Below are 122,609 nucleotides of genomic sequence, written 5' to 3'. Positions count from 1 at the left end.
AAAATTTATCCCACTTTTTCAATTAAAATTTTCAGAATGTTATTGGTCATTTTATTGACCCTGCTTTTAATTTTAGAGCCAAGCACCAGTTCTCTTTTCAACAATAATTCTTTACATTTAAGCTAGGAGCTTCTTTCCCATCAGAACACATTCTGGTATCAAATTCTCTCTCATCCTGGCAACAAGCCAATACAACATCTTCTGCACCCTTTCCATCTCATCTCCTTAAGTTCCTGTCAATCTTTTCATAGGCACTGGGAACAAAAACCTCAGTCATCTTCCATCACTATCCCACTCAAAAATACAATGGAAATTCAGCTAGCAGGCAGTGCATCATGTCCATACACTGGCATTAAACTAGTTCTGAAGATGATGGGCTCAGTATCATGTAAGCTTCCGAAAATATCTGTCAAGCTGTTTCTAAATTTCCTTGGGGATTCTTCCGTTATCACTAGGTCATTCATTAGGTTGTAATGAAAAGACTTGTATAATAAAATTGGACATAAAGAATAAGTGCTGAAAGTTGCAACATCTATTAATGCTTTTGCTGAAAACTTTGTAGAATGAGGCCTTTTTTTGCAAAGCAAGAGAAGTTGTTCAGATGAAAGGAATGCTACTAAAATAGGCTGTGGGAAATGTAGTCTGATTAATGTACCAAGGAGCAAAATCCTTAGGTCAATACAGAGACCACTCAAGAAGAGGACCACAAATGAAATTCTAGACAAGATGGAACATCAAATGAGAAATTTCAAAAACAGTGTCTATGAAAAAAGTAGCTGATAAATCACATTGTCTGTTTTTTAATCTGACCATATTTCTGTTAGTCAGTTCATTTCTATTAAAGGGATGGACCTCAGGGTAAATCAGAAGCAGCTCCATCAATCTCACTAGAGTAACATCGTTGTAAAATTGGTCTGAAATGTGAATCTGACTCAATATCTGCTGGATAAGCATTAATCAGTTCTTACCACTAATTTCTTGTGCGAAGCAACACCATTTCTGATCACACCATTCCTAAGGGAATGGTGAGAACTTCAGCTTTGCTTCACTAAGTCTGTGGCAGAAAGTCAACAAAAACTACAGGGAAAGGCAGGGCAGGAAAAGCCTGGATGATGAGAGGGGCAGAATGTCCTTGGAGAAATAACCTAGTCGAGTGTTTGAAATATCAGTCTAAATAAATTATGATGTCAGAATAGAAGATAAGCCAGAATGAGCATTGGTAATAAAGATGGTAAGATGTTCAATCTTTTTTTTTTTTTTTTTTTCCTAAATGTCATTAATAATTTTAAAAAGAGGAGTAAACAGCCCTTTCCCTACTTGGAAGCAGCACACAGTCACTGCTAACATTGGGGAGGCTTCAGAGCTCCCACAGCAGATAACGTGAGCATGTAACTACTTTATCAAAAGTTATAGCACAGCCTTAATACACTGCTAGCTATAACTGGAGTCAGAACTGTAAAAGCAGTACGTATAGGCACACATAGGGAGGTATAATCCATTTTATAGACTCGTTTACACTTATTCTCCTGAATTTGTCAGTTTGAAGCCTAACTCCAATATTCTGAAGTCCAGTGGACACCTTTAGCTCCACCATCTTTTGACACTTGGGTGCTTAAACCATTTTTGTGGATGGATTCACTGGCAGCTGTTGAACTTTTACTTCCACTCTGCTCTCATCCTTGGCTTTGAACATCCAGCTGTAACCTGACTTGGGAGCGCAGCCCCCCAGCAAAGCACGTTGCTTTCCGAAACTTCAGTTTGGAGAGCCTTCGCGTCCCCCTGTGGTGCTGTCTGCAGAGGCACCTTCCCAGCAACACCATCCTCTCACTGAGTCACCCTAATTGAAGTTGAAAGCTTGTTTTTGTCCCCAGAACTGACAACTCTGACCTGCAGGGAGCAGTGACATGAGGAGCAGGTGATTTCCCAGAGACCTTTGGTTTCCAATAATTTCTGCGGCTGCCCATGTTATTAGGTTTAGAAGGTTTATTTAATGAACAAAAAATCTGATTTCATATTGAATGAGGCCATTCATAACAAGTTACAAGATTAAAATAAAAGGTAATATAGCTTAAGCAAAGGCATGCACTTCCATTTCCACTGGCATTTCCAAGCAAGACCTTTACTTTTCCTGATCCTTCATGTAAATTATAAATAAAAATTGAAGAGCTGTCAGGAAAAACAATGGAAGTTTGCAAAGACAATGGCTTTTTGGCTACTCTTATATCACATCAGCGGCTCACAAACTAATTTGATTTATCCTTGATAAAGTTCCAGGAGGTGAAAATCCCTTGTTCACAGTTCCAGAGTATGCAGCACTATCCCATACAGAGCAACATCTCCTGTCCTCGAATAATATACCTGTATCACAGCTGAAACAAAAATACTCACAGGTGAGTCATGTTACATGGACCTAAATTCAAAAGGCATTCAAATTGTTTAACAGAATAGAAATTAGATGACAAATGTGTTAATTCTTGTTGCTACGAGGATTTTCTTCCCAGTATTTTATTAGATGCTTCTTTCATTTAGTCTCAGTGCTCCTGGTTCTATTGTAAGGCACCAATGAAATAACCCTCATGGTAACACTCAGGTGACACCCACAGCTCGTTATCTCCTCCCTGTAGGAGAACTTCATTCAAACTATGCAATTTAAGCTATACCAATCTATTTCTTTTCATCCAGCAACATGATCTTGATTTCTGTCGCTTTTCTCTTGATTCTTGTTCTCTGTTGCTCTTACACTCAGTTATGTCTCTCAGGTAATACGTTGTGCAGCGATGGAAACCAGATGCTTTGTGCCATGAAACCAGAGCTGCATTGAGGGAGAGGGTTCCTGTCCTGCTCCAAGTTACACTGTAAGGGTTTTGCTGCCACAGCACATCGAAAACTTGCGTTTAAGAATAGCGTGGAGAAGAATCACCATGTTAAACCAAACTGTTAACACTGAGTCTGCTCCTGCTCTGTGGCAGTGGTCCATATCGAGAGCATGATCATCAGCACTGGCTTATCTGCCTCTCAAGAGGTGCCTGGGTCTATAACCACACAGCTCTGGCTGCTTCAGAAATGAAGTCTCCCTTCCCCTGTGTAATACGGTTCTTACAGTGATGAAGATGTTGGGTGCTCTGCTTTTCACAAGCTGTCTATTCTCATTTAGTTCGTGTTTCGTTTTCAGCATCAGTGTCTTTCTGTGTCATTTACCTGATGCATTAGATGAGGTCCAGAAGTGAAAACGCTAACACCTACAGCTGTTGCTGCCTCAGTCGCTCACGGCCCTTCTCACATCTTCAGCCAAACCAGAGTAAACCCTGAGAAAGCTTCAGGAAATGTGAAATTGCATTTTTTCGACCCATAGCAACACTTCCCTCCTCACCTGGCTATGTAGAGTCGTTAACAACCTCAGTGTGGAGGTGGACCACAGCTGTCATAGTCAAGCTAGTGTTCCTTCCTCTGGTGATCTCTTAATGCTTTAATGGTTTTAAGGTATTATTTACATAAAGCAAGACCTCATCAGCTAATGTTGTTCCATGTGCTTTTGTCTCTGCCTTTTTATTTTTATTTCAGTCAATATAGATACAAAGCGATTGTCCCAACAGCACATTTTGAATACTGGTGCAGCCTCCAGGCATCATCTGTCCAGCTGTCAGGTCACTTGGCTGCAAGGCTCCGACAGAAATGCTCCTCTCCAGGTTTATCCCCACCATTTCTCAACTGTCTCTGCAAAGTTCCTCAAGTTAATGAACAGGGAGAAATAAGAGTTTTTATGTACAAGGAAGATAAAGTACCACATAAAATCAATTCAGATAGTCTTCCTTATATGCAAGACTAAATAAGAATATGCTTAAGCTTTTTGTAGTCCTACATATCAAGCCTAACTCCCATAACTAGCTGGTTTGCTGCAATTTGTATCAGACAAGTAAGACCAGTCTAGGGCAGCAGACAGCTCTTGGTGTGTCCAGGTGAGGGAAGAAGGAATATCTGATGTTATTCTTCATTTCCTGCCCATGTAACCATTTCATCTCATCGAGAGTTCAAAGTGATTTTCATTGAATCGGATTTCCAAAATTTATTTTAGCATGTGTTTTGTCCTTTTTGATTTCTTTATTTTTGCACTAAGAGTACAGCGATTTTAATACTATCCAGTGTCTCGAGATTGATGCATGACGTAGGTTGGTGAGATGCGTATTATTGACTGTCATGCTGGGATGGCTCTCAGCTCCTATGTATTAGTAAGTTTACATATGTTTAAGGTATTACTCTGCTGCCTGGTCGATGTTATAAAAGCAGTGGAATATTCTACCAGAAAATGAGGAAATATTTTGTGCCTTAGACTTTTCCATTTTGTAAATCCGTTCTGCAGACATGCTTATAATGTTTGTCATTTATTCAAAAAGCTGGAGTGTTTTTAAGAAGAGCTCTGTGATTGTTACACTGCATTTATAGGTCATTTAAAGCTGGAAAAAATTAGAACAAATAATTTTCCTACATTAACTTATCCCTACATGTTTTTTGCAACTTGTGTTACATTTTATACCGTGTAACTCAGAACACAACATGCACCTCACAATGACATAAATGGATTACTTGCATTATACAGGATTGTCCCTCATTTCAAGCTGGTTTACTTACAGCTGAAATATGGGATACTTTCTGTTTTATAGTGTAAGTATTTGTTGATTTAGCCAACACCTCTCAGACTCCCTGGGAGGAAGACAAAGAAGTCCTAGTGCTTGAGTTACCTTATTTATTCCCATCTCTTCTGCTAATGTTAAGATGATCCTCAGCTGGTCTGGGCTTGACTCATTTATGGACTAGGAATATTTATCAGCATGGTGGGAGTACTTCATAACTACTCTACTAATGATGAAAAGGATGAGGTCAGTCCTCTCACTTAGGTATATTAATGGTAGTTACGAGTATCAGATTCATCCAAAGTAGTATTTTGGTGCTCAGCACTGAAAATAGTGATGAATCTGAGCTCTCTTCTTTCAGAAATATCTACCGCTTCTGATTCACAAAGCAATCTGGAGTAAAGATTTTTACAAAAAATCAAGGTAGAAGTCTGAAAATGAGCTTAATACAAAACCTTGTCAATTATGTTTCAGGACACTAATGTAGCCCAGAGCCTCATGGACTTATTTCTTCTTTAACATCCAGGGATTTTCTCCAAAGGAAGGAATGGGGGTGCAGTTTTACTTCTTCCCCAAACAGAGAGAGCAGGGACATTGCAGCTGGGCAGGAGTCTTCCGGAGCTGCGCCACTGGTGCAATAACGCAGCACTGCAGGGTGAAAGCAGGGGGACGAGGAGCTCCTGAGGGTGCTCTAAGGTGCAGGTTTTGTATGGTCAGGCAGTGGCTGCCTGATGATTGAGCCCAACGTACACACAGCGCTAAGTATAGTGCATTTGGTGTATTCGCTGTATTTCACTGGGGGTGAAACATTTCCAGTGGTGCTGAGTCCACTTCACATTTTCATACACTAACAAAGTTTTTAAAAAAAAACACAGGAAAACAATGAAGAAGTTCCTCTCAATTCCTTAAATTCTCATCCCTTTTTCTAAATCTGATCCTGATGCCCTTGGAGCAACAATTTGAGTGTGTGAGCTGCAGCAGCAATTTCCCATTTCTATCCATTCATCCACTTTCATTTTCCGTCCATTTCCCTGCACTGAACAGACCAGATCACATGTGGGTTTTTTTCCGGTCAGATTGAACCATGTAATAACTCAAGAGATAAGATGCAGAAGTGCAGGTTGCTTTCATAAATAGCTACAACTGATGAGTAAACCATTAGGGGAAATTAATTAGGGTGATATGTAACAGAGATAATTTATGATTACTAATTCATCTGAAAAAAAGAGTAGGTCTAATTTTTGGATGGTGTAAATAGTTACATCCTTGTTGTTGTAAATAGTCACATCTGAACTGGATTACCCAATTTTTTAATTTTACCCATTGGGTCATTCCAGGAGAGCTGATAATCTTCAAGTGTCAGCATATAAACACATTTTCCTTAGTTGCTGAGAAAAGAAATTCAGTCATTATACTTAAATGTCTTCTCCTTCTGTCTCAAAAAAAAATTATTTACTTTCTGCTGAAAGCCCTCCCTTATATAAAATATCTTTAGATGATTTTGTTAATAACTCTGTTCAAGGCAGTGCTGTTCTGCAGTGCTGGGACCAGTAAGGGCATTTCACAGAGCTGGACACAGCCCCGGTATGCCCAGAGTCAGCGTTGTGCCCTGTGTGATGTCCTTTGGACCTCCTTGCCTGGAGATGACAGACCAAAGACTTTCAGGGCCTTTTCACCATGCACAGTTTTCTTGCTCAGCAGGAAGACCTGCTCCGCAAGCATGAAGATGTCCAAGGACCAAATAAAAAAAAATTAAAAAAAACCCCAAAACACCCAAAAAACAGAACCTAGCATTAAAAAAAAAATAAATTATGAACTGAAAAAATGGGTACATCTGCTGGGTCCTAAAAAGAAATTTATAGCCTTAGGAAAAGCCACTCAGGTTTCAAAGGACATAGAGATCATTTATTCTTTCTTGCCTTTAAGTAAAAAGTGTTTTATGGTGTCTTCCTCTTTCCACCTATTACTTCATAGTGGGAATTGGGCGACAGCTGATATTTACAGGTATTAACTAAATCATGAAAGCAATGGTTCTTGATCCCTCCCTTTGCAATCTGATGGGATTCACAGTAACTTAATTAGAAACATGGAGAAATAAGATCAGAAGAGGCAGTTGACCTCCAAAAACATTGTGATAAAAGAACCTATTTTATTAAATGTCATAAACCAAAAATATTTTCTGAAAAGGAACAATACTGAGATTTAAGAGATGCGTTTATGTTCCTGGCTCTGCCATAGCTCCCTGTGACCTGGGTCAAGACATAAAGTCTGTGTTCCTTATGCTGTAAGACAAGTAACGATCCACTCACTCCTCCATGTCTCACCTCACCCAGCATGTTGCACACTCATCAGGACATTTGCTTACCTTCTGTTGTACAGCTCATATAATTCAGCAGGTCCCTGACACCAGATGTTGGCCACAGGGCTTCCACCACTGACTTTATGGAGATAATACACTGAGCTTTTTAGTAGCTGAAGGATGTGGTGGAGGCCAAAAAGCATTAACGAGTGGAAAAGGGAATGTTGCACTTACCAGCACCAGTCACGATACAGCCTCCAGCACAGACAGCCACCCATCTGCTGGGTCCAGGGAGCTGGAAAGCTCACGCTGTCCTGACCTTACCCTAAAAATTCATTACTGGCCAGGTCATGAGCAGGATACTGGGGTAGATCTGGCTCTGGTCCAACCCAAAATGGCCTTAGATTCCCTCTCATCCTAACACAGGACTGCTGGAAGAGCATGCCTATTTAGTGCTTGTTCAGCAGCAGTTGTCTCAAAGATGGGTGCAAAGGCAGGAATGCCCCTGGCCAAGGGTGACCAAAGGGTCTGCAGATCCCTTAGCAGCCAGGCAGAAGCAGTAGCAGCACCAGCGATCCAGGGAGCAACGCTGCGTTCCTCTTAGCTGACGTGTTGGGCTGCTAATTGAGTCCTGACCAACGCAACCTCCGAGCATGAAGCCTTGTCAACAGAATATGGGCAATTAAAACTGTTTGCTTTAATCTGGGAGGATGAATTTCAATTACTTCTGGATGCACCTTTCCATGACTTCAGAGGAGGCTGAAGCATAACTTACAGCCTACGGCTCTTATAGGGATTTTTAAAACAGGACACCTTCACGTAGGAAGTAAAACTCTGAAAGTTTCTATGTTCTTGGGGAAAAAAAAATTCTTAAAAGAAAAAAAAATCATTTTAATTGAATATTTATAATGGCTCCAGCTGCAGATTGAAATTACCACCCTAAATTAAATCCAAGGGCCAGTAGGAAGGCACATTTAAGGGGAAGTATTACTGTTAAACTATCAGTAATATGCAAGTGGTCAATGAGCGAGTACCGGTTAAAAGAGATTCACATCAGAGGGGGGCTCATTACTTTAGTCTTGTGTTGCAGGTTTTCTGGTGCTCTCAAACACCTCCCTGTTCTGGCAGGGTGCTGCCTAATCCCTGCTGCACGTAGGGTTCGGAGAACTGTATTGAAATTCATTTCTTACTTGAAGCTGTTTTAGTGAACTCTTGAAGAAATGAACCCAAGTATCAATTATGCCTTTCATCCTCACACGCACAACAATATCATGGTGCTTCGGTAGTACTAGGATCTGGATTTTACAGGGATCTGGTAGGTTAAAGAATTGCTCATGGACTATTAATTTTTATTTATAACTTGATTATTTGGCAGTTTTATGTGAAAATATGCAATGAATATTTCAAAGAAAGCCGTACGGCTGCTACAGCCTGATGCTCCTTTTACGTCACTCTTTTTCATAGAGATCATAGCACTTTGATTGGTAAAAGTTAATTGCTAGGTGTACTCCTTAGGTTTATATCAGTTGGATGAATTATTGTAGCAAGCCGGCATTTGTTTCCAGGGTTTATTTCTCATGATAAATGTAAATTACTGTTTAGATTGATGACACCATTCTGGCACCTTGTTCTTCAACGTCATCCTTAGGGCAGCCGTGGGAATATTGCTGCTGGTTACTGGTGCATTTCCCAATGTTCAGATCTTTTGAGAATGACACTAATCAGAACTGTGGCTTTCTTCCATCAGACTGTCTTTCATTTTTCAGGAGGTGGCCAAGAAATATGCAGCATGATTGCTTTTGCCCTAATGATGCTATTTATTAAAATTCTTTTTCTTTCCATCTCGTGAATACATTTTTTTTTCCCCTGAGGATGTTCATAAAATAAAATGTGAGTCTGCAGTGGGACTTCAGAGCTTTTTTAAATGTTCAGCTCCTGTATCAGGACTTGTGATTTAGGGGCAATACTTTGGTCTGTACCTAAAAGCCACATGTACTTCTGGGTTCCCATGTCTGGATGTACGTCCCAGTCCCATCCTGACTCCATGTGGGAGAAGGCTTGGCTGTCCACCCTGCCTTTCCTGCTTCGCATAGGGAAGCAAACATGTTAAGCACATAATTTCTGAGTGAAGGTAAGGACAGGACTTCTACCAGCCATGGACTGATCGTTTGGGATCTTAAAAACAACATTGCAAAACTCAGACTGGTGCCATCACAGCCTAAAGGCTCTGTAGTAGCTACAGTAGAAATGTACTGGTCAAAGTAATTCACCTTTGAGCCATTGACTTGACTGATTTGGGATTAAAAAAAAAAATCAGTGGACACTATTCTCCACCGCCCACTGCAGACGTGCCTCACCCTTTAATTTATAAGAGGGAAAGCATACTACCCCCTCATCTCGGAGAAGGGTTGAAAATCATTAACATACATTTAAAAACTAAGACATCACTGGGAGATGTTCTACAAGAGCCTGAAAGGGCAAAGATAAATCTATGAAGTTACCCAGGTTTGATATGCCAGGTGATACTGCAGTGCTTTCTCCGAACCCTGTGCGGGGCCAGAGGGAAAACAAACGCACGTGTGACCCCAACACAAACAACGGAAGGGTTGGATCCGGACTGTGCTTGCAACCTTAATTATGGCATTTTCTGATATTTGGCTTGGCAGCATTTGAACAGCTTTTTGGGGACAGAATCGGTCTTCATACCGCTGCTCGTGCCAGCTGAGCTGTGCTGCAGTCAGCGGCTGCCCTTGGGGAGAGGGAGCAACTCTTACTGTGCACAAGCACAGCCGAATCTGGGCCACAGTTATTTCATATCAAAAGACATTGCATTAATCAGCTGGTATTTAATTAATAGCAAAGATCTGTCTGATTAAATTTCAATTAAGCCCTTGTTTGAAGCAGTGACATTTCGGATGTTGTTGGACAACCTTGCTGACCACACAGATGGCAGGCAATGAAAACATTAGCCAAATATTTTTACCATGACTGGTTGAACAAAATAAAGTACATCCATTATAATGAGCCGTGTTATAGCACAACCCTCTGTAGTACAGCAAGCAGTGAAATTACTACCATAACAGATTGCTGTTCACTCTAACATATGCTGACTCTCTAACTTATTCTGTATTTCTGCACACAAACAAGGATATACAGATGAATTAAGTTCTTTGATCTGTAATGAGTGCCATGAATCCACAGGTTCCCAAAGAACAGCGTGGAGAATCCAGTAGTTATTATATTATTCAAATAAGGTGATTTTTTTTCCCCTCTCTGTCTTTCTGGATTCTTATTAAAATACCTTTCCATAGGAAAGTTATTAAAGAGCTTATTTGGCTAATTCATCAATAAGAAAACAGCAGCCAAAAAAAAGTCACCCTCAGTACTTAGGCACAGATATTCATTGCAGTGACAAAGCTTGAACATAATTACTTAGCTGTGTGATGTGATGACTTTATTATATGCATCTGCATTAATCTGACTTTGAAATGACAAATTTCACAGCAGTTTATTAGGATATGACTGCTAAATGACTGATATGACAACGACATGTGTAGTAATCATAACCTCCTAATACAGTTGTACTTTTTTATCCCCCAGATGTAGCCCTCATCATGATGCTTCAGCTGATTCCAGGAACCTAAAAAAATTTTACTGTATTGTACTGATTATAAACTTGCTAAAAGCCTTTTATTTTTTTGACACAGTAGACTCACACTACACTGTACTGTGAACCTACACTAGTGGGTATTGATGTTCAAAGTATTTCCATGGGGCTTTACAGTATAATTAAGCAATAACGTTATTAGAATAAGACCCTGCAACAGTAACAGCCTTTGCCACTGGTAGGTAACTGCAGGGCAAAACCATTGACTTTTGAAGTGAGCTGAGACCATTGCTGAAGGATATTGTTATGTGGCCTGAAGGCCTCAGCAAACCTGAGATGTCCTGATTGCTCTCTCCACACTGTCTATGTGTGCTGAAGGACTGTTGAAAAGCCAGAGCAAAGTCTGAAGATGGGATGGGAGCAGGAGCAGTCACCATGCTCTGCCTCTTTGGATGGCACAGAGCTGTCACCCTCTTGCTCCCCTCGCTCTGAACGGCCCCAGTTCAAGGATAATGTCAGCTGAGATGCTCCTCTGGACATCAGCGGGTGATGGCTTCAGAGGTGGTGCTTCCTGGAAGCGTGGAGACGTCTGACCTACCCTGGGCTGTGCCCTGTTCTTTGCCCTGGAGAGAAGGTAAAAAGAAGAGTCATAGTAGCACACTCATGAGAATATCTAAGTTAGACCAGTATGAAAAGATCTAGGTTAAACCACTCCTCTCCAACACAACTTTCTTTCCAGTCTCCCTTGTTACAAATATCTTCTGCAAATCGGAAGGAATAACCCTGTGGCTCCAAAACAGCCTGTGCACCACTCATTGTGAGACCAGTTGCCTCCTGCCCTGCCTGCACTCGCTGCCTTCGCTGCCTCCTCTTCCACTCCGGACATTTCCAGCACCACATTTTGGAAGTTACGTCGTGTCAGGGTGCACCCCGTGTGGAGTATGGCATCCGCTGGAACAGCCCATTGGGCATCACCAGGGCTTTGCAGTTAAAGTAGAGGAAAGTTTCTGTATGGAGTGGACACAAAACCTCTTATTATACCAGGTCTCCTCCAGGGGAATTAGTTCTATATTTAGTTGAAATTTCCATTGCTGCTGTACCTGTAAAAGAGCGTTAGTATCCTCATTATTCAATTAGACAGATACACTGGCAATAAAATATTCATTTTTTGCAGCAGAAGCTGAATGATATTTCCTTGAATACCTGCAGACATATTCCCTAATTGTTGCCTCATATATCTTAACTGTGTTATTTCTGATTTGCAAGTGTAAATAAATGTACTGCTTGGGACGATCATATTTCACACCAATTTATTTGAATGACATTAATGAGTTCTCTCTACCAGTGAGACCTTGCTTTGAGAGCTAGGCTGTGTTTTGCTACCCATAATTTAATATAAGATGGTTTCCCACCATCATATATTAAAATTAAATAAATAAAAATCAGCCATGGGAATGCCTGAAAGGATTTAATTTTGTTAGTTAGTTGCATTCCTCAGTTATGAGCCTGTGACACCATTAACAAAAAATTATAATTTTATTAAAATACTGGAGACTTGGAAGTGATCTTGATATATTTGAAGGTTACCATTGCTAACAAGACCCACTTTGCTGTTGGAAGTATTCCACGGTTATGGCAAGTTTAATATTGTAATCCTGGAAGGCACAGTGGCATTTGGCTAGTTTCAAAAACATTTCATTGAAAGGAAGAAGAGATGTGTGCATGTTTCATTTACTATACTTGGTATTTCTAAAATATTATATAATTGTTGCCTGAAGACCTAACTCACATTCACATTCACTGTAGCTTCTTACTAGAAATGTCTTAGCAGAGTTCCCATGGCATTTGCCTCCCAGTTTACACCATTCCCTTAAAAATACATCTGGAAATCACCACTTTTTAAGCCCCTCTGCAGCGATCTGTATATTCCCCCATACCATGAAAAAATGTCTCCAGGGCTACACATACCTGCGGCTCTTTCTCATCTTCCTTCTGCTGATGCTGTAGGTGTCACTTCATGCTGGAGCAGGGCCACGATGCCAAGCACACCAAACGTTGTGCAGATAAAGGTACCAACTTTATGAGCTGTTGTACAGAAACTGAAAAGCCTGGCTTAGGAAGGAGTTTCTCTGTGATGACTCCAGACATGAGTGACGCAGGAGCTGGTTGGGGTATTAATAGGAGATGCAGGGCTTGGGGTTCAATTTCTGTGCCATGTTCAATGACTTTGTGCCATTGTCTCAGACTCAGGCATTTTTAGGGGCATAGATAGACATGCTTGAGGTCCAGGGCCTCAAAGACATCTGAGGAAGGGGAGTCTAAGACAAGAAGGATAAATTGACCCCTGAAACGGCCTTTTTCCCCACTTCTATCTATGGGTGAAACCATGGTTGGTCATTTAGCCTAAATCCCTGCCTGCTAAATTCTTGGATGCTAAGGTGATGTAAGATGACTCTCCATTTTCTGCCTGCTGCACTGTCCTGTCTCAAAGGGGTGTGATAATAAATACATTAAAGACTGGAAAGTATCCATATTTTATAGTAATCAGTGTAACTACCACTGAGAGGCAGATTGGCTCTAAGGGGAGGGTTAAGTCAAAGCCAGCATTTTTTCCTATTCCTATTTCTTCTAGAAAACCACCATCGCTGTGGGAGATGCTGCTCCTTTGGGAACCATCCTCATGGACATATGCCGGTGGCAGCAATGGCTCAATGACCTTCACCCCACACTCTGCTCCGTTTGCTCCATCATTGACCTCGGAAGTTAATCTGGGGCTTTCCTCCTGGGTGCAAAAGAATCCTTAAATGAGAGAGAATGAGACAGTCGCACAGACCACGTCGGGTTTATTTGTACCTAAAAACAGAGAGATCTTGCTCGACTGAGTGGACATCACTGCTCACCCTCTGGGTAGCCACCAAGATCTTCAGTATAAACATAAAAGCATCCCCCCAGACTAGTCCTTCCTTCATGGACCTGCAAGGTTGTTCCTCTAACGTTGTTTATCAGCGCGGCGTTTCCGCAGAGCGTCCGCATCAACATTCCTGTGCCACCAGCCTGCCCACTGAAGCATAGTATATTCTCCACTTTATATTCAAGGCAGCTGAGTGATTCTCCTTACTTTGAGTGGCACGCTGCCACCCATACATTAGAGAGAGAGCAAAACTCTGAGGAATCATTGAAGCTAACCATACATTACATGCATGATGGGCTTACCAGATGTCATTTCTTACATTGTTATGGTTTCATAAACTACACTGACATTGTCATTATGCTCAAAAATTTGATCCCACTCTGCTATTCTTAAAATGGATGATTCTGAAGGTTGTTGCATTAACAAATAAGAGTTTGCAGGAAGGCGGATTTGCAACAGGAGTTTGTGAATGACTGGGTTATAACATTTGCTGGAAAATGGCATGACAATTGATTCATTGCTGGAGACAGTAACAAAAAAAGGCAATGCTAATTCAAAGGTTAGAGGATCCATAAAGCTTTAAAAACAGATTTATTACAGTAGGTGGACTTATTTTGCTCAGAAACTGGAATTGCAGCTGTCTTCCCTGTATTTATGAGACATTTAATTAATCAGTCATAATAAGTACGTTAAAAACTAAATCACTCTTATTAAGATCTACATTACTCTTGGTGCTTTCTCCATTACAGCTTGTTTGTGATAGCAAACAAATTCCTTTCAGATACATGAAGAGGGATGAGTCCTCTCCAGCAGAGCTTGCAGCCAAGAGCACCCAGAACTTGGGAGAAGGGAAAAAGAAACAACAGGGGGATTACATTAACATAAAGGGAAACACAGTGCTGGCTTCCACAGGGTGTGGAAGGGGGAGCTCTGGATGTGGCTGTTTGGGAGGGAGGTAAATAGGCAGGTGAGGCCACGAGCAGCAGCAGCGTGGAGCTGCTCTTCACTAGAAACAGTGAATTTGAAGTAGGATGGTGCAGAGGCTCTTTGCTAAGTGGTGTTGACAGGCACCGCAGACAACTACAGCTGGAAACTCAGAATTACTCCGTTTTCCAGTTACACATCACAGAAACATCTGTCAACCCCCTGACCTCCATGGAAACTGGAGGTACTCAGCATCTCTAAAATAAGACCGGGATGCCTGCAGGCAACGGGCAAGCTCAGAACTGGGGCCAGTTTCTTGACAGTCTTGTCTTTAAAAAAAGCACTGATTTCTGCAGGCCCTTCCCCATTTACATAACTGGGGAATTTGGCCTTATGCCTTTCTAGGAGGACAAATATCGGGTATTTTGGGTTCTTTTTCCTTTTCTTTCTTGACTGGCTTCCTCCCTCCCTCATCTCACAGTGAACACACAGAGGACTGCGACAAGAAAAGCAGAGACAATAGAGGACCCCAACAGCATACATTATTAACCATGTCTGCATTCTTTAGTGTCCTTGCTGCTAAAATTAACACAGCCCGCGTGGCACCCTGCCAAACCGAGCAAAGTGCATGTCATAAACAATACAGGTGGGCGCGACGGCGAACCATTTGTCTGTTCCTGTAAATGTCCCATCACGTCCTTCCCAGCTTAATAATGCCCTAGCTAACTAAACTGAGTGATAGTTTTCACAGGCTAATAATGACTCATTTGTCACAAAGTCTGACTTTCATTTGCAATAGCATCGTAAATTTTCTGCACTATATGGCATGCCTGAAAAGCAAATGGGTTTTTTCCCTCCTCTTGTAGCCGTAGTATCACACAGGATTTTTTTGCAGGTGTCCACAAAAAAAGGGTTTTGAAAAACCCTACGTCAAGAGGAGCACAGAAGCAAACTCCATTGCTTAATCAAGAAGGACAGAATAAGCCCAGTAAACTCTTTATTTCTGGAAATGCAGACCTGAGTCTGTTAGGGAAGCTGGAATGGAAAAAAGTACTAAAGTACCAAAATAGGTACCAAAAAAAAAGGGCTTACATCCCATTTTTTCACTCCTTTCCACCATGCTTTTTGCCTGAGGTTTCACTGGGGAAAAGCAGCTTGTGTTTGTTTTCTGTTGACTCATGGACTTTATTTCTGAGCTTGATCACCCCCATAATAAACGAGGTGATATTTTCTTCCTCCCACTCAGCTCTGTTTGCTCTGCAGAGGCCACCACTCATCACTCCTCCAGGGCTTGTCACAGGACAGCCTTGCTCTGCCTTCAGGTCTCCAGGTGCAGTCCTAGGGGACACCTCTCTCCTCATGGGACCTGTCCCCAGAGAGAAATAATGGAGGACTTGAGTGGTTTTAGGCTCAACTGCAAGTGATCCCACAGTGTCCTGCCTCCACAGTGAAGCAATAACACATCCCAGCAACATCCTTTCCAAAATGTCCCAGTTTAAATGTAAAGGAAAACTAGGTCCTTAGGGCAGCTGGGAGCCAGGTCTTCTCAGTGCAGGACCTCTAACATGGCTTAAGTCTGTTGATTTTTGGAAGTGCCCCACCTGGCCAGGAAGGAGGTGCAGGCAGGGATCGTTCATGAACCCCGTAAGCCAATACTATTGAATTCCATGCACGCATGTGCACCAAAGGCAGAGGAGTGATCTGTAAGTCATATCATGAAAAACTGCAGGAGGTACACAGACACTTGTGCGTAAAACAGAAAACGTTATCAGAAAATAATGTGTAAGGGCAAGTTCTTCTTGTGCCTCCCAGACGGCTAGCCCGTGTTCAGATTTTCTTTCCCCATTTCACAGGTGCTGATGCATCTGTATGAAAGGAAAAGATGTTAAACATAATCTGCCAGCTTGGTCTGACACATAATTAATTCCCAGCCATTGAGCTCTGCCTGTTCTCATCATCGGGAATGAAAGGTAGAGAGGGATGTTGAAGATCAGACTTGGACAAGTGGGGAGGAGTTGTTCCCTGGAGCATCTTCAGAAGAGTTAGGGAGCCATTTCCATCCCCGTGCAAAACCACACACTCCTGAAGCTCTCGGGGCTTGAATTACTGCACTCATTTCAGGCTCAGCGAACCATGCTTAATCGACCTACACCCTCCAGCTCTGGGAGAGTTTAGGGCTCCCCGGACAGGCAAAGGACATCCAAGGTAAGAGAAATATGCTGATTGATGAAGTTAAAGGATTCTGCCCAGACTTCAGGGACAGAGAAACAGTCCTTGGTCTTTGCTGTTGGACAGAGACATGGAAGACTTGGACTGCCAGGCAGTAAATATCAGAATTCACATTAAATTAGTGGGATGAATATTGATTTCAGTCTACCAAGAATATGATTTAAAGATTTCACCATACCAGTGCATATCCTGACTGTTTTCAGTCAATCAAGAATAGGATTTAAAGGTTTTAAAGTGCCATTGCATATCCTGCAGTCTATGCGTAGTACAAGGAATAACAGATCACGTACAACTGCATTACATTTAGGTACATGATCTCTGAATTATCTTAAGAAAACAGAATATTCCACAAGCATATTCAGGCATTTATTTCTATTATAGCAGAGCATCAGGGGATTTAAAGAAGGTGAAAATTATGCATGATGTCACTCCTTTAAAGGGCAAGGTACCTTGACCATTCCCAAAATAAGCCTCATGGTAGCAAAGGGCTTAGCAGTTTTTAAGCCATAGAAGCTAAGCAGGTGCAAATGGGTAAATGTGGGAGTGTCAGTTCTGTGCAGCTGTGGGATATTCAATATGTTAAGAGTCAAATCATGTGTTACTGGTAAATGATTAAGAGGCAAGTCGGCATTGGCCTGTCAGCTCTGCACAGCTGTGGGAGATTCAATAATTAAGAGCCAAATTGACATTGGCCGGTCAGCTCAGCCAGAGAACTCAGTTTGGGAAGCTTGGCAAAGGTGGAGAGCTCTGCCTGAGATCACCTTTGCTTGGCGAGTCAGGCAGGAGCTCTGTCCTGTGCTGGTTTGGAGAAGCATCAGCTCTGCTCTGCACAGGCCCAGAGAAGCAGCAAGGCTTGGAGGAGAAACAGACCTTGGAAGAGAGATAAGAGACTGCAAGGCGGTGCTAAGGTGAGTGGAACTGTTTGTAGAAGAGAGGGTTGATGACTGTCTAGCTGCTGATTTGCTTATTATGAAGTAAGAGCTAAGGTAGCGAGAGCATAAGTATGTATCATTTTAATAATAAAGGATTTTCCATTTGCACTTCAATGGAGAGTCCGTGCCTCAGTTGCCACGAATGGTGCCCCGTGTGAGGCGGTGATAAGTGTGATCAGCTTAGATCACTCTGGTGGCAAACCCCACAGAACTTAAGAGCTGCTGAAAGGAAGCAGGAGCCGGCATCAATGACCATTGCAGTGTGAGCAAGGTGAGCTGTGGGGAAGTGATGGGTAGGTTAATACCCTCAGAAAAAAAAAAAAATAAGGTGCATATTAACTTGCATGCCTTGAAGAGAATTCTAAAGTGGGTAGCGGTTGTGGTTACTATATTCACTGTTCTGATATGGGATAAAGCAGGAATAAGATTATGGGACTGTGCAATGTGAGGGAATCGGGTTGCAGCAGAACTCTTACTGACATCAAGAAATCCTTTTGAGATAATGAAAAGACAAGATAAGGAACGCGACCAGTCTGTTAAGACAGAGGATGAGGACACAGGGGGTGAGGGCACATGTTCTGAACCCCCGTGGCAAGCTTTATATGCTGGGTCTTTTGACTGTGATAATCCTTTAGACCCTGACACTGTAAATCCTAAAAGAGAACTTGGCCTGTGTCCTCCCTTAGCTGGGGATGATCCATGGGTAAAAGTGAGGCAAGAAGCCTTAGCGCAAGGGGATACAGACATGGCGAGAAAGATTAAAGAATGGCTTGAGGATAAAGGTCCAGTTGAAAACATTCAAACAGAAAAAAGAAAACAGGGGAAGAGACAGATCGAGGGAGTCCAGAAGAGTGTATCCCACGAACACAAGTGGATCGCAGGAAGACAAGTCCGTATTTTTCAAATAAATACAGTAACAAAGCTCCCAGCCTGGCACTGTGATGAGGGGTCCCTTGTCTATTCTAAAAGGACTCATTTGTATACTAAAGACCTTGATTTAAAATCAAAGAAGGGGGAATTCTCTAGGATACACCACATGGTCAACAAGCAATGGCTTTGTGTAAATGCAGATTGTAGTATTTGTTAAGTTAAAAATAATGTAGATTGTAATATTTGGTAAGTTTAAGGAAAATAATAAAATAATACAAATTGTAGCATTTGTTAAGCTTAAGGAAAATAATAAGATAATGCAAATTGTAGTACTTGTTAAAAATAGTGTAGATTGGAGTATTTGTTAAGCTTAAGGCTGTGTGTGGTGAGGAAAATGGCGGCCCTCAATGAGGCGGCCTGTGTGTGTGGTGAGGAAAATGGCGGCCCTCAATGAGGCGGCCTGTGTGTGTGGTGAGGAAAATGGCGGCCCTCAATGAGGCGGCCTGTGTGTGTGGTGAGGAAAATGGCGGCCCTCAATGAGGCGGCCTGTGTGTGTGGTGAGGAAAATGGCGGCCCTCAATGAGGCGGCCTGTGTGTGTGGTGAGGAAAATGGCGGCCCTCAATGAGGCGGCCTGTGTGTGTGGTGAGGAAAATGGCGGCCCTCAATGAGGCGGCCTGTGTGTGTGGTGAGGAAAATGGCGGCCCTCAATGAGGCGGCCTGTGTGTGTGGTGAGGAAAATGGCGGCCCTCAATGAGGCGGCCTGTGTGTGTGGTGAGGAAAATGGCGGCCCTCAATGAGGCGGCCTGTGTGTGTGGTGAGGAAAATGGCGGCCCTCAATGAGGCGGCCTGTGTGTGTGGTGAGGAAAATGGCGGCCCTCAATGAGGCGGCCTGTGTGTGTGGTGAGGAAAATGGCGGCCCTCAATGAGGCGGCCTGTGTGTGTGGTGAGGAAAATGGCGGCCCTCAATGAGGCGGCCTGTGTGTGTGGTGAGGAAAATGGCGGCCCTCAATGAGGCGGCCTGTGTGTGTGGTGAGGAAAATGGCGGCCCTCAATGAGGCGGCCTGTGTGTGTGGTGAGGAAAATGGCGGCCCTCAATGAGGCGGCCTGTGTGTGTGGTGAGGAAAATGGCGGCCCTCAATGAGGCGGCCTGTGTGTGTGGTGAATCTGATTTTGTGTGTATTAGTGGTCAGTGTGTTCTCCTTATTTTGTAATTATGTATATTGTGTTTTCTGAAGTTTGTCTAAACCTTAATTGTTAAAGCCTTTGCAGGTACTGTTGTAAAACAAAGAAGGGGGAGATGTGGGAGTGTCAGCTCTGTGCAGCTGTGGGAGATTCAATTATGTTAAGGGTCAAATCATGTGTTACTGGTAAATGATTAAGAGGCAAGTGGGCATTGGCCTGTCAGCCCTGCACGGCAGTGGGAGAGTCAATAATTAAGAGCCAAATTGACATTGGCTGCTCAGCTCAGCCAGGGAGCTCAGTTTGGGGAGCTCGGCAAAAGTGGAGAACTCTGCTTGGTGAGTCAGGCAGGAGCTCTGTCCTGTGCTGGTTTGGAGAAGCATCAGCTCTGCTCTGCACAGGCCCAGAGAAGCAGCAAGGCTTGGAGGAGAAACAGACCTTGGAAGAGAGATAAGAGACTGCAAGGTGGCGCTAAGGTGAGCGGAACTGTTTGTAGAAGAGAGGGTTGATGACTGTCTAGCTGCTGATTTGCTTATTATGAAGTAAGAGCTAAGGTAGCGAGAGCATAAGTATGTATCATTTTAATAATAAAGGATTTTCCATGTGCACTTCAATGGAGAGTCCGTGCCTCAGTTGCCACAGGTAAAGCTTCCCTGAAGTCTGTCCGAGTTCCCTCCAGCAGAAGATCTGGACCATATTTTGTCAAAGACTGGTTTTAATTGTGCTGTATATTCCACTCCTTAACATCCAATGCTCTTCCAAAAAAAACCAAAATCCTGTAATTCTTAGCCACAGAGCAGGGTCACTGAAGTCCATCTGGACAGCAACTCTTCCTCTCAGTTTCCTGAAGATGAAGAAGAGGCTCAGTTTGCCTCTTTGCACTGCAGCTTACATTGGAAAGCGCAAGGGACTCTCCTGTTTGCTGTATCATCTCACTTGCAAAGCATTTGTCAGTCTTTGGGGAAGCAGGACGGAAGTGTAAAAAAAAAAAAAAAAAAAAAAAATTTAAAAAAGACTGAACTCTTAGTTTGTTGCAAGGAATAAAGGAGAAAGGGAAAGGCAAGACCAAAAACCTTGTTTTGCCTGGGAACAAGCAAAACATGTTATTCAATTGTTTGGGTTTGGTTAAACCCTCACTAAGTTTAACTTGACACCTGCATCTCTGGACCTGGTGTCATAGGGGCTGTGCTAGGCGTGGGAAGGAGTTCTATACTTTATAATCTTATAGAAGGGACAGCGTTTCCCAGTGTCACAACATTATGCCAAGACACTATATGAATTGTCTGTAAAACTCAATATGATTAATTATTGACCGAGGTGAAATGGCTGTTGCGGCTGGTAAAGCTCCATATCTGTTTCCAGATCACTGTCACCTTGCAAAGGATTTCAGCCTTTGTGCAACTTGTGAACTACATCAGTCTCTTGAGTTTTTCAAGTGATTTCAGCAAAATTACACTAAATTTGACATTGGCCCATCTTATCTTCTAAATATTCTTCTCTGAAAGATTAGCAAGACCCTGGGTTTATCCTCCTTTCATAAGAAAGCTCCAGTTTCATCCTGTCCAGTAATTGCTGGAAATAATTCTCTGGCAGTTGCCCTCCTTGCTTTTGATCTCTTTGTCTGATCATCCCATTAGTCATTTTCTTCTTCTGTAACATGAGTGTCCAGTTCAATTTCATTCCTATGCAGCTGATACCTAACTTTATTTCTTATTCCGTACCATATTGCCCTTCAGAGCTCTCTATGAACTTCCATGGCTCTCTACCATTAGTAATTGAATATCTCTAAATTTTTAAAAATTCTTCTCTTTTGTGCTGTAGAAGTGAGGTGACCCTCACTTTCCACTGGAGTGCTTTCCACACATGATTTGCACTTGTTCTGAACAAGGGGCTCTGTGTCTTGCAGCAAAAGCTAACTATATGCAATCCAAGATGAGTTAATCATTGTGGAAGAAAGATTTGTCAGGTCAGCTGGAGTAGCCTTTGCAATATTGCGCTCATTAGAAATTGCCTGAGTTGGATTTCCAAGAAAGTTTTTAATTTAATTCAATTCAGTTTATTAATTTGCAACTAAGAGTGTCCAGAAATCTGGTATTTATGGGCATCGCACGATGGTGATCTGTTGGCTTGGAAGCTTGGTAGACTACAAGTAGGAATACAGAGGAGGCAATATTTCAGTTTTTTGAGGGGGAAAAAAAAAAGATTAAGGTGTGGTGAAATAATTACCTGCCCTGTAAGCTTTGAAGGAGATTAACCCTGCAAACACCCTCATTAAAGTCTGTGTGGAAAGAGAAAAGAAGCAGCTAGCAATCACCTTACATCAATCCATCTGATGGGAAAATCCACTGACAGCCAGTATACATGGATGGGATTTCCTATATTCATAGTCTCCAGATCACCTAAATAGAATCAAATACCGGTGTGTGTCTAGTCACAGGTTTCTACTGATGGTTGTATTTTTTTTCTCCTCTGGAAAAAGCCATTTCTTATATATAGCATTTACTAGTCTGTGCTAGCCAGAATATTTATTTTACCATTATATGGAAAATCTTGTGATCAGCTTTGGCTTATAGCAAAAAAACCCACCCAATTATTTGTTTTCAGAGTCATCTCTGCCAACATGCAAATTAGCATTCAGTTTATTCATCTAAAGCACACGTTGGGGAAGGAATATGCAACAGCTCTCAGACTTTGTAGGCACAAGAATATAGAATATGCTAAAAATTTCTCACTCTGTGACACAAAAGGTAATGTATATGCGAATGTATTTGAAGGATGCTTGTGCCACGAGCACTAAAGAAATTTTGCATTTACTCTAAGATTTTGAAGGTTCTCGGAGAAATGTTTCTTCTATTGCCTCATAATACATATGCAGTTTTGCTTAGGAACACTTGAACCTTTCACAGAGTGATAGGCTAATCTCTTGCTGCTTGTCATGTATTTTTAATAAAGCCTGGACAAAGCCACAGCTGAATTTTGTTATTGAAGAAGGCTAGGCAGAATGATTTAACACAAGATATTTAGTACATCAAGCCTTGGGAAACAGTGGAAAGGATTGAAGAGCCGAGTGAAGGTTGATTTTCACATCAGAGTGCTAAGCAATGAACAACGATAAGGCAGAGTTTAATTTAGTAATGAACAGAAGTTATCAATAACCTACTGGTTTTACACCAGTGATAACAATATAATTAGATTTGAAATCAAAAGATGGAGATGAAAAAACTCAATTAGTAAGATAAAAAATGTAAATGGTGGAAAGTGCGGTTTACTGGATTAAAGGCAGTATGAAAGGTTAATTGGGAGCAAGAACTGAAGGAAAACTATTAACAAGAATCTGGAAATGTTCAAAACAGTGCTGGGAAAATTACATGATAAAGCTGGGAAACACACAACTAGGAAAGAGAAGGAAATTACATAAGCCATCCCTCTCCACACAAACTTCCGCACCCTGCGCCCGAAAAGCTGCGATGGTGGCTGCTGCTGGCTGGGGGATGCAGCTCAGATATACGAAGTAGCTCAGTTTTCTCCTTGCCTCCTCTTACTTTGTTTCCCTCCCCTTTTTCTTAAAATAATGTGACTGAAGGAGGGGGGCAAGTGCAAGGAATGGAAGATACAACGCTTTGAATGCATCTTTATGGGGGAAAAAAAAAAGAAAATAAATACTATCATCGCCTTCCTCAAAGGTGACCAAACAGTTTTTTCTGAATTGAAATCTTTTGGAATAATACTGAAAATTATTATTATTGTTTTCTAGCCTACAGAAAATTCATTTCAAATAATGTGGGAAAAATCAAGACACAGCTGAACCTAAGTTTATGATTCTCTACGGATGAGAAAGGCAAAACATTAGATCTGTCAAATCGGACTTGTGTGGGAGAGAAATCAGTCTTACTTTGGCTTAGAAATGAGCTCTCCTGTATGACTTGAAGTGGACATAATACATGAGGAGATTACGATAAAATAAACTTCCAACCTGGCCATGAAGCTCTAAATACAGTTATGGTTTGAATTTGTGGACTGTAGCCTTAGCATATAGTGCAAAATTGCAAACTTCTTGTTTCATAAGGCTTGGCTAAGAAAAAAAATTACTTAAGGTGCAGATTCATTTCAGTCATGAAAAGAAATAAAAAAGTAAATGTTCCCTGTAACTCACACATTTTGAGTTACTCTGCAGGTATTTCTCATGTTAAGATGCACTTTTTAAGCTTAAAAACCTCAGACTCATAGAACTAGTCTCAATGTTCACATAAAGAAGTACTGTTTCTGATGACAAGAATTATAATAATGTCTCAAAGGAAGGCTAGAGCCTGAAATGCACAGATGAGGAATAATCACTCAGCAAATGAGGTTTTACCTTTACAGCTAGGGATTGCTTTGAGTGGCAAAACGTGGATTTTCCATCTCTTCCACGGTATTTTTGTTATGACTAACGTCAGCCACTCTGGATATTCCTAATATTCATCCTAGCCACTAATTCTAGGTCTTGCCATGTTCTTAATATCATTGATTCACTGGAGTGGTGAGTTCCACGGGGAAATCATTGTTTTGCATATAAAAACATTTTTCTTTTTAATTTCTTTTAATGTCTTTATGCCCTAGTGTTGAGAAGGGGAGGCAAAATTTCCCAAGCTGCCTTCTCCAGGCCATTTGTTACCTGCTAAATGCTGATAGTCCCGTGCCATCTGTCTCTTTTTTTTTTTTTTTAGGTAATCAGTCCTCACCTTTTCAGCCTCTGCTCATCAAATCTGTTCTTTTGAAGCCAGAACATTTTTTTACTTTATATCCTTAAATTCCTATTGATTTTGCATTTTCTCTCTGCCATGGCGTGTGCCAGGCGCGTTCCAGGTGAGTCTCACCAATGTTTAGCTCAAAAGTTTTTGATATTTTGCCTAGTTCACCCTTCTGACCATTACACATTTCAACCTACACCTGCTTTATGGACCAAAGACAAGCATTGAGCAGATTTTTCTATATCTCTGTGTGGGTTATGCTATTTGTTTATAACTTCTCAAGTGATATACAGATAGATGCTAATTTTTAAGTGCTTTCCAAATGAGTGGAATATGATTTTCCTGATTCGTATATAATTTGTGTCAAAAGAAGGAATTGCAGTAATTTTCCAAATGAATTGCCTATATTGTTACAGCATATTTTATAGGTGCTCGGCGTGTCCTTTCATCATATAGAATTTAAAGTGATTGCGAAGAGGTGGAGACTAGTGTTTGAGCATAAATGAAACACATTCAAACATAACAGCCATGTTAAATATTCTCTTTTCCTTTCACATTATGAAGCACTTTGAAAATTCCTTCTGATTTTTATCACCTTCTGACATCTTCCTAAAATGCTGTGAGGATTGACTTTCTCTAGGCTTTTGTGTTAGTAAACTTTTTATTTTGTAAAGTTTTGTCTCAAAATACTTCAGGTAAGACTGTGCCAGACATGAATTCTGTTATTTTTTTGCACTGGTGTTCAGATTTGTCTTTTTTTGAACTTAGGATGCCCTGATGAAACTGGAAATTAAAGTCAAGAGACCTCCATCTCTAGAGCTGCAGCAGTTCTCAGAGCTTCTTGCATGGAGCAGAAGAGCCCAAAGTCAGTGCTAGAAGCAGGGTAAAGCACATAACAAAATCAGAAAAGACCTTCAAAGGCAAGAGGAGGGCAGGAATAGCACAACGTTTTGGAGATGACAACATTGTATTTAGTTGTCTGGATGTAGAAAATTTAAAAGTGTCACTGCTCATCTGTCTACATGCTTGACAAATAGAAGAGACACACAAAGGGACTAAACCTACCCACCAGGCTGATTTTCCTCTTGACCCACTGGTCACCTTCCCAACTCTGCAAGCACAGCTTCCCATCTCTTTAGGTAAGGAACATCCACCCCATTTGGCAGTAGCTTTGGTATGTCAGATGTACCAGGGAGAGGTGACCACTCCTTTTCCATGCTGACACCTTCCAGGGATGCCAGAGCTGAAATGTTTGCTATTTTGGATTACCCTGAGGCAAATGCAAATTTGGGCTTAGTTAGTAAAACCTCTGCTTCTTTTTTCTGCAGATATTGCAATTACATTTAAAGAAGAGAAAATATAAATGATGTCATTATACACGGATACACTAAGCTTTAATAGACACAAACCCCTATGTGATGCAACAGGCAATTCTTTCATTATTTAGATGGACCTGTTGGCTATTTACATTTAATTTGTTCTTTTCCTGGTAGACAGTAATTAACCCAAGCAGCCTTGCCAACCAAGTAGTGAGGACTTTGTACTGGAGCAGAGCAAATTAAACTTTGATGTGATGATGATGACTGCCAGCTACTTAAAGGTGAATCATAAAGGCTTTAAAAACCCTGTTTGCAAGATTCTCAAATGTGAACAGAAGCCTTTGGCTTTAAATGGTAATTAGCACTGTAGTTAAACAGAATTTGAAATTAAAATGAGGACCCACACATTTTCCTGGAAGTGGATCTTCACTTCTCTGGCCAAGATGACAATTTCATAATAAACCTGCTGGAGTTTGAATAACTGTTTATCCCAGCCCAGTATTTTTCATGCCTGGGGAGTAAATCCTCCAGTTGCATTAGTCTTTGGTCTTTTAGGTCCAGCTGCTCACTTCATCTGAGCAGCAGCCCGTGGTGCACAGTGATTCCTTGCTTCATGCTTACGGGCTCTGCAGAACTGGGTCCAGTCTGGTGAATTTTCAAGAGCAACTTAAGAGCCTGTCCCACCTTTGCACAGCCAAGCACCCTACGGGCTTAAACCTAAAACATTCAGCCTATCAGACACATTGCAGAGAAATGACACTTTGACCGCATGATTCCTGGCCTCCTGTCTATGCTGCAACCCCTTCAGATGCCCTCAAAGGCAGGATTACTGATGGGTATGGACCGAGGCTCCCGATAAAGCAAACGGAGCCATCAGTAGTCACAGAGTTGCCACAAATAAGAGGCCTACATGTGGATATTTTACTTATTTTGGGTTTTCTGAGAGCAGCACTGCAGTAAGACCCAGATGCTGTTGCTCTGTCCCTGTGTAGGACCCACAGGGTTTGCAGATTTCTGAGTGGAAACCTCCTGCTCCTGCAGCCTGACTTGGGTTAGCCAAGCAGGTAATCTAAATAGACGTCATTACTAACAAGGTTATGTATAAAGTGACAGTTCGCACACTCTGCGAGTCTTCTATGAATACTGCTGCCTTTGCTGTGCCACAAATATGTACTTCACAGTTTAATGAGTGATAGCTGAGACTGGTGGAGTAGACAGCACAGTCAGCTGGGAGACGGTTTCTTAATCTCCAGTGTGTGTTGTAATTTCCTTTGGGGCTCGCAGTCTTTAATATTATCTGGGATGATAATAGCATCTGAGAATGTTTTTAGTATTCCTTTGTTATTCTGATAGCATTATGACTATGTTGCTTTTTCTTGTTCACCGCTTCCTATTCAAAACTTTATGCTGAAGCCAGTTTGGAATTAATACTGTGCTTATTTCTTGAAACTTTCACTAAGATTCTGCCAGAATCTGTTCAGATAGTTGTTGTTCCTTCCAATGCGTTTATCACCTGAAGATCCAGTCCTGCAAGTATTTCTGCACGCACTGGGCTGTGTTTTGGGGTTTGGAAACCAAGTGCTAAAGTTCAGTCCTAAGCGCAGAAGAAATGATGCCCCGTGGTGGAGCTTCAGACCCCAAAGGAACTCATTGACCAAAGTGGCTGCCACAGCAGTGTTGAGTCCAGAAAGAAAACTGGAACCGAGATCCTTGATTAAAAAGTAGCCAGCTTTAGGAACAGTGGCAGCCAACAAGGCTTCACTGAGGGCAAATTGTGCCTGACAAATTGGGTGGCCTTTTACAACAGGGTTACAGCGTTGGTGGATAAGGGAAGAGCAACTGACATCATCTACTGGGACTTGTGCAAAGCATCTGACGCTGTCCTGCATGACACCCTTGTCTCTAAATTGGAGAGACATAGATTTGATGGATGGAGCACTCGGTGGATAATGAATTGGCTGGATGGTCACACTCAAAGAGTTGTGGTCAACAGCTCAATGTCCAAGTGGAGAGTGGTGACGAGTAGTGTTCTCAGGGGTCGGGGTTGAGGCTGGTGCTGTTTAACATCTTTGGTGACATGGACAGTGGGATTGAGGCACCCTCAGCAAGTTCCCCCCTGACACCGAGCTGTGTGGTGCGGTGACACGCTGGAGGGAAGGGATGTGCCATCCAGAGGGACCTGGACAGGCTGGAGAGGGGGGACCTGCAAACCTCATGGAGTTCAACAAGGCCAAGGGCAAGGTCCTGCCTGTGGGTTGGGCAAATCCCAAGCACAAATCCAGGCTGGATGAGGAGTGGATGGAGAGCAGCCCCAAGGAGAAGGGCTGGGGGTGTTAGTGGGTGTGGAAAACTGACCATGAGCCAGCAATGTGCTCTCACAGCCCAGAAAGCCACCGGTGTGCTGGGCTGCACCCAGAGCAGTGTGGGCAGCAGGGCGAGAGGGTGATTGTCCCCCTCTGCTCCGCTCTCGTCAGACCCCCCCTGCAGTGCTGGGTCCAGCTCTGGGGGCACCAACATCAGAAGGACACGGACCTGCTTGAGCAGGGCCAGAGGAGGCCACAAAGATGCTCGGGGGGCTGGAGCACCCCCCCTGTGAGGACAGGCTGAGAGAGTTGGGGGGTTCAGCTGGAGAAGAGAAGGCTCTGGGGAGACCTTAGAGCGGCCTCCCAGGACTAAAAGGGGCTACAGGAAAGGGGGGGAGAGATGGGATGAGGGGTTTTAAACTGACAGAGGGGAGATTTAGATGAGATGCAAGGAAGAAATTCTTCCCTGTGAGGGTGGTGAGGCCCTGGCACAGGTTGCCCAGAGAAGCTGTGGCTGCCCCCTCCCTGGAAGGGTTCAAGGCCAGGTTGGACGGGGCTTTGGGCAACCTGGGCTAGTGGAAGGTGTCCCTGCCCGTGGCAGAGGGGTTGGAACTGGATGATCTTTAAGGTCTTTCCTAATCCAAACCATTCTGTGATTTTATGACCCATTTGCATTTTTTCCAGTGTACTTTGTAAAAGAGACTTTCTACAAAAAGTAATTCTCAGACTATTTCCCAAAACAGACTTTAAATCTGACAAGTGAAATATACTGAGTGTTATATACCATAAATTTCAGTGATTTACAACATGTGCTCTGGGCTGGCTAGGCTCCAAGAACATTTGAAAAAGATTAAGGAATACAAAAGAATTAACAGCATTATAGGACATAAGAGCTTACTTCTGCCTTGAAGCTGAGGTTTGACATATATCACTAGGATTGGGGGTTTTTTCCTTCTTCTTCCTTGCAGTTCTTGACAGTCAGTAGAGTTTCTGAATTATTTAAACCACCAGAAACAGCACTAGCTGGAGACACCAGTGACCCTAACTTCAACATTTAAAATTTTTCTGCTGCTTACTTTACTCAGGACTCATACTCTGATGAAGGACTGCTCTCCTGCAGTCCATTTTTCAAGTGTGGTTCTCTGTACAACTCTGCATGAGTTTTGCTGAATAACACCAGTGTAAGAGCCTCCTGCATTGCTTCCCTGGGTGCTGCAGTGCCCAGGTGTAGCCATAGACTCAGGATTGCCTTTTCATGGCTCATTTTCCCCATGAGCTTTTGGAAACTGCCTGGAGACATCTCCTCTGCAGCTCCGGTGCTGTGGAACAAAACTTTTTGTTCCCTCATTACTCCCTGAAGTCCTAGCACGCATGCACTGGGGGCTTACTCAGGGGAGAAGCAAACATTTGTTCCCAGCTAATGACTTTTGCCCTTTGGTTGAAATGTCAGAGCTCATTAGTAGGTAGGACCGGGTCTGAGCCCCCAGCCTGCTCCAGGCAGGTGTGATGTTTCCTAGGTGTTGAGTATTTTGGGGAGCTGCTCCCAACAAGCATAATCTGGGGGATCTGCAAAGCAGATCCATGTTTTATAAAAGGGAAATGTTTGCTAATCCCAGAGAAAGCATCACTGCACCAGACCGTTTTCACATGTTCTTTACTCATTATATTATTCATCATATTTCAGAAAGAGCAATGCCACAATGAAGGTGAAGCCTTCTTCCACCTCTTCATCAAGAATGATGCTACTCGGTGGACTTCTTTCCACCCATGCTTGGGGGGTCCTGCCTGGATTTGATGGGTGCCAACCGCCTCACTCCAAGAAGGCAGAGTGCCTTTAAGCATTAAACACCCACTAATATTTTCCAGTTACAGCCAAGGCAAACCCCCGTTCAGAAAGATCTAGATTGCAACCACAAAAAGGGTTCACAGAGTTTATTCAACACCTGTGACTACTTCAATCTACTGCTTAAACCACGTGCATTGCAGCTAGAGACCCAGACATTACAAAATAAAACTCTCCTATTATCAGCTCCCCTGATCTAACATCTTCTTTCACACTGCTCTGCTTTATGATGTCTGCTCTAAGGTCTGTATTTAGTGTTCATCATTGTAGTCTAGCAATATCCTCAATTATCCTTTACTTTCACACTAATGATCTTTGGAACTGGCTCTTGGGAGATAAAAATACCAATTTAAATACATTCTTTTTGTCTGTGGCTTTCAGAAAGAAAAGCTTCTTTGCAGTTTTAGTGACTTGCCCCACACACACACTTGAATCAACTTATGGATTTTTTTTTTTTTGCCTCAGGAGTTCATAACAACTGTAATTCTTGGTTTTAAATACAGATTTCCTTAAAGGTGAAGATAATTTAAAATGTCTATCCAAGGTCCAGGGGATGAAATTACTTGCAAACAAACAATAAGTGAGAATTGTATTTATCTCGGGATATCTGAGAACTGTGATTATCTCCCACACACACGACTTTTATTCCATCTCCAGTGTGCTTTTGCTTAGAACAAAAGTGTTGCACTTTTAATTACCACTTGTAGCCTCCTGTCCTCATCTTTTACTGGATGTATAATAATTTAACTAATTTATATATATACACCTCAAAGCTCTTGCCCCTGCTTTCAATAAGTAAAGCATCCTACCAGAAATTAATTGGGATATTATTTCCTAATTTTTATCTTATTTTCACTTTCACACTTTCATTTTCACCAGTGTAATAACCACTTTATCATAGCTTCTTTCCATTAGGGATTAAACAGTATTTTCCTACTTTGAAAGTAAGTATTAGTTTTTCTAATTGTTTTTCATTGCTCTATTTGAAAATAGAGCACAAGCATAAAATAAGAAATAAAAATGTTTTATTGACTATCCATTCTAATAGAAACAGCATTTACTATTCATAGCAATATTCATAAAATTACTTATCCTAATTCCTCAATCATTCCCTATGCAAATGCTTGGAAAACGGATGAGCTAATTAAAGTAGATGTTAGTGGAACAAGGACATTGGGGCTCACTTTGAGCAAGGGAGAACAGGCAGCTCATTAAAGCTCTGCGTTTTAAGCATAGCTGAGGGAGATGCCTGCTCCCTTCAGGCATCTACAGCGCCTATTCCTAAGGTATCTTCACCACATGGATAATGTGGGCATCAGGAGCACCTGCAATAGCTAAAGAGCTCTTCTGAGCAGCAGAGAGCCTCCCTAAGCATCCCCTGGGCTGCCTACCTTAAAAGAAGTGAGGTTTGATGCCCAATGCAATTACAGATCATTTTGCAACCAGTCTCACAGTCCAAACTAGAGATAGCACTAACAGCACTGGAAAAACCTCAAGTAACGAGTGAAAGAGGAGATATAAACACAGGAGGACAGCAGCCTCTCTAGGTTTGTTCTATAAATTTCTAGAGGTAATCAGAGCCAAGGGAGGAGAAGCATGACAGCTGTTGGTTCAGCATGAATACTCCCCAGCTTTTGTCCTTCTTGCTGAGGACAAAGATGGGTGCAGGAGGGTGACTGGTCACCCATCGCCACGCCCAGCATCACCACCAGCCTGACATCAGGGCTGGTACGGACTGCAAGCATGGCTGGAGACTCCCCAGAAGGACGCACAGAGAAATGGAAATCTAGCTAGTTTCCACCACCAGAAATCCTGATAGATGGCATCTCACCATCAGCCTTTAGATCTTCAGACTGAAGAGACAGCTAAAATAAACCTCCAGAATGACTAGAACATTTCCCAGGGCAGCCCTGTAGCTTTGCTGTTTTGCTTACCAGGAATAGCTGCTCCCATGGAACAGAAACAGCACCCACCTCCACAAGCCTCCAAAAAAAGGCTCCCTCAAAGCCACGTAACAGGTTTTGTAGGTGCTTCAGCCCCAGCTCCTGTGGCTTTTGGCTAACAGATGATTAGGGGATGGTTTTATCACAGGTTGCTAATTAACTCTTTGTGAAGGCAGCTTTTTTATTTCTTCTTGCAGCTGAAGAGACTACAAATAAAATTTTAAATCCAGTGTAAGATTGTCCTCAAACAGTCATCTTGTGAGCCTCAATTCTCTTTTTAGTCAGTGGAGAGAAAACATGCTTAAAGTGTTCTACTTACCCTGTCTACATTGAGATGAGAAGAATTTTGTGATGGGATTTCTCATTCTACTAATTCTAATGGCAAACTAGATGACAAGGTATGGTATATATATATTTGATATGATATATGCATATATGAGGCACCTGGTTTTGATCAGACAAGTCCCACATCTTGTGCTTGATAGTGGAACTTTGATAACATAAATCTTTTGAAGATTGTCCTTCATAGGAACACACTTTAATATAGGATCAGGAGATCTTTAAAGGTGAAAAATTTTGAAAACCAAACATGAAGAAACATGTGATTTACCATAACCCATGATAACTCTTTGGCAGAACTCACCTACCTGTACACACCACTAAACCAAACCAAGAACAGCACGTATTTCTTTCCAGCCTATGGATCACAAAAAAGAAAAGGCAATAGATATTAGAAACTAGTAAAAGTGACATTAAAGCAACCCTAAAATATAAAATTGTGAGGACAACTCAAACAAAAGAATGACCACCTTCATTTCACTGCTGCCTGGGCATTGCATCTGGGAGTTCATCAAAGTGCCTGGAAATGCAGCCTGGAAAGGACTTCCAGCATCTTTCTGAAAGATCACTCAGCTCCTGCAAAGGGATGCTGTCATAGCAAAGAGGAAGGAGTGGGCTGAATGATAAAATATTCAAAATGCCATAGATAATTGAATAGTTAATATGCTCATTTATTCAAGCTCTGTAAGTCTCAAAATAGAATTTTCAAGTGTTTTCATTTTTTCTTCATCAGTTTCATGTAAGCTCCTTCTTGGGCTCAAATACCTGCTAAAGCGAGAGTATTTAAGGGGAGTGAGTGGTTTGCCCAGCCTGTGACCCAGCAACCCTGCCTGCATGGAGCTGCAATCGCAGCCTTCTCCGAGCTGCTGCTCTCCAGCAAAGGTCCGCGCGGTTCGGTGCTCTGTTCGGAGTCAAAGGGATTCATTGCACGTAGCTTCTCAGAGTGAAATTCTTCTGACAGTGATGTGCATAGGTTTCCCGAATTTTATTTCACTTTTGTCTATACATATAAAATCCCCTCTTGCACATGAAGATGAAGTACTGTGCCTTGATGTAGCACTTCCATGTGCAGATGCTGCTCAAACATGCACTCACCAGGCTGCTCCTCACCAGCGTGCACAGTTCCTTAATCTCACATGCCTATTAATGGCAATATAAAGCATAATTGGAATATATTTAGTACTTTGTCACAGAGAAAGATTATCTTAAGGTATCTGAGGCAATGGTCTCTTGTTTTACTTAAATCTTTCTGCTGAATTGAGTGGCAAAAGCTCTGATCTGCAAGGTCTCCAGCCTTGTGGAGCAGCCTAGGAAAGTGCTCTGCAGGCAGTCCTGCTAGGAGCACGAACACACATCACACCCGAGCGTGCCTGCGTCTCTGTTTAAATCCTGACTGCCTCCTGAGGGTTTAACCATTGGAAAAAGGAAATTCTGCTCTAAAACTGAGGCCATTATGCCTTTCCAGAGTGGAGTTACAGCTGAGGCCACGGCTGGGCCCTTTTGCTCATCTCCTCCAGGCTGGCATCCAGCAGTAATGCTGGCACCCCCCAGGGTGCACACCCCCCAGGGATGATGGTGACTACTCTCCTTTCAGCAATCAAGTGTCTGGTTTTGACCAGCCAAAAATTAGGGGGAACTTCTTAATTCTTACAGAAAAGAACATATGCTTGAGGAGCATGCATTCCCTCCCCCTAAAAGCTGTAAGACTGGTGTAAAGCTAAAGTGATTTAACAAAAAGTACACACGTATTCCCTTTTATCTGCCTTCTTCCCCTTGTGACCAATACAGTTTCCATTTGCAGACTTTTCTCTGTCTCACAGCAGAGGCTCAGGCAATAATGTGACTCCAAAAGCCTGAGCTTTGAGGAAGAAAAACATCCCTCCACTTTCCAGGAGACTCCCAGTAACTTGTGAACAGAAGCGAGGCAGAAGGGCTTAGTGCCACTGCACTATTCACGGGCAGGTTAATAGCATTTGGGGACGTATCAGGCTGAGAGCTGTGAGATTCATTTGGCACAAATTCAAAATGGATTTAAGGGCTTATACCAGATAGAGCTGGTGAATGATCCCAGCCTGGGTCCTTCGCACGGGGAAGAATTTCAGCTCTAAAGCCAAATGCCTCCAAAGTGTCGGTCGACTACAAATCTGAGTAGTATTGATGTCTTCAGATGCTGCGGTGCAAACGGAAAGAAGCATTCTCTGCTGTGCTTCCGTAAGAGATTTCCTTCTACCCTGATGGCATAAAGATATGTAGAGGGCCATAAAGGAGGATGGATGAGCTTGAGCAGAAGGCAAGCCCAGCAGAAGGCTATTGGCAAACCCTGCTCGCCGTGCCTCTCCATCTTTCTCTTGCATTGATCGCTGAGGATTGCTAGCTACAGCTTAATGCCCTGGTTAAGAGGTAAAGAGCATTGACTCTGCCGGCAGCGGTGCTCTCCTGGGCTTTGAATTCCTGGAAGAGTTCAGTGCAAGAGAGTTTTGTTGTCTATTCTTCTGTTTGGCAGGTGAAAATTAAACCAGCAGCCTGGGTGTATACCACAGGTCTCCAGGGTCTTTTACTCTTCATACAGGGCTTGTCTGTGAAACAAGTGGCTTGTGTAAAGACATTTTACCCACAGCGTGGAGGAAGGATAGGTTAACCAGCCAGAGAACAAGCCTCTGGGAAGTGTGCCTGGCCCCTCTGCTCAGCCCCATGGCCACCAGTGGCTGCAACCCACCTCTGCCAGGCGAGCACTGAGGATGCCCACAGCATCTGCTCCCAAACCCAGAGTCATCTCCAGATATTGAGGAAAGGTCCCCCCAGGCACCGGCTTAATGAAGGAAAAGTATTTCCATCCACTGGCACAGCTCTGTAGCGTCTCACATGGGAGAAGCCTGTGAGAAGATCGAATCAGATCTTAGGCACTCAAATATGTAAATACAGGCAACGATTTCCCTTGCTGCAGCTTCCCTGCCATTCTTCTGAATTTGTGTGTGTTTGGTGAGACATCAAATCCAATAGGAAAATCTCGTACAACTTGCTCAGGGTAAGAGCAAGGCAACGAAACAACAGGGGCAGCCACAGCCCAACCTTCAGAGCAGGAATTTTGAAGACAAATTTTTGATGTCCTGGAAAAGGGTCTTAATCCCTGCCCAGCTGCGCTCACATGTTCCTCTTTCCACCTCCCCAGTGGGGGCCCAAGCAATGATGCCCAGTGTTCATCCAGCTGGTGAAGCCCTTCGAATTCTCCTTTCCTACAGGCAAATGGAAACAATTTGAAGAGAGAAATTCAAATTTTTTCTCCTTGCTAGCCATCGGGGTTTGAAGGGGGAAGAACTCTCCTACCGTGTAATGAATTATGCCAAAATGATTGCTCAAAAATTGTACAAATAATCCAGATAGTTAATCCTAGAAATGACAAACTGAGTTGCATCCTCCTGTTCAGGATTCATGTTCATGTTTTGCATGGCTGAAGCTATTTGCTGAATTCAGCTTGAATTAGCAAATAGCTTTGACCACTCCATGAATGCATTCTTCTTGGAAATTAAATGATAAATGAAGAAATTAAAAATGTCTAGCTGCACTGAGGAGGTGAGGTTTGTGCTCCAGACTTGAGCAGAGAGCTGCTCTGTGACTGTGGGGTGGTCAGCCTCATTGCAACAGTCATGCAAACTGCTGCTGGCAGGCAGGCTCTGGTGGCTGATGGATATCAGGACAGCACATTTCAGCCTCTTATTTTTATTACATGTATTGTAATTCATAGAATCATGGAATTATAGAATCACAGAATGGTTGGGGTTAGAAAGGACCTTAAAGATCATCTAGTCCCACCCCCCTGCCACGGGCAGGGACACCTTCCACTAGCCCAGGTTGCCCAAAGCCCCGTCCAACCTGGCCTTGAACCCTTCCAGGGAGGGGGCAGCCACAGCTTCTCTGGGCAACCTGTGCCAGGGCCTCACCACCCTCACAGGGAAGAGTTTCTGCCTTACATCTCATCTAAATCTCCCCTCTGTCAGTTTAAAACTTTAAAACCCCTCATCCTATCCCTCTCTCCCTGATCAAGAGTCCCTCCCCCCTTTCCTGTAGCCCCTTTCAGTCCTGGGAGGCCACTCTAAGGTCTCCCTGGAGCCTTCTCTTCTCCAGCTGAACCCCCCCAACTCTCTCAGCCTGTCCTAACAGGGGGGTGCTCCAGCCCCCCGAGCATCTTTGTGGCCTCCTCTGGCCCCGCTCGAGCAGGTCCGTGTCCTTCTGCTGTTGGTGCCCCCAGAGCTGGACCCAGCACTGCAGGGGGGTCTCACGAGAGCGGAGCAGAGGGGGAGAATCCCCCCCTCGCCCTGCTGCCTACACTGCTCTGGATGCATCCTGGGATACAACTGGCAAATCATAGAATATCAGGTTGGAAGGGACCTCAGGGATCATTTGGTCCAACCTTTCTTGGTAAGAGCAAGGTCTAGACAAGCTGACCCATCACCCTGTCCAGCTGAATCTTAAGTGTCCAATGTTAGGGAATCCACCAGTTTCCTGGGGAGATTATTCCAATGGCTAATTGTTCTCACTGTGAAAAATTTTTCTCTTGTGTCCAGTTGGAATCTCCCCAGGAGTAACTTGTACCCGTTACTCCTCCTCTTTTCCATCTGACTCCTTGTAAAAAGGGAGTCTCCATCTTCTTTGTAGCCCTTTAAATACTGGCACATGGGGATAAGGTCTCCCCTCACCCTTCTCTTCTCACAGCTGAACAAACCCAGTTCTCTCAGCCTTTCTTCATATGGCAGGTTTCCCAGTTCCTTGATCATCTTTGAGGCCCTTCTCTGGACCCTCTCCAGCCTGGCCACAGCTTTTTTGTATAGCGGGGACCAAAACTGAACACAGTGTTCCAGGTGTGGCCTGACAAGCACTGAGTAGAGTGGGATAATGACTTCTTTATCTCTGATGGTGATGCCCCTTTTAATGTAACTCAGCATCCCATTGGCTTCCTTTGCTGTTGCAGCTCACAGGTCACTCATGTTGAGCTCATTGTCCCCCAGGACCCCAGGTCCCTGTCCCCAGAGCTGCTCCCCAGCTGGGTAGATCCCAGCCTGGGCTGCACTCCTGGATCATGTTTTCCCAGGTGCAAGACCTGACACTTGGCCTTGTTGAACTTCAGAAGGTCCTTGTTATCCCACTCCTCCAGCCCATCCAGGCCTCCCTTCGGGGTGGGTCTTCCTTCCAAATCGTCCACTACCCCACTCAACTTGGTATCAGCAAACTTCATCAAGGTACACTTGAGCTCATCATCCAGATCACTTATGAAGATATTGAACAGTAATTTCTGTTATTTAGTCCTTGCAGGGAGCAGAGAGCAGACCTATTGTTAATAGGAGCAACTTCCTGAAGACTTTTGCTTGAGTCATGGAAAGAAATGCCTTAATATCAAACTATGATCCTGCTGTGATTTTCAGTGCATATTTAAAGGAAGATTACCAAACCCACACAGAGAGGAAACTGCACCTTCTTTGCCCCAAAAGGCCCAGGTTCAGACACCCTTGGGACACAGGACCCCACAGAGGAACCTTTGCTTCACTCTCTGCCAACACAATACCGAGGAAGATTTGTGTTGTGAACTTTTCATAGAACAAAGATAATGGCTGAATGCTCTGAAACACAAAACAAAAGCAATGCTGGAAGCTTGGCTTCAGACTTTGGACTTTTGTTGCTGCTACTTAATATGGGTTTTTTCTTACATATGCCCTCAGATTCACCAGTCCTGCCTGGACAACAGACCTGGATAGCTCCAACTACTGTGCGCAGGATGGGACAACAACAGGCTTTGGGCACCTCTGTTAAAATCCCTATTTTCTTTTATATCTAACTGGAAATAACCACTCCAATCCTCACTGTTGTCAATGTGATTCCCTTCTAATGAGGGTCTGCTTCCCTTCTTCTTCCTAAACCAGTTTGCAGTGAAAAGTATGTCCCTGATGCCAAGATTTTCAGAGACACTTCTGGCAGTAAGGGATGCAAATCCCCCCGAATTTCACATAACCCCATCAGGCTTCATTGAAAAGCACTGTCTGACACCACCAACGCTGTGATTTGCATGGTAACACCCAACGTGGTGCTCTTCAATCCACTGGCCAAATGGAAACACTTTTTAAAAGAAATAAGCATCTCAAGGATGATCTATATCTGTAGATCGCATGAAATTTAGAGATCAGGTAGAAAAACCTATGTCAATAACCACACTGGGAAAACAGAGACAAAATTGTTACATATGCTTAGAAATTGTGTGATTTCTTACCTGAGATTTTACCTGGGAGCCACCAGCTGGAGAACGAGACACATATGAACTGGCTGATCAGTATCAGTCTGCTTCAGACTAATCATCAGACTGTTTTTTCTTGCCACTGTCATGGGGAATACAAGATCTTGGATCTCTATTTGATCGGGATAGTTGTACAGGAAATCAACCATTACAAATCCTCCTGCTCATAGATGAGAATGATGACCGAGATGTCTATTACTGTTCAGTGCTCATGGTCCCGTTTTACTATTATGCTCTAAGAACAGTAGAAACGTACAGGTCTTGTCCTGAACTTCTTACTGTCTTAATGTACAACACAAGAGAGCAAGAGCATACCAAGAACTGGTGGGAAAAGGAAAAGACAGGTCATTAATAATATTAATAACTTGGGAATAGACATAAGTGTCCTCCAAAGTTTGTGCTGATGTACTACAGTGCTTTCTTTCTGACTTCAATGATATTTTCTTCAGAGCTTTGTACCCCTGGGTGGATCCAGGCATACTTCTGAGTACTCTGAATAATAATAGCTAATAATAGCCAGATTGAAAAGCTATGAAAAAGGGGGAAAGCAGTTCATTGTGTTCACTCTTCATCAGGTATTATTAGAATATGCCATTGATAATGCAAGAAAAGATCTTCAACTACAGAAAAGATGAAACAAATCTGGATGTGGAAAGGATAAGCATAATATCAAATTCTTACAGTGTGCTGCAGCCTCATACAACACCACAGTAAGGAACACCTGGAAACTGGCTCTGCTTTAAGACTACAGAAAACAACATTGGTGCCACCTCCAGCACACTGAAGGAGGCCTGGACTCACGCCTTAGTGTTGCTAAGACCTGCATTAGCATTTGCTTTCCAGGTTACTGAAGGGAAATAATAGCCATGGCAGGACTCAGAAACAGGCACTTCTGGAGGCTTTACCAGCCATCTCCATTAAGAAATGTGCCTGTAGCTGTGCCGATCTTTGTTCAGTAAAAGGGGAGGGGGCTGTTGGATGGTGATGTTCTTGGCAGTCCCCAAAAGTCACCATTCCACAGAGACAGTCATTGGACAGGCACACCATAATGTAGCCGATTTCATGAAAAAGATGGTTATTACACCTTCCATGAGACTGACAACCAGGACTACGCAAAGCAGGGATTTACAGCATGTGAGTGCTCACATCTCATTCCAAAATACTGTTTAACATCTTTGTTGGTGACATGGACCGTGGGATCGAGGGACCCTCGGCAAGTTCCCCGCTGACACCGAGCTGTGTGGTGCGGTGACACGCTGAGGGAAGGGATGTGCCATCCAGAGGGACCTGGACAGGCTGGAGAGGGGGGACCTGCAAACCTCATGGAGTTCAACAAGGCCAAGGGCAAGGTCCTGCCCATGGGTCAGGGCAATCCCAAGCACAAATCCAGGCTGGGCGAGGAGTGGCTGGAGAGCAGCCCCAAGGAGAAGGGCTTGGGGGTGTTAGTGGGTGGAAAACTGACTGTGAGCCAGCAACGTGCGCTGACAGCCCAGAAAGCCACTGGTGTGCTGGGCTGCATCCAGAGCAGTGTGGGCAGGAGGGCGAGGGGGGGATTCTCCCCCTCTGCTCCACTCTTGTCAGATCCTCCCTGCAGTGCTGGGTCCAGCTCTGGGGACACCAACATCAGAAGGACACGGACCTGCTCGGGCAGGGCCAGAGGAGGCCATGAAGATGCTCGGGGGGCTGGAGCACCCCCCTGTGAGGACAGGCTGAGAGAGTTGTGGGGTTCAGCTGGAGAAGAGAAGGCTCCAGGGAGACCTTAGAGCAGCCTCCCAGGAGTTAAAGGGGCTACAGGAAAGGGGGGAGGGACGCTTGATCAGGGAGAGAGGGATAGGATGAGGGGTTTTAAAGTTTTAAACTGACAGAGGGGAGATTTAGATGAGATGTAAGGCAGAAATTCTTCCCTGTGAGGGTGGTGAGGCCCTGGCACAGGTTGCCCAGAGAAGCTGTGGCTGCCCCCTCCCTGGAAGGGTTCAAGGCCAGGTTGGACGGGGCTTTGGGCAACCTGGGCTAGTGGAAGGTGTCCCTGCCCATGGCAGGGGGGTTGGAACTAGGTGATCTTTAAGGTCTTTTCTAATCCAAACCATTCTGTGATGATTATATGATGATAAAAGCCTGACATTTCCTCAAGCCCCATGATTTTAGACATATCCCAGGATCTTTCCCTTCACAGAGCTGTGCTACATGCTGATGAGTCAATCTGTTGCATTGGATGTCATTGGAGAAGGACAGAGATAATGCTCCCATTGTCCTGTGTAGAGAGCTGGAGAGGAAATGTCAGCCAACGGCATATGCGGGGTATGAGCTTGCAGGCACTGCAGCCGTGCGGGGACCAGACGGGCTTGGGCATCTGCTTGCAAAGATGAGGCCAGGCAGAAATGAATCCTGGCAGATGGCTGGATGGGGTGCTCCATGCTCTCCTTGTGTGATGGCCTTGTCAGCCACACTGAAGCATGGAGCAGAGTCTGGGACACTAAGAAATGAAGCAGCTCAGTACTAGGAATGCATTGCTCCTGCCATGCACAAAATGGCTCAATTATTTATCATTCATGTTCTAAGGTTGAGCAAAAATATGTGTGCTACAGCACTGTTTAGCTTACAAAAAATTGTTTTCTTGAGTGACACATTGAAAGTCATGATTTATCAATCATGTACAAGGTAGAGATTTTACAGTTGGTTGTAGCAGCTTCCTCCTGTAAAACACATTCCAAGGGAAAATGATTGGCTCTGCCATGGTCTGTGGGAAAAGTGATAGACTAAGATCACTCTGTTCCTTTGATTGTGCTTTTAGCTCCTCACTGTCTTTCCAAGTTTATTTCACACTTTCTGTGTCTGGATCCCCTGTATACAAAGCAGCATGTTGTAAATATTTTAAAACATTTATCCATGTTTTCTTCTGCACTTATTTTCAAAATCTTCCTCTTGGTGTCTTGCCTAGCAGTGATCTAAGTGACTACACAAACCTTTCATACCTAAAATAGTATATCAAGGCAACACCTTGGGAGCAGTCAGTAACTGAGATTGTGAAAATACGAAGCTTAACAAGTAAAGTCTCCTTGAATAACTGATTCTAACATGGAATAAAAAGAAAGCAGAGTGATCCATGTTCAAGAAGGCAGCACTGTGAGAAGTCTGTGTGGTGATGGAAAACTGGACTGATTGCAGAAATGACAGAGAAATCTAATGCTCTGTTTGCATTCATATTGCCAAGAGCCAAGAGTATTTTTCTGGACCTTTGGACCTTTGTTTTAAGGAGTTTTTCTTTGCTTTTGATATATTTTTGCGTACAGATAAAAGAATTAACAATGTCAAGAATATGATGAACGTTTTCTAGTGTACTGTGTGCATCCCATCAGGTTCTTATTTCTTGCAGATAGTTTTTAAGGAGAAGAACATGTAGATTTTCTGGCTTTCACAATTTTTTTTTCCAAATCTGACCATACATGGTCAGTAAGGGATCTTTATATCCACAGGAGAGCTTATACCAAATACTGCTCTGACGTTTATCAGGTGGTTCAAGGAGGACAAGTCGTATCACAGTTGTAGCACTATCACCAAACCTACCTAGGAACTTAAGTGGCTTCCTCTGTGTGAGGACTTCACCACCATGGATGGATTATCTCACAGTAGGAGCCCAAGATACATCCCTGTGGTATTGACACCTGTCTACAACTGAAAAAAAAAGAAAAAACCCACAAATTAGAAAATGTTCTAATTGTCTGACTTCGTGAGTAACACAGCCATTGGGTCTTTCTTGCTTTATTTCCTATGTGAATACAGTGTATTATTCAGTAAATGCTGTAGTCTCATTTTAGAAATTTGCAGTGATGGGGAATCCAACAAAACTCTTGTGAAATTGTTCCAGGATTAATTACATCACTGCTTAAAAGTTGTGCCATATTTCTGAATCTGCCTTATTTATTTTTGAGCTATTGGAATAAACAGAACAACTCTTCCACAGAAATTCAACAAATATCCAACATGAAGGGATGGCATACATTCTTTATTCCTCAATGACTGAGAATTTATTAGGCTGTATGTTTGTTTTTATCTTTTTTAATAATCATTTCAATAGCCACTCATTAGCTGTTTTAATAATCATTTCAATAGCCACTCACCCTGTTCTCTTTGTAATTTTCTACTCTCCTAATTAACGTCATCTGCAGTCTTAATTAGTGAGAATTTTCGGTTATTGTTTCAAATATTAACATAGTTAAGATGGAATATTAAAGGTATCATCTAGATAATAACTTCCTGACAGCTAGAAAGGCTTTAATTCACATAGTAACTGCCATGCCAACTATGCATCATCCTAGTCATTGATCTGAAGGTCAGGTGGTACCAAATGATTTATGGAAATCTAAGGATACATCAATATAAACCGTGGTATGAACAGAGCTAGCTTAGATATTTCTAGCAAGGTAGCCACAGAAGCTATAAAGCTTATCAAATAGGCTGGCTCCACATTCAGATCATTATCCTCTCAATTTTTAATAGTCTAGCTACTGCTAAAATATAGTTGGAAAGAACAAATTGCACGATACAGTATAAGATTAGCTAGTTATCGCTTAGGTGATTTTTTTCACATTAATGAAAAATCACCTAAAACTGCTGCTGTCTGAGGACTGGGAGGGGACAGGACTGAAGGTGATGGTAGGTGAACAAAGTGTGCAAGGTCACAATGGCAGACCATTCATACGGAGACAATTTAAAGTTGACAACCCAAACTATGATGCTACCCATCTGTTCATCCAGCTAACATCCTTGTCAAGTCAGGATGACTCACTGAAAATAAAGAAAAACCTGAATTTTTGAAATATTTATAATTCTCAAGCCAATGCAAATCAGGATACTCGCTATACTCAGACCTTACACTTCAGAAATATCCCCACATATCAAACTTATATCCATCAGGTAATTCTGGTGATTCTGGATGTAAACAAGAATCCGGTGTGCTCATGTTTTCTCTCTGTGGAGTACTCATTTCTTCAGCCACCACAGCTGAAAGATTTGGAAGTTACTTCTGTAAACCTCTCCAAACTTCATGAGAGAAGAAGAAAGACGTAAAAACTAATTGATGCCAAAGCACGGCCCAGAAGCCCCTAACCACGATGAGCCCAGAGCTGAGATAATGGCAGATTTTAGACACTGGTGATGCAACCCTCTCCCAGGAGATGTCTTGGTAATATTATTATGTCCTCTGCAATAAATGAAGGCAAGCATGATGCCCATGGGCTCCGGAGTCCTACTTCTGAGACGTTAAGTGTTCCCTGTGTGACTGCAAGCAGTTTGTTTGCACTATGTGTTGTGTCTTGACCACAGAGGAAGGGACTAACAAGATGTTCTTTAGCTGATACCTTGGGGTGAATTGAGGTGAAACAACACCAAATGGTCAAACTTAATACAAATTTATTGATTATACATTTGAATCACTTGAGGAGTTAATTTTCTGGCAATAAAACAAAACAACTACCCTTTGTGCCTGAGGTTATTAAGAGGAATGAAAGGAAAGAAAGAAAGGAAAATGAGAGGGAGAGTGTTCACCACTCTGGGATCCAGCAATGTCCTGCACGGTTGGATCTTCCGAGGGTGGTGGGTGCACACAGAGCAATGCAAAACCTGGGTATTTAAGCACAAAAGTCTCCGCCCTATCTCCTCTCTCATGTTATCATAGGGAGGAGGTGTCATTGTGAAAACGATCAGGTGCCAAGATTCTCACATCACACACTCGGTTCATGTTCCAAGATGCCTGGCTAGGCCCAAATCAAACTGGGGGGGGGGGGGGGGGTCATGGGATGGCCCCAGTGTTCCCAAGGAAATTGTGTGCCATAAGGCTATATCTTGATTCCACGTAGCCAGTTTTTGCCAGCACGGTATCCTGTTGTCGAGGGCAGGATCCGGGTTGCTGTAGCAAGCAGAGTCTGTTTAAGACAATGAAGCTCTTACACAGCTCCCACACCATGGAGGTGTGTGAAGTTGCAGGCATTTCTTAGTCTCCTTCATAAGGAAAGTCCTGCCCTACGATTCAGACACGCGATCCATCCGCCATGCACAGCCCCACCACGTGTCTTGCCCTTTGCTAAGGTAAAGCAGACACAGGGAATGTCCTCCCATCTGATCAGTGTCAGGTTTTTTCCTGCAGTTGTCCCCCTCCTGTTTTCAAACTGACCAGTGTAAAAGCTCTGTTCTCAGTAATACATGGATCCAGGGGTGTTTTCTTAGTAGGAGGTATCTTCTGCCTATAATAACAGCTGAAAGGCAGTCTTTTTCATCCCTTGCCAGTCATTGTGGCGCTGTTTATGTGTAGCATAGTTCATGTGGGTATGCAATAGTCCCAGCATGGATATATTGACTGCTTCTTTCTAAAAACAAAAGGACAAGATTCTTAATTGAAATAGATCCACTGAGTCAAAGGAGGTGATGTGATCCACCCTATGACAGTTTTCACCAGGGTGAAATGGTTAGAATTGGAGTGAAAAGGACCTGAAAAAACTCAGGTGTCTCTCATCTTAGTTGTGGATTGCAGACTCTATGGGACAGGGACCAGCCTTGCCTGGATGTCTGCCTTGTTCTAAACATAGCTGGGTACTTGCCTCCAGGTGCTATTAATATACAAGGATGAAACAGTAATCACTTTAACAAGATAGTGTGGGAAAGAAGCCTGTTTTCCTCTAAAAACCACAAGAGCCTCCTATCTGTGTTCAGGTTGAAAAACCTGCTTATGTTTTCCTTTTTTATATATATTTTTAACAGCCTAGTTTAAGCCTTATTAAAATTCTCTCCAAAAAGTTGGAGGTATTAATTTCATTTTCCCCCTGCCAGATATGACATTTATCCCTTGGCAAGTCTGAAAACCTCAGGCAGTTCTAATGGGGGCTACATTTTAGTTTCATGCAATGAGAGAGGCATTATGTTGTGGTCCATTTCAAGACAGACTTGTTTTCAAGCTTTCTAAAGCAGAATTAATCAATAATTACAGCCACCATCAGCATGTGAGCCCCTGGAGTTTTATTTATACTCCAGTCACATTGCTCTGTGACCTAGAGCAATATACAGTAGTTTCGCCTGTTGGAAAATAAATCATATTACATTTTTGCATGCACATATAGTTAAGGCTTATCTTCTTTAGTCGTGAAGGAACAGAAATTTCTTCTGGAATTGCCTCTTTCATCTACATTTAGTAATCTTAATATTTGGGACACAAAATGATTTCCAAGCCATGTTTGCCAGTTGGGTTTAATCCTTTGAGTTTTTAATTTTGAAAACTATATGACTATGTTAATTTGCAGAAGTGAGATTAAAATAAAAACATCTTTGTGTTTGTACTCAAAGTGCAGAGATTTCCATGCCTGAGTATCTGAATGAATAAATACGTATTCATTTGAATTTCTGATCAGGAAATTTTCCACAATGGGGAAAGTCTCCTTTCTGATTAACTTTCTTAAATAAGTTCAAGTGTATATTCAGGATAGGAAGTTAAAAGTCTTAAAGCTGCATTTCCAAACGTTGAGCGTGGGGAGCGAGGAAAAAGAAGGGAAAGCAGTTTGCACTGCCACAGAAAGCACCTTCATACTGAAAGAGAACTGGAAGAGTTGCAAGAAGGGACGAAGTTGAAAGTGAGTGACAGGTTTAAATGCTGTATCTGTTTCAAATATAGAGAGAATTAATATGTAATGAAGGTCATTAGCAGTGGATGCCTATCTCATTCCATTGCCTGAGATGAAGCTCAGCAATACCTATGCTGAAACACACTGTAGGAGCCTTAGTGGGCTCCTCATGGTCATTGCCAAGGATGAGGTTATCTGGATTGATAAACGAGTGATAATAACAGAGAAAGAGTGAGGCAGCATTGGAACTAGGCTCCACTCCCTGCAAATTATTAGGTACTTCAGCCTATTACAGGAGCTAGTGCTACTCCAGCATGGACAGAAGCATACCAGGACAGGGACCCAAAACTGCTGCTGTAAGGATTAATGGTGGCTTTCTCTGTCACAGCTGCCCTGATGACCCATGGAGAGCAGAGCACTGGTTATGTTTGCTTTTTCTGCAACACCAGTACTGCAGTGGAGCTGAAGGAGAAGAGGGAAACTGTCAGGGGGCTGTTTCCTGAATACTGGAGCTATCAGAGGGAAAATACTGTTTGAAAGCAGCTACTCCAGGTGGCTTCTTGACAGCTCAGACAAGCATGTTGAGGTCTCTTACCTTTAAAAAAACCCATCACGTGCTCCTTTTCTGTTTGATGACTTGTGCATTTTCCATAGATTTGGCCTTCTGCGGAGGGAGTGTTTTTCTGTAGTATGAATGAAATCAGGTGGCCCAGCAAGGACTGTGATCTCCGTGCTGTACTGGTAGTATTTCATGGTCCTGTATCATGACCTCATTGTACAGGCTACTGCTTTCATCTCTACTCTGGCGCTCTCACTGGGAAGCCCGGACTAACCACAGCCTCTGATATTGAAGCTTTTTCACACTATGTGTAAAGTCTTCAAAACAGCAGCTGCACGGGAGCTGTGATAGATGTGTCCATATAATTCCCCAGGTGACTCACTGGGGTCTGCATCAGCAGAACCCAGGGCACCCGCCGATTCCTGGGTGGGGAGGTCTCTGGTTTTCAGGGCAGAGATGGCTCCTGAAGGATCTGAAAGAGGCAGGGAGTTTTTGCCTTGTGTAAGTGACATTGAGGAACACATACAGGCAGACAGACAGGCATCCAAACCCAAAGGAGATCAAACATGGAAAGATGCAGACAACTGCATCTGCAGAGAGATGTCCCAGCAGAGACAGCTGGTGAGAAGAAATCATTTGCAGAGCACTTTGTTTTCCTTTAAAAGGTCTCAGGTTGGCTGTGGTTAGCAAGTATTTTCCTGCACTGAAAAGGATGTTGCTTTGTAACTAATCCCCTTGAAAACAAAATGCGGTGCTATAGTGTTTGAATAAAATACGTGAATTCTGGCCCTAAACCGATTGATATGCACACGGGTAGTTAAGATGCCCTAGTCTAAAAACAAGCAGACTTGATAGGAAGGCTACAAACCCTCTTTACAGAACTTAAATCCATGTGTCACTATTTGTAGCTTTGGAGCTCTTCAGGTGATCCTTTGGCCGGTGACAAATCTGTTGCAAAGTAGTTTTTAACTTTTTTGTAGAGGTGGAGTTTACAGGCTTGGGGATAATAATTTTCCTTTGTTTTTAAGAAGGAGCCTTTAAGGAGGGCAAATAAATTTTCACATTTGACAATAGGAACAGCTGGATTTGCTGTAATTCTCACCTAATCTGGGCTATACACAATCATTAATGCTATCACCAAATGCCTTGATTTGATTTAATTTAACTTATGAAAAGAAGCTTAGTTATCAATATTTTGGGTTTTTTTCAGTAGATGAAAGCCTTCTGTGCTTCAGGAATATTGCTACATAAAAGTTAATGTGCAATAGATGATTCAATATCCTACAGCAAGTGTAGGAGCAAACAATGCCTAAATATTTAAAAAGCAGGAAGATAAGAATACCAAAGCACACTAATATGGTATGAACATATCCCACATCCCTGATCTGTGTTCTTTAAGCCTGTAAAAATAGCTATGAATTCTTTTATTTACTGATTTAAGAGAGAGTTTCACAGAACCTGATTTAACTTCTCAATGTTGAATGAAAATCTTTGTAAGGGTTATATTTAGAAACTCATATTTATATCCAAGCAAAGACCAAAATTCCTCTTTTCTATGCTCTCCAAAAGAATTAAAAGAAAGATGTCTGTGCTGTATGTTTTCAAGTGCCTGGAGAGTAATTGGGGGTGGCTGATCCAGGGTCTTTCCCACAGGGTCTGTGTCTCCCCTGGCAGCACTAGAGGAAACTTGTGCATCTGATACCCCCGTTACCACCTTATTTCTCAGTGTCTTCCAAGTCACTGTAATTTATTACAATGGTCAGATGGAGCATGAGTAAAAGGGAGATTTCTTATGCTGCGTTGATCCTGCCCTTACACTGGTTAAGAAGGAAAACCAAGTTTTTACTTGAAGAACAAATAAATCTTGTGCTACAGCACTGAACTGAGATGCAAAGAGTCAAGCAAGTGCAATAGGTTTTCTACCCCTGTGACCTCTGGCAAGTCACTTATTTTTTCTCTGCCTTCATCACCCATTATCAAATGGAGGTGGCGTTAATTCCTACATCTCTTCTGTGGGTCTAATTTGTCTATTAACACAGCACTGCTGGGTTTTTCATACAGTAAGTAGCAGCATTGGGAACAGCTTTGTGTTTAACCCCATACCTGCCACTGAACTAAAAAAAAAAGTAACAAGACCCTGCTTGACCCCTACGGCAAGGTTGTTGCCCAAATAAGAAGACCGTATCTAAGGCAACACCTGAGAGACAAAAGTTCTGCCAACTTCTGAGGCTGCATTATTTCTAGCTGTAGTAATGGTGCTGGGTTCAATGGGAGCACCTGGGCTGCACAGCAGACCGGGCACTGGCAGGGAGTGGTGGGGCTTAGGTCACCAGCCCCGGGCACTGTATTCTCCCTATGGAGAGGAGCTAATTCAGCATGGGAAGGGACACCTGAGGGTTGCTTGGCTGACTCTTAGTAACACACAGGGCCCACGGAATCAATGCATTTTCTTAAATATCAGTTTACTTGCACAGCCAGGAAAGGTAGGCATGCCTTTGTAGCTACAACAAATCAAAGAGCTATAACAAATCAAAGTTAGCTTATCTCTTGTGAAAGCAAAATTACAGAGCAATGAGCCGAGTGTTTGCCTCCACTTTGTCCCTCAAAGGTGGGTGGTTTCTGTTGCAGCTGGGAGAGGAGGCAGTGGTTGGTGCAACACAGCTTGGACAGGACCAGCAGCTCCTCCCTCTGGAGCAGGACACTCAGCCCAGGGAAGACCCTGTGCCCTCCCACAGCATTGCAAGAAGCCCAGGAGGGCTCTCTCAGAAGGCTCAAAATTTGGTCATCTCAGTCGCATTGGCAGTGAGAAGCAAATCCGACACATCGCCACTGAACCTTCTCCCAGGAGAATCTTAGCTCTGCTTTAAACAGGTGTTGCTTTTAAGGATGCATGTTTCATCCTAATCAATGTGAAAGTTGCATATTTCATGAAGTATATTGGCAAAAGCTTCTAAAGGAAAAAAATGTTAAATGAGGTTTCTGAGAAATGCAATTTTTATATTTTCCTTCCAACACACTTGGTGACCAGAATACCTTTGGAAACTTCTGAATGTTTACAGTTCCCATCTACCACACTGGTTCCTTGAACCTTTGAGAGACAGCAAGTCCTGCTTTGGAAAATGAGCCCAAATCACTTACTTCAGAAACAGATGCTTGTAAACAATACTAAGCACTTTTAGTCTGCTTCTCTGAGCTGTAAGTTGATCTCGCGGTTTGGCACTGAACCATATAGGACACATTTCATATCAGAAATTTTCTTAAGAATTAAGCGACAAAGATGTGAATAAGGGTCATTTATAAGAAATTACAGCTGCTCCTAATATGGGCTGTTTGGATAAAAAAAGATCAAAAGAAAGGAAACATTCTCAATCCACTTGATTTTGGTGGGTGTTCTTTTTTTTTAAATGTAGTGGGATTTTTTTTTCCTTTTTTGCTTCCTTTTGATGTTGGATTATTTTCTTCTGGCCAACGTCCTTCTTTAGTCAGAGATAATTTAGACATTGCTACCTTTCATTTTCTGAATTGCAAAACCGAGTTCAAAGTTGTGTCTTGGTAAATGAAATGCCATTAGAGATGGTGAGGGACCTGCCTGGGAGCAGGGAGAGCTCCTAATTGCCAAATTCTCCTCTGTGAGTTGTTGCACCTTGCTTTGCTATTCTGATGAAAGTCAGTTTACTGGTGCGTTGGGCAATCATCTGTCTGCAGAGGAGGGCACAGTGTTGACCACTTGTGCACCTATAACTCCAACACACGCAGTTACCAGAGCCCCTTGGGCTGGGCTCAAACTGGTTAAATATTGGTGTGGCTCCATTACAGTCAGCTGAGCCCCTGCTCCCCTGTCTTCTGGTTATAGCATCCATGCCTCTGGCTTTGCAGTACTGTAATCAGGAGATTTGCTTCACCGATGCTTCACCCAGACCAGAAATGCAGAGCTCTGCGCTGGCTCAGTTGCTTTGGAACAGAGTTTTGTTAAGGGGTGATCAGCAACAGAGTAAACCCATGAGATTACCTCCTAAGAGGCTTGAAGTACTGAGTCATTAAAAAAGGCTTGGTTTTGTTAAAGAGGGCTGTGAAATGCTCTCATCTCTTTATTGTTGCTATTTTTAGTTCATAGGTGTTCTGGTTAAGCTCCAGAAGCCTATATATCTTGGGAATATTTAACAAGCAGCAGGCAAGTTTGGAGTAGCACACTTTATTTCCAGCAGTCTCTTCTGGTGCCAGGGAAGGTGTCAACGCTCAGCTACCATTCCTCAAAGTAATGAAGTGATGACTCACCCCATGGATGCATGACAATGAACCCTGAAAACAATCATTAAGAAATTCATCCCTAGTAGTTCGCAAAAGTGGATGGATGGTGGCTAGTGGTTGTTGAATTCAGAGGAAATTTTCAGACAGATTAAAACAACTGGAAAGAAGAAAGGAATAACCATTTCTCTCTTCCCAAGAAGGCTTGAACAAGAATAAGTTATTTTCCGTTGCTGAAAGGAATATTTGGGCTAGGCATTGGGATAAAACTTTGTAGTGTGAAGGGTAATCGAGTGGTGGAAGACACGGGTGCAGATTGTCACATGTCTATGCTGGAGGTCTTGGAGCACAGGTCAGATGTGTATCTGTCAGAAAGGGTCATCTGTGATCCTTTCTTGAACTACAGGGGCAGATTACATGGCTTTCATTCAGGTTTGTGATACAGGACAAAATCACAAGATCACGGCACTCTGGGTTCTTTCTCCTTTGCTGATTCATCTGGAGATTTTCCTTAAATCTTGAGCCTTTAAGTGTGATTTGGGATTTCTGAGACTTTTGAAAGCACAATGTCTGTCTGAGCTGAAAACGAAAGAGTCTCCTCTTTGATCAAAACAGAGAAAGATTTCGTTATTCATATTTCTTACACCAAAACTGCCACTACATATTGCTTCCAGAATGAGCTGAAAAGCCTGGAGACCTTAAAAGACACATTTTCAAAACACTACTCAGTGTGTGTAACTATGCCAGGGGAGCCCTTGCATGCACTAATACCGACCATGTGGTTCGAGCCCTTGGGGCACGTATTCCAATTGCTTTTTGCTTTGACAATGAGCTGATAAAATCCCTGATTGCTGCTTACAAGTCCTCTCCTATTATCAGAAACCTTGTCACTGGGCTCCGTTCATTGTGCTCAGCCATGGAAATACAGAACCGTATTTCTGATCCCAGCGATTTTGTGTGTTGCATGCTCATGTTTGAACAATGCTATCATTCTGCTCATCCGTTTCGGGTGTCACCAGAGACCATAACTCATCTTTATGGAGCACTCATCCTTGTATTTTTTTTTTTTCCTGAAAATATTGCCCTTTTTTTGGCTCAAAGGCTACATTGCCGTGCAGTTTGTGATACCAGCTGGAGCAGGTATTCATTCCCAAACATCTGACTACTCTGCTGTACTGTCACAATATATTACTCAGGAGCTGAAATAGGCCTGTTACAGCATGGATTTAAGCAGAGGGATCAGGCAGTTGAAGCAGGACCCTTCGCCCACCACTGTACATTTCCGTGGCAGCCACACTCAGCTCTCTTGCTCAGAGCGAAAGAGGTGCTCTGGGGGCAATTCGTGCTTTTGGGTGAAGGGACTCCAGCAAAAATGCCTGTTTTTCTCTGTAGATTGTGAAGGGATCCTTGATAATTAGCTCAGAATGCCAGCATCCACATTTTACAGGTGAATCCCACAATAAGCATCTACCTTATTAATTTGAGTAGTTGTTAAATGATACTAAAGGGCACTGTGCCAGTGCACACAGGGATATAGAGAAGCTGGTGATGAGGAGACAGAGGAAGGGGATGGAGTCAGCTGGTTTCTTTTAATCCTAGTGATGGATTTTCTTTGGTTGATGTGCCCAAGGCATTTTGGGCAGCTTTAGTCTTAGTGTAAGTCAGTGTCACTCCTTTACAGATAATGGATCTACTTTGATTCATGTCAATGGGAGAACTGATCCTAAATGTGTAAAGAAACAGGACAGGAAATCTCATCCATCAAATCTTCTGGAAGATTCTCGTTGTTTGTTCTCCTGGACAAACCGATGACACCAGCTATCTCTGCTGCTGAGCACTGCTGCTCGGCCACAGCAATGCTCAGTGGCCAGTGTAGGGTGGGCAGGAAGGTTTTTCAGCAATTCTGGTCTTTGAATCCCACCCTGGGACCAGTCTAGACGTTGCAAGCCCCAGAGGATGCTTCTACGGCAAGGCCACTAATTTTTTTAATTACGACTTTGTAGTGGAGCTTTCTAGGTAGATGGGCTCGCTCTTTTTGCTTTTTGTCTGGTTTAATGTATAGGCAGGTGGCCCATGTGTAAGGGCCATAAGGTACACACAGGCTGAGGCCAGAGTACCCAGATAAGTGAGTGGTGTCAAGCTGGCTCCAAAAATCCAAATGGACCATGATGGGACTGGAAACACAGCTAAAACCAGGTGTTAATTCAAAGGCTTAATTCTAAGCATCTGTTAAAGGATCTCACTAAATTTTGGCCTTTATACTAATACATATATACAGTATATGACTGTATGTGTGCATATACACATTGGCATACATGTGCATTTTATTTATTAATCACATTATAGAAATCTACAAATAATCAAGTCACACAGATGGCAATATTCATTGAATGGAAACAGTTTATTTGATTTTCCATGTAATAAAGAATTAATAATATTGCAATCACTTGTATTTGAAAAGCAATACAGATAAGATGTCATCTATATATTATTGTTTTAAGTTTTAACTAGGCTAGGCAGAGTTTAAATTAGACTCCAGCTACACACAAAGACTATTTCAATTAGAGAAATCTCTTGTGATCTAATATTCTTAGCTTTAAAGTCATACTGCATAAATATTTTATTACATATTTAATAACACTTTTTTCATAATCAAGAAGCAAATGCATATATCTAAAATATGTGCATTTAAAGAGCTGCTGACACGACACAGGAAACTTTGAAGAATATCCTATTTGGGAATTAATTCAGCTTGGGGCAAAATTCAGAAATAATGTTTAAACAGGGGGAGCTGAATACATTACACATTCCCACACAGGTCTGAAACAAAAGCCCAGGTTTGCTCCACGACTTATTTTAAGTGTAAGTGTATTTCTATGCAGTTAATTCACATTCATACTGTTACAGGGGAGTACCTTACCGAATCAACAACTAAAGTGAAATTTAAAAGGAAAGAGCAGGTCCAGATGGTATAATGGAGGACAAACATTAATTGTTAGGGGATTTTTATTTAAGTCCTGCATACAGAGTCCTTTGAAAGAACCAGTGAGGAAGTCACCATGTAATTTAGCCTTATAAAAAAATAGTGTTGTAAATCAGCCAGCTAGGAGACAGCAGCAATAAAATTTAAAGGTGTCAATTTGTCACATTTCAATATCATTTGGAGATTTATTGGGTTTTGTTAGTGCTATTGTTATTATCATTACTGTTAACACCGTTATTATCATTGGTATTCATATCATATAATGTAATGTAAAATAATAATAATAATGATGATGATGAGAAGAAGAAGAAGAAGAAGAAAGAAGAAGAATGAATAAGAATAAGAATTATATGTGTGTGGCCTCATTTAATGTAGTAATTAATGCAGTAGTAGCAGTAGAAAAATAAGGTCACATTGAGCACAGGACGGGTACAAACAGACTGAAAACCTGCAGGACTGGATGAGTACAAAGCCCCGGTCCAGCTCACCTGCAAACACCAAACTCTTTCTGATGAAGATATTGGTGAACCTGGAGATGTGGAGATAAACCCGGTGGCCTGGAGAGATATTTGGTGTCAAGGATGTTCACATTGGTTCAGTTGCGTGAAGCTGACACAGTCATCAGCTGGACTGTGCTGGGGGCACAAGAAGCCCTGCCACAGCTTTGTTAAACCATGACAGCTCTTGAGACCGGCCAAGGACGGGAGCAGCAAGAAGGGCGATGATGCTGTCCACCTTGATCAGCCCCATGACCCTAGGCACGCAGATCCCTCGAAATACAGATTTTACAGTGAGGAGACTTCATGACTCTTCTGCATGGCTGCTTTTCCCTTCCAGGTGACTGTTTCCATCTATTTACCACTTCATGCCCCTTTTTTTTACCCCAGACTGCAGGAGTAGGAACTGTGTGCATGATATAGTTTCATCTTGATTATCTTTGGAAGTGTCAGATTTTTATCCCTTTGCAATGTTTTAAGAGCACAAATATCTAATATTATAGTGGGCTTATTCAACAAGAGAAAAATACAAGGTTTTTTTCTTTGGAAGCTGACACTAGACGTATTTAAATAAGATATAATGGACACATTTTTGATTATATAAATAGTTACTTTATAGAACAAATGTGGTGGTCTGTGGTGGTCAGTAGTTTTAAATCAAGAAATAATTTCTGATATAAAAATATTCTTGGTTCACCTCAAAATTGTTAAGGTTCATGGAGAAACTGCCAGAGGGATGCTGATTGCCTCTCGTGCAGGAAACAGGGCTGTGTGACCAGGAGGGCTCCGCAGCTGTAACATCCATGAAATCAGAAAAAAACCATGCTAGAAGCTGGCATTCATCTTCTGAATTAATAACATGATATAATTTATCAAGAACAATACATCACAGTGTAACAGCATGTTGTTTGTCTTTGGTTTAAACAAGCCATTAAGATAAATCTAAAGAGAAACAGCGGCTACTTAATTAGGATAAGAGTCTCACATTGTACACAGATTAAGTAAACAACCCAGCTTGTTGGCATGGACAATCAGTAACCGACTGCTGACCCTCATGACTCGGGTGCAGCCTTTTCTCCCAGTAAAATGAGATTCATAATCCCTCTGCAGTCCTGATCTGTAAAGTCCTCTAGTCAAACACATCATTAATTTAAGAATAGTTTAAATGAGTATGTTGGCGTAATTAATTCCTGATGTATTCATAATCTGGACTAATGTGAGTGGTAATACATGAGTCCGTGTCAATTAAACTGTTAAACTGGGTTAAGGAGTGAGCCGAAATCACTTCTATCAACAAGAGTCTGCTCAGATGCTCTCAAGTCGCCTGTACTTATCCATTTTAGTGGCGAGGTGGGCAGAGTATCCTTTGGGAAGGACAGAGCAGTTAGTGCTCCACGTAGTCTTTCCCACGCAGCACATCAATAGTCCAGTTAGTCACAAATCTGGGGAGAGAATGGGGTCACCTCTTTCAACAAAACATTTTAAAGTAAGTATTTCCATCCATCCCAAGATGTGCAGAACACCAGGTTTAGGAAGTTTGTCTCCAAAGTTGGAATTTCTATAGATATCAGTGACACATGCGGCTGGAAATATGCCTGCAAGCTTAATTATAAATTATTGTGCCTCTTCCTTAGCACGTAAGCTTCCCCTCACAACAGTGAAGTTATAAACCAAAATGTATCATATCGTCTCTTCTATCATATCTGTCACATCACCTATTATTTCACCACGCAAAATGATAAACTACAATTTTTGAGGCAGATATATAAATGTCATAACTCTTCTGAACATCCTGCACACAATGCCTTGCGTTCCCCTGTTTTCAGTGTCGGACGCAGTACTTTGCTATTGTGTTTTATTTCAGTGTGCTGCTTCTATTACAGGTCACACTATGGAGGCATTCTGCTGCGGGGGAAACAAAAGGCGACTTGAAGGAGAGAGATAATTCGTATATTTTCATTGTTTATAAAATTGGAGAGAAAAATCGATTTTAATGAACATTTTTGAAGCATTTCGAGTGCACTCATGAGGTAAGAAAGAGTTAGTAACAGGAGCTGGCAGATGTGAAATGACAGACACATTTTCTCTAAATACTTATACAGATGCTAGATAAACCATCATCTTTACTTTAACAAATATTTTGCAATAGGTTTCTATATACTGGGTACTCCAGTAGGGGTGGTTTATCACTAGAAAAAAAAAAAAAAAAAGCATATGAGATTGAACAGCTTGCACAGTAAAATGCCTTATGCACCATGGATGGAAGAAGCAATTTGAACTAGACAACTATAAAATGAGAGTTGTGAGACAGTATGTTGAGAAACAGCCATCTTTAGTTTTGTTTTAGTCTGGAACTTCCTAAACCATCTTGTTGCTGCCTTTTCTCTTTGTCAGGATTGAAGCACTGCGAGAAATGCCATGCTGGGAATTCATTAAGCAATAGTTTCAAAGTGGGATTTAACTTGGATCTGGCTGTCTGTTGCCTTTCTGGTTTTTGACTAAATGATGCAATTTTGAGTTTTACATATGGCTTAAAATACCTTTAATTTAGTTAATTTTTTCAACAGTTTGGATTTCTACCAATGAACAGCAGACTCAGAGATCAGATCCCCTAATAACCAACGGATAATAGAAGTAGAGCAACAGGCTTCATATCGCCCTAATCAGAAAAAAAATTTATGTTGGGACTCTCTAGAGCCTGTGACAGCTCAAATCTCAGTTCCTGAATGCTAGACCTCAGCTCCTTTGAAATTATGCTAAGATAATAGTTGTTTTTCATTTTGAAAATTACAGTTGTTGAACTCATTATGGCTTTCCAAATCTTTACATCTCCTCAGTTGCTTGATGTGAACGTTCATGAACTTGCCTGCAGTCCAATACTCTGCAGGACAGCCAGGAAGGGGATCCTCCTTGTAACTGAAATTAGAAGTGTTTTAACAGTTCATTGCTGTCTGCATTAAAGAAATATCACCATCGTGGAGCTGACCCCTAAAGAGAAGGGTGAGACAGGTTTGCCCCCGGCTCCCACTGCTGATCAGTGCCTGTCTCCCTCGTCATTCAGAAACAGAGATGGAAACTCACGAGCTGGAGGACTTGCTGCAAAGGCTGGAGTACCTGTTGCTGGTTTTTAGGTAGCCCAGTGACCAATCAGGCACCCGGAGAGCTGGAAATTTGTCTGATTTCCCTGCTAAGCCCGTCGCTGGCCGCTGTGGCTGCAGGCACAGGCACCCCAGGGAGCACAGGGACTGCTGAACCCATCCATATTCCTGTCATTTTTCTGCAAAGTTTTCTGCTAAATCAGTGTTTTCAACAACAGGAGTCAGAAGACACAGTAAATACAAGGGCTAGATGGGGTCCAAGACTCACGTCCTCAGATAAGCAGTTTATTAACTCTCCCGTGGACTTGTAGCCCAAAATATGGGCCATTGACATTGCAGTAACCGCCACAGATATTGTATTGACACATCAACCTGTGGTCTCAAGAGCTGTCTGGACCTGTCATGGCCTGAGATCATTTCAATTTGTCTTAGCTGTGGCAGCACTTCTCAAACTGTCACAGAATTATTGCCAAAATATGTTTTAGGTTTAGTTTAACTTCATGTAATTATGTAGTGTGATGCATGCCGTTAATTAATAGGTAGCAACGTACCGTTATTCTGCAAGGAGTGAACTACCTATGGCCTCTGGATCTGACAACCAGTTCTTATCTTCCCATGAAATCCAGCACAGTGACGAGGACGGGGGTAGCCCCGGGGATAGCTGAAGTCGGTGGGAAGTCCCAGATTCCCAGTGCTCAGCTCCTGTAGCACCCCCAGCCCCAGCTGCCTTAAAGCACAAGGACAGCAAAGTCCCACTAAGTTTTCTTTAAGTTTTCAGTTGTTATTTCATAATGCAAGAAATTGCTGTTCAACCTCGAGAGAGGAGATTATTACGTGAACCCTCAAACTGAGAAGACTAAAAAGTTATTGGGAGAATAATTTATTCTTTAATGCAAAAAAAATGAGAAAGTGCAGAGACAACAAGAAAGGAATTAAAACAACTTAGCCAACACCCATTCACACAAAAAAAACCCTAAAAATAAAAATCCTGAAAGCAGGGTACAACAGAGCTGTTATATTGACAGGGAATCATTCCACAGCCCTAATCCAGCATCTGTTATCTCTGAAAACATGCTGCACTGAATTCCCTGTGCTCTGGAGGAAACTTGTGATTTGAAAAATACCACTATTAATTGATTCTACAAATTAACTGCTAATCCAAGACTCCTGATTATGATTAGTCTGCTAATCAATTTATTTGATAGAAAGCTTTTTAAATTTTCCAAATTACAGTTCAGCTCTTCTCTCTCTCTCTTCTTCACTTATTTCATCTAATTAACTGTTTTTCCTAGCAGTGAAAAGCAAGATCTTCCTTTCTTAATTGCCTCTTGACCCTTTCTCACTCTCCAACGTGGTTGCCTTTAGAGGTTCTTCATCATGAGAAAATTAAAATGCTATCAACGAATTAAAAATATTGTTTGGCCCAGAGGAAACTTCCCAGCATGTCTGTGAATCCTTTAGAGTTATATTTGCACAGCTTTGCTGGGCAAAGCCTGACTCCCCAGTATACTGGATTGCCCTTCAGTTAATACATGCAGATGAGCAACCTCCCTGGTGACTCTGCAAAAACGGGTTCAGTAATTACTGACTGCAACACCAGCGACGAGCAGTCTGCAGGGCGAGAGCGAGCTGTGCCGGCGCTGGAGCAGCGCAGGTGTCCCTTGCCAGCCGAGAGGTCACTGGGAAGATGTCTCAGCAGGTTGCAGGACTGACCTCAGCAATGTGTGAAAGAAAAAAAAAAAAAAAACAAAGCACAAAGTGTAGCTGCCACGTCCACGTCTGATGAGTGATGGTCGCTCTCAACGTCGGCCTTCACCAGATGGGTGGAGTTCCAGAGTGCGCGAAGGCTTTCCTTGCTCTTCCTCAAGGTGAGATTTCGGAAGAGACATGTTATGAAAAGTTAAGAAACAACTATCTTCTTAGAGAGACTGTCCATATTGCAACATCCTCTCTACTTGTCCGTAAGTTAAGGGTTGGCTATGAATCATAAACTCAAAGGGATAAAAGGAAAAAAAAAAAAAAAATAAACCTCCATCTGGGCTGCTAATGCTTGGAACGAGAGGACAGGACTGGATAACTCTTTTTTTCTTCCTCTCACGAAGCATCACGAATGCTGGAGAGCTAAATGTGTGGATGGATAGGTGGGGCTTGTCTGTACTACATTTTCAGTCACTTCTCTGTGTATATAAAAGCTGGGTTTACATCTATGAAGAGCAGCATGAACTACTTTTTTGCTATCAGGCCTTTCTGACCTTTCCAGCCATCACATCTGGCTCACGAGTCAGACTGTAGCCAGCCTTACTCCAGGATTTCCTACCCAGCTACTGCTCCTAGCATCAACAGACCGCAGCTCCAGCCTGAGTGCCGTGTCTTTACCCATCACCGTGTCTTGAATTTGCACCACCTGCGTACGTAGCGCTGTGCCTGTGGAATATATAATGTCTTCTCAAATGTCTCTTCCCATTACTTCGTTAAAACACTTCTATTCTGAGCAGAACCCAGAAGGCTATTGCTCAGCCGTTCAGAGCCCACGTCCTCACCAAGGAATACTTTATGACCATGAATATAGACTCACAGAACCATTTAGGTTGGAAAAGACCCTTAAGATCATCGAGTCCAAATGTTAACGTAGCACAGCCAAGTCCACCACTAAACCACGTCCCCAAGTGCCAGTTCTACATGTCTTTTAAATACCTCCAGGGATGGTGACTCAGCCTTGGGCTGCCTGTTATTATCACTTGTTTTTGAAATATCTCACAACTTCCATGCTGTTGAACTGTGTGATTACGTTTTTTTCATCTCTCCCGCCTTCATCCACCTCTAGAGACAGGAAGATTTCCATTCAGGCTCCCCTGAACACTGGATTTTTTGGGAACCTTCCCATCTCTGCCCAGCCCTCCTCTGCTCTTTGCATCAACAGAAGGACGCTTACTCAGAAGTCCCTCCTTGATGCCCACACCTTGTGCTTTCACCCCCGCAGACAGCCTTGCTTCGTCTGGTTCTCAGCTGATCCGAAGAAGGAGTCTCCAAGCACAAGGCACCACTGTGTAATTACACCACGGAGCAACGCTGTGGCTGGAATATGAGATCATTGCCTCCAGAAGCGTTGTTCTTATGCACAGCAGCTATCCAATGGCGTCAGTCTGATGTAAGAAAGAAGTGACATCATGATTAAAAGGACTATGGATTTTTTCCAAAAGTATTAAGTATTCCCTTCCTTTTCTTTACAAGTGGTTTTATAGTAAGAAAACCCATGTGAGAACTATCTTTTATGTATAAATACACATTTTAAAATAGCAGGTTTTTAACAGCTGAGTGATGCCAAGTTCATACCCATGGATTTCAGAATATTTAAAATATTCACTTATTGCAAAGACAAGAAGGCCATGCCATTTTCCTCATGAATGGAGAACACACATGTGCTCACAGCTGATGACAGGCACAGTGTTCAAGTACTCCGTGAGCAATTACATCTGAATGGAAGTTGAGTCATCTGCTAGCTATAAAAACCATGTATTGCAGCAACGTGCCAAAAGGATTTTTTTCCTGTAGCACACAAAACAGCGAACCACGATGTGCAGGTGAGCAAACTGTGGGCCATGCTGCATTTATGCTTGCCAGTCTGAGTCAGCTCTGATACTTTAGGAAGAAAATGGACTTTTGGAAAAGAGTTTTTCAGCACAGATTTAAAACCAGGCAGCTTGGGGGATTGTTTGCCATAGAAACAGCGATACAACTGGATGGACACCATATCTATAGCAGCTTGCCTTCCTTTTGGTCTTGATATGTGTGGGCAGAACCAACTGGTTGTGGCCAGCCTCACTTCTTCCCCGAGGTATTTCCTCCTCACCCTCCAGCTCTGCCTTCCTGTGAGCTAACCGTCTCCAGCCTTCCCCAGGCTGGTGTGGTGCCCATCGTCCTCGCCACTTTCTCCTTGGAACCTTCTCTCTCTGCTTCTCCATCCAGGATTTTGGTTGTTTCTTCTAAAAATAAAATGACAAAAGGAAGATTAAGGTTCACCTTTTGTTTTCTTTTCTTCACTCACTGCTTTTCAAATGTTTCTCATTCTTTCATGCAATTTCCCTATCCTCTCTCTCCCCATCACTGCATTGCCCTCCCATGCTCTCTCGTACAACTCCAAGGTCTCCTCTGGCTCTTCCCCCAGCAATACAAACAAGATTTCCTTATTCCTGTCTTAAGACAAAGCAAAGCAAAGCCATACCTATGTCTCTGCTTCATTTTCCAGCCACTACTCTGTGTGTCTGTTTTAGCACAGTTTGTTTTCCTCTTCAGTGCTTTGTCTGCAAAGACTATAATTTCCTCAAGACATAGACTGGCTCTAGTTGGTTTTGTATAGATTCAAGTACAGCACCATTGATAGCTTTCCTGAGGCAAAGAGGTCTAATACTGGTAGTATACGGGATACCTCCAAGTTATGACTGATTTTCTGTCTTTGTCAGTTTGTCTTTGACATCAGCTGAACTGTGGGACTCATTACTTTCTCCGTGAGAGGTTTTTAAAAAAAGTTCTGGAAGGAGAAGATATTGGTCTAATACATTAAATACATTAGTTTAGAGCATGAATGACTAATGTGTCATTTAAGATTAGCCTACATCTACAAACATGTTTTAAAATTCTAGATGAGAACCACAAATTTACATTCCTCTCAGGCAACTTTCCACCCATCTACTTGTTTTCACCTCCCCTTAATTTCAGTTTACAGCCAAATATTAGAGTTGCTGTAGCAAAGTACTCACCCTACGTAATTCTCAGGCAAGGTATTGGGTTTCCCATTAATGTTAAGATTGAAAAGCCACTCATTGATTTAGCTTCATTACAAAGATAATGACTAGATATTTTTCATTCAGAGATTTCTAATAAAAAATGTCTTTCCCATTCATTAAATTGTCAAATTCTAATGGACCTATATTTACAGGAATCTGACATACAAAAGCCCAGTCCCTCCCTGGCATACTTGCAGGTATTCAATGCAGAGGGTGCCACAACAGTACACTCAGCTCTCCACGAGCTTGCTTGGATCCTGGAGCAACAGCACATTAAAGGTGAACCCTGCCAAGGCCAATATACCCTGCCTCATCCTCCTCAAATGACATTATGGACCCTGCCACCAATGGGATGAGACTGTAACTGATCTGCTGCTATTGTGCTTGTTGTGCTCTGAATTAAGCCATCTGAAAAAACAAAATTAGTTTTTCCTATTATATTCAGGCTTGGAGTGGTTTGCAGAAGTGTCAGGAGCCTGTCTATCATGCTATTGCATCAGTACACGATGGGTAAAGACATAGTCAAACGCAAACTCAAATAGTAGTTGAAAATTAGCAATCTATCAGGTTAACAAATTATTTACCAAAAATATAAAGCTGTGGGGTTCAAACACGCCCATGTACACCGTCGCTCTGGATGAAGGGACCACAGGGTGAGAGGTTGTCGTAATGGGATGGTTGCTATTGGTGTCATCAATCAAAGGTATTAGATGTCACCGCCCAGCCTAAAACAGAATGGGGAGTGGGAATCAGATGTAATTTCTGTCCATCGCTTCTCTGCAGACCTTTATTTCATGAAAAAAAACCCCAAACAAAACAGAAAACAAACAAACAAACAAAACCAAAGGAAAAAAGTCCAAGCCCACTGTCCTCTGTTGTTGTCCCTTAGACAAAGAGCTGTCCACTCAACGTTAATAACGACCTGGGATGAAGTCTGGTCTTGGTTCAATCACTGTCACTTGGAGGAAGTGCACAGAGTTATGGTTTTAGTCTTTCAGGAATTTTGAAACTGTAAACCAAGTACCAGCTACTGCACTACCTGGAGCAGAAAGCAATTTGATTTTCAATTTCTGGTCTTTGTAGCATGTTGACTAAAGAACTCTTTCCTAGGAGGAAATCCGTGCGTATACATACAGGCCCTGACTTTTATGAAGATCAGCAGTATTTCTGCTGAAGTCACTGGAGCCAGACCAAGGCAGGGCTGGTGTTAACAAGAGGAAAATCCAGCAAAACCTAAGGAAATGATCCAAATCCTCCATAGTTCCAAAGGATATTAATTAACTGAGAGACCTTAAAAGCAGTGTTTTATGGAGAAAGTTACAATTCATTTTCTTTCTCTTCCTCCTTTTTTCTGCAGGTCAGCCTGTTCCTAAAGGGAAGAGGCAGACTCTCCTCGGGGCCTTCCATGCCAATAATGAACATCTTCTGTCCTGGACATCCCTTTGGATTCTCTCTCCTTGGTTCTGTTGCAAATACCCTCCTGGCCCTGAGCATGTAGCGCTCAGAGATCTGTCATATTTTTCTAGACAGTTTTGGAAATATTGTTATTTTTAAAAAAATAGCAAAACATTTCAGGGAAGTGTGACTCCCCAAATAAAAAAACATTAATTTCCAAAGAAGTCTCTTGTTCACTTGTTCTGACCTTGTCCTTTTTGCAGCCCCTCTGAACATAATTTTTGAACATGTGGATCATGGTTGGTACCCAACTGCTTATGCCTATTTTGCATGCAGTCTTTTTCACTAAATTAAATCACTTCTTACTCTGGTTTCTTTCTTCCTCACCTTTCCAGGCCTGTGTATTGCCCAGCAGCTCTTTTTCCCTCCTCAATTAACCTTATGCTATTTCTTTCCTTGGGCAAAAATACCTTATACTGCAAAACAAATGTCCCTTCTGATACTGTTTGCTCTTCTAATAATTACTTCATTAATTTTTTTTTTTCTTTCATTTTTATGGGATGGCCAAAAACCCCAAAAAAGCAGTCTAGTATTATTAATTAAATGTGGCCTTAAAGAAACCCTATAAAACTCTAATAATATTTTTTATGTGCAGAATTTATTTCTTATTGATTTTCAAGTAGGTTATGTCAATAAGCAAAAGTAAGTTGCATGGTTTTTAATAAGAATTATATTTTCTTGCCATGATGGCAGCCCAGGAATAGAAAAGATTCTACAGGAAATATTTTGCTGACTTCTGGGGAAAATGAAAAAGGCATAAAAAATGTAAAACTACAACAAACTTAAGAGTGAGGTAAAGTGAAAGAAAAGAAATAAATAAATAATGATGCTTCCCAGAAATATATGTGGAAGCTTAAATCATTATTTGCAGGCACAGGTAATTAAAAGCAGGAATAAGATAAGACATTGCTTTTTTATTTGATTTTAATATAAGACCCAAATGTAGTAACAAAAATAAGTAAATAAAACAAAAACTAGCCTGTTGAGAAATTAATCAAAGTATTTTCTAATTTAGGGAATGATGCCATAGTATACTTTTAGGACCACTAACACTTTGTATTTCAGGCATCTGGCCCTTTATGTGCTGCAATATTTTTACTTCCATTGACATTAATATATAAACACAAGGAGAAGAGCAGTAGGGTGAGCTATATTTAATGATATGGATTAAGAGAAGTGCAGCAAGTGATATTAGCTGAGGGTTTGGTGTTTGAATCATTATTCCTATGTGTTATATATAAATATCTATACATGAGGACAGAGGTGATGTATATGCATTTATGAAAAGACCTGGATGTTACCTTCGCAGAGACACAGCGTTTCACACCAGCTGTGAATCTGCTTGTAGTAATATATGAGAGTAATAAACATGTGAAATAACGCTAAAGCTTTTCCCTGGAGTAAGCATTTAGGGGACAGCAGCATCAGACAGTGTAAATCCATGGAGCTGTACTGACAGCAGGGAAGCTAGCTATTAAAAACTGATACTAGTTGCAGCTTATTCAAGCTTTTAAACCAAGTTTCCCAGTCTGTGAGGGGGGACATGTCTGGGCTCTCCAAGCTGGGAATCTTGTTTTTAAAAACCATAAGCTTTTTAAATATTTACTGGCGTGGTTGCTAATCACATCATAGTATTGCTTAATCACCCACTGATTTATATACATCTATATACATATATAAATATACATATATGTACACCTATTTATATACATATACATTTATATCTTTTTTTATATATGTGCGTATATCCACACCTGCTGATGGGTGTCTTAGCCAGTCGGCATGTTGAAAAGCTCCCACTTGGCTTCATCTGCTGAGAGGTTCCCGCGTGGCTTGTGGGATCTGGGCTCGTGTTTTTGCAGCTGGAGGAACATTATAGCCTTCTTTGTGGCTATAGGTGAATGCTAAGAGCCACATTTCACTTTTAATTCGTACATGCTGTCATAAAGTGCAAGCTGGGAAAGCATTTACTATGCAAGCTGATGAGTGATTAGTTATACATGGATGTTTTTATACTTCTGAAGAGATGTTAGACAGAGTGGCTGAAACTGCATTTTGATTCGATAATTGGGTTTGAAGGACTCTTAAATCTATGAAAATGTTTTTCAGTCTTTAAAAAGGTGGTTTAAAGCCCCTTTATATTTGATTTTGACAGCTGCTGGAATCATTGCAGTAAGAGATCAGATAATCAGCTGGGGAAGTTCTTGGGAAGTTTGATACTGTTGTTTACCAAGGAAACGCTGCCCAGCAAGAGTGTTTCTTTTATATTTATTCAGTATTACTGATTTACTATAATAAAAATGAGTTTATTTTTTGTTATAGAATCACAGAATGGTTTGGGTTGGAAGGGACCTTTAAAGGCCATCTAGTCCAATCCTCCTGCAATGAGCAGGGACATCTTCAACTAGCCCAGGTTGCTCAAAGCCCCGTCCAACCTGGCCTTGAATGTTTCCAGGGATGGGACATCTGCCACCTCTCTGGGCAACCTGCTTCAGTGTGTCACCACACTCACTGTAAAAAATTTCATGAATGGGTCCAAAGCCAAAGGCCACATTCAAAAACTGTGCCCTGGAGAGTAGCCACATGTCATGAACATGCCTGAGATCAATGGCCCAGGGCAGAACAGCTCCCAGGAGCACCAGGGCAGGGTTCAAACTTGGGGTCTGGTGCTCCAGCTGCTCTCTGGGTAACTGCCTTGGCTACTCTGTGCATCTCCCTGTCTCTTTTTTTTTTTTTTTTTGTTCATGTGTCCAGGGACACGTGCAGAGAGAACAGAGCTAAAAAAACCTGTTTATCATAGAAATGTTGGCTGGAAGGGACCTCTGGAGATGTCCAGTCCAATCTCCTGCTAGAAGTGAGGCTACATGAACACTCATCCAGGCCAGGGCCATCTTTTGCTTTGCCTACCTAACCTTTAGTTTAAGTGTCACTAATAGCTTGTTCTTCACCAAAAGCCCTTTATAACTGAAAAAAAAAAAAAAAAAAAAAAAAAAAAGAGCAAGCATGGAATGGGATTAAGACATTATAACTAAAAAAAAATCCTTAAATAATCAGTTACTTCTCATCATTGATGATATGCACGTAGGTAATGTATTTATAGTGGGCTGTGAGTGACCAGGACTCCCAGCTGGTTTGCAGTCCTGGTGCCTCCCCTCTCAGGGCTGTGAGAAGCCAGCCTTTAGAGAGCTGATTGTTCTCCGATATTGCTTGTAGTGGAAACCACCCATTTATTTTCCTTACAATAAGTAAAGCTATGGATGCCAATTTGTGTGAGAAGTCACAGACTCCAGGAGCCACAGGGATGGCAATGAAGATCAGCAGTGTGCTCTTGTGTGATCGTGATGATACAGCCCAATTCTAAGGGATGGGTCGGCTGGAGAGTATCTCTCAGGGTATGTTGTATGATAGAAAAATATCAGGTCTTTGGAGCTACAAATTCTCTTGATGGAGTTTTGCATTTGCATTATATGGTGCAAACTCATATTGGTAGTTCCTACAGGTCTTCAGCTAGAACTACAGCCCTTCCTTTACACTTTCTCATTGGAAAAAATGTGATTCTTCTTCCAAAAAGAACAGAAAATCTCCAGCCTGTGGGAGAATTACAACAGTAAGTCACACTGATTGCATGGCTGAAATAATTTGATCTGATCACATTCAGACCTCTCGCATTGGGCTGCCAGCAGTCAGGGAAGGACAGTTACGAGTAGAGCCACCAGGGTGTTGTAAACCCAAAGGCAGGCACAGAAATGTGACTTGGCTCCAAATCTTACAGGATCCGTGCCAGATCCTCAGCTGATTAAACTAGCAAAACTTCATCAGCATCCCTGACAACAAGGATGCCTGATACACTTGAAATGAAGATGTTTGTGAAGTACCTTATGAGGGTTCCCAGTAGGTCTAGAGGCTCCTTGGAGAATGAGAGAAAGATCCTGAAGGTCAATTCATGGGCCTGAGCCTTAGGGACAGACTAACCCCCCCTGTCCAGGGACTTCACCTGAGGACAGAGACCAGTCACCCACCAGTGACCTCCAGAGAGAGCTGAGCAGGGATTAAAGGCAATGCTTGGGCTAGAATTGCTGCTCTGGGTAGATTAGCTGAATGGCTCATTTAGTGCTGAATTTCATATCAGAACAGCTGTGATTCTTAAAATCAGACATTAGGAAGGAAATCCTATCAAGGGGTAATATGCTGCTTAAATCTTCAGAGAAAGGGATATCATTTACCACTTCTTTAGCTAGACAAACCTAGTGTATTTCTAAATATTAGAAAAGCTGTCTAATGGTAGAATGGAAATTATTCTCATAAAATTTACCTGGTGGTAAAAATTCCATCATCAAATACCAGGAAAAATATCCCACGTGTTTCTGTCAGGAAAGACACAGGTGGAACCAATTCTGCTGGAGGTGAGAGGGACAGAGAGGGATGGACCAGATATCCTCCTGAGGTACCTTCAGCACGCATCTCCGGATGTTTTGTGTTGGGATTCCTACCCAAAACTCCAGACTGCATAGTCAAGAACAAACGGGATGAAGCTGGTGTCCTCTGTGCTAGTCCCTTCTCAGCTGATACCTTTAGAAGCTGTTTCATGTGCAGAAGAAGTCCGTATTTTTTACAACAAGCAAGCAGATCATCTTTCTTTCGAGTGCTCATAGTCTTACCAGCAATAAATCAGCCAAGGCATGCATTATTTTATATTAACTGTAGTCTAGATGGATGTCTGGTCTGTCATCTTCCCAAGTCCTTCCACTGAAACGACTAAAAATAGCAGATTGCCTTGCACAAATTAAAACAATAATGGTGCAGCCTTGGATCGGAATTTATATCAGCAAAAGCTTTAAGTGTTTCTTTCTTTGTTTGTTTGTTTAACTTTTCTTGCTCCTCAGGATTAAATTCAAAACCAAATAAATTAGTTTCTTGGCTGCTGGGCTCTGTTCTTTCTCTGCATCTGACAGCAGGACAAAGGTTTCCCAGACCCTGTCTCTGCACTGCTGTTCACTCTAAAACTTTTCTCCTGCGTAATGAAAATGGGGTAACTCAGCAGCTTGAGAAGACTCCTTATGGGAACAAAGACCCAAAACCGTGAATCAAAGCGTGTGTGGCAGACTCTGTGCTCACTTTCCCACTGAAGAGAACCTTGCCGAAGGCTAGTGGCTGCAGTTCTTCTTCCCACCTATCCCTTGAACTTCTCACCCAGGCTGGGCAGCCAGGCAACAGCTTTCTCCTGCCTTGCAGGTGTCCTTGAGAAGATTGCTGGGTACCAAGCATTCCCCAAATCTTTGGCTGTTATTTCCACAAAAAAGGGATGTATCATATGCTAGTTTTATCTTTTCATCTGGCCTTGGTAAAGGTAAAAGTCAATAAAATTTATATTTGTCTAAGAATTTATTGTGCAGTAGTGCAGGTATTTTAGGTAGAAACAAAATAAAATCATTTATATATCTCAACTTCTCTGCCCAGTTCTTCCCTGGATTCACTCCTATTCAGTCATTACCCCCAGCCCTGACCAAAGTCTTTGCTCGGTTTTAATTAAACCAGGACATTAGTTTCCACTCTCCCTCCTGATGGATGTACTGGCTGTATCTTCCTGTCTAGTCAGAAGCGCAGACTGCTAGGAAACTTCTCTGGGGCTTAAGTCACTACAAACCCAAATTAGTGACTTAAGTGTCTGTTTAACATATTATAGCAACATACCTCTTTACTTGACAGGTGAGAAATTTTTTATATTTGAAGATTAAAATACAGAGATGAAAATTCAGAAGATGAATTCTGAGATTTTTTTTTTGTCAAGGCTATCACAAAGGAGATCTGAAAAAAAAAATTAGTTTTATTTAAAAATTGGATTCAGTGCTCTTGAGTGAGAATTTAGCATCAACTGATAGAGTAAGCCTGTGCTGCTCATTTCAAATCGTTTTTTACTTCAAAGCTGTTTGCTACTGCAGACAGTCATAGACAAGAAAATCTGTAAAACAAAATGGTATTTAGGAAGGTGGACTCCAGCTTGTCTGTTTTCTGTCTAAATGAAGACTAGATTTGGACATTTTGTTACTAAGACATAACGTGTTGTACTAATTATGCTCAGAAACAAGATACACTTTCCCTGAGCAATGATAAAGAAACGTCGCACACTCCTCTGTTATTTCCCTAACACATGTATTGTGCAGTTTTGTAGCTGTTTTAACGTGCTTTGCTTCTTGGTGCTGAGCTGTCAGTCAGTCAATAATGGCCACGTACATTTTGCCTTCAGTCTTCCGCCATCCCTGAAGAACAGCTTCACCAGCAATTCCTCGAAAAGTCATTAGACAAATACTCTCTAGTTTCACACTTCTATTGCTGTGTCTGTAATCAGCCTCTTCAATCTGTAGGCTTTGCCTTGAATTCAATTACATTAAACTGGTTTCTCAAGCTTTGTGCATATGATTTGAAAGACTTGATGATGGTGTTAACGAGAACATCCAGGTCCACACCATGTTCAAATGGTCCTGCTATTTCATTGTAATAGATCAGTAATTTATTCCAAAGAATACTTAAAAATACTGATTCCGATATCTTCTCTTCTTATTTTTTAGCTGTAATTTAATGCAGGCTCCATGAGTTGCATGGTTTTTTTGCTGAAGTTGATCATTGTCCAACGAATCAAGGCGGCTTTAATCATTTCATAACTCTGCGTGAGCTAGCCATCAGCTGTTAGACACAGCTTCACAAATACATGACTCATGCAAAGAAAGGAAACGAGCATGTTCTGGCATAAGAAGACTAAAGAAGAGCTTTATAAAATTTTTCCCCAGTCAAAATATTGCACCCCGTAGAGCATATGCTCCCCAGAGAATACTCCATTCAAAGCCACTCAGTAGGTGCTATGCCTTCAGACTTGTCAAGTGTCCTAACACATTTGATGAGAGGGTAATCCAATTGATCCTGACAATCTGACATAGATTTTCCTTTTACAAGATTTTTATCACCACTTCAAACCATACACAACCCCAAGGCCATGACTGATGAGGAAAATTTAAAAAACCACACACACACACACACACACACAGAGAAACATTCCTCCATTGTTGTTTTAATTAATTATCTATTGCACGCTGAAATTCAGGTGATAAAGATGATGTGTTTCTTGTATGGAGCCTCTACAACATGAACACTACTGAAATGAACACTCAAAATGAACACTCTTCTTGGTTAATGCAAAATATTCCCTCCTCTTTGGATAATAAATTCTCTTGCAATAAGAATTGCCTGTGTCTCTGTACACATTCTTCTGTTGTTTCAAGCAACAGGTTATCTGAGACGTGACTCCAGATTTCACAGGCAAACTCCAAATTTCACAAGCAAAACGTATTGTGGTTCCCTATTGGATTGTCTCCTCTAAATCCAATATATTTGAAGAAAAAAAAAAATCCGTCTATTGATAATCATTTTAAACTCTTAAAAATATTGCTGTTCATAACTGAATCACTTTTATTTTAAAATGACCTGCTTCTTTTTGCTCATCTCTTCATCTAAACACATTTTCAAATTTGGGATATTTTTTAGCTTACAAGCATGATTAGATTTATTCTTCATGACACTAAACCTATTCATTGGGAACGAGGAACATTTGTGCATACAATGCAATAAAATGCGTTCACAATTGACAATTGCTATGTACCCTGCATTTCCCCTTTCAAAACAACTTTCATTAATATCTGATTTCTTCTAAATTCTGAAAAAAAAGTGAGTGTGCATAGCTAAAGTTGCGTTCTTCATTCCAGCAGGTTTTTGCCTCCTCCAGCAGTCACAGATGATGCACCTGATTAAGCTGATTCTAATATAAAAACTCAATTTGACTTCCACAGATCTTTATCTTTTCCATTTCTTTAGCCTTTTTGTGTGTCTACCCACATATGCACTTGTCAACAAAGGTGATACTATGATACACAAATCCTGATAAAAAAGCTGCAAAATAAGAACGATAATAGCCAGCCATATATACCGTATGTGCTGCTGGCAACGAGTAAATGACTGCAGGCTATAAGAGGATCCTTAGTAGTATAATTTCCACGACTGGGTGCTTGCAACCATTTGACCATTAATAGAGCATGAGCACATAGGGGTGCAATTTTAGTTGCTTGGGTAATTTTAGAATTACCCTTTTTGAATGCTGATGCACTCCTGGGTTCAGGGGCTGATCCTTTTGCTCTGCCCTATATGCTGGGCTACTTTTATTATATATTTATCAGCTAATATATTTTAGTTGGGATAAGTAACATTTCCAAGTTTTATCTCAGAATGATGTTTTGGGAGTTTTTTTGAAGAGATCACTTCACTTGTATTGTGGTGTACAACAGTAAGTACGGCCCAGGTTCACCAAAACTCTATATTGGTATTTCATGGCCGTCAAGTAATTGCATTGATTTATGGGTTTATTCACAACGTATAAAACTAAATAAATGGCTAAATCCTGATTAACTGGTATCTAATTTGGAAGTAAGACAGAAGACCTTACTCCATAATTAATGTAATGCTAGTGAAATAAAATGCTAGTTCTGGCTCTTTATGCAGGTGCTAAATAAGTATAGCTGTGAACATTGCTTCAACATCAGAATTTTATGGCTAGCAGCTAAAACAAGGAAAAAAAACCCAAAACAACAGAGTTTCCACAATTCCCCTAACTTTTAAAGCTATTTGCTAACTGTTGTAGAATAGAGTCAAACAAACAAAAACCTCAGAAATATATTTGCAGTTTCAAACTTCAAAATATCAGTGAAATCTCAAACTGGCTTACAAATTTTTCTTCAAATTTTGATGGCTTCTGTTTTCAGATGACCTTTTCTCTGCCCTCTTGTTCAGATGTTTAATTATCTGCATACTTGCTTCATCATTATTTTTTCTTACCTCATAAGCAAATGACGAGAGATTTACAAGATTTCTAGGTCAGTGCAAGTCACTGGGTTTCTATATTTATCCATTTGCTTCAGTTGCCAACTAAAGGACAAATTTTCATTTAATTTGGAGGTTTGCATATCCTGCCAACACAGTCTGGCAGTGAGGTTACTAGAATAAACAGTCCATGACCTCTCACTCTTCACTTCTCATATTGCATGGTTTCTTCTCAGTTTGAGTACTTCAGAAATATTAGAGTTGGAAGACATTCTTCCCTTCCTATCCTCCAAGAATCTTCCTCTATAAGATACACTGGAAAATGAGAGGAAGAATGGAGAAGACAAATCATGAACAAATAGCATCTTCTACTTAAATGTAAACCAATTTTATCCTGTTTTTGAAGTAGAAGATCACTCCAAACTACCAAATCACAACTAAATCTAGACAAAGAGCCTGAAAAAATTCAAATAAAACTTGAAAATTTGCCTAGTGTGAGACTCTAAGCTTATAACTCGTGTTCAGTTGATCCTGCACCGGGAGCACGTCGCTATCGCTTTGGAGCGATAACATGGATTGAAAACACTTATGACAAAAAATAGACTTTCACAGGAGCACCTGTCTGTAAACCTATTTCAATACACCAGTTTTTGACAATGGGAACTTAACTCCTGCCTATCACCATGGGCCAAGCCAACCCCAAGTGCCCATGATCACTGCAGATGCTGCCCTCAGCTGCTGCCTGGAGAGGTGTGAATCTGGGGCTACTTCATAGGTACGAACCACAAAGCTCATACTATGATCCCATAAATATTGATCTAAAGGGATTTGTACAAGACCTAGTTTCTAAAGATCTGCGTAAGAAACAATAACCTAAAGCTAACGCTGTGTTAACATCCTAGCATGGCTATGTGTGTAGGAGGATGTGTGTGTGTGTATATATATATAAAAGCATATATATGTGTGTGTATTTATATTTGTACACATACAATACAGAGCTATCTCAGCCTTATTTTGCATTGCCCCAGTGCAGTCCTTGCTAAACATTTGTGGCAGTCTCAGTTTTCAGTTATTTTCAGGCTAGGGGCACCAAACTAACAATGCCCCGCCACATATTAGGAAACATTATGGGTTTCCAAGGAGTTTTAATTTATTTTTTTCCTGACAAGGATATAGATAAGAATTTTGCTTTTCTCGTGCCAACTGTATTTGTTTTTCAGTAAGTCTGAATCTGTTCTTTTTTCACTCCCCTCTTGTGATGGTTGAATAAGAAAGAAGATTAATGCAAAAAAGAAAATTAGATTGCTGCTGTTTCACATTTTGTGCCTTATTTATATTAATAATTGAATACATCTAAGATTACTTTTATTGAGGAAACAATAAATGTTTAATAAGTGAATGAGCAGTCCATCATAAAAGTAAGTGCTAGTTATAAGGCTTTTGAGGGGGGGAGAACTGTTTTTGCTTTAAATCATCAGAGGGACACTTTATTACCATTGCTGCGTCATTAACACCACGCATTATTCCACAGTGGGATGAGGTAACCAGAAAGATATAATGAGATTTTAGTAGAAACAATATGCAGTATCATAAAACGTGTGAGCTTTGGTGCTCAAATTGAGCTTGGAGGCCGATATACAGTAATAAAGCTTTATCCAGCCTGCAGACACTCCAGCTTTCCTGCATGGATGGGTGGTACTGCCAATCTCAACTCGAGCTGCTTTTCAGGCTAGAATTAAGCAGACGTCTCTTGTCAGCGCATCGCATGAAAGGTCTGAGACCTTGATTCAATGCAACAGCAACGTGGTTCATAATTGAAGAGGTAAGGAAAACGTCAATACCTCGCTGAGGCCAAGGCAGGCGTTTGGATTTTGAACCGGCGTTATTGTCAGAGAACAAAAGGATGAGCCGCAGCCAAACAAAGCAAGGAAAATAAATTAAAAGCATATTAGCAATGTAAAGGAATCAGAAACACACAGCTAAGGAGAAAGCAAACATATTGATGTTAAGTCCCTTGCTAATGCCTTTGAATATGCTAGAAGGATTTGTCCTGTATGTTTGTACAACTACATAAAGAAAATATCCACTTCAAACAGTCCTTTGGTAAGAAATGGATTCAGAAAGAAGAGGAGGTGGGTGCCATTAACTCACCCCTCTCTAATTAATGAAGTACCTAGTCGAGGATGAGTGAAGGACCTGCTCAAGGGGATCGTTTGATGCTATTAATTGATTTTCAGCATTTTCCATGTTCCTCATATGACCAAAACAGTCCACAAACCCATCCCTGGTGCTGCAGAAGGATGGCTCTGACCAGGCGCCTGGGGGGCTGCAGACAAGTGGCTCTGCCCCAGGGTGCAGTTTGGAAAGGGCGAGTTTCAACGTGCTCCAAGATGAAATGCCTTCTGCTTTTATGCTGCTGATGCCTCCAAGAGCAACAGTGGTGTGAGAATTAGGGCCACCAGGCCCCAGGCAGCCTATATTGTAGTAACATTGGTGTCCCGTGGCCAAAGGTGAAGATGCAGGGTGGCCACGAGCAGCCTTTAGCCTGGTGTCTGCAAACTGGGGACCAATTTTGTATCTGGTGCCACTAAAATTACCTGGCAAGTGCTCTAAATACCTATTCTGACTTGACCCCAGGAAAACAAGTAAGATGTTTGCTACCAAAGCTAATTGCTCAGGAAATTGCTGCCTAGGGTTGGATAGTTTAGAAAGCCAGCAACTTCCCAGCTAGAGAGAGAGGGGATAAGAGAAGTGATTAAAATAAACCAGAAACTTCTCCCTGCTGCGTCTCCTCAGCAAAAAGCTGAAAGGAATCAGGCCATAGCACCATTTGTGTTGTGCCGTTGGGGAGGACGGGACCCCATCAGGAGAGGACGTGCTGTGAACCTCTGTGGGAGACATCGGAAGATCTCCTTGCTTGGCACTTTTGTTACAGCAAGGAGTTCTCTGACGAAAAGGCATCCCTGCATCATTTCCAGTTAAGAGCTTGGGCCCGAAGATGTTGAAGGACTGGTTCATCCTTCAGCTTGCCAAGATTTTCTGAATGCAGTGGTCCAAGAATCACCTCTAAGAGACAATGAAAGATCATTGTGGAGGGCATACCTGTGATTAAGAAGATTAAATTCCTTTGGTGGGGGCCTCTGACTCCCAGGAAGCAGCAAATAAGGTAGTGAACCCCTATCCTAGCATCATCAGTTTTCTGATTATCTAAAACATTGCTAAAACAGAAGCTTTAGAAGGGAAAAATGAGCTTTTATCATATTTAAAGATGATTGCTGCAGACCACTGCAGATCAATACTTACAGCACTTTCTTCTTGATCTGATTCAACAAAACCCATCTTCTACAGAAAGTCTTCTGTGGTCAAACAAATAACGAGGTGGTGTTGTGGGTCTGCAACGGGTGAAAGGTGCAGTTGTAGGGCAGGGGCACAGGGCAGTGGTACAGCCGTCCCTGCCACCCTTCCATGGCACTTTTGTCTCCTGTGACTCTCCTGTGCCATGAACAAGGCGGACGCTTGACTGTGTCCCTGCTGCCTCGTGAGCCCAGTCCTTAGTCTGTGCTCAGACCTCAGACGTGCTGAGTCCTCACTGCTTGGAAACAAACCCACCCTCAAAAAATTCAGTGTTCAAGGCTGATTAGAGTATATTCATTACCCTCCAACATGGGGCATCAAAAATGCCCCTTTTATGCCATGTGGATGCCACTTAGACTGATGGTGGGAGGCAGTTTTACTGTGAAATCCCCCCTTAGAAGGACAACTAGGCTTGCACAGCAGTTGGTGGGATCTGTGGGAGCCTGTAAGTGCTTTGCACATCCTGGGGAGTCACACACGAGGAGCGAGTGTCCTGTCCATGACAGTGCGGGTCCATGGCCATGGTCACAGGGCATGTCGTCTTCAAACCCTGCCTGAGAGCCTCTGCTTTGCCAGCACTGTGTGACAGCCTGCCTTGTCTGCCTGCCAGCCAGTCTGGCTATTTCCTTCTAGCTTGGAAAGACTGTTCTCTCCGGCAGCACCTCCTCTACATAATATGTAAGTCAAAGCCTTCTGATGCAGTGGGAACATGAAACCTTATTTAAAAGCCCATCTTCGCACAGGCTTTCTTGGATGTGCTTGGCTTCCTGAACACTAATGCCAGATTAGATCTGCTTGGGAGGGCTGAAATTTGTGACAGATGCCTCCTGATGCTATGAACATGAGCCCACATATGCTGCTCCATAGGGACTTCTCCAATATACTCTCATCACTTATGCCAGGTTCCAGATTTAACTACCAATACGGAGTTTTTAATGGATCCCATAAATATGATTTCACGGCTATCAAATGTTGCTATTGGTTTCTGTAGCTTTGGGAAGTAGTATAAGAGTGTTATGAAGATGATAAATCTGTAAATCTGCTGAACCATCTAAAAATGCTGGAAAAATAAGTGGATGTGATATATGCTTCCTCTTGCACAAGAATTTGCTGCCCAGAATAGATGCAAGTGCTGCTGGTGGTTCCTCTTATCGCTGCAAACTATGGGAATCATATGGAAAAGGTCCTAAAACTGACAGACAGAGCTGGTGGTGTCTGGCTTTTCCAGTTAGCAAGGCTGAGCTGCCCCGCTCTAAGTGCTCTTTGCTTTTGTTCTCCAGTGTCTGGAAGAGAACGGGAGGTTTTACTACCCCATTCCCCATCTCCAGGGCACTTGACTGTAAGCATCCTCAGGAGCTGCACTGCAGAGAAGTGCCACTGCGCCCTTTTTAACATATTGCCAAATTAATGATATTCCAAGATAACCAACAACACAGAAAGACGCAAACCTTTATCCTCTGTGATCCTTTATCCTGAGCAATTGTGGTCATGCAGCTGGGGGAAGTGAGTAAATATCAGGAATGACATATAACAAGAATTGTGAGGAATCACTATTTTACCGATACATAGTTCATCTTTCCTAAAATAAAATTAATTCCTACAGCTTGCTAGACCACCAGGACTGGGAAAACAATCCTTCCAGCACAACAAGCTCTCTCCCACCCCCTCCCCTTCAGAAAGGCCATTGGGGGACCAGAAACGATTGTGTTTAGAAACTGTACACGCACTTCTCCACAGCCATCACAGCTCCGTGCTGTGACAGAAGCTTCTGGCTGCTGGGTGTGACACAGGAATGTCCCCACTGGCTTCTGACTTTGCACTGCTGCTTTTCACACTTGTTGTGTCTTCCCGTTCAGTCGCTGGTGCTAACTGCCGTTACAGAAAGGACATTGAACCACAGCCCTGGTTCAGTCAAATCCCCCTAGGCCCAAGAGGCAAGAGACATTTTTTCAATTAATTAAGACTACGCTGCTTTGCAGAATTTATTTGTGTTTCACAAATTACTTTCTATCGTTCAGAATTAACAGATTCATATGTGAAAGTAAAATTCTGCCATTTTGCCTCCCACAGATGATTACTGGATGCAGTTAATTCCTATATTCAGAATCTTTAAATCAATACAGGTGCTATGCAATTGCTTTATAACATTTCTATGTTTGCTTAAACAATTCCTTAATCCAGAAGGAGCTTTTGCAATCACAGGTGTGGACATACCTGGTGTATGAACACAGGTCACTATGGGTGGATGATAAAGTTCCTGTGGTTGTCAGAATGTCTCCTTCACACGGGGATCTTTCATCTCCGTTGTGGGGAAATACTTTTCTTTTGTGACGATATCCATAACATTCAGAACTTCCCAGTCACCCAAAGGGTGCCTGGTCTGAGCATTTATGGACTCAAACCCAACAAATATTTGCAAATGCTTTGATATTTGCATTTGGCTTTAGTTGCTAAATACAAGCAGTAGAGACATTACAGGACGGTACATCGTGATGATGTCAGCTACCTCGGGAGAGGACTAAGGACTCAACGATGGATGCGACCTGGAAATGAAAGGAGGAAATGGGTTTTAAAGATAATAACTTGAGATGAAAGCAATGCACAGGTAGAAGCAGGGTTTGTGGTGTGAGGAGATAGTGAGCGTATGTAATTAAGGGTGGGATGATCTGCTCATGCCCCTTATGACCCTGTTTTCTAAGACTGGATTCAAAGACATTAGAGGTTGAAGTTTCTGCTCTTCCTATTTCTAGTGTAAGTATGTTGTTGTAACTACGACAATACAGGGTCAGAGTGATGATGCTTTGACACGATGCTCTGACCTGCAGTATCTTTTTCCATAAGCTGTACCAGGAAAACTTGTTCTATTGTGGAGAGTCCACATAAAAGCATAAAGGGAAAAATTAGTTACTAGAGAGGAAACGAGTTTGGTGGACCATATCCAGAAAGCCATGTGGTACTGCATTTTACAGAATTTCAGCTCTTCACACTTAGTAAGGATTTATTACCCAATATATCTCATTTCAACCTATTGGTTTCTGACTCTGAAAGATGGCAATAAATCTGGCACTGCTATTTTCACATGTTTTGTGCTGTGAACACGTATCTTTAGCAAATAGTAACCCAGCTTTGGAGATTGGAGTATGAAGCCACGGAGCAATGCTCAGAGAAGCATGCACGATGGGCAGCTGGTTTTGGTTTGAAGGGCTGCCAAAAAAAATCCTTTCAAAACTTGGCTCTTCCCAACCCCATATATCCTCCACAAGCCTTCACTGCTGAAGTAAACAAAAAAGCTTCAATGAATTCAGTAACTTGAGGGATTATTTTAGTCAGGATAAAGTGGTATAATCCTCTTATATGACTAGTATATAACTAGTGCTATTAAAAACTCAACCAGGGCATTCCTGTGAAATTTCCAGTCTGCCCATTATCTACCTGGAATTTATCTCTAGGTAGTTATTGCAAAAAAACATAACTCTGTCAAACATACTGAGAAAAGAAAATTCCTAAGAATTTACTCTGGTACATGAAGGATTTTGCCTGTCTCCTAGAATACACAACCCATCACCCTAATTTTGAATCAGAAATTCATGCATCCTGACCCCATTTCTGAATGTGGGGCTGCTCACTCTACTGCTGGAGCTGTGTCTTCCCTCAGGATATGTTAATTTATCCCATTTGATGTAACTTGTTTTGGTTATATCCACGCATTATCTTTTCTACTACAGCACTCTCAATTTTCCATCTGTGCCTAGAACTGGTCCTTGCTGTGATTTATGAATTAGTCCTGGGATATCATGAGCATCTGTTCCACAGTGGCTCAACCACAGCTGGCCTGAGCCAAAAAATAAAGATATTGTCTTCCTAAACTTAGTGTGCTTTTAATGTAAATCTTATGCTTCCTTCCTCAAGGCTGGCAGGTTATTTTCTACCTATTGTCTTCAACCTCTGGAGTCTGACGTTGTGACTACTTGGAGGTGGACCAAAGAGCTGATGGTGAGACTTTCCACAATATAAGGCATTGCTAATGCTGGAAGCAGATGAAGGTAAGTTTCAGGAATTCAGTCTGTAGGAAGCTAATTCCAGGTACAAGTGGAAGCAGCCAAGGTCTCTGGAGCAAGAGTGGTTGTGAATAGAAGATGTCACCTTCTGCCTTCTGAGCCAGCAACTGCTGGAGGGGGCAGGGAGACGGCACAGTCCTGGCTCACCCATGCAGGGTGCAGGTCTACAACATCAGTGATCTGAAATAATTTTTGTACAGGGGAATGCTCTTCTCCCTCTTGTTTGCAATTAAACTAAAGTTCATATTTTTCCGCTGGTGAATATTTAGTTTCACCAGGTCCATGATCATCCCAGGACAGCGAGTTCTGGTTTACAGAGACACCACAGCTCGTGCAGGTATACATGAACTGAGAAGGATGAGGGTCAGCTCTTCCCTTGGTTGTGATGAATTGATGTCAACTAATGCTACTGGTGGCTGGTTTTGAGCTGCCCTCAGAGCAGACATTTAGTCCAGCTACCGTGCTTAAGTTTTTCCTGGAACACTCAAAGATGAAACTGCTTGGATGTTTCTTAATGTCAAGAGAATTTCCCAACCTGGCATGGAACAATAATGGATTTTTACACTTTTTCCCCCATTCTCCCCTTCTGATTTTTTGGAAAATGTTCCTGGAACGTACCGATAGGCTCCATACACCCCTCAGAGACATCTAACTGAATAGATACGTCTGGACATGCAAGTGAAAATGTAGACAAATATTTAGTATTCATATAACCGATCAGCCCTCCCTCAAAAAAGCCCTGCTTTTCCTTGCTCTGTTTAGGAGACTTGATGACATTCTATCACTGGCTGTTTTTCAACGGCATTGCTAGCTGCAGCAAAAAAGATGACTGACAATAACTTACACTGAAGCGTTACTGAGGAACAGTGAATAAATTCACCAAGGAACGCTGAGGCATGTAAGCAGAGCTATCCCACGAGTTTGCTGACATAATTCAATCTCATTTCCCGAATATAAGACATAGAGTAATAGCAGGCAATGGTTGCTATGTGCTAGCCATGATTATTTTTCTCAAAAAGATGTTGGCTGCATCCCATAGTCTTTTTTCCTGGGCCATTGAGCACACTGGATAAACCAAATTTAGGGTAAGCCAGTGATATGTACTCTTGGCTTCATTTAGCTCATGTCCCTGCAAGATTTTCTGTTAAAAAAGTGCTGATTATTTCTGGGATAAGTGTTATAGTTATTCATATGATGCTGATTAGCTCCAAAAACATGCTGCAATGGCCACTACACCAGCACGAACCTTTTCATTAAGTGCAATGAGCACCAAGTGTGGCCTCATGGCAGCATCTTTAATATATTTTGGGGACATCCAATTGACTTGGAAGGAGTGTTTGCTCCTGGTGAATATCCTGTGCCATTCAATTTTTCAGTTATTAAAAGAGATCACATAAATTTTCCATTGGTGATTTACATCACAAAGGTGAAGCTTTTCTTTGTGTCTCACTGAGATTCAGAATTTCAATGATTACGATGAATGAGAGAGATTAGTCTATCTTGTCAGTCTATTTGGCAAATAAGGTTGTAGCTACTTGTACATGGCAAACAATCAATTGTTGTATAATTAGTTGCATTTTGCACCATTGGCATTAAAGTTCACCAGGTCTGAACTTCTTCTCTGTCCTTCCCTGTTCATTAGAGTTTCATTCACATTCCTCACAGAACAGCTTAGTTTGCTTTTTACTTTTAATTAAAAAGGCAAACTTTTGGCATCTGCATGCTCTGAAAATGCAAACAGTTCTTAATTAAGGTGCAATATAGTGCCAAAAATAAGCATAATTAGTTGGGCAGTGCAGCAGTTAACAATGTGCTTAATTCTGTGTATACAAACCCACAAGAAATTACAAAAACAGGAGCAGAGTTTTGTAAAAGGAATAAAATAACCATAATAAATCAGTGCTGCATGGTTTTTAAACCCTTTATTTCCCTCATTACAATTATTTCTATGCGAATGATAACCATTCTGTCACGGTATTGCATTAAAATCTTGGTAGCGTGTCTTCATATTTGGTGTTATTAATAATCATGCAACTGCATATTTATCATTGCTTATTCACTCACATCTAATAGAAAACCTGGATGCTGACTGTATTACAGTGCTATATTACATCACATTACAGCAATGTCCATAATTTCTGCTGAGAAGATGGATCCAAGTTGCAAAACTGAGATCTGGGAACTGAATTTCCAAAACCCTTGATAGATGGATTCAGGGCTTTAGTTGGATTTATCAGTGTAATTTGAACACCTCCTTTATATGTTAAAGATTGATTTGAACTTGCTTATCAAAAGTCTGGGGATAATTGTTCATCTCCTCAAACAGCAGAATCCTGCCAGAAACTACATTATCTATGAGCCTCTAAATATGCAATTTCGTTTCAAGCATCTTCCAAGTCCGAATTCAAACAAGAGTACAAATACCGATATTCTTCAAATGCGGTTACTCTGAGGAATTCCAGCTTCTTTGCACGTCCTCATTTCTCCATATTATGTCTTTCTAGGAGTATAGGGTGATTTAAATAAGTTTTTGATTTGTTTGCAACAAATTCAGTACAAGAGGAAAAAATAAAACTCATTAATTGGTGTTTCAGTACTGTTTGGGCGTATCCCTTTATGAGACTATGCCTCTCTCTCCTGACTGCCTATGGATTAACAAAACCCAAATACATCTTAAATCCAGGCTAATCCCATCTCAGGACAGAGGTTCAGTCTGTGTATAGGAACACAAACTCAGTAAACCTAAACAGGTTTAAACCAAACAAGGAAAATATTTTATTTCCAAGTGTTACACTTCTTTTTATAAGTTCAAAACCTGGACTACTCTTAGGAAGGCTTCCAAACAGTCTTCAAGGAAAAAAAAAATATTTAATGCTCTTCTGGGGCTTACTCCAGGATAGATACTCCTTCTGTGACCTTGATCTTCACACTGGCTTCCTGCTGATGTCCAGAGGAGCTCTGTACATGGAATTGGTACAAGGTCAACACGCTCCAGATCTCCTTAGTGTTCTTTGAATGATACTCATGGCCCATCCTCCTACTTTCCCATTTTTCTTAAAGCAAAAATAACTCATTTCAAACTCCTTTTTCTTCATTTTGCCTTGGAGATAATTACACATGTGATCTAATATCTACTGAAGATAATGGAAAGGCTTTTACTGAGGGATGGACCCAAATATCCCATGAGTCTATGAAAAATGTCTTGCTGGTTTCCATCCATCTTTCATTTAGATATGAAAGAAAAAAGAGTGAGTGAAAAATTCCTGCTGGAACGAGCATACATTTTTTCCCAACTTGTGCAATTTGCATCCTTCCCCATGCACCGATGAAGGGATTCTTTTCTTGCCTAAATACCCCTGCCCAAAAATAAATAAGCTTGTGAAGCAACAATCTGTTACTTGATCTTGTGCTTCAGAAACAGCGGCAGCAGAAACGCGTTTGAAATTCCGTGGTTTATTTGGTCATATTTTAATTAGATGTCTGCTCATTTTGAAGTTAATATGCTTGTCCAGTTCACATTCTGGTGAAAAATATTTCTGACAGATGTAGTGATTTAAGCCTGTAAAACTCGCTCTCGAGCTCTTTATGGGACTGACTGTAGAAAAGGCAGAAGCCTAAAGACCAAATTAATTTTTGTGCCTTTATTTTAACACCTGATATTTTCTGTTTGCAGTTGTTGGTAAGAATAAAATTACTTGTGCATTCAAGAATGACACTTGGCCATTTCAATTAATAATTGTCTGATGTACACGTGCAAGTGTAGCTATACAGAAGCAGTGTCAACTGTCGGATGCTTTGAGCTGAGCAGGAAGCAAGGTCTGAGAGGCCAGTCCAGCAGAAGTTAATTACTTAATTGATAAAGACATAAAAAGTCATAACCCAGCCATGATTTTAAAAAATAATTTACTAATTTTTATGGTGCTGAAGGAAGCAAAAAGGAGCTAATAACATATAACTCACATAGTCCTATTTATACCCCACTTTCTGCTTTCCTAACTCCAATGACTCTATAAGCCAAGCTAGTTTTTGTCTGCTTATTTTAAAGTAAATATAAAAGAATAGTAAAGTTTTTTGCAAGAATATTGCCATAGCCACCTGGCAGCTTCAGAAAGCGGAGAAAAAATTTACAAGGACAAACTAAGCACCTCTGTCTAGCACGAAAGAAATAACCCTCTATGAGAACATTTAAAATATACTTTGCAAATCTACTGTTACGTGTTGTTTAGCTAAGCCTCTTAATACAAGCATTTCAGCATTATGGGAGGCTGGTTTGCAATTTAGCAGAACACAGAAATTGTCATCATCCCAGTAAAAACGCAAGGTAGAATAACAACCTAAACATATATTACTGCTTAGCATAAGACAACCTAAAATATAAAAGCACTCTCTAGCAGCACGGCCTTCTCTGCTTTTAAAAGAGCCTCTAAAAATGCAATAAAGTATTTCAGATGGGAGACAGATTAAAAATAACTGCAGCCCATACACTCCAGTCATATAGTATATCTCAACAGGGATATTGCCAGGTTTCTTGGGTATCTTCCTCTGGATGACTGGCATTTTCATTAGAGGATCCAGAAATGCCCATGATTTCCTCGCCTCCAAAATTCCTGCTGCTCTAGAGAGACAGCGGGTTAGGTTCAGAGCTCATAGCAGCTCCTCTTCATCCCGAATTCTCTTCCACAATTTCATTCTTCCCTTGGCCCCAAGGAGAGGGCATGCGATTCTGAGCAGTCCCATTAATTTCCCCACAGCTGCAGCCCGCAGCATGTGCTCCAGGACACCTTGGCCACTCCGTGGGGTTCGCAGACAGAGAGGGAAGTCTGCTGATTAATGTGGCTGCTTAATGGAGGTTTATAAATCTTCTGTCCTTTGACATGTCCTGGCCTGACTGGCCTAGGAAAATACTCAGGCCAAAGATTATCATCAGCTGCAAATGTACAGCAAGCAGGGAAGAAAATGGAACTTGGCATTGCGAGCAGAAGGTGCCAGTAGAAAATGAATCCTAAACAAGTCGCTCCTAGCACTGATCTGTCTGCATATTCCCTGTTGCCCTCCTTTCTTTTTCACTGCAGAAAACCAGCCTTTCCCACCCCGTATCTACATCTAGCAGGTAATACAGCAGAACCAGGGACTGATTCTGCATCCTCTCAGTGGAAAACCACAAACTGGTGGTTTACTCATGACAGAGCCTTAGTGCAAAGACCAAAATCTGGCCCTTAGCACTCTGAAGAGTGTGGTTAGAATACTATGGGAATCTAATACTAGGAACCTAATATCTCATCTGATGCATGTGATGTGCAATATTTAATATCTAAGCCAATATTCCCCTGGACTGGGAATTAATGATGGAACGTCACTGGGCTGTATCATAGCCACTTGCTTCTCGGGCTGCTGGAAGGGTTTTTGAAAAAATTCTGCTAGCACAAGGAATTAAGAAAATGAAACAGTGAATTTAGATCTTGTGTTTCTCTGTTGCTCAGTCCCTGTTTGTATAGGTAAGGCTCATGGAATCTGAATCTATATGATGCCAGACTAGTTCATGATATGCCTCTATCCCCAGTTTGGTCTTCCTGCAAATAATGTTATCATTACAAAGCAACAAAAACCCACAATCATTTCATTCTGCTACTGGTCAGGCTACCATCTGGAGCTGAAAGTTCTTCCTGTATTGCTGACTCCTCTCATAAGAAGAGGTGAAAGGACAGGAAAGTCACTGGAGAGACCATGGGTTGAGAGCCAAGGTCAGCACAGGTTTAAGCACTTGATCTTTGGGCTTTTTAAAGATTCTGGTTCAAACTTCAGTTATGCACCAGCCCCATTTTATTGAATACATCTTCAGCTGACTCTTTTGTAGACAACTGTGTGTGTCACAGAACCGTTGATCTTGGGTATTCTTTACTTGGCAAACTCCGGAGATTGCTACCTCAATAGTGAAATTAATTAGGATTGAATTATCAGTAGATGTGGTGACCTTGAAGTATCTCTAAGCACACAAGCAAGGAAGAGCAGCGTGTACTGTATAATCACAGCTCTTCCCAGTCCCAACATTTTATGCAGCAGCAGTCACACACTGGTACTTTTGGAAGCAGAAGTAGATAGGGTACCTCCGAAGCTGGTTCTTATATTTCTTTGCAGCAAACACACTTGGATAAATACGACATACTTAGTGCACATTCTATGCTTACAACGTTATCTAATCCTTTAAAACAATATAAATTCATCTTAATCTTTGTTCTGAGATCTGGTGAAGAGCAGACCTTGTCCATGGCCTTCTCCCATTTCTAGAGGTGCTTTGTCTTGGGAATGAGGACAAGGGGAGCGCGTAGGCTGCATGCATCGTCTGCGTGCAGGGAGGCTTGTTTTTTAGTGCTGCTATACCATGGGGTGACCCATGCTGAGAAGCTCATTTCTTGATGCTCAAGGACAAGAGATGGAAGAGCATTTGATGGGTGTCAGCTACAACTCTACATCTCTTTCCCCTCTGGGAATGCAGAAGCAGAGTGCCAGGGGCTTCCAGCACAGGAGATGGTCTCTGATCTCCCACCTTCTCCTTCTGAGGACCTTGAGCTGGAACACAGCAACCTCCTGAGCAGGAAGGAGAGGGCCAGAGCAGGATTTGTGTCTTGGGGCATGACTCGGTTTGGAAGAGAGACCCAGGCTGAGAAGCACTGACAAAAAAACACCCACTACAAAATTACCCTGAACACCAAACCCTGTGTTATGGCCTGCTATCTATAAACTTAAGATAGTTTATTCTTACAAATAATTTGGCTTCCAATAAAACAGATAAAGAGGAGGGAAAAATATCTTACGTTTATCCTATATATGTAGTCCATTACATCATTTGGTAGATTATCCTATGTGGAGTAATTGTCTGGTGCATGAAATAAATTAAATAAAAGCACTCTTAAATCTCACAAATGGTACAACAGTGTTTCTGATGTGTCTCTATTCTAAGATAAAACGCCTGTGGGAAGTGAGTGTTTAGGTAAAAGCCTTGCAAGAGAAAAGTCCTTCTGGGAGAAAGATGCTGCTTCTCTGCAGAAAACTCCTTAGAGCAAACTGGTTTTTAGTGAAATGTTTCTGTCAGTTACATGAACAGTAAGCTTTGCGAACCGTGATTCCTTTTTGGCTTCTTGGGGATTTTACAGGGGAAATTTTCAGAGACTATGAGTGATCCAGGGGAGAGCACTGTTGAGACATCAGCCCTGCAGCTCCCATGCTGCTGAAAACGGGTCACTGAGATAAATGTTAATACAGGCTTCCCCTTTGGGAGTCTGTATCTGTAGCTGCGCCACTAGAGAAATTGCATCCCAGGAATGATGCAGTAAAATGTGGATACTTGAAGAAATGAGCAGGCCATTGGTTAATACAAAAACCTCAGTGCCATCTAATCACCATGCAAACACAAACAAAACTGACAATTCATTTTGTTTCAGAAAATAATTTGACAAGCCAAATGTCTTATTTGTCAACCTCCCAAACCAAGGCCTTGCCAGGGTTGGTGCTAATCAATATGTGCATTACTTTACAACTGTTTCACAAAGAGAAATGGATGTTTGAGAAATTACCAAATAAAAGCAGTCTCAGCCTGTTCCTCTCCTTCCTTTTATATGCATGCACTCCCTCCTCTCCTACATGTCTTCTTCCTTTCTAGACATCTGTTGAAGGAAGAAAAAAACCCTCTTAGGTTATTAATTCAGAAGCATCCTTCTACTAAAAAAAAACAGAAGCAAAGTAAAATTGAAACATATCCAGGATGCTTTGGCGCAGCTCCCAAGCTCTCATTCTACTTGTAGCTGATGATAGGATGTCACTTTGTTGAAATGATTAATCAGTGGCAAAAGGGCTCTTACCACCTAACCCTCAGCTAGACTCTCCGCAGCCCACTCGTAGGAGTTTGCTCAGCCTCTGAATCTTCTCCTCTCCCCTCCTCCGAAGGATGATGGCTTCTGCTTGAAAATCTCATAGGTCTGGCTCCTTATCCCAGTACGCAATGCAGTCCTGCACTCTGTGGACCAGGCGTAAGCAGTGGGAGCTCACTATTCCTGCAAACTAGTAAATAATAGATTTATTTTAATTATGACCTCCTGCTGATGCAAGAGCAGCATGAAAAGGCTGCAGACCCAAAGGAAAAATTTCCTCCTGACCCCCAAACCCAGTCATCAGTCCTTTTCAAAGCCTCCTAAGAATGCAGCTGGCCAGGAACTGCATCAAAGAGGAGCAGAGGCAAAGGGGTCCAAGACATGGGGTAATAGCTGTGTTATTGCTGGGAGAGAAGGGGACTGCGAGCCAACGTGAGGCTGCGGGAGGCAAGGCTGCACATTGCTCCCTCCCCGCTCTGCTTCTTTGAAATTGCAGATAACCTCTGGCAGAGGCAGCCTGAGCAACTTTGAGCAGGTGCAGAAAGGCATATCTCTAAATATAGCAAATACACAAAATAATGTGTGGAGTTTAAGAGTAAGGACTCTCCCACCTTTCCTCTCTCCCTTAAATGAGTTATAAGCATGAATGCTCACTGAGTGTCAAATTTGCTGCATTTTACTCTTCATCATCTCAGAATAAAAATATGTAAGTCCAGTGCAAGAATGAATAAATTCAGCCCTTAGATTTATCAATTATTTTTCTAGTCACTATCTCAGAGCTGCTATTGTTAGCAGCTGAGTGACAGGCCAAAGCTGTCACTGTCCATAAAGCTCCACACTGTAATCCATAATAACTATTGTATTTTCTCTTCCACTTCATTGCAAATGTGATGATCAGGATTTGCACATTATGCCCCAGCAGGATTCCTGCATGCATGTTAAACGCGGCTCACCGCAGAGCACCACGGATTTGTTACACCTCTCAGCCGATCACAGGGAATTGCTTACATTGAACCATGCTGAGCGTTTTGGTATCAAGCCTGGGCCTTTCCTTTTATGCAGTCACTATTTTAGGAAGGTAAATATTTAGCATTCATTCTGTGGAGGAGATGCTCTATTTATATCATCGGACAAGAAGGAGGTCATTGCTTGTGCAGAATTGCCAATCAGATACTGATCTGAGCAGAAGCTCAAGTCCTTTGCAGGAGTCTTGTTAATGCAGTTGAGGAATGTTTTCAGTTGGGTTCTTCCAAAACATTTCTGGTTTTAAATTCTGTAGTGGCTTTTTCAAGTGTAATTTAAGTTTAAGAGTAACTTAAGTTGACTCTGGAGCCAGCACAGTATTGAGAGCTTCTAAAAAAGCCACCTTCCTAGATGTAAGAGGAAGGTTAACACCGTTACTGGATGTTCTTTGCAACACATATCCATAGCAAATATATTTATACTGAGACCTTCAGGTCACATTCCCCACCAGTGTGGACTGGCACAGCTCTCTGGATGTCAGCAGAGCAAAACATGTCAAATTATAACAGCCTTTGGCAAGAAGCATGCCCAGACTGTCATCGCTGATGTCAAGTTTGGGAAACACCTTCTCTTCTTTCATCATGCCTACTCTCAGACCTGTGAGACCCCTCTTCTCTGGCTTTCTGAGGGAAATGACATTAAAAGATGTCTGAGGGTCTGTGCTGTGTGGCGTTGTGGCCCTGCTATGTATTCAGAGACAAACCAATTTGCTGAGCAAGTTCTCCCCTAAGGGCTGCACGTGTCCTGCAGGGGACACTGCTCCCCTTATGGATGGGCACCAGTGGCCCCGATGTGCAAATCGTTTTTCTGCAACTCCTACCCTGACACTTAAAGAGTCTCTGAAGCCTTTTGAGGAGTGCAGATGGAGGTGGGATGCTCTTACCACGCCTTCAGGTTAATTTTCATCTTGTCTTCCAAACAGTGTCCTATTTCCTCAGCTTGTCTGTCAGGCTATAAATTTTAGGCATTTCATTGCCACTCCAATAAATAAAGCAACCTGGTTTATAAATTCCCTCTGACCTTGTGTGCAAACCCACGCTGCTGCAGAAGGACTCTTGCAAACAAGCCTGCTGAAAGCTTTGTTGTCTTCCCTGGGTAGAGACTTTTTGGCCTCAATTCTGTCAGCACTTGACACTCCCCGCCAAAATGTTACCAAAAGCCTGGAGTTGAGCACGGTCACGTCTAAGTTGCCTTCTGGGGCTGTGAGCCCATGGGGGAAGTGAGGCCCAACCGTGGGGACCACAATCCCTCTGCGTCACTGGGAAAGAGATGGGTGCCATGCCAATGGGACGTGGCATTCAGGGAACCTCTTCTCCTGGGTTTCTGTGTTTGGATTATGCTAAATCCAGTAAGAAAAAACTCATATTGAGGTCTTTACCACAGTTTAGACATTCATTATTTATCTTTCTCTTGCTTTGCTCCCCTATACGTGGGTCCTAGTGGTTTGGGCCCCAAAACTCTGATCTTACACAGCAGCTTGTCTTGCAGAGCTCAGCTCCAGTCTCTGTGGATCTTGGTGGGCACCTTCTCCCAAGGCAATGTAGCTATGTAGGGTGGGAAGGAGGGAAGCTGTCTTTGGTCCTCTTTAAATGAAGGCACAGAAAGGGGAAAAATGAGAGAATTTCAGTGATGCATTTAGGAGGTTCACCTGAAATTGGGAAGAAATGGGGTTTTGTTTTCAACTATGTGCAATTATATTCCATTTCTGTTTAGCAGTTACTTCTAATCTGAGAAAATAAATTCTGAAAGCACTTTTGGATTTTCACAATAAAATTTCTAATGAAGAAAATGTAAAAAAAAAAAGCAACTAAAATGTCTCTGCTTATGAAAGTCTCATAATTTTCTGTCATATACTTCAGTTTTCCAAATGTTCTTTCCAAACTAAATGCTTTTACCAATAAAAGCTTCATTTTTCATTGAAAAGATTGAAAATTTCTGTCCCAGTGGAATTTTCGTTCTGTTCCAATGAGTTATTTCTAACTTTAAAAAAATCTCTATGAGAAGTTGAAAATTAATTTTAAAGGTAAATAAAATTGTGAGAGTCTGCTCCAGAAAAAAAAGAAGAAACCTTCATCACGTGGTAACAGGGTTTTTCAGTAACAGTTACCACTATATAGGATAAATTAATGAGAAAATAATGCCTTGATTTGGTCATTTCTTGCAATCTTTTGCGTGTTTCTAAGGAGATAGCCAAACTGTGCAGTCCAATCTCATCCATTAGCGTTGTGTGAAAACACAAAGTGAAATCTGACCTCATTAAAACCAATGGGTGTTTAATTGATGCCTTTACTGAAGCACTGGTTTTAACTATAAACTACACCAGATCTTATGGCTGTGAAACCCAGATTTTTAGGCTGTGGGAGTTTCATAATTCAAGTACCAGCAGAGAAAAAACCCAAAGATCTTTCTTATTCACAACATCCCATAAACATCCCGTTCTCCAGTTGCAGTTCAGGTCATTTGACATATTTTGTAGTGCTTGTTCCCTCCCATTTTTCCTTTTTAATTTCTTCTAAAAGCAGAAAAATGAGAAGTCCTTTCAAAACTGCCAGTCTAAGAGCTCCCTTTTGTAGGATTGTTCTGACCTTTTCAAAACACTTTTCTTCCCCCTCCATTCCTGTTTCAAACCAATTTTTTTTTAATATGTGACAAAATTCTGTTCAATGCTTTTCGATAAACAGATACTTTCTGGCACCCAAACATTTCATTGGAAGTTTTCCAAGCAGCTACAAGAGCCTCTGTAGCCAGTGAGACATGTATAGATGATGGTTGCTCCCCCAGTGAGCAGACATGGTTGAATCGGGCCTTGCATTAGCCTGTACATGAACTTTCTGAAAAGTTCATCACCCCAATCATTTTTTCTTGAGTTTTTTCTTCACCTCCTTTCCATTTTTAATATGCTGCAGGCAGAGTCAGAGTCACGAAAGCCTGAGCAACCTGAGCAAGCAGAGCACAGGGAATGCAGCTTCTACAGTGGTGAGCACTATGTCTGTCCATCCATTTGTCCTTCCTTCCTTCCTTCCTTCCTTCCTTCCTTCCTTCCTTCCTTCCTTCCTTCCTTCCTTCCTTCCTTCCTTCCTTCCTTCCTTCCTTCCTTCCTTCCTTCCTCCCTTCCTTCCTCCCTTCCTTCCTTCCTTCCTCCCTTCCTTCTTCCCTTCCTTCCTCCCTCCCTTCCTTCCTTCCTTCCTCCCTTCCTTCCTTCCTCCCTCCCTCCCTCCCTCCCTCTCTTCCTTCCTTCCTTCCTTCCTCCCTTCCTTCTTCCCTTCCTTCCTCCCTCCCTTCCTTCCTTCCTTCCTCCCTTCCTTCCTCCCTCCCTCCCTCCCTCCCTCCCTCCCTCCCTCTCTTCCTTCCTTCCTTCCTTCCTTCCTTCCTTCCTTCCTTCCTTCCTTCCTTCCTTCCTTCCTTCCTTCCTTCCTTCCTTCCTTCCTTCCTTCCTTCCTTCCTTCCTTCCTTCCTTCCTTCCTTCCTTCCCTTTCTTCCCTCCTTCCACCCTCCTGATTCCCCTCTTGCTCTCTTGCTTTCAAGCAATAAAACCCACAGCAGAAACAGAGCAACGTTTGCTTCATTCACAAAGCAGCAAATGTTCCTGCTTCTCAGTGAATTATGAAGAAACTATTTATTCCACCTGGCTCTTCTTCCAGAAGAGTTGGCTTTATCTTTCAGATTATAATAAGGATTTATTTTTAAATCCTTTGTTTATTCTTACCCTGCAGGACACAGCTGTAATCTCTCCCAGTTTTGTGTTCAGTGTGTGGGGTAGTAACATGAAAAGACTTCCAGGACTCTAAAACTAAACTGCTTTTTTACTAGACAAATTATTTACCGAAATGCTTCGATGGGATTTGCATTCTGACCGCGTTCCTGCAGTCTCCTGCAAGCCCTTCTCTGCCATCTGTGCTTCTCCCTCCATGCTCCATGTGGGCTGCTCCATCTTGTCATTTAGCAACTGTTGTTGTGTCTTTTGTGCCAGCTTTTGTTACCTTTATGGGGCAGGAGTTGGTAATAAATTGCTGAACCTCAAGCACTGGTTTTCAACCTCTTCTCCAAGAATACCTGCTCTGGAGTGCTTTGGGAAAAACAGTTAAGGGAAGTCAGCATGAACATGTTTCTGCACAATCTGTGCAAGTGCAGTTTCTGAAAGGATCGGTGCCTCCAGCAGAAGCTTCTCAGGTCATTCAACACAGTAAGAAAAAGGCTGAAAATTGCTGCTGGGGAAAATGAGCCTTTACCTTATCTTTGCACCACCAAAGGCTCCCAGTGCATGTTTTCATCGCAGTCAAAGGTATCTTTGTGGCAGACATTGATGTACCAGTCTGAGTTAATAAACACACCACAACTGGCCTCATGATAGCTCCCAAGTATTAATGCAGCCCACTGGGAAGCCAGTTTCTGTCCTGCAGGTTCCCAGGCCGAGCTGCATTATAGCTGATTGTGATTGTAAAGGAGACATTTTCTTTTGTGCCATAATCCAAGATGGGGGATGTGCTTTTGCACTATTATTCTCTGGCCCCAGAGCCACCATTTATCATGCATAACATGAAGCATTATGGAATATTTGACCGAAAGCCACATTACGGAAATGCACACGGAGCATGGCTCTTCCTGGATCACACCACCTAGATGTTTTTCCAGATGCCCAGCAATCCTCGGCTGCCAGATGTCTGGAAAAAATGACTAATGTGCACATAATGATACTTCATGTACTCGCTGTAGATCCAAACCTAAATTCATCCGCTTGTTATACGTGCATAGAGCCACAATATCACTTGAACAGCAGGCCTCCCACATCTCATTCAGTACACATATCAATTTATCTTTCTGGGACCGTCACCAGTTTCAGCATTTAAAATCTGGCAGCCCAGTGTGACCCATTGTCTAAACATAATGTCAAGTACATTAAGCAGAATGTACCTTCAGCTTCTGGCTCATGGGTCTTGCCAAGAATATGGAGCATCGGTCCACCATGACAGGGTAGTGCCAGCTGTAAGAAATGGACAGATCACAAGGCTGAGTGGGCTATTAAAAAGTGAAGTGTGTCCTTTAGTATTTGTTCTTTATACTCCTGTCTTGCTCTCATCCACGTGCATGTGGGTATTCATTTTGCAGGTAAGCCGCATGCTTCATCCCAGGATTCCCTCTGTCCCCAGGTACAAAGTACCTATCACCCTCATGATATAAACCCTTAACTCTGCTGGAATTATTCCTCAGTCCTCTTTATATAAAACCCCATTTTCCATACCTTGTTTATCTCCACAGCCAAGTGTTATGGGCTCCCGGCTTAGCATTACTGCTGCAATAAGGCTTCCTTCGCAGGTGACAGCTTCCTTCTGGTGTCAGCCTCCCTCTCCGCTGGCCCCTGGCCAGCCTGTTGACAAGGCTCACTGCTGAGGAATCAACTCACTCTTGCTGTGGCCGGCACATGTTTTTAAATCCTTTTAAATGAGTCATCTCACTGTCCCATCCCAGGATCCATGATTCATTCACATAGCACAGCCCACCTCCCTGCAGGATGAGGCCTCATTAGCTGTTGTGATGAAGAAGCTTTTATAAGAAGTCCTCTCGGCAGGGATGTTTAAATCGTTATTGTCTCCTAACAAGCTGGTGGAGTCCCAACCTTCTTAACCTTTCTATTTCCAGGACTGGCCTCTTCAAAGCTTCACAGCTTTCCTTTAGCCAAAAGTCCACAACCACCTTCAGACCCTTCCATTGGCCCTTTCCAATCCCCAACCTTCAGCTAAGTGCAATCGATCACAGGCAGAGCTAAACTAGGATCAAAATAATGTTTGCTGGATCAATTTTCTTTCCACTTTAAAACAAAGCATGTATGAAACGTAGATCCAGTAGACAGATCATAGTCAGGCTGGCCATTCCTTAACACAGTGACTGCATTCTCACCATTTAAATCCCTCTCCTCCTTGCCGCATGGTCTCAGAAGCGTTCTCTTTTACCTTTCTAGATGGGTCTATGATCCCTGGTACTTTTTACTATGGTACATGTTAATTGAGAGGATTGCAATTATGTGATAGAGCAGCTGATAGCTGATAACAGAATAAAGGTTATCTCTTTTCGTGTGGGTATGATAAGTGAAAAGAAATTAGCAGAGGTGCAAAATCTGGGCCTTATCTTGCACTACCATAATAGGGAGAGAATTGGGGATTCCACACACAGCAGCTAATCCCTAAATACATAACCTACAATCGTCGCAATATCTTATCTTTCTCAGATGCTGTTTGGGAAACAGAGAGTCCAGTGTATTTTGCTAGAAGAGCTATTTAGACTTTGTTAACATGCTAAAAGTCCTTGATATACATTTCCTAGGATGTAGAAGCAAAAAGGCAAAAGTAGAGGGGTATTTGCTATCACAAAATTAGTGAGTTTGTGGGGAAAAAAAGGATTTGTAAGCCTTAAAAATGAAGAGGGATTTACACTAGTAAATACCAGCTGTTCCTGTTCTATGAACCATTTAGGGTAAAGACTTGCATTATTATTATTTTGTACCAAGCCCAAGACAATGGGGTTCTGGTCTATGATTAGAGTGCATAGGTACCATCACAAGTTTTTTGAGTGGGCTGACGAGCCATGATTTTTTCCTGACAAATCTGGTGTCTGATCCCAAATCTGGTTCTGTTTTCTTTTTCTGGTTGGAGGGATATCCCTATAAGAGTCTTTATGTTTCACTGCTTGTGACCACTATCACCATCTCATGGAGACATTGCATCAGCTCTGATGTCTATTTATTAAACTGGTTTTACATTTTTTGTTGGAGACACCTCCACTCTAGCACTCATTTCCCTTCCAAACCCAGATTCTGTCAATCATGGAGTAACAAATTAAAACCAATGGTGTTTTGATTCCGCACCTGTATTGGCAATGACTTGTTAGTATTACACTTTGTAGCCACAGAGATAATTTATAGTATGTATAAAATGCATATGATTTGCAAAAATATCCACAGCTGAGGACAACACACTGTCACGAGACAGCCAGTTTTGCTGGGTTTGTAGTTCCATATCCCAAACATTCTCTGGAGTCTGGATTCATGCCTTCAAACTGGTCCAGTTGAGAACTCACTGTGTGCTGAAATCTTCTGACAATTTATGTTCTCATCAGCTAGCTGATTTATGAAGATTAGATGGACACCAGTCAGCCCTTGTGGTTTTGATGTCTACAAGGACTGGGCATGCTGCCCAAGTGCCTCGGTAAAGGCAGCCAGCTCAGGGGCAGTTCCCATGTGGTTCTCTTTCCAACTGCAACAATTATGTTTTCTTTTCCACCACCCTTCACATGGTTTGATATAATCACCAAGGGCTACACGCGTACAAGAGCTACAACGCCCCAGAACCTCTTTCTGTATATGTGTGAAATTCTCTGAACATGCTCTGGCATTCAGTTTTGTCCCTAAACACAAACTTATCCTTCTGTAAGACAAAGTATAGAGTCTGAAACTAACCCCAAAAGAAGGAATAAAGATATATAGTAAAGGCTAACAATTCTGCCAGGACCTCTGTATTTTGTAAGGTCTTTTCAAATTATGTTGACCTTTTGTTTTTCCCATCTTTCTTCCCACTTGTCCAAAAAGGTCATGTCAGGATGGAGAACCAAACCAAGTGAATGAGGCTAATGAGGTCTATAAATTAAATGAAAATTTAACACTGGTCTGTGTAGAATTCAGATTCAATACAAATCATTTCCACATCTGGTGCAATCCCAATCCACTAAGACGGGTGACCCATGGGGATTCCATCAAGAAGAAGACAAGCAATCAATTTAGAGTTTGGTACAGAAAGTCAAGCTAACTGGAGAAACTGGATGGGTGAAACAGAAAGGAGAGTTGTAGGCAAACAGTCATCACCAAACAAGTAAAGTTTGGACATATTTATTGATTTATCATATTTATTGACTCATCAGGTTTGGCTTAAATGTCTCACAGATAAATTTAAAAGAGTAATGCAAAGCATGAGGATTGCTCGCAAGAGCCACCCACAGGAAAAGGCGACATGCATTGGAGATATCTATGAATATACCTGTTAGCATCCTAAAAAAATAAAATCCTTAGATATGTAAGACATGAAAAGAGTCTGAATGGGAACATCAAGCCACAAGAGTTCAATCTCCTCAAATGTGGGTCAGCTCTGGAATACTTTCTGGAAGCTGTGCACAGCACTTCAGACACACACGGTTATTTGTGCTACTGAGGTCTCATGTTGCACCAGTGGACTCCTTTTTGCCCAGGATATTTTCATTTTTTAGCCCCAAAGTTTCCACATGAGAAAGCTCATGGGAGGCTGGTTCTTCGAAATGTTAACTTAAGCCCTTCTTCCACTCCCCCCGCAACCCCCCCCCCCCACCCCCCACCCCGGAAAAAAAAAAAAAAAAAAGAAGAAAAAAAGAAGCCAAAAGAAAAGAACTCCAATATGACAGAGGTAAGGTTCAGGCTTATGAAGTCATTCACTGGAAAAAACACAGTGGCTGGTGTCTTTGCCAGCTTATATAAAGCAGCCTAAAGATTAAGGCTCTCACTCCAGAAATATGGAGACCTGGTATAATGTCTGTCAGCTTTCCTTTCCCTTCCCCATGCTCCTTCCACCTTACAGGAGACAGCTGGTCACTAAGCTTCAGATGAGTTTGGAAGGAAGACCTCCTCTGCCTCCTGTTGTGTAGACAGTACAGGGGTGCTGACTCTGAAACTAAGCTCTTGTTCCTACGCCTCCTTCATTTATGCATTTTACATTAAATAATCATTGCATAAAATTCAGAAATGCTGAAGGAGGAAGGATCCAGAGTCCAGGTGTTCCTGTCCCTAGACCTATACCTGCAGCATTACTCTCGCTGCTCTTTGGCTTCTCCTTCTCCTCTTCCTCTCCCATGAATCTTGCTTTCTTTTCTGCACTGAGGCACTATTTCAGCACATGGGATTCAGGCCATTCTGCTGTGTTTCTGGTTCTTACAGGCTCAGGCTGGGGCCATCTGGGTATTGCACTGAGGCAGATCTGCTGTAACTGGAGAGTTTTCTAAACACAAACAGGAATCCCAGGTGAATTTAAGATGCACAGGGATATTTTTGGGGCTGTATGCTTGAGTTAAGAAACCAAAGCAATTTTAAATCATTGTTTAGGAAACTGTGACCCTTGGTCTGGTCTCAGTCGTGATTCATGAGGGTCTCACTGGAAGCAGCCTCTGTACAAGGACAGTGACGCACAGTCCTCCGTCACAGCCACTATCACTTTACAGGGACGGTTACAGCAAAGCTTTGACATTGTCTTCTGTCTCCTGGGGTAGAGCAAGAGGGGAAGTGAGGGACCAAACAAAGCTTTAAATGCATATGCCAGAAACAGATGTTTGGGTATGAACTTGCCATATTCCATAGTCAAAAGGCTTTATTTGTGTTTGCTCTTCCCCATACCCATTATTTTTCACATACATTTTTGGTCTAAGGCCAGCAGCTTCCTGGCTAGTGTTTTAACCCACAAAATTTAATTAGGAGAACTGATCATTAGGGATTCCTGGGAGATTCAGACTTTACAAAATGAGATTGATTCTTTAAATGTCTTGATAGTGAGGGAGAATGCCTCATTTATCGGGTGAAAGTTTTTGGCCTAAAACTTTCCTTTGCATTTGGCTGCAGGGCAGCGAGTTGAGCCAAGCTTTTCCTGCAGCATTTCTCTATCTGCCAGAACAGCTTGCTGGGGCTGATGGAGTTACATGCAATGAAGAGTGCTCTTGTGGCTGCTTGGCTCCTACACAGAAAGCACCCAAAGCATAACCAACTGAGCAGTTGCCATCACCTCCTGGATGTCCCAGTTGGAACAGTATGCATTTTATTTCCAGGTTGAGACCAGAATCGCAGGTGTTAAAAGCCATACTCCCCTCTGCCAGGGCCTGCTCAAGCAGTAAGGTCTAAAGGGAGTGGCCACATGATTTCTTGATGTCCTTTTCCAATCCTTTTTTCTATTATTCCCATAACATCGCTAAGGAAGGATGTTGCTCTCATCCTCTTACAGATATGACAGCCTGACTGACAGAAGAGTCTTTGATTTCTTCTCATCATGTAGAAAGAGAAAAACCAGACCTAAAATTAAATTAAGTTATGCAGCATTATGCAGCAATTCTCTATCATTAGATATCTAATTCTGTTCATTTGGAATAAAAGTTGTGTTGTTACAGAAGCCTCGAATGTGATGAAAAATAAAGAAATTATGCAGTTGGTCAAATAATTTTTAGCACAAGTATGTTTCTTTGGCAGGATCAGGGGTAAGAAGTGACTCTGCTAAATAAAGCCACAAGGTGTAGTGCTGGGACAGACAGAAAGATGTGAGATGTCACCCTACCTCTGTGTTCAGCTTCCTACAGATCACTGATGCAGAGCCAAAGGGGCCATCGGGACCGTACAGTCTCGGCTTTTGTGTAACACAGGCTGCAGGACTTCCCTGAAGTAATTCCATTTTGAATTAAAGCACAGCATTTACAAAATAATTATCCAGTCCTGATTTAAAATTGCCGACGACAGAGGAACCACAACATCCTCTGAGGGGCTGCTCCAGCGGTTAATTACCTTCATTATTAACAATGTTTGCCTTATTTCTAGCCTGAAATCTTCTCTAGCTCTAAGCTATATCCACTGGAGTGCCTCACACCTTTAGTTTTTGGATTGAGTAGCCCATTAGTACCTTTTGTTCCACTTGTAGAGCACCTGTTTCTTTTACTATTTTTTCACTGAAACAGCTTTAACTCCACGAGTTTTCAGCCAGATATACATATTCAAGCCTTCTGTAGGGCTCTTCCCCATTTATCAATGTTGTGAATTTGCAGGCTGTAGAGCAGGATGCAGCAATCTGGAAAAGCCTCTCCTGCTGCACGCTTGTATTTCCAGACATATTCTGCTGACACCATGAACTGATTTTTTTAATTTGTTTTTTATTTGCAATTTTCTCTCTGTGTAACTCAGTTTCTTTGCACTGGAATGAAATGCTGGACTGACTGAGGAAATGTGACTTTCCTCTGATTTCAACAGATCACAACTTCACCTGTTTTAGACAAGTGGAGAAAGAATGAATGCCAGGGATTAGAGTCAGTGTGGTCCTTACACCCTACATAATCCTCTCTTCCTATCGAGCTCTCTGTAAAATGCCTTTCAGACCAACCACACATTACACAGAAATGGCAGGGAACAGGCAAATCTACATGTCGTCTATTATGATTATGGATCTTCGGAGAAGTGTCTTAATTCGTTACGGTTACATCTGATTGATGAAACTCATGCCAGGAAGACTTAGAAATTGTTTGCAATTACTATTGGGAGGCCAAAACTTTTTAAATACCTTTTTGAGAGCCTATGCATATGTTATCAGACCTGCAAGGCAAATTTGTACATTATTTAAAACTTATATCTTCTGAGAGCTAATAAATAACCAATATACTATACGATCCTTCCAGGCAGCCTTGTGCCCCTTGTCATAAGAGGCATCTCCCTTGCCAGCAGAGACCTCGAGCAGGAAGGACATGTCACACTGCTGGCATTTTTCAAGTGACAGAACATCTTTTCATGCCTGATAAGGTGGGAGAAACACCTGAAACTCTATTAAATATTTGATATCCCTCTTGCCGCAGCATGGTGCAGAGCACCAAGCTTGACTCTAAAACAGTCCAGTTCAGGAGAATGGGGGTGAAGGAAGGGAAATATAAAGAAACATAATGAGCCAGAGTGGCTCTTTCTTCAAAAATCCCACACCCACAAACATCTGTGTGCCTGCACACATACATAAGAAACTTCTCCATCGGGGCAAGGATGTCCTGCCAGAGCATTTCACAGTGCTCACAGCCAAATGAAAACATTTCAGTTTTTCAAAAACTAAATAACAAGTGGAGGGATACCTACAAATCCTCCCTCCCCTCCTACCTCCCCAGAAGTGGGGTTGTCAGCACCCTCTTCCCCTTCCTCCTCTGCATACACACATTTCTCCTGCTGGCGACCTTCAACAGCATCGATGCCATGCCATGTTGTGCTGTCCCATCCCATCCATTGCCATCCCATGCCATCCTATCTCATGCCATCCCATGCCATGCCATCCCATGCCATCCTATCTCATGACATCCTATCTCCTGCCATCCCATCCCATCCCATCCCATCCCATCCCATCCCATCCCATCCCATCCCATCCCTGTCCTCGGTGTCCCAATATCTGCAGAGCAGGCCATGGGGGCCCTCCAGCACTTGAGTTCTGCTGGACCGCCATGAGAAAGAAGAAGGACTGTGTACAACGCTTAATCTACTGCCAACAGCCACCCAGCTGGTTCCTCGTCATGGCCCCCCACGTCTGCTGGGTGTGGCAGGTGCATCTGCCCCATGAAAGCAGAGCTTCTTGGCTGCTGAAGTGTAGCAGCTCCTGGCTGCCTTTGTTCTCAGGGCCTCATGGTAGTTGGGGCCTTTGGGCAATGGGAGCCGCTGTTGACTACAGGTCAGATTGGGCCTGGGTATAAATGGAGTCCCCTGGGGCAGCCATTTTGAGCTCATCCCCTGGAGCAGCAGCTGCGGTCGGTCAAGGACTCTCCCCTTGGGTCAGGACACTGCCCAAGGAAACTCCTCAAGGTGCCTTGGGTTGAGACGCTGCCCTGAGCAGGTCCTCGAGGTTGAGAGCCCTCACTTGTGAGGTGAGTGATAGAGCATCTTGGGTTGCCATTAAACCCTATAGAGTTCTTTGTTATGTGTTTTGGGTTGCCGTTAAACCCTAAAAAGTTGTTCTATTCTCTCACAGACATTCGAACCTGTAACTTACAGAGAGCTAGTTAACTGTGTTAATAATTTTTTTTTTTTTTTTTTTTGGTGCTTGGTTGTTTATTTGAGAGCCTCTGTAACAATTGGTGTAGTCGGCAGGATGTCGATAGAGGAGTTATTACAGAAATACAGTTGTGCCCCTTCTCCCCCAGATGTACAATGGGCGAAGGAGAGGTGGTTTGATCCGGTGGAAGTTGCGAGAAAGTTGGAACAAAGCCGGAGATTTGGTGAAATAGCAGAAGAGAAGGACAAATGTGTGCCATGTTAGGTGCCTGCTTGATTCAGGCGCAGGATTACTTTGTAGTAGCGGAGAGAGATGCCTTAGAGGAGCAGTTGGGAATCGATCATTTAAAGACAGAATTATTACGAGAAAGAGAGAGAAGGCGGTTATTAGAAAAAAAAAAAAAAAGAAATTATGCTGGCATGAGCAAAAAAGCCCCCTAGTGTTGCTCAGATTTGAAAGTTAATTACAAGCGTAGATCTTGAGGAGTGGGATGGAGATATTTGGGGAGAGTCTGATGAAAGTGGCTCAGAGGAAATAAAGGAGTTGGAGGAAAGACACGTGTGACCTCTCACTAAAACAGAAAGGCACACAGGTCCACAAGGGGGGAACCCCCAAACCTCCATCCGTACAACCCCCTGGACAGGACCTGAGCTTGGTGAGCTTCAGGTTAAATATTTGCGTAAACCAGGTGAAACTGAAACCGAGTATTTGTGGAGAGTTTCTTTGATGGGGGGGGATCGAATTTTGTTGAGCAATGCCGAGGCGGGAGGTTTCTGGGGTCCCGGAGTGACGGACCAGCGGGTAGCCAGTCGGTAACATCTCGAGTGGCTTACTGGGCTGGGGGGGGACCCCAAGGAGAGGGGGAACCTGTTACCGTTAAGGTGAAGGGACTGTCTGAGCTGGCAGGAGGACAAATGGCGGCTGGCATTGGGGGGGGTGAGGGGGGGCGGTGGATCCCAGCCCCCTTAGAGCTCTCATCAGAGGGCTCCCGGGTGCCTTAAAGATCCATGTCCAGTCCCTCAGAGAAAGGGTGCAAAGAGCTGCTGAATGCGACCAGCAAACCCCCCGCCCCGGCCCTCGCGTGTGGGTGGGTTTAGATTGAGGAAGGAATGATCTCTGGGGGAGGCCTTGGCACTGCGGTACCCCGGGCAGTGTGACATGGGCAATCTACTGGTAACATCTCCGAGCTGGTGCCGTGGCTGGAGGGCAGAGCTCGAGAACAAAGGAAAAATATTCGGGTTTGATGTTTTGGCAGGTGAACAGTGGTGTTTGCCACACGGCAGTGTGGAGTTTTGGAGTTAGGGGGACGGCAGTTCCCTGTGTCTCTCAATATCCGCTGCCAACTGCTGCCAAACAGGGTATTTCTGAGGTGATTCATGCTACTGAAAAAAGATTATAAATCGTACACATTGCCCTTAGCATTCTGCGGTGTGGCCAGTCCCAAACCAAACAAAAGGTGGCAATTAGCAGCCGATTCTGGGCGGCTGAATGCCCATCCCGGCCTTTGTCAGCTGCAGGGCCCGGCCGGGCTGGGCGCGGCCTGCAGGAGCCGCCATGGCTGGGCCCGGCTCGTTGTGGGGCCTTTGTCAGAGCAGAGATGGCTTTGCCCCCCCGGGACGGGGCAGGTGACATTTGCATGGCTTTCGCCGACACTTGCTCGCTGTGCACCGGCTCAGAAGCTCGCTAAAACCACGCCCGGAGAAGGGGTTAAGAGCTCTGCACCCCCCCCTCCTGTGGGAGTCCGGCAGTTCCTCACTGCAGGAGGCGCTGGGTGCTGTGAGATCATTATTGCCACCCACGGCAGAGAGAGAAGGAAACACCCAAATCAATTTAATCAGCCACTTCGCTGCCGGGGTGTCCGGGAGTGGGCACACAAGGCCTCAAGCGGGTGTTTCATACCCCATATTACCCTCAAGCTAACGGCATGGTTGAGCGAATTAATGGCTTGATCAAGAGACGTGCCAATGTTTCACGCCCTAACTGGGATATAAGGTTGGCACAAGTGGGTTTTATTGTTAATAACCGCTGGGGACATTATGTGAACCAAAAATACGAGCATTTTGTCCTATGGGATTATCAGATGATTATGCTCCTATATTTGACAATCATAAGGGCCAGTTCCCCCTGAGATATGCAGACCAGCCTGTCCTGGTGAAGTTGCCCGCAGTTGGCATTGTGCCTATGACCCTGGTCAAATCTAGGGGTTTACATGTCTGTGAGGCCTTAGATAAAGGTGGAGAAACCCACCGAATCAGTGCCCGATGGATAATCCCTGATTTTTAACTTAAACCCTAGGGAGTGGGGCTTTGTTATGCGTTTTGGGTTGCCGTTAAACCCTAAAAAGTTGTTCTGTTCTCCTCTCACAGACATTCGAACCTGTAATTTACGGAGAGCTGGTTATAACTGTGTTAATAATTAATTTTTTTTGGTTTTGGTGGTTGGCTGTTTATTTGAGAGCCTCCGTAACACTGGGCTCTGGGCTAAGGTGTGGCAGTGAGGTGTCTAACCAACACCCCTCCCTGAGCACAGGTTGCAGAGGACTCGTATCCGGTCCTTGGGAAGCCATGGGAGGGACTTTATGGAAAATGTGTGTGTGAGGTCCCACCACAGCTGTGGGACCAGATGTTGACTGGTGACTCAGCACCTCCCACAACCCCGTCTGGGTACTCGGCACCGCAAAGCAGCCGCAGTGCATGAGCCCTAAACAGGCAATATTTAACAACGTTTAAAAAAATGCAAAATATGACAGTTACAGGGGGAAAAGGGAGGGGATTCAGGAAGGAGGAGAGAAGTGAAAAGAGCAAAGGAATCTCTAATAAAACTACAACGCTTGTAGTAGGCATTCAGTACGTAAATTAAAACAGATGATCTGACATAACCACAGCAGCAAGGACTTCTAAAAGGCTCATCACAACAAAGGGAGTTCCGCCTCATGGAATTCAAAGGGCTTTGAAAATTCAGGCTTTGGACTATATTAAATCCGTTTCGATGTCAGAGCCAATAATTTGAAGACAGAAGAATCAGTGGGGAAACAAACTTACCGGATGCTCAAGCTGGTGGAGCTGGTCAAGCAAAGACCAAACAGGGGTTTTGTGCAGTGCCTCCACCCATGGAAAAGCAATGGTTTCACCCAGCTTCAGTGTGGAAGGACAAACTCCTGGATGGACAAAGAGAGAAACCAACAGCTTCTGGTGACTTTATTACAGTCCTTGATAAACTGTGGGCAGACTGCTCTGGCCCAGCAGTTGGGATCATTACGTTATAAATTGCACCTCTGTTTACTTTCCGGCGCCATTGTATCCCAGGTGATGCATTAATGGATTTCTATCATGTTCGCCCCGCTTGGCATGTGTCGCCATATCATAGTGAAGAGCCCCCCTGAATTTCACAAAGGTCTTCTAAAATGTCCTTTCATATTCCACATTTACCAATTAAAGAATTAATTGTGGCTTCCGCTAGAATTCATCTCAATAATGGTTAGTAACAAGTCAAGGTTTGTGGGAAGAATACAGTTGGGTTGTTTAGGGTTCTTTTAATAAACCTTTTGATAAGAAGGGGAAAAAGAGAAGCTTTGAGGCATACCAGCCCTTCTTCATGTCTGAATTAGAAGCATAATTTTCAAAGACAAATGCAAGTTGAGAGCAATTGTTCTGAATTGGACTAGAGATGTTGACAGCAGCCTTGACTTGAGGCAGGCAGCCTCGCCGGGTAGACCGGCAAGCTCATCGATGTGAAAGTGTTAATGGAGTTAGCCTTACAAAAAGGCTGAAAGCAGAAGCAGATGCTGTGTGCTCCAGCATTCACATCTAGGGGGGATGTGCCATTAATTAAATGATCTATGCCTTGATTCAGTCTGTGCTTAACTTGAAAAGAATTCAGCAGGACACTTTCTGTACTTAAACAAAGGCAGAAGCTTAAGTGTTTAGTTAGATCAGGGCTGTGGTTGTTTACAGAAGCAAAGATTTAGGCATCAGTGTAAAAAAATTTTTTAAAAATTAAAGTACTTAAGCACATGTTCAATTCCCAGATCAGACCTTGACATTTACTAGTTAGCGCATAGGACATAATCAGTGCTGAGTTTCTAATTGCAAATATCAAAATAGTTATAAAGGCTGAACAGTGAGAGTGATAACCTTTTCCAGGGTAAGTGTAGATGCTCTGTTTGCCTTCGTTCTCCCAGTGCCCTATTAAGCAGTATAATTTAGAGGATTATGGGATAATCATTATGGGACCTTCTTCTGATAAAATAAAAAACAAAGGCAAAACTGCTTCTCACCCCAACAACCTTAATTTTCTATGAATACATGCTGGTGTGACTATTTACTTTTTTCCAATATCTCTTTTTCAATCAACTTTTTGCTTTCAGGTCATTTTTATGACCTGAAACATATTTGATACTTAGGCCATTCTGGGGTCAGAAGAGAGACCACATTTGTTATTAAATGATGGAAATCCCTTGTCTACTGGGTTTATTCCTCTTCCCTAAATGGCTACTTCTGAGATCTGGGGATGGCTATAATTTCAGGGTTAGTGTTTGAATGACCTTTTCAAGAAATATCTTAATAGGAGGAGAATGTTCGTGTCTACCTTTCCCATACTACCCACCCGTCATGTCAGCACCGTTATTACAGGGGCATGGACACAGGTCCCGACCCCTGAGCACCTGGAGGGAAAGGCTTGAAAACATTTAACAAGGTAAAAAGACATCAAAGGGGCGGGGTAGCATTTCAGACAGAATATTAGGGAGAAAGTTATGTCAGTGACTTTAATCCAGGCTTTGTACGGTATATGTAGTCCCACATTTTCCCCCTTTCAAATATAAGTGCTTTTACTCAGGGACGAGCTATTACACACTCATTCACATTAAATCTGCGTGGACAGCTATCGCCAAGCAGCTGGTGCACGGTACCTTCTTTGTGCCTCAAAACCCTAAATATCTTGCAATATTTAGGTTAATTTTTCCTGCAATCTCCTTTAGGGAGGGCAAAACAGCACCCTCAGTCACAGAGGGACAAAATTCTACTGTCTCACCTGAAGCTGGTACTGATATAGTGAAAGGATTCGGAATCCCACAAATCAGCAAGCAGCTCACCTCCTAACTCATGCAGGGTTTAGTCCCTTATATATGAGTACATCAAACCATCCCCCTCAAAAGATAGATCGCTGAAAGTGGGGCAATCTGTGCTTTATGCAGAAAATGACATTACAGAGCCCACCTATTCACCAGGACCCTTTTTTCCAAATGTTTCCATAGCTACCCTAAGCTGGAGACCCATAAAAGTGATAGGGCCTTTAATCAATCAAAATCAGAAGATCCCTTGAGGACCTAATTATATATTTAGGTTGAATGAACCTGTCGGCTTTAAATTATCTTCCCTAGTGGAATAGCCTGCATCTCTGAATGTTATTTTCAGACTAAAGTGATGCTTGGGAGGCAGAAGGAAACCATTTTATCGTAACACTGTCCTGGAGCAAAGCCTTATGGCATCCTTCCTGCAGACTGGCCTGGAAACAGAAGAGCCAGCCTGGACACGTTTGAAGGGCAAGCTGATATAAAGAGTCTGGGTACTCATTCTCCTATTCCACAAATAAACTGATTATTTGACCCAACCCATGAGAAGAGAAATGATCCAGACAAATGATCTGGTCACACATACAGAAAATTAATATAGTGATAATCCTTTACCCATCAGTGGTAGAAAACTATATTCTTAGGAATAAGGGATGGATCCCCAGTAAAGGGAATTCCTGGTAAATGGATATATATTAAGACTGAATTTTCTCAGGATTAATTCAGATCTGTGTAAGTGTACATAGCTCTGTGGACTTTGACAAAGTGTGAGGTTTATCTCTGCAGAGAGCAAGCACCCAGGATGCTTCTAACCCTGCAAATCACTATGCTGAAAATTCAGTGGACACCTAAAACAGATATAGCTTTGCTTTGATCCACAGCCTAGAACAGGTAGGGAGGAACATAAACAGGGAGACTGACCCTGGAGAAAAGAAGGGATGGAGAAAGGGAAATTTTACAAATCAGACATGGTTTTATTTAGATTTTAAAAAGCTGAAACTTTGTCTAAAAACTAGGTGTTCCAATTTGTTATATTTTAGAGACAGTATCAATACAGAATGCAATTTAAATTATTTCATTTTATTGAGCCTATAATAGTTTACTAATTTGAAGATGAGGTTGATTTCAGGACTACTTTCAATCATCTCTCCTCACACCAGGACACACTGTTATTCTTAACCAATCAAGAGTTTGTTCATTCATCTAGAACTACATGCATATATAATCAACCTTTCATCAAGATACAATTACACTCTGAAATATTTTCAATGGGTGATAAAATTGGGGGGGAAAAAAGATTCTCTGTAGGCTTCTTCAAACCTGATGTCAGTTGCCAGAAATTCTGGTCTGGTTTAACCAACAGCTCCTTCTGAAGTTAACAGAAAGAGATAAACATCCGCATGGGGCAGTTTATTCCAGTTTAGGATAAATGCCTAAAATAGATGGGAAGAATCATCTTTGGGCAGTGTCTGTTTTGTTCCATTCTCTAGAAAGGAAATGATAATTTAAAATAGATGTCTAACTTGCAGGCAGCTAAAATTGCATGACATACATCTTTTTTTTGTTGGTATGTGAAGTTGTTTTGTTTTCTTTTGTTTTATCTGATCTTAAATAAGACCAAAATTACCACAATAATTTCTCTGGGGAAAAAAAAAAAGATTCTTTTTTGTGGGGAAGAACATCCTTAGGATGTCCCAGAGCCCAGGACAAATCCAAGCCTTATAGTACGTAGACACTAGACTTGAAAATGAGCTTAGCAATAATCAGAGAGCTAATTATTAGCTAAAAGGGCTTTTCAAGATGAACAGTCACTTTTGCTGAGGTTGCTTCAGACTGTATGAAATATTTAATAAGGAATCACAGGGACAAAGAAAGTGAGCAAGACTGCTGTCCAAGCTGAGGGCTTAAATGTTTCTCCATGAAGGGACTTCCAGTGCTTGTTTGCTTATTTTAATGTATTAGAAGGATTTAATAACTGAATGAGAATATTCCTGCTCACACAAGTACCATGTAGACTGATGGCTCATGTACTTTCCTGGAGAATGTGGACTCAATTCCTGCTGGACAGGAAGGGAACCATCCAGGACCTCCAGTACGGGGCTGTGGGTGAAGTCAGTGCCTCACCACCACCTTTCTGAGCATGGATCTGTATTTCTTCTTTTCTTATGTTTTGGGGCAAAGGAAGCACAAAGTTTTTAGATTCCACTTCAAAAAATAAAGGAGAAAAACCTATTTGGTCCAAAAAGTCTTTTGATTCCTGTTTCCCAGTTTCAGTGCTAGAAGTAGAAACTCCAGAAGCAGACGCAGCAGGGACAGCAGTGATGTCCCACTCAGCTTGCCCATGGATGCCTGGGACCCGTGAGTGCAGAGATGCCAGCTTCTGACATGAAAACTCATGCCCCCTCCAGACCTCCCTGGGTCACCCTGGCCAGGGGAGACCCCGCTGGTGACAGTTGCCCTCCGTTAGAGAAAAATCAGCCCCACACCTTCTTTTTGTGCAGCTGCCACCTCCCTGTACGACGGTGAGGATGACGGTGGGGATGGGCAGCAGTTCACAGCTCTTTGACAAAGACCTGGGCTTTGGTGGTCTAGGGGATCCCACGCTCCGTAGCTGCCCTCGCGTTTCCCCCAGGGCCCCCAGTTACTCCGCGATCTGCTCCTGCCCGTGTGCTCCCGCTGCATCTCGAAGCCAGCAGATGGCGACAGGATATAAAGCATTTTGTCAATTCTTCCATGAATTGGCGGGTTTTTATGTTTAATTCATTTGAACATCCCCCCTTTCAAATAAATTTATTTTCATATTTCAAAGTCATGGCTGCGTTTGAGTTCATTTGTCTTTCGGGATTCTCTTTTGCTTCTCGTGCCACAAAATTCATTTCACGTTGGGAGTCACAGCCAACCCTCTCACTGCTCTTGCAGCTTTGAAGGAACTACTCCAGGTGTTCGTTGATGCTGCAGTCATCTACTGCCCCAGGACAAGGGATGCCACCAGTATCATCATTTGGGGATTTTGACTCATCTGCTTTCATTTCTAAGTCTGTGCCCTTACTTCTCAGATCCACAATTGATTTTCAGACCTCCCGTAAGACTGCTACAACCATACGGAAGGTCAGCCACCACATTGTTAGGGCTCAGAACAGAACAGGAGGCATTATCTTGAAAAGATATTTTCTTTTTACATTAGGCACATAAGAAGTACTATTTACCTATGAGCAATCAGAGTCTTCAGTTCTGAAAGCAGAGTGCCTATAGGATCAGAAAGTGGAGAAAATCTAGTAAATCCAGATTCTGTATATCCCATGGAACATTCCACTCTGGAATTACAACATATTAAAATAGCAATGCAATCCCACACCTGCAATCCCTAATTCCCTTCAAGGATATCTACTGAAGTGCAAGTCATGGGCATCCCAGTTGGACTTATTTGGAAGGCACTTTCAAGAAATACAGTTTTCAACCCAGCTTGTTTCAGCCTCTTTAGCTGACATACCTCATGAGTTGGGATGCACACATTCTCTGCCATTGTCTCTATCTTGTTTAGAATGAAGCCTCATCTGAAACAGGCACTGAGGTGATTTCTAAAATCCTGGTTGTCATGGAGACAGGAATAGGCTGACCACCTCTTGGTTGCAGAAGGAGAGAGGGGACTACAGCAACTTCTCACCAAGAGATATTCCAAAGACGTTTGACACCTGCAAGTCTGACATAGAAACACTTCTTTATCATGGAGGACAGTTAAACTATAACTCTCCGAGGCACTTGCTGTGGTAATGCAAAAGCACTTCAAAAAATGAAAGAACATTTCTTATCTTTTATTCAGCACTCTTGACTGGTTTGATTACTTCAGAACAAAGAGTTAACCCCACACATATTTATCCTCCTAATAACAAAAGTCTAGCCAAGACAATGGTAATGACCTTCATTAGATACCCTGTGTTCCTTGGGGTAACACAAAGAATCAGACGGGATGTCCATGAAAAATCCTACCTCCTCCCTTTATAGGAAAGGCCACCTCACATGTTTCAGAAAATCTAATGAAAGTAGCCAATAGCCAAACCTCCTGAGCACAGAAGGGTATGTCAGGCTATTAGCCAGTTAATTGTGGTAATTGATACACCATTAAGTACAATTTTTCCCACCATTAATATAGATAGTAGCCAGAAAGTATTATTGATTTCTTTTTTTCTTCAAAAGCAGGTGAAAGCTCTTATGGAAAGCTTTATCGAAAACTTATTCACCATCTGGAAGCAGAGAAGCCATTTAACTTTCCCCTAAGTAGAAAAAACCAAATCCTTACTTCTCATTTTCCAACACTGCTTTGCAATACGTGCCCTTGGGTGTCACCAACCTTTGTGTAGTAGAGACACCCATCTGGCAGCAGCCTGACAGCTCCCGTGGTAGGACAGGTGCCCGTCTCAGGTGCCACTGCGACTCAGGATTTGGGGGAATATGGCCTTAGGCAAAAAGCAGCACCTCAAATGGCCCTGTCTGAGCATTAAAGGTGCAGCTTGTTCTGATAGAAACTTGCACCGCAGCTGAACCTGCAACAAGCTGGCAGAGCCAGCGGTTTAAGTTTTGGCGTTACCATAACTGCTCTTTCTTTGATCAAATGCAAAAGAAACTGCTCATGCCTTCCACGGCAGCCAGAAAGGCCCATACTTTAACAACTCAAAGCAACCTATATATTGCTAACTGAAAGCAACCCATACTTTAAAAAATCAAAGCAACACCTACTTTAAGAAAGCAACCCCTGAACAAATGCGCAGTTATTCCATATGGATGAAAAGATGTGCACTAAATACCAGGCACCTACTGATAAATTACTGTGCTAGTTACAGCAGAGCAGCAGCCTCTTTGCCCTGATGGGTGTGCTGAGCCAGCTGCTGAACCACTTGAGCCTTAACTGCACTCAGTTATTATCCCCAAACCTTCGTTTTCCAGCCAAGATCCCACTCTTCTCTCCCTCCTACCATCATTATTATTAGTGACTCATCCTAGTAAAGACTGAACCTTCCTGGCTGATGTTGAGAGCCTCAGCTGCAAGGGCCAAGTGAACTTAAGCACAAGAAGAACTCAAGGCAGATTAGAAATATCACGGTTGGTGAAGCCAGCCAAAGATAAGTAAGGAGAAAAAGAGGAGAGAGTGTTTCAATGCGCCACAATTTGAAATACAGATCAACTAATCCCCTGGGTAGTTTACAGATCATAAATCTCAGAGCGGTGCTGTTGGCCTGACAGGTGCATACTGAGGTTTAAGTGACATTTTTCTGATGCAGCCAGTTTTTCTGACTTTCAATGCTAATTGCATGTTGCATTTGGCATGAAGCCTCTTCTGTTGCCTGGGCTGAAGTACCTCTGCTTGATCACCTCTGCTGCTGCATCGGCCTCCTTTGGGAGGTTCCCTGACCTAGAGAGGAGACAAATTTCTCTGATAATTTCAGAGAAAAAGCTTTTTCTTGAGAAATAGGATCTCACATTTCCAAAAGTTTAGAATTTGTAGTGGAAAAAGAGATGCTTTCTATTTACAAGGCTGAGTTAATGCAACCGTTTCCCTGCAGAAAAGTGCAGATTGATATACTAGAGAAATGAAAGGAACAATAAAAGTGGAACAAAAGCAGATGGAGAAACGGTTGAAGTGATTAATTGTGAATCAAGGAGTGGCAATTCATTTGTGCGTGTAATCTGCAATTTGCATAATCCCATACTGAAAGCCAAATTGTTCAACCATTATGCATATTCATGCTTGATTCAGGCAAAGACTCAACTTCTTCAGGATCTGAGCACCTGCTGATGAGATTTTACTGAGCAGGGGTGGGATAATTCATGTGTTTAAAGTTAAGCATGTCATTTGCTGAAAGAACAGTTATTTGTGATGGCATTTGGAGGAAGATTGCATCTGATCTGGCCATGTAGATGGTAAATCAGGTGAGTATATGTCCCACTTTCTCCCTCCTAATAGCAGAACCTGTCCCAAGTAGATGGGTGAGGTTGGGAAGCTGAGAGAAGTCTTCACTCTTTTTCCCAAAGCTTTATGGGGGGGTGGAGGGGGAGGAACACAAAAAGCAACCAAACAACAGCAAAACCCAACAAACTGGTGTGAGATAGGACTACGTTTCCTGAATCAAAACCTCAGTCCATCCTGCTAGTCCACTCCTAGACATGAAGTATCAGCCTTTGTGCAGCAGCGCCGTGATAAATCTCAACATAGTTCATGCTTGAAAAAGCACTCTTGACTTTAAAGAAGAATTAAGCTGAATTGGAACCAATATTTCAGCTTAAAACCAGGTTTCATCAAGGAACTAAACTGCAGTCCCTGGTTTTGTCATCACTATTCAGTTCAATTAGGAAAATAATGATACAGAACAGCCTGGTTACTGTGCTGGAAAGCAGGATGTTATGGGAATGGTGGGACATGTTAAGGGCAGGTTTGTACCCAGACTGCGGTAAAAATGAGTCCTCTTGTTTACCCCTTGAAGGGCTATTGTAACACACTATATTCAACTAAAATAAAACAACAAAACCAAAAATCCACTTACTTTTCAATAAAATGACCACTTGCAAAACGTGTTTTAGAAAGAACAGACACCATCACCAGGGAGAAATGTAATGAAGTGCCTTTGCTTTGATGGACTCTTTTTCTAAAGGGAATTAATATTCTGGAAGACAGCTGAAGCAACATGTGGAAAACAAAAATCCTATTAAGTTGTCCTAGATCAACCATCCAGTGCAAGATAACCTTAATTGTTGATTATTTTGTCTGTGTGTATAGTTATTATTGACAATATTGGTCGCTGCACTACTGAACACTGTTTTTTAACATGACTGAGATGTGTGTAACAGTATTTAGTGGGAGTTGTGACAGGTTGAGTGCATATGAAATTCCCAGTGTCCTCCTGTTTTCAAATGTCTTAAACTATTCAACCCAGAGGCACAATGGCTCAGTTTTTTGATTGTGGTGTTCCTTTGCTTGTGGGTGCTGTGAGGGCAAATTTTAAAGTAATGAGCAGTGAAATTCTGGTGTTTTTTAATCTGAAATAATCAAGAATTACCACTGACTGTGTTGAGGAACAACAGTCTCCAAAATACTAATCTGCAGAACTGATGGAACCTATAACCAAAGTCTCCTTCTTCCAGCATTTTGGGAGGAAGTTGATGCTTCTAATGATTTATTAGATAAGAGCTGGAGCTTGTGTTATTGCCCATGTGTAGGTACAAGGCTGGTACCGATGTGAAGTTGTTGCATGTGGTCGTATCTTGTATTTAACATAGCCCAGAGGGAGCAGACATGACCTGTTCCTAATTCTTCATTCAAATTTAATCCAGTAACCTGACCATGAAGTTCACAGCAGAATATAACAGACTCATCTCTGTCTTGCAGCATCACTGGTTGATGAAACTCTGCTAAGAGACCTTGTCTGATTTGAAGGACTTGGACTATGAATTTGGAGTTTGTAAGACCCATGGAAAAAAACAGAATAAATTGTTCTATAGTTCATCTCCATGTCAATGCATAATTATTTCCTGTGTATTCTTCATGATACATTGACTAGGCAGACTGTCATATCTTTTTTCCCCATTTATCTTGGGCATCTTCTCAACATTTATCTTCTGCATCTTTTCCAGAACCTGCTTGTCAGAAAGTAGTTTCTGTCCATCCTGTTGGCCTTGTTTTGTTCCATTCTCTGGAAAGGAAATGATAATTTAAAATAGATGTCTAACTTGCAGGCAGCTAAAATTGCATGACATATATCTTTTTTTTTTGTTGGTATGTGAAGTTGTTTTGTTTTCTTTTGTTTTATCTGATCTTAAATAAGACCAAAATTACCACAATAATTTCTCTGGGGAAAAAAAAAAGATTATTTTTTGTGGGGAAGAACATCCTTAGGTTCTCTGTAGGGTCTCTTATTGCTTAACCTGTTCAGAGCAGATTTCTACTTCTACTCTTTACAGCCCACCTTCACATGTCAGCAGTTACAATTCTTTTTTTTTTTATATCCCTCCACCCATTCTGAAAAAAAGATCCATAAAGCTATTTTGCTTTTCACTGGAAAATAATGTAGGAAGTCATGTATTGCTTGTGCTTGTATAAGAAGTTTGACAAAGCACCCTGGTGACAAAGTGATAAAAACTCTTCTCGGTTTCATATTTTCTTAAAGCCTTCTAAAACCAGGTTGCTAATGGAAAAGTTTCTAGAAAAGAGTCCAACAGAAGCCCAAAGAATATTTTCTTTGACGCAGTGACTACTTAGCCCTTCAGAATCCTACTTCTAGGAGTGGGTCACCCCCCTTGCCAAAAGTTTCAAAGCTTAGAAATTCAACATTGTTCCTTCAGGTCAAAAAGGCAATCATGGGCTCCTCTGTAAGAATTTGTTGGGGCGCATTTTGTCAGGAGGGCTGCTCAACCTGAGGACAAGGCTGAAAAACCCACAATTCCAGTGGGATATCAGCATGTTTTTGTTTAAAGCTGTAGTTGCTTTTCCTGTTCCAGACACCTCTCAAAGGCTGTGACTGTGGGCAAGTGGGGTGCCAGGCTTTCCGCTGGAAAAACTTGAATCTGGATTTGTGCAGATTTCCTTGATATATACAAATTGATTAATTTCTATTATTTTTGTTTTATCAAAAAAAGCAGAATAAAAAAAAAAAAGAATGAAAGAACTACTGTCTAGGTTTCTTCATCTATTTGGCATTTCTCTTTATGTCCAAGTAAATCTGAAGGTAACACAACAGGACCTAAGGCACATGGAAAGATCCCTCAGCATTACTCTCACTTTCCTCTTCCCTTCCAAAGACTTTTTTTTAATCCATTATAATAATAATACTTGTAGAAAAACCTGAAGAAACCCAGCCCTGACGGATGCACAACCTTCACATCATTCATGCCCCAATACAGAAAGCTGACAGTATGGGGTGTTTTCGTTAGCAATTAGCATTAACAAACCTCATGTCTCTTTGTGCCTTTGGAATAAACATTGATTATTTATCAGTGGTGGGTTTTGTTCATGAGCTTTGACTTGCAAAACAGAAAACCAAAATCCTTTTCTTTCCCTTTTCTCCCAAGGGCAGAAAGCTCTGAGTCTTTGAGGCAGTCTGTGATCTGACCTCTGGCTGTAATTCATGCCAGAAGACTAATTAATCCCCCTGGGAAGCCTTCTGAAGGGCCAGTTAAAAGCAATAATCCATGTAATACCCCCATTACATCCAAAGTGGGTGCAACCAATTTGGCTGCCCCACCCTGTCCACAACATATCCCGAGACTAGGGTGAATGCCCAAGAACAGGGAGCATTTCCCTGTGAGCAGGAGAAACTTGGTGGCTCATTGCCAGAATATTCCCAGGGAAGAAAGTTCACCTGGATGTCATGTAAACAAGGAAGCAGGGGCTTGTTTTGCATAGTAAAGGCAGCAGCTCCTGTGGCTGTACACCACAGGACATGGGTGCAGTTATTCTGATCAACAGTGCTACTGGAGTCTTGCAGCCCTGCGAGGGGACTGTGGGGAACCCGCCGGGGAGTTTCTGAGAGCTCTCTGGACACACCTGGCTTGGCCTCCAGTCCAGCCTGTGGCTGCGAGAGGCCCCATCTTATTTATGGCATTTAAAGGAAACTTTGTTTTAGTCCAGCCATAAAGCACCGATTTTTGAACTCCACCTGGACTCCCTGAGATCCTTCCCAGACCCACTCCTCTGCTGATGAGCCCCTCCAACCTCCAGGCATCTCGCTGTCTGGATTGTCTGGATGCATGGAAATGGCAGTACCAGCTCTCCCTGGCTGCCGGGCACTTCACAGTAAAGCACTTATTTTGAATTGCTTATTGCTTTTTTTTTTTTTTTTTAAATGAGATTAAAAGAAGAATGTTTCCACTGCCAGACCACACCACCACAAGGTATGAGGGGAAAAGAGTAAAAGAAGGGGAAGGAAAGAGGTAATGATAAGAAAAACCCATTTCCCAGGCTCATTCAATTTGGACCAGTTTAAAGACACAAAGTTTATATTATAGCTTCTATGAGGCCAATCAGTTTTGCAGAGCACATATATATTTGTCTGAAATGTTTGTAAATTAGGTAATGGAGACTTTTCTAGCATCATCTCTATTTATAAGACATTAGCAACACTGGACTGTGATCTTTTCAAAGTTATTTTTAACAACATTGTGATTCCAGTGATGCTATAACGTTACTGCAACATTAATCAATAGGACAAGTCATATACTAAGCATATCATGAAGTAACTAATCAATTACTGTTGCTTGAAATGCTTGTACGTATTCTGTAGTTTATGGATTAAAATACCATGTTCACAGAGAAAAGGTGATGCCTTCTGGATAAGAGATCCTTGACATCTGTGCTTTATCTTGTTTTCAAAGCCAGAAAGATCAGCTGTAAATAAAGGAACAGTGTAGGATTTGGCTTTTGTTAGCAAATGTAATCCATGATTCCTAATAAAGGATTCTGAACTGCTATTCTGAGAATATACAGCATTTTCTGTAATGTTAACATTTCTGTGAGGCTGTCGAAAGGATGAATCCAGTTAAAGAATTTGCATTTAACTGGGTTTTGGATTTATCTAAATCTAGCTGTTGATAAGCCTGGTTGTTAAAACCAAATGGAGTTAGGGAGCGTGTGTTTAAATCCCATCAGGCTGCCAAGAGACTCAAACATGTCTCTGGTGTCTCCTGGCGAAGGCTCTCCCTCCACGCGAGGCTGCTGCAATCTCGGCAGCACTTTGCCTCCTCCTCCTCTCCAGGCACATGGTCTCAGGGCACATTTAGACAGAAAGCAGCAAATTAGGAGCATAGATAGATGCAAATTGCTGAATTCATGAGTAAACCCAAAGAGAGGTGGGATTCAGGAGATTAGCCTTGATCTCAGTTTTTTTCTCTTGGCTGTGCTGTGAAGAAGGGCTGCTGAGACTTAAGGTACTTAAGAGAACATGTAGGTACCTCGTTTTCTGGTTTAGCTTTCTCTCCTCACACCAGGTACCTAAAATTAGTCTCTGCACTTGGGAATCTATGCTTTTTCATCAAATTAGCTTGGCTCCCACACTTTCTGCAGGTGGTCACTGTTTATTCAGTCCTCATTTTCCAGGTACCAGAGTGAGATGCTGGCGAATGGTTTGCAAATATACTGAGTATTCACAGCTGCAGCTGAAGTCGGAGGGAATTGCACTTTGAATAAAAAGTGCTAAATCCAGCTAAGCACCCTGAAATATCAGATTCAACGTGTCCTAGCCTGGGTATCCAAAATCAGCAAATAACTGTAAATGTAATCTTATTGTGCCTCGCTTCCCTGTCTGAAAACAAGGGTTAATAATTGCCTCTTATCTCACTGAGGTGGCAAGAAAATAGCCAGATTGAATTTGTGAACTGTTCAGCCACTGTAGCAAGGCACATCGGAGAAAAAGCCTACAGGAAATTAATAATTCTGTCCTCAGAGCAAGGTTTGAAATGTGTGGAGCAAATCGAGCCTGGCTGACACACTGAGAAACAAGAGAAAACAAAATATAGACTATCTGCTCAGCCGGTGGAGAGCAGTCCGTCCTGCGAGTGAAATGGAGAAAAATGTTGTACGATTTTATGAGGACACACATTAAGATGAACAGATGAAGGCTGTCCCAGGCGGCCTGAGCCAGGAATTTTTTCCCAGCCTTAACATGAAGAGCTCTATTTTTCAGCTTTAAAAAACATTATTGAAATTTAGGGACAGTTGTGTGCATGTGAGTTGTGCCATATCTGTATCTAACTTCTTTAGGGAGTCTGGGAAGGGGGGTTTGGTCTCAGAGCAATTTGTGCTGTTCCAAGATCACTGTCTAAAAGATGGATAACTCACCTGCAGACCGGGATGACTCCTTCTCCAGAGGTCCCTGACTCTCCTGCTCATTTTCAAGGCAAATCGGATGGTTAGCTGGGCTAAGGTATTTAACTTTTTCAGGCAGTTATGGGGGATGAACCATAACCTATGTGGTTTTATAAACCAGTTTTAATTTACTGTATGTGTCAATGTTTGGTGGGTATTTGAAGTAACTCATCAATGAACATTCTTTTTTATAAGTATAAAAATACACTCATACTAACAAGGTGAAAGCTTTGACTTCTAGACAGATATAAAACATGATTTGGCTGATGATTTGTGTGGTTTATAATAATGAATGCATTACTCATGTCAAAGGTAAGCAATACAACCCATTCAAAATGTTTTCCAACAGTGCCAAATACTTCAGACCTTGAAGGTTGTTTACGAAGTCGTGTATTCCTGAATGGTGCCAGCAGCAAAGACAAATGGGCTTAGACAGCTGCTCAGGGGGAGAAAGAGCCTCAAAAACTAATTCTCTCATTTCAGTGGAAATTCTGGCAACAAAAAACCTTATTCCCTCCAGGCTACCTGTGTGCTTCCTTCTCATAAGTAAATATTTTAATTCCGATGCAACTCCAACTCCTTTCTCAGTATTTTGCATGTGGGTCCCTTTGTAATGAATAATTTACACCTGCCATTTAGTGTTTTAAGGTGTTGCACAGCCCTTTACACCTTACTTAGGAATGGTCTCAATTCCTGTAAAGGGTTTTTCTTCTGGTTGCTGGAATGTCACGGTCTGGGCTGACTTTAAGGCACTGTTTAGGTCAGGGCAAATTTTGAAATGGAGCTTCAGTATCTGCCCGGTTCCCTAGAGAGGAAGAAGCTATTTTGTCCAAAGCAAAGAGGGCACCTTGCAAGGTTTTCTTCTTGTCCTGCATTACAGTAAAAACTGCAGTAGCCCAAGTGCACACAAATGGACTGGCAAAGTCTGGAGGAATAAGATTTCACGGTGACTGAGTTCTACTCAAGATTTCTGTACTTACACCAAGAAATCTATTCATCTAAGCTGATAATAAATAAAGTATATTATACCGTTTCCTGATACCTCATCTGATTCATTACATAAGATTTTAATGATAGTGGTAAAACCAATTTCTCCCTTCCTGACAGTACTTATGCACAAAGTGTGAAAATTATACACCAGTGATTTGATTCAGTTGTAAATCATGGGGCAATTTATCAATTTTTATTTTTCCCTTTAAAGAGACTGAATACTTTCTATCACCATTGCTAAATAGAAAAGCATATGCATGTCTCCAGTACATGAGAGAACAAAAATCCCTCTCCTATGAAATACAGCTTCAGTGACAGATCCTCTCATCCAGCAGTTTCAGACCCTCCCAGCTGTGCTTTTTTAGGCTCTGTTAAGATCCTTGCGCTTCAAACATTAGAGCCAGCTGTAGCGCGTGTTCACTAGGAGCTGCTGGAAGAGGCAGGTTTCGTGCCTGCTCCCATGCTGGGCATGCACAAACTTCTGTTTGCAGCCCCCAGCTGCTCTTTGCAGTTTGCCTCGGAAAAAAAAGCCTCCAAAAGTTAACGGGCTGGTTAGATGGTCAGGCAGGTGGGCTCCTTTTTGTGGTGAGTCAGGGCAAAGAGGAAAGTCACAGAAACATGCCTGAAGCCTTCACACAGGAGCGAAGGCTTTGAGAGGCATGTCTGGATGTCCACGCTTGCCAGCTGGGTGGCAAACAAGCCTTCTCTGCCTTCATTATCCTCACAGTGCACCTGCAAGGTTGTTCAGTAAGAACGATTCTAAATTTAAAAAAAGAAAGAAAAAGATTGCATTTGCTGTTAGATTAGGAACAGAGGAATGAAAGGGACCTCAGGAGTCATCAAGCCCACTTCTGTGGTATTGCAAGTGACCACGCAATATTGCTTGCTTCATAATTGTTCTTTAACTTCTCAAGTGTTGCCAATACAGCAATAAATATATCTCTCTGACTTCCTAAGGCTGTAAAATAATAGCCATAAATTGAACTTTTTTATTGGAAGTATTGAAGTTATCGGTCTCTAAATGGGTTAGAGGTGTTTTGAATGTTTGTGTCAATGTTCATTCACAGACTGAAAGGAATATGGCTATTCCTCTGGTTAAATCAAAGTCTCAGTCTCTTGGGATGGTCTTCCAAAATCTGGACCTAAAATTGAATGAAATAGAGATTAACATTAAAAATCCCTTCACGTCCTCTTAAGCAATGCTACAGATCCCAAAGAAGCAGCGACTTCATCCTTGGTCAATCATGATACACCTGTGCTGACCTAACAGTGAATGAAATACACTCCTCCAAACAGTATCTGAGGCAAGAACAAGATTAAATGATTGTGTATGTGATGTATACTCACCTTTGGTATGAATTTTGTTTAATTTATTTTCCACAAATAAAACCAAACTCTTCTTCTCTAGAACTTTGTGCTGGAAGACAAGAGCTGTCATTTTTGTGGTGCAACACAAAATACTCAACCGAGCCTCCAGGCATTAACTCTGATTAAAAGAAAAGTTCTTGCCGGGTAGTTTGATGCCAAAGCATGCTTTATTTCACCCAAACATATTCTTCATTCCAACTCTTCCTTCCTTTCTCTTTGCAGAGGGACAACGTCCTAAAGCTGGTTTTGTTAGTGACAGGATGAGGTCCATGGATATTGTCTTAGGGCAGTAAGACTAAGAAATATGGCACGTTACTCTGCCAGCAAAATTGCATTATACCATGCAGTTTCTCATAGAGACAAGAGCTTCAAGCATTTCTCTCCCACCCAGTAAGCCAACATCTTCACTATAATGGCCAAATGCAATAATTTGAAACCCGTTGATTCTAGGCTGAATGTAAGTGATACATACTAATCCTCCACATCATTTAAAATAATACCTGCAGATCAAATTAGACCTGACCTTGATTACATTAATTATTCTTTATAAATAAGATACTCTTGTCTTATGCAAAATTCTATAACTTCTGTCCTATAACATATTATCATTTGAATCAATTTGCTATTGAGAAGCTGATATAGAATTAAATTAACCCATTTTATTGCCATTCATTTCTATAGAATATTTACTGTTCGGATTTGTAAGAAATTACAAAATAAAGCCTTCAAACCCTGCAGAGGGTCAATCTCAACATGTCCTCAAAGCTGTGATGTTTTCCTTGAGATATCTACACCTTTCCCAGAATGGAGATGCAAGGAAAAAACCTGTCCCACTGCAGAGCTCATTCCAGTGCAATCAGGCAAATAGTTCTGACATATTTCCTGCGTGCTTTTAAAATATAATTGGATTGAACCACCAGCAAAACAGGCAATTGTGGTAAAAAGCCTTCATCATAAGACCACGGGTTATAAAACCTGTGATCCAAGGCATTTGAGCTCTGGCTCTCGAGATTCATTAAATGCTCTTCTAATTATCCTCTCTATAATCAACATGTCATTCTGCACATCACACTCCGCACACACCCTCCAGCTAAGGCTTACCTTCACATGCGAGGAGCTTTCTGACATGAAGGAAATGGAGACAATAGCTTTGAAATTAAACTAGCATTTTAATTATCTATTGATCTGTTGTTGTAATGATGTGAAGCTACATCTTACACCATGACCATCTGTAGCTTGCAGTTGACAAATCTGAAATCATTTTGATTGCAAATTTTTTTTTTTGAGAAGGCAATTATGGAGGGGACAAAGAGCTTTTTTGTCATTTTCTTGTTTAATAGATTCATAGAATCATAGAATCATGAAATGGTTTGGGATGGAAGGGACCTTAAAGATCTTCTAGTCCCACCCCCCTGCCCTGGGCAGGGACACCTTCCACTAGCCCAGGTTGCCCAAAGCCCCGTCCAACTTGGCCTTGAACCCTTCCAGGGAGGGGGCAGCCACAGCTTCTCTGGGCAACCTGTGCCAGGGCCTCACCACCCTCACAGGGAAGAATTTCTGCCTTACATCTCATCTAAATCTGCCCTCTGTCAGTTTAAAACTTTAAAACCCCTTGTCCTATCCCTACACACACACACACCCCCCCCCATCAAGAGTCCCTCCCCCCTTTCCTGTAGCCCCTTTCAGTCCTGGGAGGCCACTCTAAGGTCTCCCCGGAGCCTTCTCTCCTCCAGCTGAACCCCCACAACTCTCTCAGCCTGTCCTCACAGGGGGGTGCTCCAGCCCCCGAGCATCTTCGTGGCCTCCTCTGGCCCCACCCGAGCAGGTCC

The 122,609-nt window shown here is 42.2% G+C and overlaps 1 long non-coding RNA gene across 1 annotated transcript; it reads left to right on the top strand.

Moving 5' to 3' along the window:
* The first annotated feature begins 19,918 nt into the window (after positions 1-19,918).
* LOC141942310 (uncharacterized) lies at positions 19,919-63,578 on the top strand. Its single transcript, XR_012628598.1, has 3 exons — positions 19,919-20,056; positions 56,112-56,258; positions 63,468-63,578. It is a non-coding gene; the product is annotated as an uncharacterized LOC141942310 (long non-coding RNA).
* Positions 63,579-122,609: the final 59,031 nt, after the last annotated feature.

This window comes from Strix uralensis, chromosome 4, assembly GCF_047716275.1.
Source record: "Strix uralensis isolate ZFMK-TIS-50842 chromosome 4, bStrUra1, whole genome shotgun sequence".
In the NCBI taxonomy this organism is placed as follows: Eukaryota; Metazoa; Chordata; class Aves; order Strigiformes; family Strigidae; genus Strix; species Strix uralensis.
This window is presented reverse-complemented; position numbering and strand designations above follow the sequence as displayed.